This window comes from Podarcis liolepis (genome assembly GCF_965112155.1).
Source record: "Podarcis liolepis genome assembly, chromosome: 17".
NCBI classification, from domain to species: domain Eukaryota; kingdom Metazoa; phylum Chordata; class Lepidosauria; order Squamata; family Lacertidae; genus Podarcis; species Podarcis liolepis.
The window spans coordinates 22213281-22330228 of NC_139571.1; the positions used below are offsets into that span (position 1 = coordinate 22213281).

The window sequence follows — 116948 nt, forward strand, 5'->3', positions numbered from 1 at the left end:
TGTTTCCACCGATATTATAAGGACCTGTGAGCGGACTGGGAAACCTCCTTCATGCTTGTTCTTAAACAAAAAGAAAATGAGTCAGACTGAACCCTGGCCAAAGGCCTGGAGCAGTGGTTCTCAACCTGTGGGTCCCCTGATGTTGTTGGACTACAACTCCCATCATCCCTGAGCTCTGGCCTTGCTAGCTAGGGGTGATGGGAGTTGTAGTTTAACAACATCTGGGGACCCACAGGTTGAGAAAGGCTGGCCTGGAGGAACAGTTCCATCTTGATGTCAAATCTCGCAGGGCCCTGGTCTTTTGTGAGAGAGCGTTGCAAGTGCAACCTTCCCTCCTGTTAAAAAAAAAATGCTAGTTTGGTAGAGCGTGAGTATGCTATGGACATTGTGCATGTTGATTTCAGCAAAGCATTTGATAAAGTCTCCCATGCTTTCCTTATCAGAAAGTAAATTATTGTTACAAAAATTGAGTGTTTCCTCCCACTCTCTGCCAATTGGTAGCAAGAGTCCATGGGGTTCCAGGGCCTGTGTTCCTTTGGAGAACTGAGACACGTTGGAGACTGTAGTAGCTTTAAGAAATATGGTTTATTCGCCTGTTCACACCTTCAGTCTACATGCTCCCTGCATGGTCATTTCAAGAGGGACTGGTCCCCCACAGCAATGCAGCCAAGGAGTCCAAGTCATCTCTCCCAGCCAGCCTTCAGCCAACCTGACCAAGATGGATCCCAGTCTGTCTTTCTTCCATCTTCTTCCCAGAACACCTTGCTAAAAACTCTCTTTTCCTGTCACCTCAAACACACCCACCCTCACCTTGGCAACATCTGTCTTCCCCAGGCCAAAGGATTCCTCAGACGGTCCATCAGCCCCTTTTGTCATGTGTACAGATTTGCTCTTCGCTAGGCCAGCCAGACTGGTTTGCATAAGCCAGCCCAGGGATTCCTTGTCTGGCACAGTTCTGCAGCTTGTATTTTCATCCATAACCCAATTAATCAAAATCCTGCCATTTATTAATTTCTAGGGTTAGGGAGGGTCCCCCCAAGTAAATAACAGTATATTCTTTTAAGTGTATCCACAGCTGTTGGAACAACCACACTCAGTGTGTGCTTGTTAAAAGCTCTGCATCAACCTGGAGGGAAGACTTTCGTGGAGATTCTCAAGACCCTGTTCTTGGCCCTGTTGTGTCCCAATTTTCAGCCTCCTGTTCTGCCAATTCTTTATCTATACTCTTCTCCAAAGACTCTGTGTCCTCTTTGATTCCACTTTCCATTTCACTCATCTCTGGTTCGCTTTCATTCCTTATCTCGTCAACCTTGCTGAAGCATGCCAGCAGTCAGTGGACTGCCCAACGATATACTTGCCATATTGAATGCTTTAGATCAGACTTCCTCCAGATGGGCAAATGAGGACAAGGAAACAGGCATAAAACATCCAAATAAAATACAAGATTAAACACAGATAATGGATCTACGCTGCTGCAGATCAGGGCTGTACCTGAACTTGAGAAAGATAGCCTGACTGACTTTCTTACGCAGGAATTTGCAGACTTTTGGAACTTAGACTCAGACAAGTTAGATTTTAAGATAGTAAGTGCTTTTAGACTTGGAAGAGGGGGGAGAAAGAACAGGGTGAGAGACTGTTTGATTACCCTCTGATCAAGAGAGGAGAGAGACAGAATATTAAGTCTGCATTTCCAGAAGACCTTGGAAATAAGTGAATCAAGAGTGGAGATATTTAAGGACATCCCTAAACATCTCTTGGATCTCAGGTCCAACTACGGAGATTTAGTGGCCCTATTAAGAGGAAACAGAACCATTTTTAGGTGGGAATTCCCCCAAGGCCTATCTTTTACCTTTAAAGGGAAAAAGTTTAAAATAAGAGGGAAGGGGGTGTGCATTTTCCACACTGGGAAATGTCGCCTATCTAGATCTCCTGGACTGCGGGCATTGCAGCCAGGGCAGATCAATGGTAAACAAGCCCCGGGAGCCTGGGAGAGTTGCCAGCCTCTCCCGAGGGGGCATGTTTTCCAACAGTCCCAGAACCATAGCCTTACAGCAGTCAAGGCAGGCATGTCCACTGTCAGCTGCCTTTGTTCTCTCATTGGAACCATTACTGCAAATGCTGAGAGAAACAGAAGACCTCAGAGGATATTCTTATGAAGATTTGTGTGTGTGTGTTTTGTACTGACCCTCATTTCTGATAATGTAGCCCTTACACTATCTCACACCTACTTGAAGTCACGTCAATAATGAAGCTAGGGTTTTACAATACTAGGGATTTACAATTCATTATCACAGATCAGAGTCTAAGTTTTCTAACATTGGCCCTGACATGCAGAACACCACAGCACAAATATCTAATATCAAAATATGCCCCGGGCAGTAAAATTCTTAGGAATTCACATTCTGAGGAAGTTAACTAAGCACATTGACTTGAACTGTGACCCTTTAATGAGAGGCACATGTAAAGAATTTAACAGAACTTGGAAAACAAACAAACTCATGTTTCTTGGAAGAATAATCTCAGGGAAGATGATGTTATTGCCAAAGCAATTATTTTTTCTTTCGTGTGCTCCCTACTATTGTCTTCCATGAGACTTCCAACAGTCTTCAATGTCTCTGGAATGTAAACATTCTCTCAATGAAACTTGGATGATTTGGGTCAGAGAAAACATCCAAGTGTAAGTGGTTGGCTTCCATGGCTGTTCATGCGTCTCTTCCAAGAAAGTAGATTGGGGAAGATATAGTCCCAGCCATTATCTGATAAGTCTCTAGCCCCTTCCTCACCTCCCAGGTTGAGCTGCTTCTGGTGGAAGTTTGAGTAATTTAATGCCATCAAAAGACCTACCACATCTCGGGTGACCACCTCTATCAGTTGTGTCATGCCTTGCATGACAATTGGCCCCAAAGTAAATCCATGACAATATATAATTCTTGCCTCCCAAAGTATAGGGCTTGAAGTCTCTTATTTTTGTTTGTGTTCCAATAAACAGGTCTTACAGCACCACAAGTAGCTGCTTTTCATGCAATATATTTTGCACAACTTGTTGTTGTTGTTTAGTCATTTAGTCGTGTCCGACTCTTCGTGACCCCATGGACCAAAGCACGCCAGGCACTCCTGTCTTCCACTGCCTCCCACAGTTTGGTCAAACTCATGCTGGTAGCTTCGAGAACACTATCCAACCATCTCGTCCTCTGTCATCCCCTTCTCCTTGTGCCCTCCATCTTTCCCAACATCAGGGTCTTTTCCAGGGAGTCGTCTCTTCTCATGAGGTGGCCAAAGTATTGGAGCCTCAGCTTCATGATCTGTCCTTCCAGTGAGCACTCAGGGCTAAATTCCCTAAGAATGGAGAGGTTTGATCTTCTTGCAGTCCATGGGACTCTCAAGAGTCTCCTCCAGCACCATAATTCAAAAGCATCAATTCTTCGGCGATCAGCCTTCTTTATGGTCCAGCTTTCACTTCCATACATCACTACTGGGAAAACCATAGCTTTTACTATACGGACCTTTGCCAAATCCTGTGGGGGAACTCCTTCCTGCTGTTTGCTTCCCACAGCACAATGCCTCATTCAAGATCATCCATTGTGAGCTGCAGCATAGAGAGGGTGCCAAGGAACCATTTTACTATAAAGTCTGTAAGAACTTCATTTTTCACCTCCTCCTGAAAACTGCAGACACAGATTAGTACTCTATACTGATTTCCCACCTCTTCCAACTTTTTCTTAACAGTTAATTTTCTTATAACGCTGCTCGTTTTGTTTTTGTTGATATAATGGATGGAGACACTGAGGTGCAAGGCTATATTTGTTTTGGAGGTCTGCATTTCTTCTTTGCTAGTATGCGCAGGTGCTGGAGAGGAAGGCAAATACCGTATTGGCCTGAATATAAGCTACACCTTTAAAATTCAAGGGGGGGCGGAATAAGAGGCAATACCCGAATATAAGCTGCTCCCTTAAAATTCTTCAGGCATTCACACCCATTCCGTTTCCCCATATGTCTGTTTCAACAGCAATATCGTAAAAGCCAATTTTTGTAAGGTTGCGAATTTAAGCCACACTTTAACTTTTCACGGTCAGAATTTGGAAAAAAAGTGTGGCTTAAATTCAGGCCAATATGGTACATACACATGCAGATGTACACAGATGTATACATGTATATCACAAAATGCTGCAGGGAGAAAGGAGAGCCCCTTGAAGTGTGTTTAGAAAAGACTGCATAAGCACTTCTGTATTTGATTGCTTTGAAAACTAAGGATTGCCACCAATGATGTATGAATGTCATTGTTAAACAGATTTTGAACATTCACTGTAACATACACATATCTTGCTTTATAAGGTAATTGTTAAGTTGTGGGTGAACATATCAGACGACACAGCGTTTCTTCAAACAGCTCTTGTTTATTCACAGGCCAGGACAGAACTGAACTGAAGGGTTCAGCCAGCCTGCTTATATAGAGCTCCACTAGAATGCAACAGTAACCATTTTCTGTAACTATCCAATCACTGAACGTCACTTTCGATCCCTTATTTGCATATGTGGACCTAAACTATCTACAGTATCCCCCTGCTGGCCCAGGGTGAGAACTTCAGTACATAACAGTAGTGTTGCTGTTGTTTCTGTTTAGATATAAATATTCTCGGATAAGGTATGGCTGTGTTGTTCCCACATTTTTAAATTCAGTATTGCGTAATGGTCACTTTAAAAACACTACCAAATGCATGACAAACAGCTACAATTCTTTTTGCCCAAACAGAAATGTTTACATTCTTACTAAATTATGTGTAGAATGCTACATGATAACCTTGTAAATTTTTAGTTCCACATTTGTGCTGTGCAGAATTTGAGAATTTATTCCCATTCTTATTTTATTTGCATATCTGCTTTCTTCCACTTGCTGTTCCTAAAATGAAGTAAAACAAGTACCGTATTTTTCCATTATAACACGCCCCCCCCCCCTGTATAGGATGACCCCTATTCTGGGGAACTCAAATTTAAGAAAATGGGGGGAGATGGCTCAGAGCTGTTGAGCTTTTTTGGGAGGGAATTTCCCTGGGATGTTGAGCTTTTTTAGGGGGAGGGAGAATTCCGAAAATCACTAACCAGACTGAAAATGCTTGAAATTGCTAGCATCGCTTAAAATCCAACAGCAGCCTACAATTGCAAGCCCATTGGCCGCAGCAGCAGCCAATCCATGGCAACCCTTTCTGCAGCAACCAATCACCCACCCAATTAACGCAGCAGCAGCCAATCCAAAGCAGCCCTTGCAACAGCCACCAATCAACCACCAAATCGCCTCTGACAAGCTCCTGCTTGGGGCTGCAACCAATCACCCGTCCCCCCGTCCCCATTACATTATCCGTGTATAAGACGAGCCCCGTTTTTAAACATTCTTTTACAGTAAAAACAACAGCAACCCTCGTCTTATACACGGAAAAGTATGGTAAATAGTTCAGAGGGGAAAACCACCCCAGAAAATTATCAGAAAATGTTGTGGTACGTGAGAATTCATCCTTGTATTTATGTTATTCATAGCTCTTCAGCTTTGTATTCTGAGCTCCATTGGTGCATCCGGGAGAGGCTAAATTAAATAAAGTACCGTATTTTTTGCACCATAACACTCACTTTTTTCCTCCTAGAAAGTAAGGGGAAATGTCTGTGCGTGTTATGGAGGGAATGCCTACGGGTGGCATGCCCACGGATTTTCCTCCTCTAAAAACTACGTGCGTGTTATGGTCGGGTGCGTGTTATAGAGCGAAAAATACGGTAATATTTAGTTAAAACTTGCCTACATTCACCAGGCATATGACCCATGACCAGTGTAACGTGATGCGCATAGCATGTGTCAATTCACAAATAAATATTTCCCATTTGTTTGCCCAATATCCTGAAGCAGATCAGGTCACTTCCTTAGATTTGCAGGCAAGGACGTGTAAATGTTTGCCAAGTCCTGTCTATGCTGTTCAGCTGCCTGTGTGGTGAAAGAGACTCTGGATTCCAGATACAATTCCTGCCAAAAATGAATCATTTACTAGGGCTGCAAAGAAACCACAAGGTTCACCTGGTATCTGTAGTGTTTCAGTTACAGATAGGTAGCCGTGTTGGTCTGCCATAGTCAAAATAAAAAAATTCCTTCCAGTAGCACCTTAAAGACCAACTAAGTTTGTTCTTGGTATGAGCTTTCGTGTGCATGCACACTTCTTCAGATACACTGAAACAGAAGTTGCCAGACCCTTCTATATAGTGAGAAGGTGGGGAGGGGTATTACTCAGAAGGGTGGTGGGAATGGGCCCTTGCCTTTTCCTGTAAGACCTATTGCAGTCATTAAGAGTCGTCAACAGGCTCATCTCAGCTATCTGCCAATCTCCCATTCCCAAGAACTAACTTAGTTGGTCTGTAGTGTTTGAAAGCACCCCATTTCATTCCAGATCAAATCATTATTCATATCCAAATCTTGCATCACCCCATTGACTATGGTGGGAAATCTGAAAATGACTACAAAATATTTTTCTGTTTCACACAAATGCATAAGATTTGCGAATAAAAGAGCCCCTAGAGAGTGAGTTAAACACATCAAATTTCAGGCAGATCCATCCAGGTGGTTTCTGTTCTTTCAATAAAAATAGGGTTTATTGTCTGCCAGAATTGAAAGCAAATTGAAGGCTTGGTTACCCCTTTTGAGGGGACGAAGCCTGACAAATTTCAGAAAGGTAAGTGCTGCGTTTCTCCCGCAAGAGTAGGCTTTGCTGTTTTAGGGTGGGAAAACAGAAAACTTGTCCCTAGAGTTTTATAGGCAATCAGTTTCAAAACTGGAGAAACGAGAGAGGTGCCCCTGGGTTAAAAACCTGCCAAGGATCTGGTGAATAGGTCCAAGCCCTATTTTGCTAGGTGGTTTTACATTCTTCTTCTTTTTAATGCTAAAGTTAGTTTTTTCTCGGAACACCCCCTCTTCCAGGAACTACTACATCCCCAATTAAGAGGGAGGGGGGGAGAGGGAAAGAGCTATGATTTGTTCCTTAGGAAAAATAATGGGAAAGGAGGCAGCAACCGCAACATTCTAGTTTTGCCACTTCTGCCCAACTTCCCAGCCAAAATTCAGAGAATGATGACCCACATGAAGAACAATAGCCTACTGTTTATTTACATCAATGTTTCTCCCCTAAATCATTGTGAGTTAAGTGACCTTGGGAAGATAAGTCACGGTGATTGAAAGCTGGACCTGTGTGTTAAAAACAAAATATACCCCTCCTTCACCTCTCCCCTCTCAGTGGGTGTTTCCCAAGTCATTTCTCTGTGGGGGAGGTAGCAAATTTAATGTTTTGGGGAAAAGATACACACAAATTCAGTCCGATTTTGAATAGCCTACAGTATTTCACCCCAGATCCCTACTTTGGGCCTCTTAGCAAGCTAGTTTCCAAGCACAATTCAAAGTGTTGGTGCTGACCTTTAAAGCCTTAAACATAAGGTTATCAGACGTCCCCGTTTCCCGGGGACAGTCCCCAGATTTACAAATCAGTCCCCTGACAAAATCCATCTATTTAGTAGGAAGTTGAAAAGTGTCCCCTGATTCATTGGAAAAGATCTGGTAAACTTACTTAAATGGCCTCGGCCCAGTATACCTGAAGGAGCATCTCCACCCACATTGTTCAGTCCAGACACTGAGGTCCAGCTCCGAGGGTCTTCTGGTGGTTCCCTCGCTGCGAGAAGTGAAGTTACAGGGAACCAGGCAGAGGGCCTTTTCGGCAGTGGCGCCCACCCTGTGGAACACCCTCCCATCAGATGTCAAGGAAATAAACAACCACCTGACTTTTAGAAGACATCTGAAGGTAACCATGTTTAGGAAAGTCTTGAATGTTTGATGTTTTATGGTGTTTTTCATATTCTGTTGGGAGCCACCCAGAGTGGCTGGGGAAACCCAGCCAGATCGGTGAGGTAGAAATTATAATAATGTTATTATTATAGTACTAAGAGTGGGTGTTGACCATAGCTGTCAACCTTCCCTTTTTTGCCGGAAATTCCCTTATTCCAGTGCTGTTTGCCGCTGCTTCCCGGATTGTTAAGATATCCCGTAGACTGTCCCCAGGACAGATGAGGCTGCTGTTCCCTTATTTTCAAATCTGAAAGTTGACAGCTATGGTGTTGACTCTCTAGACGTATTGAATGGGCATTGTTTGGAAGCTGGTGGGGTAGTGGATGAGGCTACTTGCTACAAGTATTCCCCCTTCAATAATATTGCAAGAGCCTACTTCTCAGAATTCAGTAGGTGGAGGCATTTTATTTTAATTTGCAACTGCCAGTCAACCTTCCTTGGTTGCTGAGCATGCTCAGTCTTCATTAAACTGTGTGCATTTCTTTTTGGGGGGAATGGGGAGAATGCCCCCTTAGGTTCTTTAAAAATAAAAAGATTGTTTGGAATTCTGCAAATCTAAGGGCTTCTCTAAAATTTGCAAATTCTGCAAATCTAAGGGCTTCTCTAAGAGATTCTGCAAATCTAAGGGCTTCTCTAACAGCCTCCTCCCTCTTGTTTCTCACTTTTCGGTAGTGGCACCCGCCCTGTGGAACGCCCTCCCACCAGATGTCAAAGAGAAGAACAACTACCAGAGTTTTAGAAGACATCTGAAGGCAGCCCTCTTTAGGGAAGCTTTTTTTTTTTTTTTTTTTTTTTAGAGAGGCTGAACATTTTTTATTCAAGGTTAAGGATTAGGGATGGTAACATTAGCTGAAAATATAGCCAAGCGTCTGGCACAATCTTTATATATTTTTTGAAAATATATTCCAACAGTCTTGGAGCAACAAATGATATTCCAACTTATGTGGGAAAAGGCACTTTTAAAGATGCTTTTAATGTTTAACCGACCACTGTATTTTAATACTCTGTTGGAAGCCGCCTAGAGTGGCTGGGGAAACCCAGCCAGATGGGCAGGGTATAAATAATAAATTCTATTCTACAGTGGTACCTCTGGTTACGTACTTAATTCGTTCTGGAGGTCCGTTCTTAACCTGAAACTGTTCTTAACCTGAAGCACCACTTTAGCTAATGGGGCCTCCCGCTGCTGCCGCGCTGCAGGAGCATGATTTCTGTTCTCACCCTGAAGCAAAGTTCTTAACTCGAGATACTATTTCTGGGTTAGCGGAGTCTGTAGCCTGAAGCGTCTGTAACCTGAAGCGTATGTAACCTGAGGTACCACTATTCTATTCTACTCACAGCTGTCAACTTTCAGATTTGAAAATAAGGGATCAGCAACCTCGAAAATAAGGGATCAGCAGCCTCACCTGTCCTGGGGACAGTCTACGGGATATCTAACAATCTGGGATAGCAGTGGGAAGCAGTGGGAAACGGCGCTGGAATAAGGGAATTTCCCGCCAAAAAAGGGAAGGTTGACAGCTATTATTCTACTGTGCCTCCTTTGGCTACAATTCTGTCAGCACTCACTCCCACCTCTTAAGTTTGCTATTCGAAGGTGTGATGCTCTTGCTCTCTGTTAGGTTGTGGGTGAACATATCAGACGACACAGCGATTCTTCAAACAGCTCCTGTTTATTCACAGGCCAGAGCAGAACTGAACTGAAGGGTTCAGCCAGCCTGCTTATATAGAGCTCCACTAGAATGCAACAGTAACCATTTTCTGTAACTATCCAATCACTGAACATCACTTTCAATCCCTTATTTGCATATGTGGACCTGAACTATCTACAGTATCCCCCTGCTGGCCCAGGGTGAGAACTTCAGTACATAACACTCTCAGTTGCTGATTTGCTCTTGGCTGCTGCAGGTAAGCATTCCCCCCCCCCCCGGTGATGTTTTTTCCAGGATCATTCAGCACCATGGTAGCCCCTTTGTCAATTCCTGGAGAGTTCCCACATCCTCCTGGCAGGCCACCTATACCATGTGGCCGGTGCAGAGAGGGAGAAAAGGCTATTGGAAAGTGAATTCCGGAAATTTATTTGTGGCTATTCTTTTTCCTGGACATTTTATGTAGACAGCAGGCATCAGCATGCATTGCTTGCACAATTCCACTGGCCCTGAGCCACGGTGTTTCTGAGTCACATTTCAAGTGAATAAATTCGTTGTGCTGCTCCAGTAAGCCACACAACGATGTCAGCCAGCACCAAGATGAGAAGCAGAAAGCAAAGGCAGAGACCTACAGATAGCGTAAGTAGGAGAATGAATTCTCACTTTAGTACAGCACGGAAATTGTAAAGCTTTTGCGGCGAATGCATGCAAATAAATGTTACTTGATTTCTTTTAGCCCGGCACAAGGATGGAACTGAGGAAACGATGCCGAAGAACGACAAGTAACGTAAATACAAGAGTAAATTCTCACTTCTCTGGACCACAAAGTTTTCTGATAATTTTCTCATTCTTTTTTTTTTTTTTTTTTTTTTTTGCTGAACTACTTATTTGTTTTCCTTTATTTTAGGAAGAGCAAGTGGAAGAAAGCTGCAGATATAGAAAGAAGGTAAGAATGAGAATGAATTGTCACTTCTGCACAGCACAAATATGGCACTAAATATTTACTAGGTTATCATGTAGCATCCCGCAAATAGCTTAGTAATAATGAAAACATTTCTGTTTGGGCAAGATTTGTAGCTGCCTGTCATGCATTTGGTAGTGTTTTTAAAGTGACCATTATGCAGCCATACCTTCTTAGGAAATGCATATCTCGACAGAAAAAAACAGTAGCACTACACTATAAAGCAAGATATGCATATGTTACAGTGAATATTCAAAATTTGTTTAACACTGACATTCACACATCAGTGCTGTCAATCCTTATTTATCATTATCAAAGCATCAAATACAGGAGTGTATATGCAATCCTTTTTAAGCAGATCTCACAGGGCTCTTCTTTCTCCCTGCAGCAAAATCCGTTTGTGATATAGGCAAATGCCTCTGTGTATATGCATCTATGCATATAGATAGATAGAGATCTGGTTATTTACAAACTATATTCCTTCCTTTCCAGCGCTGGCATACATAACTAGCCTGTTTTGTTGTTTTTTAAGAAGGAAATGCAATCCTCCAATAGGAAGATTGGGTCTTCATCCATTACATGGGGATAATAAAGCAAAACGTCACTTTGTTTTGAAAGAAGACTTGTAGGAATAAGGTTCTAAGGCAAAACATTGTAGGAGTTAGATTTATTAGATAATGCAGAAAAGTTCCTATAAATTCAGCTCCTAGATCATACATTCAACTTGCATTATGCATTAAAAAAAAATATCTCCCACACTTCAGCAGATTTGTGGTATACGGAACATGTCTCTCTACACATAAAAATGACTCAAGGAGCCCCTCACATTGCCTCTGTTTGTGGAATGTGTCCCTCTAGCTTTTACGGTTACACTGTTTTGTAAGGAGACAGCTATTACTATCTGGGTAATATGACAGAAAACATGTACATATTTCATGGCAGGTTTTTTCTGTTTTTCTCAGGCAGCAACAAAGTATAAATTTCTCTGCCGAGAAGAATGTTTATTCTTAACAGAGGGCAATGAAGTAGTGAAGTTTGATGTGAATGGAATCTCTCTCTCTAGACTCCAGCAAAAAAATGGTATGTTGTTTCTATGCAGTCTTTTTTTATTATTTGCAAGTTGAACAGAAAAGGGGGAGGGGATGAAAGACAATAAAATAAAAAATAGTATATGCATAATACGAATAACAACATCAGTTCACAATCTGAATGCAATAACAATCAGTACAGACATCTGAAGTTAAACATCTAAGTTAATATTAACATCTAAGTTAATATAAGCCCTCCAAATGTTCAGACTGATATCCACACAAAATTGACGTTTGTATTACGGTAAATATGCACAAATTTAGCCACGACTGTGAGGTCCTCCAATCACTGTGTACAAGGCTCAAAGTGCAAGCACTTGCAAAGTCCACTTTTGTTGCTTCAATGTTAGTTCCCCTACTAGAGGAATATAATTTAAAAGCACATGAACCTCTGAAAATATCAAGCATTTCAGTAACGCAAAATTGATGCAGAATGAGACAAGTTGGTATATTTTTTTCTGTTTTGCAACATTTGCTTATACACTTCTTTATTTCATAAATAAGAGGCAGATTCACTCTTGCACTTGGAAAGTAATGATAGACAACAGGCAGGCATCCTCTATTCTTAATGGAGGCACTGGCGGAGGAAGAGGTGGGCGGGGAGAGCGCACTGCCCCCGGCACCACGATCCCGGTGGGGTGCCATTGTGGCTCCCCCCCCCCCAATATCAAACAAAAGAACTTTCAGGAGCGAAAGGGATGGGTTTGCCTTCTCCACCCCTGAAACCAGAGAGTTCTCTCCCTACTTTCTTCTGGTTAAGCCTAGAACACTATTGAAAACAAACCCTTAACATTAAATGCTAAGGGTCAAACTAGTTATGGTTAATATCAATAGCAAATGCAATTCTCTAAACAGTTGCCTCGTTTTTATGTTTTTAAATATATTATTGCTATGATGTCGTATTCTTCTTGTTAGCCACCATTAGACCATTTGATGTAAAGGCTGGATACAAGTTTAGCAAAGCAACCCTTTTAACAAACAAGCAAATCGTGATGACAATACATCCTGAACATTTTATTACAGGAAGCAAATGCAGTTATTATGAGAGAAAGAATATAAAAGGAATGATCTGTCCTTTGAGTTAATCTATAAGGACCACACCATTTCCTTGTTATGACTAAGCATGACTTCCCTGGCCACCATACAGCAGGAGGGGCTTTTAGTCATAGGAACTTTTACATGCTTTCTGAAATGGTAGAGCCCAGAGGTTTACTACTTCATTGCTAACTATCAATGGAGGGATGGGGCATGAGAATATTACCACTCATTGCTATATTATAGTGGAATGATAGATGACAAGTTAGACGGTTAACACTTTGATGTGTATTATATTTAGATATCAGATGGATGACTACCTGGGTCCATTACTTCCGTGTTCAAGGTAAGAATTGGGTGACAGTGATCCAGGGTTTTTTTTGTTTAATTCTGATTTTGATTTAAAGGTCAATTAAAAAATGTGCACCATGACTCTTTGAAAGCGGGGCTGCCTCCCACATGAGTCCTTAATTATCCCCTACAGTGAAGCCAATTTACCCCTCTTATACCAGGAATGTGTGATAGAGGCTTAAGAGCAAAATGTCCATTTTCTAAGCAGTGAAATAAGGGAGCAAGATGCAAGCAGCCGCAACACTTGAGAAGTGAGGTATCATCTTAACTTTAAGAGTAACATCCATTATCCAATCCATGCTCCTAGTCAGTACATTAAATGTCCAAAGCAGTAATTGCGCCATAAAAGTATATTGCAGGTTGCCTCACAGCTCTGAAGACTGAGACATTTCCGGATAAATAATCTGTAAAGATTAGTCTGGCAGGCTTGTACTGTGGCCTATCAAATGAGAAGTCCCTTGCCCTGTGTGACATCCATCGAATGCAGCAGATCAAGCCATGCAATCTAGGCCACAAACAGACACCAGATATACAACAAGAAAAAAGAAAGCTTGGGGAAACAAAAGAATTGGCTTGGGACAATTAAAACGAATGAGCTAACCATAAACTGTATATATGGTGGGACAAAATAAAAACCAACAAACCCTCTCAGTGTCATTGCCAGTTTGATCTGGAGGGAAGTCCTTTATTTGTCCCAAACATAGTGATACACCAGAACCTAGTCCCAAGCTACCTTTTTTGAATATTATTTTTATTTATTTATTGTACTTATGCCCCAAATTTTTATTCAAGGAGCTCCCAGTGGCATATATGGTTCTCCCCCTCCTCATTTAATCCCCACAATAGCCCTGTGAGGTAGGCTAGGCTGAGAAGCATTCACTGACCCCAGGTCACCGAGCATCCTAGCCCCTGGTCCAACACTCTAACCACTGCACCACATTATCTGTGGACTTTGCTGCCATTGCTTTAGCATCTTTTGCACTCAGTCTTTGTGCTCCCAGCCATTTTTGGAACATTGAACTTAACGTTGTTTCACTTGTGTCACCACAGAATATATATATATTCCAATGGATAATTACCTTAGCTCCAGTATTTTAAATTCTATTATAAATTTATACATAAATCCTGTTATATCTATTACATTGCACGGCAATTCCTTCTCATGCCCCTCTTTTTTTAGGCCCAGGTCGTGGCAGGTTTCTAGTTACTTTTAGCCAAGTGTCCGATGAACAAAACAAATTGCTGGTGCTGACCAAAGACATTGACCAAAAGCAACTGAAGGTAACCCAAGTCTGTTTATGTCTGAGATGGGATGGGGACTGAGCATCACAGAAATGCAGGCAGAAGGTAGAAAGTTCTGATTAAAATATGCATTTAACTTGAAATATGTTTGCCCAACACAGGCCTTAAATGGTAGCTGTGTGATTCTTTATTGATCACTGTTATGCCTACCAGCGTGGTTGCTCAAGAGCGAGCAGGCAAGATCCCCACTGGTCTTTTCAAAGGCTTTATTATTGGTGCAAAAACATATACAGTGCAGAACGTCTCGATTCCATGTCTTGCTCAGTCACTAGCAGAATCTGAGAGTGGGCGGTCCTTAAACTTTCCCCAGCAGAGTAGTCTCTTGACCCCCATGCGACGCCTCCCCTCTCTGCATGTAAACCTACCATGCAGAGAGGGTGTGGGTAAAGGGGGACCTGCCTCCCCCCCCCCCGCTTTGCTTATGCACGGTGTCTTGCTCTCTCTTGCATCCTCCAAGCCCTGCATCCCTTCCCCACTAGAGGCGGGGCTTCCCTCCTCCACGGAGGAAGTGCTGCTTCTCACGATCTTTGGAGGCTCCCTGTAACCCAACTGCCTTTCCGCCTCTCGCCTCTGAGCTGATGGCAGTTCCCTGACAATCACACTTTTGCCATTCCAGCTGCACCCTTTTTCTGGTCACTGACACTGGCCAAACCTGAAAAATCCAGATGATGTTGATTTAGGACCAAACTAAATATGGCACTATTCATAAAAATAGTTAACTGTGTGAATAGATTTTAAGAAGTAAGTAGCAGATGTGCCAATCCACCTTTGAACCTTGTCGCGGGTGTACAGAGGCACGAACCTTTTGCTCCCTGTTGCAGTCCTCCTGCACCTGCTATTTACATTGGATGAAAAACTTCCATTGCTGGCTCAGATAGATTTCTCACCTGCCTTTATTTCCAAGAAGATGCCAGAAAATTCATCTTCTATCCCTACAGCAAGTTACAGATGAGGCTTCTTTGACATTATTAATGTTTGGCCAATTTACATGAATTTAAGGGCCCCCAAATTAGTGAGGAAGCCTTAGAGTTGTTCCCAGTAAGATGGTGGATTGCTTAAATCCTTTGAGAAAAGAGTGATGCCCCAACACTTCAACAAATGGAAAGGTAATATGATGAGGGCCTATTTTCACTGAAAGTCTCAGTAGAACTAACTACATGGAGCCATTTCCAGAGAGGTATCCCATTACAATCTTGCAGCAAAAATGACAGTCTTGCGGCACTAATTTTAAGACTAACAGATTTATTTATTTATATTTTTCAAAGCACAAATCTATCTATCGTCTATCTATATGATGCAGTGCATGAAACAGCATTATTATAGTACAAAAAGATTATAAAGAGCTATATGAATTTATCATTCCCATATGTAGTAAAACTAGCAGCCTAGTACCTGTCGTTGCTCAAGAATTCTAAGAAGCCAAAAACCCAGTGCAAATTTGAAAGGTTAAATCTGGCATCTTGATACTAAATGGTGTTGAATTGTATCCAAACATAGATGGAAACCTGCTCCTTGATCTCCTGATCATACAAAATTTGATTATGATTCCTTTGGAGGTGTCCTAATCCATAGCAAACAACATTTTCAAAATATGTAGTTGATAACAACCGTCATTTTAAAAATCTGTTGGTTTGTTTGTTTGTTACTTGTTCTTCTACACTATGTCCAACCTAGTCATTATTTTGGTATCCCATATTTTCCCAAAGCATTCTGAAACTAAGAGGTCTTTTCTTTGCAGGTGTTTTCATGCGATATGCCGAATAAGCCACATACTAAGGGCAAAAGGTTTGATATCACTAAGGTACGAGATCAACCAATATTTTTTTCTGAAGAACATGAACACTTAGAAATGCTTTATGCCAGGTCTGTACAATTTGTGACCCACCAAACTGAGCACAATTCACTATCAATATCTACCTACTAGGTACATACTTTACATGGCTCAAAAGCTGCATTCGGTTTTATAATCAGAAGTGGTACAGGCTTGCTATATGCTATACTGTTTCATGCTCCTTATAGTCCCTTTTCTTCATCATCATCATCATCATCATCATTATTATTATTATTATCATTATTATTCCACCCATCTGACTGGGTTCCCCCAGCCACTCTGGGCGGCTTCCAGGAAAATATATAAAAAACACAATAAAACCTCTAACATTAAAAGCTTCCCTATACCGAGCTGTCTTCAGATGTTTTCTAGTCAGATAACTGTTTATTGCCTTGACATTTGATAGGAAGGTGTTCCACAGGTCGGGTGCCTCTGCTTGGTTCCCTGTAACTTCATTTCTTGCAATGAGGGAACCGCCAGAAGGTGGCACGAGAGTGCTTTAAATGTACAGGGTAGAAAGCACCCATGACTACTCAGAAGTAAGCCCTATTGACTTCAGTGGGGATTTACTTCGATATAAGCGGGCTTGGGATTGCAGCTTTAGTTTTGCTTGGAAGAAGCACAGGAGGCTTGGGAGTGAAGACTCATGGGTTGTCAACATGAGAAAGGATTAACTATTCGGCTAAAGTGCTATTTAGTGTGTGTGGAAGTCTTAGATATAAAACAGTTGACCGGGGAGACTTGGGTCCAAATCCCTATTTGGCCATGAAGTTTGGTAGGTGACCTTGCACCAGTCAGTCTTTCAACCGAACGTACCTCACAGGGCTGTTGTGAGGATAAAATGGCAGAACTGTGTACTCTCAGGCTCTAGAAGTGTACAGACCCTTGAGTGAAGCCCTAGCTGAACAAAAAGCTAGGAAACTGGTTAAAGAGTGGTCAGTAATCACCAATTTGTATGGGAAGTTGGAGTGGTGTTGAGAAATGTATGCGCTTCCATAAAAAAAATTCCAGAGGCAACAGATTGGCCAGTGGCGTATGTTTTTCCAGAGTGCACATGCAACAAAATGCATATCTAAAGTGCAAGGGAGACAATGAACCTTCTTACTCTAGTATAAGGAAAGAATTGCAGTTCCATTGAAAGTGATACTTGAGAAAATTCCCCAGGACATGGTGTTGTTAAAAAACTCATTTTAGTTGAACATATAACGGTACCCTGCTAATATTTGTCCTTTTCTTTTCTTTAATAATCTTAATAATCTATATTTTGGTATTTCCATAGCTAAGTGCAGATGATCTAAAATGTCATCTTTTCTTCATGGATAAAGAAAAAAATGGAGAAGTGGTACAGCTTAAGTGCCCTGAAGATACAACACACTATATTCATGCGAGTCAGACACTGTTTCTAAAGTACAGAGACACAGATGTGACGGATGGATCAATATTCCGCTTCAGGGTGAGAAACTGATAAATAAAGGCACTCCCAAGATCTTGCACTGTTTTGACATGCAAGTGTAGCAGAAAGGCAGAAGCCATGGGGAGGGGTTGTGGCTTAGTGATAGAACATCTGCTTTGCATGCAGAAGGTTCCAGGTTCAATCCCCAGCATTGCCAGGTAGGGCTGGAAAAGACCCACACCTTGAAGAGCTGCTACTAGCCATTGCAGATGTACCAAGTGTCTGCCTTGGTGCAAGGTAGCGTCATATGTTGCAATGGTTGGCAATTCATTGCCACCCTTCTTTTAGGGCTTAGCAATGACAGACCAGAAGTATAAGTTAGATCTCCCCCTCCCATCCATAATATCTAGAGCCACTAACCTGTGCTGACTGACAGGGACATGGGTGGCGCTGTGGTCTATACCACTGAGCTTCTTGGGTTTGCTGATATAAGGTCAGCGGTTCGAATTTGCATGGCGGGCTGAGCTCCCATTGCTCTGTCCCAGCTCCTGCTAACCTAGCAGTTAAAAAGCATACCAGTGTGAGTAGATAAATAGGTACCACCCGTTGCACCAGAAGTGGTTTAGTCATGCTGGCCACATGACCCCGGAAAAGCTGCCTGCGGACAAACACTGGCTCAAAAGCAGAGATGAATGCCGCACCCCATAGTCAAATTTGACTGGACGGAACTGTCCAGGGTTCCTCAACTTTACCTTTGTTGTTGTTTAGTCGTTTAGTCGTGTCTGACTCTTAGTGACTCCATGGACCAGAGCACGCCAGGCACTTCTGTCTTCCACTGCCTCCCGCAGTTTGGTCAAACTCATGCTGGTAGCTTCGAGAACACTGTCCAACCATCTCGTCCTTCTTGTCTTTACCTTTATCTTAGTTTATTTCCAAATCTTTCCCCATAATTGGCAGCTTATGATGTAGGGTGGCATCAGATCTCCCTGTCTTTGAAAGCTGAGGATTGAGGGAGCAGTAGCATTAGGGCAACCATGGGCATAGCTGGGGGAGGGGCAGCTTCCCCCCAAACAATAAAAATACTTAAATAACTGAGGTTCTGCCCCCCCACCACATGAAGCCTGGCTAGGGCCATGGGGGGCAACATAAAAATAAAAGCGCAACAACACTGTAAGGATGTCAGCAGTGACATCGAGGCCGAGAAATGGGCCAAAACTGAGGGAGCATGTGAGCAAACTTTTGCAAATATCCTGTATTGATATCCTGCACTGCTATCAGTCTTCCTTACCACACCCACAGCATAAACTGTGCCCACTGATACTGTGTGCAAACATTGGGATGGGCCAACTGCTCTTGCCCAGTTACACCCAAGCAGCAAAGTTGCCATAGTTCATTGGGTGCTGATTCTGGAATGTCTGTGCAACCTCTTAGCCAAGTGCCATAGAATCAGAGAATCTTAGAGTTGGAAGGGACCCAAGCGTCATCTAGTCCAACTCCCTGCAATGCAGGAATCCCAGCTAAAGCATCAAATGGGCTTCCTGTATGGATGCTGGAGAATTCCATCGGAAACAGAAAAGGGAGCAGAAATCCCCACAATCTGCATGTTTGTTAGAGGTCAGGAACGGAAGTCACACGAGCAAATATGACCAGTATTCTGTTCTTTTTGTCTGCAAGCATGTTTACCTTCCATTGAAACCAGTTGTGCAAATTTTAGCTATAGCAGATAGCGAGGAGGATAGCGTAGGAATGTAGGTTTTGGTGGAATCTGAACTGTAGCAGATCAGAAATAGTGCGGATTGCAACAAAGCCAGGACTGGGTGAATTTTGCACCCCTAGCTCCCTGTTATTTTATCTGTTTGAGGAATAAATAATATGAATACAAACAATATTAATCCCAGGAAAGCAGTTAAGAAGAGAATCTTGCTTGTGTGCATCCTTTGGAGAAGTATGCACATTTGCATGCAGTAAACTCACAGGTGAAATAAGAAGGCAAGAGCAGACTGCTAGATAGGTTCTCTAAGGGTGAGGATAATGAAGTCCTTGGCTTCAAGTGAATGGCTTACTGCCGTTGCAGAACATAAGAGATAGATGTTGATATAGTGTATTGGAGGAGGGTGGGATTAAACTAGGGCACCGGAAGTAGTAGTCTTCATGCACAGAACCTGTATTTATGACTCTTTCTGTATTTTAACAGCTCAGAAAAGCTGTCCAGCCATGAAAGTTTGCAACTGCATATGTTCAACTAAGCGAAGGAAAGATCCTACATTACACGGCCTGTTTTTGTAACTCTGTGTTTGAAATAACCAAGTATAGTATTTATTCAATTTGATGTAGAATGACAATTTGTTGTATTGTCATTCTGTGCACTTAATTACTTTCTAATACATTTAAAGAACTGGGATTAGTATATCTTATCTTTTTATGCTGATTAAGATCTTCTTATTGTTTTCCTTTGCTGTGCAAGATAGAATCTGGTAACAGCTAGGAGCCTTTGTAATGGCCCCAAGGCTTTGTAACAACCTCCCTAAGGAGATCAGAAATAGCTCTTCCATTATGGCCCTCTAAAATGACTGCAACACTAACTTTCTCTAGATGCTATTTGAAAGCTGCATAAAATTTGATGAAAGATTTGTCTTAATTTTTGCTGGCTACTGATTTTTTCCCCCTTCTTAAATTTAACTGTTTTTCTTTTTATATTTTTATACAACCTGTATTGTAGTTGTAGATCTCTTAATGGAAAGGTTGAATGTACATATTTTCAATAAAAGTATCTTAAAGCAATGTTTATTGTCAGTTATTTCTCAACACTCCGAGTCCATAACTCTATGGAAAAGAACACTCAGTGTGTAATATATAGTGTTACGTGTATTCAGAGTAGGTCCGTTTAAAGCAATGTGGTTAAGTGAAAAGTCTGATGATTTTGTTAAGTTGTGGGTGAACATATCAGACAACACAGCGATTCTTCAACAGCTCTTGTTTATTCAGAGGCCAGAACTGCACTGAAGGGTTCAGTCAGCCTGCTTATATAGAGCTCCAGTACAACGTAACTGTAACAATTTTCTAAAACTATCCAATCACTGAACGTCACTTTCGATCCCTTATTTGCATAACTATCTACAGTATCCCCCTGCTGGCCCAGGGTGAGAACTTCAGTACATAACAGATTTCAATTGGTCTACTCCGGGTACTGCTCAGTTGGACATCACCCAATGCTGAACAAGATTGAACCCCTTCACTTTTTGTAGTGGTTCTTGGGAGTCAGTGTTAAAGTGGCAGAAGACTGGGTGATATAAACACTAAGTTTAGTTGAATTTAAATGTGATATTTTGCTGCTTCTTTTTAATATGTTAAACCACCCAAATCTTTCAATATGGGAGAGCTGTAACTAGAAGCTCCAGGGTTCACCCAGTACTGCCAATCAATATTACAAGTGGGGAGGAGAGGCACACAACCATTGGTGCTCCAGTTTAATAACTTTTTGTGAAGTCCAGGTCAAATCAAAACACTGGGCTGGAAGTCCACCCTTACACATTCATTTCAGGGTTGGCTATTAAAATACTCTGTTTCAGTGCTATTTTTCTAGAAAAAGAGGTGCTGAAGCTCACCATGACATTCTCCCTTGTTTGTTGGTGTGCTAATTATGTTCTTTTTTGCCATCTAGTGGACAAAGAAAGGATCAATGCAGGGAAATGCTATCAAGTGCATTACTTTTCCCTTTAGAATTAGGAGGCCCCAGCTAAAAAACTTAAAAAATGCTAAAGCTGCAGTTTTATAGACATTGATCTGACAGTATGTCTCATTAAAGAGTGGGAAACTTGCATGGGGGTTGTGCTGCAAACATCAGAAGGATCAAGGTAGACTACTGGTATCTGAATTCATGTGAGGTTTCAGGATAGGTGTTTTTTGTTTAAAAAGAACAAATACACTGGTACCTTGGTTTATGAACTTAATCCGTTCCGGAAGTCTGCTCTTAAACCATAGAAAGTAAAGGAAAATGGATCTGTTCCAGTCGGTGAAAAACAACCCCTAAAACAGCAATTTAACATGAATTTTACTATCTAATGAGACCACTGATCCATAAAATGAAGGCAATAATCAATGTACAGTGGTACCTCTGTTTAAGAACAGTCCGGTTTAAGAATGATTTGGTTTACAAACTCTGCAAAACCGAAATAGTGTTTCGGTTTGAGAACTTTACCTCGGTCTAAGAACAGAATCCGAACAGTGGATGGGCACTGGCAGTGGGAGGCCTCATTAGGGAAAGCACGCCTCAGTGTAAGAATGGTTTTGGTTTAAGAATGGACTTCCGGAACGGATTAGGTTCAGAAACCGAGGTACCATTGTACTGTACTATAAAATAAATAAGACAGTATTGTAGATGATAAAAATTAAAATTATTTTTTTTCTTACATGTTCCGATGATAGTCATTGTTTGGATGGGGGGGGGGTATCCATTTCTGCAGACACACAATCAACCAGTAGCTGAACTATGTTCCACCCAGTCACAAAAACAAGTCACAAAAACAAAGTCACAAGCCACAGTCACAAGTCAGTCCCATAAAATAAAGAACAAGTCACAATCAAAAAAATGAAAAAGCCACACAAACAAAAACGCAAAAAATAGCAAAAACTAAAGCTCCAAATATCACCTCTATATTGTGTGTGTACTCGGGACTCAACAGCTGACAGACTCAACAGAAAGCGTCTGTGTGCTGGTCCTGTGGGTTACCTGAGAGGCGAGGTCCAAGTCCGGTCCATGGTCAAAGGTGCCACGTGGAGGCAGTCCATAGAAGCTGAAGCTGGGTGCAGGGCAGGGAGTCATGATTTTAGAAAATAGTGAAGCTTCCTCTGAACCCATGACACTTCCAAGTCAATGGAGAACACAATATCATTTCTTCACCATTCAGAATGGGACCTTTTACAATAATGATTTTAAGAACACAAGCTAGCCAAAGTTAAGCACTTTTTAGTCGCACTGACTTCAGTGGCAGAGATAAAAACACGTCATTTCCCATTTCCTTTTTTACTGAAAGTAGTTGGATATAAAAATACGTAACTTGGCTGGATCATGTCCTTTAAAAGTCAGATTCATAACCTATTCTAGAGTCGTAGCCTATTAAATTGCTTTATTATTATTCTTCTATACTTCAGCCCACAAGCAACAGCCATAACTACAAAGTGAAAGATCTAAGCATTTCAGTGTCCTAATCAGATTCAGTTAATTTGTGTGTCTTGAAACAAATTCTGTTCTCAAAGCAATTTCAGTAAAAACACAGCAGAGGAAAACATATTAGAATGCTGGTTACTGATTCTGCAAGCTCTGAGAATAGACATAGTTTGCCTTTGTAAATACCTAAAACAGTAAGAAAGTGACACGCACAAAAAATGAATAAGTAAAAGAAGGAGAGGAGAGAACAACAACAACAAAAAATCTATTTAAATAGAAATTGGGAACATGAGGTCATGGAAAAGGGGCATACTGTAAAATCAAAATTAACAACCAAATAGGATATATTAGTGCGAAGATGTGAAGAAGAGGCACAAGAACAGAAATAAATGTAATGTCTTAAAATGTGCCTCGTATAAATTGCTCTTTTCAAAAATAATAATAATCCACTTTTAGTCATAGCTGCTGTGAACAAAGAATCCCTTCTATAGGTATGGTAGGTTTTGTGGTGATCAAATGTTGGTGGAGAAGTCACAGATTCAGTTTAGCAAGTTGCTAACCAGTTAGCCCCAGGATTAAATCCTAGTCTAGACTATTTTTCACCCAGAATGGTCTTCAATAGTAGTTTATGGGTTGTAAGTATGACACAATATTATCTAATCTCTCCACATTGATCATGAATCACTGATTACCACTCTGGTTAAAAGAGTCAAAAGCCTTGTCAAAAGTAGACTGGATACTTAATGACTTGTTCTATAAATTTTCAGCTATCAATGATAGGTTGATTGGTTGAGAAGTATCTCCCTGTTGAAGCAGGGACATTTGCCCATCTCTAGGCTCACAGTGTTCACCTGTTCTCCAAGAATTTTCAAAAGACATCATGCTACCTAGAATTTCATCATCTGTACTGCAAAATTTATTTTAAAGTCTGCCAGATCAGGTTTGTGAGACTCATGTCAAACACATTATTTTTAGTCTCTGTGAGGCACAACCCATCTACCACCAGAAGTCCTTTATCATAGAAGCAGGAACTATGATATCAGAATATTTCCCAATCATCAAGATGATCAAAAGTCTGGAAACCAAGCCTTAGGAGGAACAGTTGAAGGAGCTGGGTCTGTTTAGCCTGGATAAGAGAAGACTGAGAGGAGATATGATAGCCATCTTCAAATATCTCAAGGGCTGTCACATGGAAGATGGAACAAACTTGTTTTATTCTACTCTGGAGGGTAGGACTCAACTCAATGGTTTCAAGTTACAAGAAAGGAAGAGCTTTCTGGCAGTAAGAGCTGTTCAACAGTGGAATGATCTCTCTTGGGAGGTGGTGGACTCTCCTTCCTTGGAGGTTTTAAAGCAGAAGTTGGATGACATTGCAGGGGATTGGACTAGATGACACTTGGAGTCGCTTCCAACTCTGTGATTCTGTGTTTTCATGGTTCTATGATCGTATTTCTTTAGTATCACTTCAGAGCTGGTAGTATCATTTGTTCTCATAGAGATCAGCAGGAAGACATCATGTAGCAGCCTTCACAATGTTCCTATGTAGGATAAATCCCTGGACAATACACAGCTGCCTTAGTCCTTCTCATCCAGTCCATCACCACACCCCAGGAAGTCCTGAATTTATCAGTTCCTGAACTGATCAGTCCTTCCTTTCTCAATAAAATAAGACAGGAGACTAAGTGGTTGAGAATGCAGGTGGTGGGCTGCACTTGTCCAAGTCCCTTGTCATCCTCAGGCCTAATTACTGAAGTGTATCCACCAGTTTAGGACCAGATGGGCCACTTGACACCTTCATAAGACTGACCTGATCTGACCTGATCTAACTGTTTGCTGTAGTGGTCAGAGAGTTGAACAAAGGCCTGGGAGAGTTTGGTTTAAAATCCCACTTGACCATGAAGCTCAGTGGGTGACCTTGGGGCAGTGGCTACCTCTTAGGCTAACCTACCTCACAGGGTTGTTGAGGATTAAAAAGAGAGAGGGTGGGGAGCCATGTATGCTGAGCTCCTCACATATAAGCATAGTATATATATATTTAAGTAGTATATGCAGTTCTTATATACAGCCCAGCCCACAGTATTTCTAACAGAGTGAACTTAAATATAGGGAATAGTAAGCAACCCATATGTAGGTTATCACATGTGATCAGACACACATATTTTGTTCCCTGCTCATGGGCTTGAAAACTCCTCCTGAATATCTCACATTTGCCATGTAGGAATTGTGTCATATTTGATACACACACAAGAGAAAATGTCAAAGGAAAGAATTTAGCTTCGCATTTCCAGTTAGGACACAAATACCCCTAAAACATTTAAACATGTTTTAAAGGAACTGTCTGAAGAAATGTAATGAAGCTGATACTGTAAAACCTGTTAGAAATGCTGTATTTCAAAACTGGAAATGAAGTTAGCTTCAATTGTTTTACTTTTTGACATCAAGATAAAAATTAATACAGTTTAGTTATAGATATTCCACACAGACAACTTTGCTATCACAAAATAACAGATTTATGTCAAATAGCTGACATATGGGACTTCTTCACACATGTTAACGGCTAATGAAAGACAATCTGTTGTTCTTCTGTTCCATGCAACATACAAAGTGACTTGGTTTGGGCAAGAATAGCACCACAAATGAATGAACAGAAAACAATCCTTCCCTGTGTGAGTTTTCTCTATGAAAAATGTGCCAGAATAAATTTTCCACTGACTTGTCAATAGTCTCTAGCCTACACACCTACAACGGAAAGAACTGCCGCCAGACAAGCAGGTAGGGATGGTAGGGAAGCTTTTTATAAACTGGATGATAATGGGTGGATGTGCCACCAATACCTGTATATCACAAAATATTTTGGTGAGTTGACAACTGTTAGTTGCCAGGGTGTTGTGAGCAGTATTTGCACACTGTGTAACTTTCACTTTATATATGTTACATCCTAAGAATCTCATTGCCTTCCAAACCCTGAATTGCTTTTCTTCTACAGGAATTTAAAGAATTGCTATTATTATCCTGCATTTGTGAACTACATGCGTGTGTTGTTTCTACATTCATTTCAAAAGATTAAAAAGGTACATCAATGAAAATCCACCGTCTGTGTATATGGCTGCATGCACACCATACATTTAAAGCACCCTCCCCACAAAGAATCCTGCAAACTGTTAAGGGTGCTGGGAACTGTAGCTCTGTAAAGCTACAGTTCCCAGGGGTTGCTTTAATCACATGGTGTGCACACAAGCATGTCTTTAGAATTTTCATTAAGTGAAGTTACATTATGCCAAAGGTTCACTTGCTGCATAATCCTATAGCCCTGCCATGCCAGCAATCGGCTTATGCTTGTGTAATATCAGCATAGCTTAGTCGTAGTTCTATTCCCTCCCAGCAGAAAAGCGGGGGGGACGGGACGACTGTAGTACAAACACCAGGGAATACATCAATCCTACGAGCCATTCCACCAGCATCCATGGCAACACTGCCAACTCCCGCCAATCGAAGAACAGCACACCAATTCCCCCACATCAGCTCGGCATGGATAGAGCCAGTTGAGGAGAAAATCACAATAGGACAAAGAACAGAGAATGCAGCAACACTGCCAGCCACTTCCCCAGCATCAGTGGCAATACCACCGGCACGCGTATCCATCATGGAGCAGAATTCTGACAACGGTCCTGTGTTAGCCACACATGGTCTGAGCTACTGCACCTACAGCAATGGAGATTCTTCACCCTGTCACAGAACATTCACAGCACACAGCCTGCCAGCTACAAAGATAACACAGCACCCTGTACTGCAAGGGCCGTCATGGAGCAGGCAACAAAATAAAAATAAAAATAAAATGGAGCCTCTTCAGAGATCTCTGAGCACAGACCTGTGGAACAGCACAGGTTCAAAACCCACCAATTTATATCTTCACTGCCAACTTCTCTTTCTGCAAAAAAGGGGCAATTTTCATGTTCGGGATCATTAGGAAAGGGATCAAAAACAAAACTCCCAGTACAGAAATGTGTAAACACAACTCTATGGTAGACCGCATTTGGAATACTGTATTAAGTTTTGTTTGCTGCACCTCAAAAGGTATATTGCAGAATAATAATAATAATAATAATAATAATAATAATAATAGAAATAGAAATAGAAAAGATACAAAAAAGACAATCAAAATTATCAGAGGGCTGGAGAAATACCCCTGTCGATGGAAAAAAGGTTAGAACATTTGGCGATATTTCAGTTAGAATTAAGCCAAGTAAGAGGGGGACATGATAGAGGTGTATAACATTGAAAATGGTGTGAAGAAGTTAGAGAGAAGTTTGCCTCCTGCCCTCAGAATATTAAAACCTGGGGCAGCGAATGAAGCTGAGATTCAGGACAGACAAACAGAAGTACTTCAAACAACTCTTAGTTAAACTATGGAACCTTGGAACAAACTTAGATAGCTTTAAATCATTTGGCAAATTAAATGACCACTAGTTATTACCATAAAGAAGGCTTTGATAGAGTTGATACTTTTGAATTATGGTGCTGGAGGAGACTCTTGAGAGTCCCATGGACTGCAAGAAGATCAAACCTCTCCATTCTTAAGGAAATCAGCCCTGAGTGCTCACTAGAAGGACAGATCCTGAAGCTGAGGCTCCAATACTTTGGCCACCTCATGAGAAGACTCCCTGGAAAAGACCCTGATGTTGGGAAAGATGGAGGGCACAAGGAGAAGGGGACGACAGAGGATGAGATGGTTGGACAATGTTCTCAAAGCTACCAGCATGAGTTTGACCAAGCTGAGGGAGGCAGTGGAAGACAGGAGTGCCTGGCGTGCTCTGGTCCATGGGGTCACGAAGAGTCGGACACGACTAAATGACTAAACAACAAGAAGTTATTACAGCTGCATACTACACCTCCTAGATAAGAAGTAGCATACCACTGAATCTGGATTTAGGCACATCAAATATGTTCAGGCATAAAAGCTGAAGCATTCATAAATAGAAGGAACTGCTACTGTGGTTCAATCCCACCCACCCCCATGCACTTCTACTCTACTGGGTCACATGAGCAAATGAACTAATTAATAGAATCAGGTTGGTTTTCTAAAGGGAGAAGCATTATAGTAGTATAGTTTTGGTTACAGTAGCTGCAGAACTACAATGATCCTTAAAAGTGATTTCTTTCTTTATTAATGAATTAATACATCTGCATGGCCACCCAGTCACCTGTTTTCTGGGCAACTCACAAAAACTGTAAGAATAAAATACAGTATTAAAAACACAATGCTAAACAATACAAGCAGCACTGAAATGTTTTTCTTCTGTCAGATATGCAAAAAGAAAAAGTTGTTCAAAACATTTGGTCTTCACCTTGTGCCAAAAATAAATAAATATAGGGATGGTGTTACAGTATGTGAGCATCTCTAGCCTGTTTCGTAATGGAAGCATAACCGCTGGGCAAGAGCTCTCTCCTTTGTTCAGAGGTGGGGAACCCTTTTCAGTCCCTCATGGGGTACCTTCCAAGGGCGGCATGCCATGGTACACAGGGCGAAAGATTACGGCAAGTAGTGTGACACAAAAGTCAAAGGTATCTACATATGTATGGACACACACACATCTCCCCATCAAGGCAAGCTGGAGGCATTACTCTAGGTACTGAGAGCACTCACCACAGCATGACATCTGGACTGAGTTTATTCACCCTCATGTAGCCTGTTTCTGCACCTCACTGATTTAGAACATTGCAGCCCTACCTGCATCTGCTTGGCATCATTTGCGTAGTGGGAAACCTCAGACCAGCTCTCCATCCAGATGACCTCTTCCCATGGTTTCAGATTGAAGCGCATTGCTACTAACTTTTACCGGAGGCTCATTTTGCCACCTTTTGTGGATGGCTGGGTAATTGGGGGAAAGAAATATCATATTACAGGGTAGCAACAGCTGTTTTCTTGTATTGTTTGGACTTTGCTTGCAGAATGTCTGCCATGCATGGAGTTGCTCTACCAGGAAACAAAAAAGATGGAAATGCCTAAGCAGTAGTAATGTTTTCTAGACCAAAACATTCATATTATCCTATATACTATATACTGTGTAGGCTTGATGGTCTGGGGAATGTGTCTCCTTTTTGAGTAACTGGTTTTGTGTATCTGTGTGAATATGGAAAGCAGTACAGTGGTACCTCGGGTTACATACGCTTCAGGTTACAGACTCCACTAACCCAGAAATAGTACCTCGGGTTAAGAACTTTGCTTCAGGATGAGAACAGAAATTGTGCTCCAGCGGCGCGGCAGCAGCTAGAGGCCCCATTAGCTATAGTGGTGCTTCAGGTGAAGAACAGTTTCAGGTTAAGAACGGACCTCCGGAACAAATTAAGTACTTAACCCGAGGTACCACTGTATAGCATAAAGATCCACAAAATATTTGTTATTACAATTCTATCCTGCCTTGCCTTCCAAGGAGCTCAAGGTGGTGATGGGCTTTTTTTGCCATACATTTTATCCTTGCAGCAACCCTGTTAGGTAGGTTCCTAACAAATACTCATGGAAATAATAATAATAATAATAATAATAATAATAATAATAATAATAATAATAATTTATTATGGTCAAAGACCAGTTCAAGAAAACTTTTTCTAGATGTGTAACATTACTTAGGCAGACTTTGCTTGTGCTGGGCAGGTTGCCATAAAACAATCTTCCTCCTGAATATTGACTTTCTTCAAGCTTATTAGCTCTAGTGAAGCTGAACCTTGCTTCACACTGGATAGGAGTATAGTCTGTAATAAACAATAAGTTGTGTTATTCAATCTTAAAATGTAAAAGAAAAAGTTATAGACTTGATAAATAATGAAACTAGCTGCAAGACTCTAGAGTAAAAAACAACAACCATGGAAGGGAAAGAAGATGACCTGTAGATTTGCTGGAACTCAGGATTGAGAGGAAATGCTCTGCTGCTTCTAAAAAAGTTTTTCAAAAATATATCAAATCCCTAGTCAAGTCGGATGCTTTGAAAATGCTCCACTGATTTTAAATGAGCTTTCCCAACAAATCTTGATACAGATGTAATACTAATTCTCAGCTGAGACTAATGGAAGATTACTATCACCTTCGACTTAATTTAGCATTTGGTGGAAATGTTCCAGTAAAACTAATGAAGGATTTGATTCACAACACATTTTAGCTTTACATAAGTTATTTCCCATCCCTGATCCTCCTAAACTTCCTAAAGAGGGGAAAAATATACGTGCATATGCTTACTAGTGGGCTGAGCAACACTATCATGGCAGGGGTGAGAATAGCTCAGTTTCTATCCTGGGGCAAGAGGCTGAACAAGAGTACTGTATCTACAGTATATTGCATCTCACAACTGACTATATATTGCATATGGTATTTTGTATATTGCATTTTATTTATATATTGTAGTTTATTTTAGTATACCTTGTATTTTATTGTGTATATATTGTATTGTATTTGTATACATATTTATTACTATTTTAATTGAAATATAAAAATACAGTGTTAGAAATAAATGAAGCAATAAAAATAAAAATAAATGCGAGTATTTAATGTGTTGGAGGAACCATTTCCCATCTTCAGCAAACCCACAGGCCACCTGAATGAAACTTGCAGACTACTGGTGATCCATGCACCAGTTTGGCAACCCTGGGCTGCTAGAATGGACTTATAGCAATTGCTTTGGTTAAATTGCATTTTGTGTTATACTAGTAGGCATATTAATGGTGCAATGTGAAAAACTGACAGATCTATGAATTGGCAAGCACAAGGTGCATGCATGGGCATAGCCAGGATTTATGTTGGTGGGAGAGGGCAGAACCTCAGCTAGTTAAGTATTTTATTGATTTACTTGATTTGGCTACGCCCTTGGGTTCATATAATTAATATGTAGGTGGGATGAATTATTAAAAATCTTATAAATGTATTACCTATTCATTGCATTGACATCCAAGGCTTGGGAGTAAGCCTATTTAAAAATGCAAAGGATCCCTGGAGATGTGTTCCTTGGAGCCTGTCGCTGCACCTTAGAAAGTGATGTTTGTAGTGCAAACTGTGCAGAGAGGTCGTGTAACATGGATTCTGCGGATCCATGTGAAAAGTCAAAGGATCAATTTCCCCCCCAAACATGTATTTTATACGGATGAGGCTGTCTGTGTAGATGCATTCAAGCTGTGGATTGCTCGGTTTTGAGGGAACATGGGTGACCCCAACTGAGTAAAAAAATAAAAGTTTTTATAGTTCAAACCATGAACATGATGTGTCAGTGGGTTCTATTGAAAAATCCAGAGGTATTGGTGGTGGTTTTGGTGCATCATGCGGTGTCAAGATCCGCAAGATCCATTTTCTGTGCGCCATGACAGCAGAAACATGACAGCAGAGGCGTGAATTATTCTTATTTTTAAACTGTGCAGCCTATGGGCACACGAGACCAGGGCCGGATTTAGGTTTGATGAGGCCCAAAGCTACTGAAGGTAATGGGGCCCTTTATATGTCCAGCTGTCCTTTGTCAACAACAAATTGTCACTGTTTTTGTGTTGAATATATGCTATATGGTAATTTATGGACCTAATGGGTATCTAAAGCCATTTGCCACTGTTGCTATATGTAGATTTTATCTTATTTGCTTTTTATCTTATATTTTGGAAATGTACATCCTGGTTTTTTCCTCCTTTTAACATTTTTGGGGGGCCTCAAGAAAGTGGGACCCTAAGATGTAGCTTGTTTAGACTCGGACACGACTAAACAACAAATCCGGCACTGCGTGAGACTGATTCTCTGCAAAACAGCAACATGCAGATTCACCACGATCCGTTTTCGAGTGTTTCTCCTCACAGAAACGAGGATGCCGGGTTCCGTCTACCTAGGGCGGCAAGAAGAGGCCGCTCCCTCAGCTTCGGGAACCAGCCCTGACCGAACCCAGCAGTTCGGCGGGACCCGCTTCCAAACAAAAACACGGACGCGGCTGCCGTTTCCCCCTCCCAAATCCGAAAAAAAGACGGCAAAAGGAGGAAAATCTCGAGCGCCGCTTGCGAAGACGACCCCAAACCGTCGCGCCCCTCAGCGCCCTGAGGTGAAGGCGAAAAGGGGGCGTGGCCTCGCCTCGCGAGCCCTCGGAGTGGCGCGAACACGGACGGAGCCCGTCTCAAACCCCGCCTCTCCGCTGCTGCCGTTGTTGTCTCTTTAAGGCCGGGAGGAGGAGGGGGGGGTTGTTTTGTGTGTGTATGTGTGTGTATGAGGGCGGGCGGTTGGAAAGCGGCGGTTGCTGGTGGTCCGCGCGCGCTCGTCTCGCGAGATCCGCGTTGGCGCGCCGTGACCTCCATGTGAGAGCAGCGGCGCCTGGTAAACAGTCCTCGGGGTTAGGACATGGCTCCCGCCTCCGGCGCCCGTTAGTTCCAGACGGTGGGGGAAGCCTTCCTTTGCTGGTCCCTCAGGGCAGCTCCTGACAGGGGCTTTTGCCGCCATTCCGAGTGCGGCTGCGGAAAGGGAGAAAGGAAGGGGCCGCGAGGGCGGCTGGCGGGGCGCGGAAGGAGGCAGCGAGGAAGGCCAGCGTCCGGCAGCTGAGGAGGCTGGCGGTGGTCCTCGGGGTCTGAGGGAAGGAGCTTCCCACCCCCGCTGCCGCCCCCCGCTTCTCTCTCCGGTGCTCCGAGCCGGCGGGAAAAGCGCCTCCCGCCCCCCGCCCCTCTTTCGTCCTCTGGGTGCGCGCCATGTGGATCCAGGTGCGCACCATCGACGGTGCGCAGACCCAGACCATCGACGACCTCAGCCGCCTCACCAAGATCGAGAGCCTGCGCGAGAAGATCGAGGAGAGCTTCCGCGTGAGCCCGGACAGGCAGCGCCTCTTCTACCGGGGCAAGCAGGTGAGGCGCCCGGGCGGGACACTCCCCCCTTCCCTGGGTTCTCGGAGGCGCGATGGGTGGTGCTTCGCATTATTATTATTTTGAACCCCAGCAGCTGTTGCATCCTCTCCTCTGGGCTTATTGTTTACCATCTTCCTCACACCTGAGGGCGTAAATGCAGGAAGCAGCCCGAGGATGCCTTTGTGCGAAGGGCGGCGGCGGCGGCAATTTCATCCACCATCCCCTCCTCCTCCTCCTCGCTCTCGGTTTCCAACGGCGCTGCTCGCCAGGCTCCGCCTCTCTCTCTCTGCTCTCTAGCGGAGTCTCTGCTCTCAAGGGGCGCGCGCAGGGGGCCCGGGATGCCACGGGGGAAGGGGAAGGATGAGGCCGGTTGCCTCTGCTGTACGACTTCCGGCGCTTCAATAGCCTCCAGAAACGCTCGTTGGCTCCCGCTCCGCCCCGCCAGTATGCCCAGGGAAGTGGCACCTGGTCGAGGAAAGTTATTCTCGGTGCCATCTCTTCTCCCTCCCCCCCTTTCCACTTCCTCTTCTCCCCACACGCTCCTTCCCATCCTTTTTTGCATAGGGGCACTAGCTACACCCCCCTTTAGTCGAAAGCCGCGAGTATGGAACCGATGTGCCAACTGTTAACGAGATTCAGTTCCATAGGCATCATCTAATCGGAAGGAAGCCCTATCGAGTTCAGTGGGACTTGTTTCGGTTAAGTAGGCACAGGCTGCATCCTTAGAGAGATACGTTTCCTTTGTTTTGGGAGTTTGTTTTTGTCAGTGTAGGGACAGAGAGTTCTGAGGAAGTGCTTGAGTTCCTTGTACTCTCTAGGCACTTAAGGCTTTCATTGGAAGCTGGCTCTCTTTAAATATACAGCAAATTAACAAAGGTAGACAAGCCTGGGCTACCATGATGGGAAATGCAAAAGTGGTTGAAACACATTCTGGAATACTTGGATCCAGTGTGGATAAATGCTGTGAAGCATAGCTCATCTGCATAACAGAGATTGAGTATGCAATCAGGTCATACAACTTCACTCCCTCTTCTAGAGAAGTTGTTACATTAGTCTTTTGGCACCTTTTTGTTATGGCATAAACTTTCATGGCCAGTGATCCAGAAAAGCTTTTGCTGTGATAAACGGGTTAGTGTTTACGGTGCCATTTATTGTTGTAATTCATTCTTATAACTGCATGTTTTTCTTTTCCCATAGCCCTTTCAGACTACAGTTACTGTGCTTTCTAGCCATTGTACCTTTAATGTTTTCTGGTTATGGCTAGGTAGCTCTGTGTTTCTGTGAATATATTGTGCTGGGATTTGGTTTGTCATAAATTCTGTAAAGCAAGAGTGTAATTGCCTCTCTGTTTTAGAACATGTTATGGCCAATCTAACGGACCTCAAAGGACCAATGAGATCAGAGATTCAAAGAGTGTTGTGCAAGATGCAGCAGAGGATTCAAAACAAACATAACAATGAATAAGAAATGTAGGAGCACATTGGATGCCTCATAACAAAACTAATGCAGGATAGCATGTAGTGATATAGCACTGCTGAAGTAAAAACAAGTACATTGTCTTTCAAGTGGCATTGGAGAGCCTTAAAATTGGTATTGGCAGGTTTGCCATAACATGATTTTTGAGAAATGTGTGAAAGATCACATGTGAAACTTGGAGCTTTTTAGCATGCTTGCTCAGTCAATATGCCAAATGATTGTGCTACTGATCCTAAAGCTTAAAATCATGTAGGGAAGGAGGAATTTCTAGGTGTCAGAAAGTGTTTTTCTTTCTTAGTTCAATATATTTTCATAAGACATGGGCAAACTCTTAACCTGAGAGCTACATTCTTATTGGTACGTCTTTTGGAGTTGCATGCTGGTGGTGGGTCAAACACATGTTAATAACAACAACAGATTTATAAACCACTTCGTAAGCTAAAGCTTGCAGTGTGCAGAAGGATAAGACACACTGACTTAAGTCACTTGCATCTGGGAGCATGCTACTGTAAAAAATTAGGATTTCCCCCCACTCACCATGCTCGCTGTCTCTCTAGACCAGGGGTCAGCAACTTTTTTCAGCCATGAGCCAGTCCACCATCCCTCAGACCATGTGGTGGGCTAGACTAGATTTTGAAAAAAAGTATGAATGAATTCCTATGCCCCACAAATAACCCAGAGATGCATTGTAAATAAAAGGACACACCTTACTCTTTTAAAAATATGCTGATTCCCAGACGGTCTGTGGGCTGGATTGAGAAGGTGATTGGGCCGCATCCGGCCCCTGGGCCTTAGGTTGCCTACCCCTGCTCTAGGCCACCCCTTACTGCAAGCATTTTGACTCTGTAGCACCTGCAACCTCCCTGTTCACATAGTTCATCTTATTATCCCTCTGCTTCTCACTGGAATTTGAGCGCTGCAGTACACCCCCAGTCCTTCCAGACTGCACAGATGACTGAAGAGGAACATGAGTTCTATCTGGAATGCACAAAGGTGGATATGTTGTGTTGAGCGCTGGCAAACAAGCAGTGGCAGGCAATAGTAGGAGGGGGTGAGACTGCATCAGTGAGCAGGTAGGCATTATTGAGGTTGGAAGGCCAAATGTGGATTTCGTGCTGCTGGCTTCCCATCCCTGCTCTAGGAGATCACTTGAGTAGTGAAAAAACTGCACTTTACTAGTTTGCATAGGGTTCCACATATGTGTGATGAATCCATTGCTGGTTAATTGAAATGCAAACCTTTCTTAAATAAACAAGGTACTGTTGGGAGATTTTTCTTCCCACCCTTGTCTAAGGATCAACTGATGGAAAGTGAATGGATTTCTATCCTCTCAGGAATGTTGAGGAAAGGAAGCATGCTTCCCCAATTTTTTGCTACAAAAATTTCTACAAAGTACGTCGGGCCCAGTGAATATCTGCTGTATTCTCCATAATAATAGGTCCATCTTATTTGTAAGCTGCCCCTGATCTGTAGTGATCAGGAAATCTTTGTGCTCCCATAGCTGTGCGGCTGCACATTTCTCTCTTGTTTAATATACTTGTTTCTTTTCTGCACTATTCAGAAAGATTAGACTTGTCAGTGAAGGGGAGGCATGCTGCTGTTTGTTATGAATTATCTTCCTTTCTGTCCTCTCGTTCTTCTAATTGAACTGGAAGTGCCCTTCACTCTCACGGTTCCTGGTAATCTTGAATATATACTATTTCAGAGGACCATTCTTACTTAGTCTTTCCTTTGCACACACATTGGGTGAGAGATCATTTGCTTCTTCCAGACTGAATCTGCAGGGGTATCTTTCTACATCTAGCATGCTGAGAGGTGTTGAGAGGGTTCTCTTTAAAGGGCCAACATGTTATTTAGGGGATGAAAAGATGATTTCCTGAAATTTTGATATGAAGCCATGATTGAGCTTCAGGTATTTTTCTGTAGCACAGTGCTTGATACAAAACCATAACAAATTCCAGCACTGCGCTAAAAAAAAGGGCAAGGGGTTGCATGGTGTTTTAGAGGATAAAATACTGTGTGCCCCAAACTTAGACTTTTGGAACGAGAACATACAAGGGCTGAATATGAGCATATGCTGTTTTGTGTACTTGGTTCCCACTGCTGTTAAAATGAGGACTAGTGTGGAAGAGAACCATTACTTTTTTACATGGAATACCAGGATGTGACTCATGAGTTACTCAAGTGTTACTCAAATGGTGTGGTTGTTGTCAAAATTGAAACAATGTTTAGATATACACATAAAAAATGTGAAGTATGAATGAAACAAGGATTTGAGTCATACAGGAACCTAGAACCAAGAATTGCCATTGAATATATATACTGCATGAGAGTATAAATTCTGGTGCATTATGTATAGAACCTGGTACATAATGTATTTGAACCTGCTGCATGTGGGTCAGGGTGCTATTAACTACACCAGTAAAACTGCTATTGTCGTCCTTTACCAGAAAACATACTGGTTTTTGGATGGGCTTTAAAGAGTCTGCAATTGGAGTTGGGTCAGAGAGATAGATTGGAGACGCTGCTGGTCTGTTGACCACCCTGTGGCCCATCAGCATCCCTGATCAAGCCGGCCAAGTTGGTCTGGGGTATTTTGGAAGGACCCCAGGACTTCAGTAGCCTTGTAGAGGCTGCTGTGCAGGCTCAAGGCTTTATTTATTTATTACATTTATATACTGCCCTTCTTCACAAAATCTTAGGGAGGTTTACAGAAAAAAATACAAAATAAAAGTAAACAATTAAAACAAAAACAACAAAACAATATGCCTCTGTGTCAGAAACTCAGATATCTAAGGTGGATGCCAAATGGCTCCTTAAACTGAGATTACAGTCACTAAAATGGAAAGTCTTGTTGCCATTTTGGGGTAAAATGGCTCTAAAGTCTTATTTTTCAAATGATAGACTGCCTGATTCTCAGTTAAACATCTGGCTAGTTCAGATGACAATCTTGAGCTAGGCTATGAACTTTGAGAACTTAAAGAAGAAAAGTCATTTGATCTACGGACAGTCCACTTATATATGGGCCTAGTCCAGCCTCTTTTTCGTAATGGTGACTGCTCCTGCTCAGGTTGCACAGGAAAAGAATTTTGGTTACAGAATTCATTCCGATTGTGCAGATAAAATATAACTGATAGAATTCCACAGGATCTGGTATTAGTGTGTGAAAACAGTCAAGACCCAAGGATCCTCAGACATGCACCTCCTGATCGTGATGTCAGGCACCATACTGGTTGCAAGTGGTTGATAACTAAGTGCAAAATGTGCCTGGTGTGTCTGGCGAATTTCAAACACCAGTTATAGTGTCTGAACCAAGATGGTAGAGCTGCTTTTGTTACACACTTTTTTTGCTCAGCTGAGTTGAATAAAGGTTTGGCAACATAAGTTCGGCATTTCCCTTGGTGTGCCCATAGCAGCAGCTTAAATTGTGGAAGTGGAGGTGGGGTTAAAGGAAGGACTGGACCTCTCTAACCCTTTCCATTTCCTCATCCAGGGGTAAGGAACCTGTGGCCAGGTGTTGTTGGACTCCCAACTCAGATCATCCCTGGCCATTGAATGCCAACAGCATATGGAGGGCCACAATTTACCCATCCGTGCCCTAGTATGTCAGACTCAGCAGGGGTTTATCTAGTCAGTATAGACACTATTTTCTCTCACTGGATAATTCTCAGGTTCAGGTGCAGTCCACCTTAGAACATGTGGCATTCTAGAAGCACAAGCCCAGCAGATGGGAGGCAACATATGTCTCAGTTCACCAGACTTACACTCTTACCTCTTTTTTATTTGTCTCCCTGGTGGTAGTGAAGATATAGGTCAGACTTTGCTGGGGACAGGATGCCTCCCCCTCATCCCTGCCTCCTCATCTGCCTATTTGGGCTTCTTTGATGCAGCATGGATCTTGACCTGTGGGTGTGCAGCCTTCCAGGCAAGAGGAGGGTGCATTTACAGAAATCTAGATGAATCCCTTAAAGCATCTTGGTCTTTTGCTGGCTTCCCACTAACTAGGATTTTTCCGACTGCTGACAATAACTAAATATTATGTTTGCGAAATCCTTGGCAAGTAATTTCCCTAGGATAGTACCTAATAATCATTGTACTATTTCCACTTCTCCTCCCCCCACTTCACATATGTTATGCCTCCTCACTCCTGAAACAAATGCCTATAATACTGATCATAAGTTTTTATTTTGTTTCACCAATATTACTAGATATTGTAGTATACCAGATTGTATTATGTGTTCAAAAAACATAGTCCTCTGCACATGTGCCTGTGGGTTCTTAGTCTCTTGTACAGTGTCACCCATCATTGTGAATATGAAACTTTGGATAGTTTGTAGGCAATCCAAAGCTTCATATTCACAATGATGGGTGACACTGTACAAGAGACTAAGAACCCACAGGTACCTGGGTAGTCTTGGGCAAGCTAGTAATTTGTGCATTACATTCCTATGTCTACTTGGAAGTAAGTTCTAATGTATTCAGTGTTTCTTATCCCAGGATTCAGATTCCCATGCATAGTATTCAGAACATGCATAGGAGATGGATGCATGCACGCACGCATGCGCACACACACACACACACAGAGCAATATATCACAATGTGTGCAAGGCTAGGCAATATCTGCTTTTTAACATCATGACAATTCACCAGCTAAACGCTACAATGTTAGCAGCTAAACCTCACAATATCACCACCTAAACAATGTTATTACCAGCTAAACATTGCAATATACCACAATGTTGGAAATAAGGATGGAACTATACGGAGGCAAACAGGACAATGTTCTGGCAACTGCTACTACTTAGGGGTCTAAAATGGATAAATGACAATATTGCCAATCATCGCGCACTCAGTTTCATCAGCAGGCAAGCAGATACTGTGATATATTGAAATATTGTGATGTTTAGCTGGTGATATATCACAATATTGAAAACCACTTATTGCCTTCCCTCTCCCTCTCTCCTCCCCCCCTCACAATTGACCACCTGAAAGAGCTCATGGGCCTGAATTTTAGATCACGTAACTTTTATAGTCAGTTAGATTTTTACTATTTTAGAATGTTTTGCAGTAACATTTCTGATTGTCTCTTCATTTTTAAACACCCCCCCCCCCCGTTTTTCTAATTGAAAACATTCTTTTATTGCCCAGGAAACAAGTTGCTTCAACATTTTTTGAGAGATGCGAATTATTGTTGTTTCTTTCCTTCATGGTGCTCCATTGCAGTAAAGAACTTTAAAAGAGAAACTAAAATAAAGTGATTCCTAATTGTAGTAGAGCCTCTATTCCTAGTGTCCTAATTTAGTAAATTTCTAGAAAAGCCAGATTAGCAGAAATTCCTAAACCTCAGAGATCTCTTAACCTGATTTGTTTTAATGTTAATTGATCCCTATGGAAAATATGTTTTCTTTCTTTAGTCACTTCTTTCCTCCAGTAAAATAAAAAACAAAATAAAACTTCTTGTTACATTTAAGAGTCTGGTCCAACTGGTATTTTGGTAGAGAAGAGGAAGTGCATATAATAGGCATCTCTTGAATACTTTTTTATGGCAACACGCCTATTCTATTGTTTACAATTTTCTTGAGTAACCCATTATTTTAATGATTGTTTTGGACTACTTTTAATGTTTCTGATGCTTTTATATTGCTGTAAATCACCCTGTTATTTTTTTGAGAAAGCAGTATATACGTACCTTTATAAATAAATGTGTTGGTGGTCCACAGACTCTGAGCTACAGTTGTAAAAGGAGTTGAAAGACTTGAGACTGAGTTTGGGTGAGCAAAAGAAGATGGGCAAAGGGAACTATACTTGTACAGAAAGTGCTTTGAATCCTGGCCTATGTCTTTGTGTAGGGAAACCCTTCCAGTAGCGATACATTGTCACACTTCTGGTTTTATTTTTCATATAAATTAGTTACATGTTCTCTAGGAATTATCTGTGTATTCCTCCAAACCAACAATTGTGATGGCCAGAATTAGTGGACCTGGTATTTACACCATGAACAAGACTTAACTGCACTTAAATATATCTGTATCTGCAGGATTGTACTCTAAAGCGTAGGGACTGTAGGAAGAAAATATAGAGTTGAATACAAACCATCAAGTTTAAATTTGAAAAACATTGCTTTTTTAGATTTAAAAACTACAATGGCATTAGGAAATGTAAATGATAAAACTAAACAATGAAAGCACTTTTAATATATTCTTCTGGTCATAGATGTAGGGGTGTATAATGAGTTTCTGTTCTTAACGTATCCTTTTTATTACACAACATTGATTTGTCATGTGACACATATATTTAAACAGAAGGTAGCAGATTTTGACATATTTACATGTATAGCTTTTTGTTCAAAGTAGTTGAGCTTTTCATAAGTTAGTAATAATACTGCTCTAAAGACCAAATGAATAGTATGGCTTCAATCTGTAACTTCTCAGTATCAACTGGTCCTGATCCAATTATCAGTATAGTTTGATTTAGCTAGTGTGAAGTATTTATTTATTTACATTTATTTTATATCAATCTATATCTATCTCCAGGTTATATATTGATGCAATTCTTTATACAGTGGTGCCCCGCAAGACGAATGCCTCGCAAGACGGAAAACTCGCTAGACGAAAGAGTTTTCCGTTTTGGAGGTGCTTCGCAAAACGAATCTCCTATGGGCTTGCTTCGCAAGACGACAATGTATTGCGAGTTCCTGCTGGTTTTTTTGCCCTCCCCCCTTTTTCTAAGCCGCTAAGCCGCTTATCAGCTGATCGGATCAGCAGATAAGCCCTAAAAGCAGCTAATAGCGCTAAGCCGCTTATCAGCTGATCCAATCAGCAGATAAGCCTCTAAAAGCCGCTAATAGCGCTAATCCGCTAATCCTTCAATGGGCTTGCTTCGCAAGACGAAAAAAACCGCTAGACGGAGAGAATCACAGAACGGATTCTTTTTGTCTTGCGAGGCACCACTGTATTTTAAGATACAAACTTTTGAACTAACATCTGCTGATTGCTTTTCTCCCTGGGTTTTGTTTTGGATAGCTTGAAGATGGACACACCTTATTTGATTATAATGTTGGACTGAATGATATAGTTCAGCTTTTGATACGCTCAGATTCTGATGCTCCTGCTTCTCCATCAACAAATGAAGATGGAAAGCCCAGTTCCTGTGGAGTTGTGAACTGTAAGAACAAATCCAAGCAAGGAGCAAACAGTGGATCATCTAATCAGCCATCCACATCAGCACGTTCGTTTCTTATTGATCCTGGCATTGGACGATACAAGGTATTTGTATTTTTGTAAATTTTGGACTGTATAATTGCACATATAAATTTTACTCTCATGACTGTTGTGAAGTAAAAAATGTTAAGTAAAGTTTGAGGTTTGTATATTGGATTTCTGTCTAAATTTAGTTGCCCCTCTTTCCAGGGGGATAAATTCCCACCCACCCCCAAGCCATTTGAAGGTATTATCCTCTACTCCTGGAAGCAATGTGGAACACAACAAAGGTGCTTTATAGTGTAACATTCTTTTTATATTATGACTGCACCTTATTTTTGATAATGTTATATCATTTCTCTTCTGTTTCAGAAGCATGCAAATTGAGTTTTCTTACACAATTTTACAGACTGTACTGCATGTGAGCCTATGTACTGGTTTGATTGGGCTGAAAATGTACAAGCCTTTTCACATGCCTCATTTAATATTCAGTTACCATAGAAATTTGCTGATACTGAACTACATACTGCTGCAGCTGGAATTCAGGCTTTGTTAATCGTTCAGTTCCTGGGCGCCTGTTACCAGGGCTCACACGTTGAACGTAATGGCTCACCTAAGGCCATAAATATACTGAGAACTATGCCAAAATAGCCTTGTTTTCTCCTTTAATTTGAGGTTCAGTGATCTAGTTTCTGGCTTGTGGGCTAGAGCCACCCCTTAAGATCCCAACTCGCTCACTTACCTGTTTTTCTGTCCCTGCCACAGTGGGGTTAAGGAAACTGGACACTGGCACAGCTGTAACCATACTCAGAAGGAACATGGTACAGGAGCATACAGACATGGAGATTCTGATCTCGGTGGTAGTGTAGCTTTAACAGGAAGCCACAAGACTGCTAATGAAAACATAGTTTAGCTATGTGTAGTTAAGTATTATTCTGCTGGGTTTGAGTCATTAAGACCTTTCATGGTCTTGATGCCTTCTCTGTCCTCATGGATCAATAGTTCAGTTATCCTGTCTTTCAGCTTCCTCCTTTCTAGCAGTACTGCCTCCCTCGAGTTTTCCTCCAATCCTCTCCTTTCATCAACTTTGTTCCTCACTGGTTTTTTCTGTAGGCCTTTTGTTGAAGTGAGACTAAGCTTAAATCATGGGTACTTTATGGGCCCATAGGCTCATTTGGAAAACTAATAAAGCTTTGTGGGCACCAAAAGAACCCATTTCACAGAAGAAAAACTAGTGATGTGCAGACACCCAAAACAAATCAGACAAAAAAGCAATCAACCCTCTGCCCTGGTTGCCCCAACCAAACAATAAAAAGTGTTTCTGTTGTCCCTTGCTTCCAAAAGAAGGGAGTCTTGCTGGGCACCAAGAGGATTGTCTGAGGGTGCCATGGTACCTGTGAGCATCAAGATGGGGACTGATATTCAAAATGACTTACCTATTTTCCTCTTTAGAATAGTGAAGCAAAACTGTCACCAGCGTTGGTGGCTTTCAGTGTAGTGAAGGATCATATAAATAGATATGGGTTGGCCGTTTAAACTGTACTTATAGTCTGTTTGATGTGCACAGCTAAACGTAACATTCCAGTTAATATGAAAAAAATAATGCTACTGTGTGCTACAAGGTGTATTATAATTGGCCAGTCTGTAGTTGCAGTAGATTTTATTTGCCAAAGCAGAGAGAATACAGGAAAATCAGGCAAAAAGCAGGAATAAACAAAGGTTAGAAAGCTTCTGTAACCTTAGTGAATAGTTATGTTGAAGGAGAGAATAGTAATTTAAAACAAGAGCTGCTCTGTTTACATCTGTAGTTTATTTGTGTTGAAATGATTTTCTGACAAAATGTAGAATATTCTGTTTAGTTTTAAGAATGTAAAGGTAAAGTGAATTTAACTAATGCAGTTGCATTGTAGTTGGGGATCCACAGCATTATTAATTCTGTACTTTTTCAGCATATCATTCACTAAATGTCAAATTTCTTTCTAGATAAATGAACTTGTGGATGCCCGAGATGTTACTATTGGATCCTGGTTTGAAGCTCATATACAGAACGTAACTCAAGCAACAAAAGGACATAAAAATGGAAAAGCACAAGGAAAGAGTGGCAGTAATTACAAAAGGACTAATGGAAACCTAAACCAAGATCACTCTAGAGAAAATGCAAATAATTTGGACAATACACCTTCTACATCTTACTCAGATTATATGGACACTGAAGAAGATACTGTTTATCATATCAAGTATGATGAGTAAGTGCTGCTGATATTATTATGAGGACACCATGTGCGTTTATATGGTTGGTATAAGCTAAGAATTTTCACAAGAAATTGAAATCCTTAAGAAAACAAGTTCACATTTCAAGTTCAAAAGAAAAAGGATTTTACAAACCATAAAACATTTCTGTTTGATATAATGCATTTCCTGGGAGCAGCATGATTTATTTTGAGAGCTTGGCTGAAATACTAATTGTAGTTCTTTTGAGAAACCCAGACTTTCGCAGGATGTGGATCCATAAATTAGCCTTGCAATAGTGTTTTATAGTACTTTGTATATACAATCAGAGCATAACTCTTAAAAAATTATCTGGAATTACTAAACAAAACTGAATGGGTTTACTATTAATAAGTGAAGAAATGTATAGGAATACAGTTTTGTCAGTACATTATTTACTTAAACCCTGTTAGCTTTTCCTGTAGGAAGTATTTTGGAGAGACAGATGAGTTCACTGTTAACTGCTTATTGATGTGAAGAGCATAGTAATGGGGTCTCAACCCATCTTCCAGAGTAGGACAAACACCAAATCCCTTAGCCACAACTGTCACTAAATATACACACAGAAACCTTTGGCCAACTGGAAGTATGTGTTTTTTGATTGGTACTCTGTGTGTGTGTATGTGTGAGAGAGAAACTGACAGGGAGAGAGAGGTGGGGATATTTTGCTTCTACTCCTTGATCCCTGGTTATCCTGATTCAAAATGACTCAGTAACTGTGTGGCCTTGGTCATGTTTCTGTCAAAATCCAATGCACATCTTCAGCCTGAGCAGGATCTGACTCCTGTAGATAAAAGGATATTGTTGTGAGATGATTGATTTGTTTCTTTTATGTATTTTGCATGAAGGCATGTTTTCTGTTGTCAGGAGGGAGAAAGAAATATTTAATATATTATTGTTGTTATTATTAAAGTTTGTATACTGCCCTTTATCCGTAGATCTCAGGGTGGGGTGGTTCACAACATAAAATTACAATGTGTTACGGTTGCTAGTATTGTAAAAATACAAGCATATAATAATATGCTAGTATTAGCAGTAGGTAGGGGACCTCCTGCCTGTGCTGAGATCTCAGTTCTGTTGTTTTTAATCTTATATGGCCAGTGTTATCTTTCTGCAGTTAACCTAATACAGATGTTATAGGGTACCTAACAATATCAGCTATTTGTACGTTCATAATTGAAAATGAAATACTGGTTCATTTGATAATGAGCATTGGCTTTAGTACAGTACTTTTTGTTTTGTAAAGGAGTAGGCCAAGATGCATGTGTGTAACTTGAGTCTAATCATATTTCTTAATTGATTAAGGAAGTAGCATCAGAATAAACCCTTTGTATGGATAAAAGGTCTATTCAGGTGCCACTTTCTTAAGCTGGTTAAGAAACTTTTTTCAGGTCTTGCCCGTGAAGTTCATCTCCAGATGGTACATTTTGCTTAGACTGAATGGGCTGCTTTTGCACATCATATCAAACCTTAGTTTAGTAAAATCTGCTCATACAGGAACAAGTTCCTGTCTCCCTGATGGCTTGTTTTAACCCATCATTGTTAAGATTAATCTTGGTTATGCATCTGGATGATGTAATAAGTTGTTCTTAATCAAAAGTGGAAGTGAAATCTTGGCTGGGTGGAAGGAGGTGACCTAATCAAATTCAGACTGCAGCTCATTCCTGCTCATGCATAGTGCCGTAAACTGTGATTTGGCTTGATGTGTAGATGCAAGCATAGTGTAGGTGAGTATCTTATTTTTGTTGCTTGGGGCTCTTTTGCTTCAGTTTTCACTGAGCCTATAACCTAACATATGTCTTATTTAAAATGCCACACTTGTAGAGTGAAAGTCCTTGTACTGGTTTGGCATATTGCTTGATTTGCCTCTTTGAGGAGCACTGAGGGGATGCTTGTCTTGCTTGTACTTCATTAGGGCTTTGGGTATGGGGGGTAGTGCTGGCACCTACTTTTGCTGATAACCCTATGAATCTGTGGACCAAGAGTGGTCCCTATTTCCATGCTAGGAACCACGGACACAGATCAGACTCCTCCATTGCACTGTGTTTTGCACTATTTTGAAGGGTTGAGTTTTGAAGTGTTCCTCATAAGTGGCTTCCAAGTTGTTCGGAAAAGGGAATTGAAAACACTATTAGGTTTTGCCAGCCTCTGATCCCCCATGCCTCCAAGAAAAGGAAGTAGCACCATGCTGATTCATTGTCTTTACCTAATGATTAGGGATCAAGCCTTGGTTTCTAGCATTCCTGTGCTAAGTGCTTCTTAACTGGCTTCAGTGTTGGTTTAAGTTTTGTATGTGATTGCATGTGTGCTGTTACTAGCAGAATCTATTAGACAGGGTGGATTGGGTTGGACAATACGCAGCTTTCCATTAGCAGTGTCAAAAGCCAGAATAAACACAGCTCAGCTGTAATTGCTTACCTACCGTCTTCTTGAACTTACCTAAAAAACAAGGAAAAACAAAAAGTGAGTCAGGAAGTTGTAAGAACTTAGTAAAATCTGACACTGCAAGTTCACTTTATTTTAGATAGCTTCTAAGTTTTCATGGCACTTTGTAAGTAGTTGTCTTATTCTCAAAAATCTGATAAATGATGAAAAATTGTTTTTGGACAAGAATATTAATTGTGTGAATAATTGTTGCCTATGTGTTGTATGGGTTGCACAATCATCATTAACGGCACAGGTTGTATTTCTTCAGCAGCGACTGTAATTGCTAAGCAGAGCCATATTTCTCATAAGAATGACAGAGAGACTGGACTAAGAAGCTGTTTTGGTTCCTGTGATGCAATGCTGATAGTTACAGCTATCCTTATCTCTGTTGAAGGATCCTTGACAATCTCTTTCTGGCCATATTTCCATGATCTTTCTGGGCACAGACATGCTCACTTTCATGAGCCACAACTCTTGGTCATACTAGCATCTTGATAACTCATACTCAACATTGTCAGACTGAACCTTGGAGCCTTCAGTGGAGCATGTTGTAGGGGATCCCAATCTTACCTCTTTGTATGAAGATCACTTTCATATGAAATAAGTGCAGAGAATGGCCCAATATCTGGGATTGAAATATGCACTTCCTCAGGTGAATGTTACTAGCTATTCTTTTAATAGCTAAAAATTCCTGAAACAAGCTCTTGTTCATTTTACAGTACTTGGAAAGCAGTTTTAGTGAAGGGGCTGTTTCTTTCGTTTTAACCTATTGACTCACTTGCTGAGGCATACCAACATGGAGGGAAGCTAGGTTTTCTGGATAGAAAATTATAGTCTACAATTTTCTTATCTTTGTGAAGGCTAGGTACCAATGCTTTCAATGGGACAACCCCATGCTTTATCTTGATCACACTCCAGATGACAAGAAAAATCTGGCTCATGTGTTTCAGGCTGATGCACTTCACTTTACTAAGGAACAAACACTACATGTTACAATGATGATTGGGATTCAAAGGATGTGGTGAGTACTATTGCTGTTTGCCAATAAGCCAAGTCTTACTCTACTTCACTGCTTCCATAGAGTATGGCCAGCACAGAGCACCTGTCCTTTAGTGAAGTTTGTTTTAGTATCTAGAAGGATGGTAGCTTAGAAAGGACTCAAGGGGGCCAAAATTACAGCTTGGTTTCTTGAAATCTCACCCCAGTCTACCTATTCATCTAATACCATTCATGCCATTGCTCTCTGGAAACTATCGTCTTCTATATCTTCGACTGGAGAATATGCATCCCGGAAATTCTGCACTGATGCACTGCATCGGAATTATTGGTGCTCTCAACCAGAGTTTTCAGCTAGTACAAGGACAATTGGATGACTATATAAATGAACCCTTTGGCTGCTGTTTCTCTTCACCTCACCATCTTGTTCAGCCTTCAGTAAGCCCCCAATGGAGATTGTCTGTACTCTCCCTGTATCCTCCCTCTTTAGGAAGAAGTTGATACAGATGAAAGTGGAGCAATTAAGGGTCAAGTATCTCAGAGTCATCTAAGCTCTACTTTCTATACTTTAACATGCCAGAGAAGAACAGAAGACTTTGACAGAACCTTGAATTTTGTGGTGTCAACTTCTTTATAAGAAAGTCCCAAGAAATTCCAGATGATCCATCTTTGCATATATTCTTCCCTGCCTCACAGATAGTTTGGATTTCGTGTATAGATCTAAATTTCTGTATTTCCGTTGAACGGCAACACACCTCCAGTTTGCAAACAGACCGGTTCCTTTTCAATATTGAGTTTTAGCTTTCAGCTTTCCCACCAAATCAAGGGTATATCCTAATTTATCACCCTCATTGTAGCTTACTGTGATTGTGGATGGATTATGGTCTTGATTTCTGCAAGCAACTGGCTTCCAGTAGGAAACTGTGCAACAATGAGGAACTACATCCGATAGTCATTTTGTTAACATAGGGAGAAAGGTATCATTCATATCAAATCACTTTTTTTACGTTCATGAAGGCTGCCGTTGTACTTAGAGGCATTTGTGTAAATATACGTGGTGATTACTCAAAGAATCTACAGTGAAATTTCAGATTCAGTGGTTTAAGGCAGATATAATAAATCACTTATGTGATTTTAAATAATGATAATATAGTATACAAAATAAAGTCAATAAAACAATGCGAAAAGTGTTCACCTGAAAGAAAAAGAAAAAAATCACTGAAACCACAGAAAACACTCGCTCCCTGAACACACAGTGAACATCTACAGCCACCAAAGGCCCGATCATTCAATAATAAAACTGTATTTTCCTGATGTTAGAAAGATGACAAAGAAATGAGTCCATCATTGTGGTGGTGGGGGGGGAGAGGCTTCCTCTGCCAGTGATGTTCTGCTAGCTCTGTCCTTTTGCCTTTCTTATAGCACATAGCTCAGGGCATACAGAACATCACAACACAATACAACACAAACCTCCTTCAGCCACTATACAGTGGTACCTCGCAAGACGAATGCCTCGCAAGACAAAAAACTCGCTAGATGAAAGGGTTTTTTGTTTTTTGAGCTGCTTCGCAAGACGATTTTCCCTATGGGCTTGCTTCGCAAGACGGAAACGTCTTGCAAGTTTGTTTCCTTTTGCTTAACACTGTTAATACAGTTGCGACTTGACTTCAAGGAGCAACTCATAGAACGCAGTGTGGTAGCCTTTTTTGAGGTTTTTAAGGACTTTGGTGATTTTTGAAGCTTTTCCAAAACTTTCCCGACACCGTGCTTCGCAAGACGAAAAAAATCGCAAGACGACAAAACTCGCGGAACGAATTAATTTCGTCTTGCGAGGCAGTACTGTACCTGCTTGAAAGATATAGCTCTCACCCCTAGAAGGTCAGGTGGTAAGAGAAATCAAAGGAGCTTCTTCTGGTATCTTGCGTAAATGTGGGTTCAGGCAGTATATATGGTAGGCCATATTTTCTTTCATGGAATAGTTTTTTTTCTAGTTATTTGCTTTTAATAAGCAGTGGTTGTGATAGTAACCTATATTGTTTGTGTGTGAATATAGATATAAAGTTTTATTATCCGTTAGATGCTATTCAAATTTTAAGATATGCAGAAATATTATTCATCTTTAAATTGTTGTGTTCTGGTAAGAGTTTGCATTTGGAGGCATTGCCATCTTAGGAAAGATCCTTATGCGCAGCAGTGGGCTTCCTGAATGAAATGGTGTACAAGGCAGATGGTTTGCACTTTCAGCTTTGACATTGCTAATCAACCGTATTTGTGTGTGCTGTGAATTAGGACATCCCCTTCTCTGACACATGAGCTTCATTGTTAAAACCGACAACACCCACCATCTTTTCAATGGGACTTACAACAACCCGTGTGTTAAAGGTGGTATTTATCTCCCCCCCCCCTCCCCTTTTGAATAACACCATTGCCTATGTAGGAGCACTTCCAGAGGGGAAGCTTGAACATGCAAGCCTGTTTCAAAGCACAAACTTCCCTTGTCAGATTGTGCTTGCTTGATAAGACTGTCCTTGTTTAATATTTTGGTCCAAAATGATCAGTTTAGCTTGAGGGAAGGGAAATAAAGTGAACTGTGAACAGATATGAGTCAGTTGTGGATTCCATGAATCAATTAAATGGACTTGTTTTAGGTGTAAATTAGGGAGTCAGGAAAGGATGAAATGATTTTATAATAGACCTTAAATTTAGGATAGATTTGTTGTATGTTCATATAGGGTTAATACTTTTATCTGAGCCACATTCTAGGGATGTATAAATACAGCCTGTGGTCAAGGAAAACTGGGAGTCTTTCTTCATGGGCAACCAATTGCTAAGAAAGGTTTCCATAGAGATGGAAGATCACGTGAGAGTTCTGCTATGCTAGCATTAATATTTAAAATTAGAAGCAGGTTTGGTAGGGTTAAGCTTTCACAGAGTCAATCATCTATTGAGCATTTTATTTTTTAAAGACTTGCTCTTACATTTGTTGGATCCCCCCCCATATTAATATTTTATTAGAGATACTTATATAGTAAAATCTTGATTCTTGTAGAAACTAAAGTTATTAAAGACACGAGTTATTATTTCAAATGCATCAGGTGCACTCACAGTCTATCAAAATAAATGAGAAAGACCCTATTATTTTCAATAGATTGTGAATTGCAGCTATTACTTAAGTTAACATTGCAAAGCTAGTATATGTATAGGTCTACAATATATATGTAACTGAAAAGTGCATTGTTAGTTTAAGATTATGTTAAGATTGTAACGATTAAACTATATAAGGGCAATATACTGATTAGAAAATAATGGGCTTGCTTCATTTTTGGCTGTTTTTAACAAAATTGCTTCATCTTTGGTGAAAATGAAATGAGACTCTCCTTTTGTTTCTTTGTCTGATTTTGCTCTATTTCGTGTACTGCAGTGCTGTATTATACTGCTACAGTTTAAATCATATAGCTGTGAATGCTGCACTGCTCTGCTATAGTTAAAATGCTCCATTTAGTGGTGGATTAGTAAACCTATTGAAATAAAGGGATTTGACTTCAGTGGGTCCACACTGAGGGTGATTTAGTTGGATATCACCCATTGTTTATAGGCAGGTGTTCTGGAAATATTTGAAACTGAATGTGTAATACTGTTTGCATTGAAGGTGTACAGGTGGCTTTTTATTTTCTGAATCTCTAACAGACAAAGAAATGAATTTCCTATCTTCAGAGCTGTAGAGAATTGGAACAATAGAGGAGTGATATAGTAGATTATTCCTCTTAGAAACCAGAGAGAATATGGCTGAAGCTAGGGTGTCTAGAGGTCTGTAATCTGCACAACTCTGTGTCCTTCCCCATAGCTATAGGAGGGGTCACAAATGTGACCCCTGCCAGATGTTACTGGACCACAGCTTCTGTTGTACCTGACCATTGGCCATGCTGACTGCAGCTGAGTGGGGCTGGGAGTCCAACAAAATCTGGGGGGCACCATGTTTTTTTGCTCCTGGCCACAGTCGCTGTTTCCTTAGCTCTCTTATGTCTTTTGCTGTGCAAATCTCTGTATTTCTTTCCCCTGACTAAAATTTTCAAATTGTACAAAACCCCATATTTGTTCTTGAATTAGGTTGAATGGTAAATGTATCCCCTCTTGCATAATTTCTTTTGATAATAATACACTTTAAACATAGAATGACAATTCCTCCATTATAAGCCGCCTTTTTTTAACCACCACAAGAATTTTGCAGCCCAGTCATATGCATGTCTGCTCAATAGTATGCCCTGTTGAGTTCAATGGAATTGGGGTATGTATAGGATTTCAGCCTAAGCCTTACTTGAGAGTAAGACTCATTGCTAATAGGGCTTACTGCTGAGTAGACAAGCAGAATGTTTGCGTCATGAGTCTGCCTTCTAATTTGTAGCCTTGCTCACAAACCAGTGTTTGATGGTCAGAGAAAGCTTAGATTCACTCTCATAGTCAGATGTCTTCTCTGTTAAAGTAAAGCAAGAGGATCATGTCTACAAAACAGGCATAAAAACAGTAGTGGTGGCACTTCACAGACCTGATAACTGGTTCCTACTCTTGCCTCTCTCCCTGGCGGTCCTTTCCTCTTCAGATCACTTCAGTTCTCTTATATACCAGCCATCACATCTTTCACCCAGCTTCCATTAACCTTCCAACTTCATACCACACTTATCAACTCTAGTGCCAACATAACCTAGCTACTTGTGTCCTAGTACACACACTCATGAATCCCTAGCTCTCACACCAGCTATGTCTTCTATAGTACAATTACTAAAGCTTTCCCATTTTTGAATCTTCATTTCTCAGATTGAAGACTCCAATGAATATATTATTCTCTCCAATTACTACAGTCTCAATTCCTGGAAGTTTCGTAACTTCCTGGCTTGGTTAAAATGTACCATTTTTCATTCTTCAAACCATGGATTGAAAATGAGTTCTGTGCTTGTGTGCTCCTTTTCCTAGCACTGTTGGCTTCATGAATAAATTCCTGGCTTGGGTATGTTACAGGCATACCCAAACCTATGGTTTGTGTGTGCCCTACAAAACAAGATCACAGACTTGTGTTTTGATGTTTGTTTTCCAGTCCTGGTTTGGAGGGACAAATGATTCCTGTATTGCAGGTATTTGGACTCGATAATCCTTGGGGTTCCTTCCAACTCTACAATTCCATGATTCTATGGTTCAAAAATAGTTTGTGGAATTGACTTTAATGGCAAAAAATAATGGTTTACCAAAACCCAAGCTATTACTCATTAACCTAAGTGTGTGGGGATGGAGTGGTTAGGAAGGTGCACAAAAAAATATTGCTTGTTTTTAACTTCAAATAAGGCTTCAGACTATTGAAAATGTTTACATTTGTACTATCCTCCCACTACCTCACCTTGAGATTTGGGGTATATGTCAAACCAAGTTTACATAATTTTCCCCCTCTGTAAATTAGTTTCAGTTATTGTATGACTGTAGATGCTGATCAACTGTGTAGCACTTCTTTGAGTTTTTAAAACAAGAATTTTTGTGGATTCTTTACAAATAATAATTTGTATAGTAAACCTGCAACATGGGGAGTTTCGTACTTGGGATCATGCCTAAAGCCAAAATCATGTTGAAATGCCTTGGGTTCAATGGCAAGTGGGACTGCATGTCTTCACACACACACCCCCAAAAAATTATGCCCCCTTTTAATTATTTTATTATTTTTTGGCCATGTGCATAAGTTGTGGGCTTACTGTACTTTTAAGATATGACTGTGTAAATGATGTGTTGCATACCTTTCACCATGCTAGTAGGAAAGGAAAAAGTGAAATTATTCTTTGCAGAACTAATGAACTCTTTTTTTTTCTTTCTATTTTACGTTTGTGATTTTTATGGTGAACTTCATTGCCAGTGTCATGGGGCAGCCCTAGATGTTTTGGCACCTGAGGCAAAATCCTATTGCACCCCTGCAATAGGATAGGAGTCTTGAGGCTCTGCAAGGGCTTCCTCTCAAGTGAGAGTAATGGGCGAGGTCTCCCCTCCCTGCACTGAGGCTTTGCAAGAAGCCCTTGCTGAATCTCACTGCTGGGTTGGTGGGGGAAGGTGATTTTTTGGGTTTGATCCTGCCTTTTGGTCTTACATTACTACTGCTACAGTTTCTTAAATTGCCATAAGAGCTTGGTGCTCCTCATATAATTTTGCACTTCCGATTGCTGGATCTTGTCTTTCTGTCTAACTGCAATACTAAGAAAATGAGGCTAGTTTACATTTTAAATAACTTCTACTTTAACCACTTGAAATGGGATATAGTTTTTTGGGGAGACACATCTTTTATACTAGGGGTGTGGAACTGAGTCTGCTTGGTGGGCCAGATCTTTATCTTCTATAACTTTCACACAGCACATTTGTCAAGTGGGCATCACAATGACATCAGGTGATGGGGTGCTTTGAAGTCCTGAAAATGGTCGGTGCACTAGGCTTGCAAAGAGCCCTGCACAGTGCTTTGAAGTGCCACCAATCAGTTGATTGTTAGTGCTTCAGTTGATTGACTGGCTTCAGAGTTCCCCCTGGGGAATTCAGTAGTGCAGCCAATTCTAGGGCGCTTGAAGTGAGTTCCTATCAGCTGATAAACACTTACTTCAAGCTCTGCTTTCTGCATTGGTTGGCTGGCCATGGATTTCCCCAAGGCAACTCAAAGCATTTCCCAAGGGGAGTCCCCTTGGTAGTGCAGCCAGTCCTAGCTGATTGGTGGCAAGAGCATTCTTGCCTTGTCAGTGCACTACTGGGAATGCACTTGAAAGCTCCCGATTGTGTATTAGCAGCCATGTCTCCATCCACACCTCTCCTGAGGTGTTAGGTATGGGGTGAATGGGTATGGTTTGGGGTAAATGCCTGGTAGGCCAAATTGGGACCCATGCCAAGCCTGCACCCACCCTTCCATTTCCTCTGGTGGGTTGGGAGTACCTCCAGAACAGTACTGAAGATGACATAGAAACTTGAAGTGGGAATCGCCTCCTCTTCCAATGACAGAGGTTTCTGCTGGGTCTAAAACCTTTCAGCAAATGAAATGGCACAATTAGATCCAACTTCAGCTGTAGCTGGTGTATTTCCTTTAATCTGTGATGTGGCTGATTCTCTCCTAACATTTGGTTTGTTTATTTCTTTAAGGTATCCAGAGAGTGGCATCGTAGAAATGTCCGTGCGTAATCTACGACCACGAGCAAGAACTATTTTGAAGTGGAATGAATTATGTGTGGGTGATTTGGTGATGGTTAACTACAATGTAGAGAGTCCGGAAGAGAGGGGATTCTGGTTTGATGCAGAAATAACCTCTCTGAGAGAGATTTCAAGGACTAACAAAGAAGTTTATGCCAAAATTTTGCTGGGGTAAGATTTTATTGGTTAATTTTGTCTTTGAGGAACCCTTTTAATGGAGATTCATCTTAGACATACTGAAAATTTGTATGTTTCATATATTTCAGCAGTGATCTTTTGAAAATTAAAATTTGCCACATACTTGAAATTATTATGATGAAATACAATATTTTATTTGCAGGTTGCAGTTATATTTGCATAACTGTATTTCAAAATAGCACACTTCTAATAAAGTGATCTGGAAGGTGGCATTCCAGTCACAACATTTTATTTTTTCAGATTTACTTAATAATGTTGCTTGGTGTATATCTTCTTGCTTGCATCTTCTACCCTGTGTATAAAAATGGGTTGGTTGGGTCTTTGTGTAACCTGCCTCTCAATGAACAACTAATTTCAGAGAACTCAACAGAATACACTTTAGTTCTGAAAAGTGCTTTTTTTTCTAGAAAAAAGGTGTTGTACTGACCATGAAGTTGTTGCAGTAAGTGTCACACTTTTAACCACTCCTTTTTTTTCTAGAAAGAAAAGGTGCCAGTACTGCGTACGCTTGAGTACCCCCAGAAGTTAGAATTAGCACTTAAGTGCTTTTGGTCCATTTCTAGTTAATTCTGTGTTAAATCAAAGAACTGTGATAATGAATATTTAGTAAATAAGGAAGAAATCAGGAACAATAGGGATAAAATAACTAGAATGTTAGACTGTTCCTATTATTCAATCATATTTTGCCGAATACCAGCACCCACCTACATAATTTTGGTGTGAAGATAGTCTATTTTACTTAACAATGTGTTTCATTTTACTGTAAAGTTAAATATAACTGAAATTAATTTCATATCTGTCATAATACTGACAGAAATATTCTTTCAAGAGGGACTGATCTTACATTCCCTGTATTTCAACTTTCTGCCCTTAAATCTTCAACCTTCTGGCCTCTGATGTTTTTTTTGCTGACCTTGAAAAGGCTCTTTCACAGTAACTATGGCAACTGCCAAATTAATTAGTTTCTTGTAGTGAGAATTGGTCTAAATATGGATCTCCTGCCAGAGGATTAAAAACTCATAATTCTCTTGACTGTCTTAGATTCAGTATTTTTATTATTTCTGACTTCTGTTTAGAATACTTGTTGTCATCTTTATTTGATAGGTTTAATGGTACTTACTACCTGTTCCTTGATTTGGTAGTTTAATTTTGAGCACATCTGTGTGTAGAATAAAGTTTATTTCAGATTTTTATTTTTTCAAAAATGATGAGATGAGGAGGTAATACAAAGATGTAAGAAATAAAGGGTGGTTGTATTAGACGGTCTCAAGTCTGTTTTCTGTGCTTCAAGCATAGTTAACCACAAGTAAAATGTCTGCTGGGTTGCGCTTTCAAATTGCCAGCCTTGCTCTACAAGGATACAAAGAAAGTGCGCAGAAGGACTTATTCACTCTTGTCCGTTTCCCTCTCAAATGTAAGCCATTTTCTTTTTGTTTAGTATGTCTGCCTTCCCGAAGCGTAAAGCAGGCTTGGCTTCTGAAATGAGCAAGACAAAATTGCAGCCAAGAAAGAGAAACTGCCCCATCGCACAAGAATTTGCTGGATTTTGAAACACGGCAGTGTTCTGTTCAGTGTGGATGGCTGCCAGCATAGATGCCCCTCCTCCTTTTCTCCTTGACGATTGAACAGTTCTTTCCCCCTGTAACAAGACTGTTTCCAGAGCCAAGGCAAATCATTGCTTCTTTGGTTTTTCTTCCCCTCCCATTCTGCTTATTGCAGCAGTGCTCAATAAGCCTGTGGTATGAAACATTTTGGCAGATTTTCCATCCTCACAATGGTGGCAGGGGAAACTTAAACAAATGCCAGTAAACTGAAAATCAAGGAGCCTGCCCTATTACCAGAAGGAGGAGTGAGAATAAGCACAAAAACTGACGACACTGAAAAGCAGTAGTCTTTAAGCACTCTCTTTCCATTTGTGCATTAATAGACAAGCTGAGCATCTTTTTGAATATAACAAGCCCACAATGTGGGCACATTTAACTTGTGTGCATTCAGCTTGGCAATTAAAAATTAAAAAGGGGGTGGGCATCCAGGGGAAAAGACTTTGGCAGTTTCACCTGCCATTGAACCCAATGTGTTTTGACTACATGCAATTTCAGCTTTCGGCGCTATCCCCGGAACATAACCCTCAGTATAATAAAGAAGTGCTTAGTCTTCTCAAGTTCTTCCAACAGTCTTCAGTGAGAGATTTTCTTTTTTTCCTGGTAGTTGTCTCCATAAAGCCAAAGCTCTAATAAATAGCATTTAATAAATGGTGATTCAAATGAAAATAGTGCTAAATAGAAGATCATGATAAATGATAGTAAAACTCAGAGTGTATTTATAAAATTTCAACTGACATGGGTGGTTTGAAGTAGCAGTTATCTCAGTTGGCCAATGCTATAATTGGAATTGGAGAAACTGAGCTCAAAACTTTTATGCTTTAATTTTCAGCGGTCCAGAAGATGTCATAAATGATTGCAAACTCCTTTTTATAGAGGAAATATACAAGATTGAAAAGCCAGGAGCGTATCCACTGACATTTGCAGATGGAGAGTTCAAAAGTAGGCATATTCTATTATTTATACAATTTTCTGTTCTTTATACAGTATTTTCAAAATTGTCACTTATAAAAGTTGTCAAAGAGCTTTTTCAAATTGTGGAAGTAATAACACTTTGTTTCCAGAATCGTTATGTGGGTAGATATGCAGACTGTGCCAGTTCATGGAAATAGATTTATGTTGTGGTTATCTTTGTTGTTGTTTATTAGACAAAAACACCTGTCTCAGTTATTGGATGAATGCCCACACCTAGCTAACCTTGAAATCAAATTGAGAGGAAATAGCTTTTATTCAGTTCAGGAGTATCATTCAACCCTGACTAATCAGCCAACTTCCTTTACTAACGAATCAACTGTTAGCCAGTTCCCTTTTACTGGAGCCTCTCTATGCCGAATCTACATCCATAGTTAAAAGGGATACAAGTAGCAAATAAAAATTGCCATTTTGCAAGTAGTTCTTGAGCTGAAACTTTGATTCATCTGATTAAGTGCAAGGTTATTTATTTATAGTATGACCCAGTAAAAGCAAAAGTAATCAAATATATATTCTAGAGTCCCTTAAAACAATTAAAGACCAAGGCTTGCATTCAGTGTTGGTTCTATTTGGAACAGAGCCATTGAAATGAATGCACAGGAGTAACTTAAGTTTACTTTCACCTAACTACCAAGCCCAAGCATCACCATTTCCTATTCTGCTTCAGAATTGCCCCATTTGAGTTAGCCACAGTCTCCAGAGAATTCATAGAAGGTATGGCTGTCATTATTGCACAGTTTGTCAGTGGAGGATTTCTGTCTTCCCATACATAGATGTCATATGGGGATATGGTGAGTAAACAATCACAATTAGCCAACCCAAGTTGCATTTATTTTTTGCCTCCACAACACTTTGGGACACTGTTAACGTGGTGAAATCTTACTTCTTACTAATGTGGTGCCTCAAGTTCCTCTGTACTCTCCACTTTGTAGACAATCATGCTTATATGTCTTGTGGCAGAGCTCAAATCCTTATCAGATTGGTTTTCTGCAGGGCAATCAAACCTGACCAGACCTAGAGGCTTCTTGGGCTAATGGCTTCCCCACTTTTACCTGCCTGAGGATGCATCTGCCATAAGAAGTTCAACACTTCCTGCAGTGTTGCTCTTGTTTAACTTGTTCATAACTCAGTCCCCAACTGCTATCTATAGATCTATAGTCACCACTCACTTGATCATAAGTATAGCTTGTTGTTTTAATCAGTTTTCTGTGGAATATACTTTTAGGCCCCTCACTGAAAGGAAAGCTCGTTTTATGCCATTTTTCATTGCAGGAAAGAGTGGTCCAGAATGCAAGCATTGCAGAGCGGACCCTGATAAAGAATGCCGATTTTGCTCTTGTTATTTGTGTGGAGGGAAACAGGATGCCCACATGCAACTTCTTTGTGATGAGTGCAATATGGCCTACCATATATACTGCCTGAACCCACCTTTAAGCAAGATACCAGAAGATGAAGACTGGTAAATAATGCAACACTATTTCATTTTTAAATGTTCACTATGTGGGACTGTATGAAGAATAGAATTTCCGTTTTATAAGAGTGTAGGTTTGTCCCTAACTTCGTGCTGTGCTTTAGAGTGGTGAGTCCAGGAACCTCATGTGAGAGTGACTTGGCCTTGGAATGACAAAATATTGGGGAATATACAATTGTGGTTATTTCTGTACTGATTTTTGAATAATTGCAGCCTATATCCATACTTAAAATACTCAAAAAGGCAGCAGCATTAGAACAAAGGAGTAGCAACAAAACAAGGGGCAATGATGAAGATGTGGGTTTTTTTTAGTCCACTCATCATTTTAATATGCTGGTTGTAATACAAAAAACAAATACCTTTGGTTTATTTTTCAGGCAGTGGTGTTAATTTTAAACCATTCCATTATTTTTAGGTACTGTCCTTCCTGTAAAAATGATTCTAATGAAGTTGTAAAAGCTGGGGAAAAGCTCAAGCAGAGTAAAAAGAAGGCAAAGATGCCATCTGCCTACACAGACAGCCAGCGAGATTGGGGCAAGGTAAAGCGTATTTAGAAACAGTTGCGTTTATTTATTTAAAATAATTTATAAATCACGTAATATTTCAGAAATCTATAAAACAGTATGCAAACTAAAAAGCAGTATATCATTAAGAAACAACAACAAAGCAACCTAAAACCAAGAAATCAGCAGTATAAAAACACATAAAAGCCAATAAAAGAAAAATTCAGAGAACTTCAACATGTGAAACAGGATCCAGTCTTATGGTTCTGGGAAAATGTGTGCAAAAATGTAAGTCTTCAAAAGACATCTGAATCAACCAATGAATGCTGCTTCACGTATGGCAGAGTGTAAGGCATTCCACGGAACAGGGAAAACAACAGAAAATGTCAGTTTGTCAAGCCACCTCTTTCTTTAAGTCTGTATTAAATCAGTTGACCTGTAAATCATCCTATATGACTTAGAAATGTGATACCTGAAGGATTGTCTATTCCCTTGTGAATCTGACTATAAGATCATAGCCACGAGACCTTTCAAATATGCCCCTTCCCCCATTTCAAAGTGATAATGCACTGACGTAGGTTTTGTTCACACCAGAATAATGTAAGCACACCATTGTCCTTTTGGATTCAAGTGATAGGCTAGGGTTGAACACAGCTAAAATGGGCATCTCATCAGAAAGCTCCACAATCACTTTGCTAAATCACTTATTTATTTATTTATTTGGTTGGTTGGTTGGTTGCATTTTTTAAAATTGCTTCCTGTAAAATATATTGAAGTAATTTTATAAAAAAAACACTTAAAAACCATTCTGTATGTAAAAGCAATTTCAATTGCAATACATATACAGACTGGAATACATCACCTTCTTGTCTCTTGTGTTTGTAGGGTATGGCTTGTGTTGGTCGTACTAAGGAATGCACTATTGTTCCTTCTAACCACTATGGACCCATACCTGGAGTTCCTGTTGGAGCAACCTGGAAGTTCAGAGTTCAGGTATTAAATAAATCAGGGATGGGCAGATCAGGCTTGTGCAGTCTATTTTGTTCTTTGAATAAATACCTGAGGACGGCCAACTGGAACCATGGAACAGGCTACTTCTGAAAAAAGATGTTAAGAATAACTCTGCAAGAGGTGGGAAAAGACTTATCATTACCATTGTTAAATAATTGGGAGTCAAGACTTTTTCTAGAAAGCATCCAAAAACCTACCAGTAAGTCTCAGTCTAACTTTTGTCTTTTCCTGATGTAGGTTACATGCTCTTACTTTTGTAACCTTAAGCTTTCTTCTTTCCTTGTGTCATCTGCACTAGTAAGCAAATTATACAACTTCATCCCAATTGCATTTTCAATACTTAAAACAGTTTGTGATGCCATCAGACATTATCTAAAGAGTCTGCTAGAAGCCAGTGGTGGTTCACACTGTATTGGAGGCAGTTTCCAAATTTCAGCCTAAGAATTTTGAAACTACCGTATTTTTCGCTCTATAACACGCACCTGACCATAACACGCACATCGTTTTTAGAGGAGGAAAAAACATTCTGAATGAAACAGTGGATGTATCATTTTTGTGCTTCATGCTGTGGCCACAGACATGTGATCTGATGGTGAATTTGGGGTGACCCAATGCAAAGATCCTGAGAATCCCTGTGGATCCATGCTTTGTAACCACATTTTTGCACCATTGCAGCCCCAGGCAACAGTGGGTGCGTGATTTTTTTGGTGCAGGCTGTAGCCATGGACATGCTATGTGATCTGATGGTGAATTTGGGGGTGGCCCAATGCAAAGATCCTGAGAATCCCTGTGGATCCATGCTTTGTAACCACATTTTTGCACCATTGCATCCCCAGGCAACAGTGGGTGCGTGATTTTTTTGGTGCAGGCTGTAGCCATGGACATGCTATGTGATCTGATGGTGAATTTGGGGTGACCCAATGCAAAGATCCTGAGGATCCATATGGATCTATGCTTTGTAACCACATTTTAAGTGGGGAGCGAAGGAAAAACAAAGAAGGGACATGAGAGGGGTGTGCAGAGAAGCAGCAGGCTAAGAATGCAGGAGAGGGATTTAACGGAAGGGAGGAAAGAAAGGCAAAAGTTTCTCCCCGCCCAAGCCAGCCATCCATCTCTCTCTCTCTCTCTCTCTCTCTCTCCCTCCCTCCCCTCTCTCTCCCTCCCGCCCCTCTCTCTCTCCCCTCCCCCCTCTCTCTCCTTCTCTCCCCCCCCTCTCCCTCTCCCCCAGCAGCACGGGAGCACAGAGAGGAAGGAACGACACTCTGCTCTTTCCCCTCTGCTTGCCTGGAGGGGAGGGGTTTTCTCTGCTCTTTGTTCCGTTTGAGCAAACACAGCAACGAAACGGAGGAGGGTGGGCAGTAAGACCCTGAGGCAGAATGCAGGAAAGCAGCCACTTCCTCTTTTCAGGTTTCCCTTCTCCCTGAAGCGCATTTGATTTTTGCCTGATTTTTCAGCTCCAGGGACCACACATTCGCTCTATAACACGCACAGACTTTTCCCCTTCCTTTTTAGGAGAAAAAATCTGCGTGTTATAGAGCGAAAAATACGGTATTTACAGAAGCGGCTTATCTGTTATGGAAAGCCGCAGTTCATTGAAAAAGGTGAATGCAAACTACATTGTTCCATCACTGTAAGAACTTGTTTCAAACTACTTTCACTTGTTTTATCACCAAGGTGAGTGAAGCAGGTGTTCATAGACCTCATGTTGGTGGAATTCATGGACGGAGTAATGATGGAGCTTATTCCCTTGTGCTGGCTGGAGGATTTGAAGATGAAGTAGTAAGTTTTATATCCAGATTTGTTTATGTGCACTGAGGGTTGATTTAATTTCTTTATTAAAAACCATATCTAGAGAAAACTTGACAATATTTAACGGCACTTGTAATATTGCAACAAACATTTTAAAATAGGTGTATTTCTGGTTGTGTATGTACCTACTTGTCTATCATTTATATGTGTGTTAGTAGAGACCCAGTTTGTGAGCATCTTGGAAGCCTAATTGGTTGGGTGGGGGGATGAAAGGAGAAACACTCAAATCCTTCTCTCTCCCCCACCCCAAACCTAGTCTTGGGGGACAGAAGAAGGGCTCGAAGCAGTCATTGGCAACAGTTATTTAGGAATTATGTGCTCAAATGACTTGCTTCATTCCTTTGTTTCCCTTTCTCGGCATCTAAAATTCACCCCACCTTCTCCCCTACAGGATTCTGTAGGAGCAGGTCTATACTTGCATCAAATAGGCAGCCTTGATTTCAAGGCTATTTGCCAGCAAGTCAGATTAAGTGTATCATTTTTTACCTATAAAAGCCCTAAACAGTTTGGGACTTGTTTATGTACGGAAATGCCTCTGCCCAAGATGATCTGCTGGAAAGGCCATGCTGGTGGTTCCAAATGGAAAATAAATATGTGGGTTACTTAGACTGATGCCAACAGTGTATAGCTTCTCGTAGCAGCTGAAAAACAGCCTTTTTGTTCAGTCTTCTTTAGTAAAATAGTCATAATGATCTGTATAGTGCAAATTCACTGATAATTCAACATCATATGTTTGATACAATCTGCCATTGCGTCTTGCAACAAAGAGTGGGATGTAAATTGAAAAAATAAATAAACATGTTTTCAAAATAGAGGGTTTTACTTCTAAAAGCTACCTATTTTTGGGACCTCATCAGAAATGAAAGCCCCCCCCCCAATTATCTTTTTATTAATTTTCCAAATTATTACAAATCAAACCAAATTAATTTAATACAGTTTCTTAAAATAAAGTTTCCTGCTCTGGTTCCGAACATAAGATCATCATCCTTGCATAGGCGCATCATTTCTTTTTTAAAGCCCAGTTGACGTCCTTCACTTGCCGTTAAACCATTCTTCCAGCTGGCCATTTTTCCACCATACAAACAGCACCTTCATTAAATAATCCATTTCACGGGTGTAGTCCTTCATGTACATTGTTGTTCCAGACCTGGTGTGCTGGGAGTGTTCATTACTATCTTCCATTATATAGTTCTTTGCAGTGTTTATCTGGATGGTACAAGGTCACATTCCATTTCTTCCACAGTTTACCAACTAGCATATGAGCTGCAGCCATAAACAACTCACAGAATTCATATCCAAACTCCACCATTAATTGTGTGTTTTAATTATTTGTGTATTTTTTTGTTTTGATCTGATTTTTTAATTACTATATTGCTTAATCTATTTAAAAAATTCTCTAAGCAGAGTACAAAAAACCCGAAGCAACAACAGACAACTTAAAACAAAATATTACCAAAATACACAGTTACATACATATAAAATTTATTACATTAATGCATAGTTACTAATCTATCTCAGTATCAGTTTATTTTCCTTTGGATACAGTTTCCCTCCCAGCCTCGGGGTTCTCACCCAGGGTGCAAAGAAACACAGCTCACTCACAAACTTCTAACAGTGAGAAGAGATCCTGGAAACAGTGGATCCTATTCTCTCACTCTAGGTTTGCTTTTTATGTGCAGAGCAGACCAACCAAAGGTGAATGGTACCTTCCTTAGGCTGGCCACAGCTAGGTTCCATTTCAACTGTGCTATCCACACTCAGGTCTAGGTCCAGCAGGTTCGTTTAGTTTCCCAGAGGGTCTCCTCCTAGTAGTAAAACTTCAGAATCTACTGGGAAGCAATGTCCATTGATGTCTTCCTGAGCCTACACATGTGAAGATCAAAGCTGCAAATACAGGCTCAGCTCAGGTTTCTTTCCATAATGCTCAGGCCAAAAATACAGATGCTGTTCTTTAGAATCTTCAGAATGAGGGTCTCTTTGCTTTAGAATTATTTTAGTATTTCACTAGCAGATTCCAAGCACAGATAGTTAGACTCAAACTCCATTGAAATTGTTGACCCTCGTCTCCCACAACAACATACACTTTGATTTAATGTTTGCTACCATATAGTGTTTAGCTATTCACAATGTTGGGATTTATTTTTTACAAAAATTCAGCCATAGAAAATTGTGATTTTGCCTCAGTTGCATCTGGTAACACAAATGACACATGCACTTAGGAAAAAGGTTGCATGTGGAGTGTATTCTGTTTCAGATGAAGCTTAATGACATTTATATCCATGTTTTTATTATATTACATTTTTCCTGTGGTGGCAATCCGGGTTTTCCCCAGCCTTGTTTTATTTATTACATCTATATTGTGCCTTACTTCCAAGATGGAAATCAAGGTGGTGCTTGTACATGGGGTTCTGAGGCAGTCTGCCATTCAGGTATTGTCTAGAACCAGATTTGCTTGGCTTCAGCAAGCTGACTGCATCCTGCCAATATTCTGTGATCCAGAAGAGTATTCCTTTTAGGCCTAATCTGACAGAGATGATAACCTATGCCTCGTTCATACCACTTCAGACTCCAAGATGGGTTTCACATGATTTAAAGTTGCTCTGTACAAAAACAAAAACCTGTAGAAAACCTGTAGAAAACTAGCGCATCCGAGAAATCACTTCTACCTGATATGGTACCCATCTACATGTGGATAGATTTTTGTATAGAGAAACATAAAATGTTTCAAACAAGACACAGATTGATGCCTCAGTGAGAATTAGGTTTAGGAGGCTGCAGATTAAAAAACATAAATAGCAATATTTACCTGTAAAGAGTAAGATATTTGTGGCATAGTATCTCTTAAAACAAACTATTTTATGTGAATTAGCAGTGTTCTTCCACTTCTGCCACCAACAAATCACAAGCCTGCCTTCAGATGATACAACAAGCCAGACTGGCTTATTCTGTCTGCCGCACCATAGTAAAGGGGTGGAACGCCATGGGGACCCATTCACATTAAACCATAGTTTGTTTTTAACTATGGTTTACTGTTCCCCGCAACCAGGCCAGTGTCTAGCCCCTGGAAGCAGATATTGGGAAATTAAGCTGCAAGCTGTTCTGTGTGATGAAACAATATTTGTCTCTTTTTGATTTCATGAATCTAGCTATGGTTTGTTTAGGCATAAGCTGTTTTCTACAATCAGAGTAATGTTTACACCCTCTTCTTCAGCTCTGTACCATCAGGAGGAATTCTGAAGCATGCTTCAGGTGAACGATAAAGCAGTAAGCAATGTGTTAAGAGTTGTTTTTAAGAGCCATTAGTAAAGAAAATGAAATGAACCTTCTCAGTAGCATAATAATATTATGTATTCTTTGCCAAACACTTATTCAGTTCTTTTTACTGCTGTGATATATAAGATATCAAGGGCGTTTGGTTGAAGAAATCCCATGAGAACTTACTTGGTGCTGATAAATTATCATCACTGGAAAGAACTGCGAAGGTCAAGGCATGTGGTCCTAATATCCTAACAAAGCTAGCTGCATAAGCATAGCTTGGTAGCATACCATGACTTCTGAGTCTGTTGACTTTTCTTTTCTTTTCTTTTCTTTTCTTTTCTTTTCTTTTCTTTTCTTTTCTTTTCTTTTCTTTTTTCTTGGTGATGATGATGATGATGGGTTAGCAAGTGATGTGTTTGAGAAGCTCAATGGGCTAAAGTACCACTCAAATTATGTACACTTTTGTGCACTGATATTTTTATCTTACAGTTAGATTTTATTATAGAAGTGTTTAAGCCTCCCTTTTCACTACACTGCCTATAAGTCAGGTTTGCCAAATACATATTTGTGATCCAAAAACTTCTGTGCCAGAGTTGCAGTCCTGTATCGTTTCTGTATCTGACAAGTGACCTGATTTGGTTGAGTGAACAGTAGATCTTGGCAGTGCCTCAGGAAAAGATGGTAGAAACCTAAAGATGATTAATTGTGGAATAGTCTTTTTCACTTGGACTTATAGTAGTGCATAGTAGAACCAGCACTATTAACTAAGTTTAAGAGGTTGAAATCCCCTTTCTCGGAATCCTCTTCTCCTACTTCACAAGTTCTCCTTCCCTGCAGTAGGTTCTGAAGTTAGATTCCAAGCACAGATAAGTCAACATTAGCCAGGCAACACCCATGATCCTAAACCAAGGAAAGAGAGATCAAAGGGAATTTGCATGTGAGAGAAGGGGCTGCTTGGTCAATTCTGTGGTTTCATCTCCACCCTTAAGCACAAGTACATGGCCATGCTAGCATTGCATCTATATTGGTCTTAAATATTATTTCTATCCTCTCTCTTTTCCCCTTACTTTACTATGGCCTGTTATAGGAATTTGTAAGTACTTGGAAATTTGTTAAACCTACAGACTTTATCTTATGATAATATGATAAATGGGGTTTGTAGTGTTCTTCGTATTTCTACTCAGAAAAAGTCCTGTTGAGTTCAGTAGGACTTACTCTTAGATAAGTAAAGTGGCCTTAGAAGACCAAACCTATATGGGTGATGATCAGCTATGTCATACTTAGAATGTTGTTTAGTCGTGTCTGACTCTTCGTGACCCCATGGACCAGAGCACGCCAGGCACTCCTGTCTTCCATACTTAGAATAGGTCTGTTAAAAATTATGAAGTCAATTGGGGTAACTTAAGTACCTTGAATTTGCTGGGTCTGCTGTGAATACTGTAACACACCCACAAACAAATACCATATGTGAATGAATGGATGAATAAATGGATGGATGAATGAATGTGGCACAGACAAATGAATATGCAACAAATATTAAAGATGAAACTGAGTCCCCTTGAACTCAAGATGACTTTCTTCTGAGTAGACAAGCCTAAGATTGCACTTGAAAAATCCCTTCCTCAGCTAAGTTTCTCACCTTTCTCTAGTGATCTGTTATCGTTCCACTTCATCTTCATTATGAGGTGGATTAAATTGATGTATCTAGTAGCATAATAATAATTAATAGCCCTTAATGCTCTTATTGATTGCTTATAAAACATTATAAATCATTCATGTATGCTTCATAATTCATTAATCATTTTTTAGTTCATAAGATGTGAACTAAAGATGTAGGTTGCTGCAATGGATTCAGCTCCTGATCTCTATAGGTCAGGTTGAGGGGTAGAGGGTCAGGCAGGAAGGAGAGACAGGCATCAACAAGAAGGAGGCCACAGCACTGTGAAAAGGAGGCATCTTTGCTAGAGAAGGTATATGGCAGGGGTGCCCTTGCCAGGTCTCGCTTTTCCTGTCACCGGCAGGCCTCTCCTTCCAGTTCTGTCCCCTTAAAGATGCGATCCTGTGCACTCATCCCCTGACCTTTTAAAAACCCTGTTCTATCTTTATATCCACATAGTAATTGCTTTGGGGTGGATGTGTTGCTTCCAGGGTGGCACAGGGCAAATCAGCCCAATTTGGGGGGCACAAATGGTCAGGAGGTCCACTCACAGCCTGACTTACTTTCTTGCTGCTGACTGCATTTTAAAATTGTATTAGCCAACACATTTCAACCTTTCTTTAATAATTTTTATAGTCTGTTTTGCATGCTCACATTCTTGACAACTCAAGAGAAAAGGAAAAGATAGATACTCCTCCCTTGCTTTGCTTTTCAGTTTCCAAAATTTTTGTGATGTTAATAGAGTATACTTGAAATTCTGTTGCAGTAGGTTTGTTCCAGTTCATTTGCAGTTATTGTATTGTGGTGAGAGAAAACCTTAGTATTTTGTTAGTGTATGCTTTTACCAGGAGAATGTGGGAATGCTCTTTATACATGAAAAATTACATTTTTTCCTGAACAATTGATAGCAACTTTGTTTAGCTCATTAATACTTAGCAAACTGCTGTATTCATCCCAGTTGCTGAACGAATTTGTCTTGTGCTTAGATCCCCCCCCAAAAAAGTTTATGTGTGGTATCCATTAGGGCACGGGTGTCAAACACAAGGCCCGTGGGCCGAATCCGGCCCTCCAGACCTCATCATGTGGCCCGTGTAGCCGGCAGCGGCCGCCAGCCTTCACCTTTTATTCTTGGTTTTGCTTTTTTTTTTGACACAAGAAAGCCGCCTCTTCAGCGCATGCGCGGCAGCCTACAAGCCAGAGAACATCTGCCCTCTAGCGGCACCGTGGCCCCCGATGAATTTGAGTTTGACACCCCTGCATTAGGGGGTCTTCCTCTGATAGGCATCCTTCAGTGGAATGGGGAAGGAGACTATTTTCAGTAATTCCCCCTTCTCCAAAACCTGATCTGGAGGGTTGAGAGACCCTTGAGAGCAGATTGGAGAGCTATGGGAGCAGGGAAATAATGTCTGAAAATTGTCTTCCTCTCCAGCAGAGAAACACCAATGGGATATTATTACCTTATGTGGTTACAGATTCCTTAAAATGTCTGAGGAAAGGTAGCAAACCATTGAGGGAGTACAAGTCTATTCCACTTCCAAAATGTTTGGAAACAATGACGCAGCTTCCAATTGGCTGCAGGAAGCTCCTGCAGCCAATCGGGAGCCAAAACGTATGAGTGCCAAGGTGTTTGGCTTCCAAGGTACGACTGTAATTGAACAGGGTATGTCAGAATAACTTGCCAAACATCATTCAGAGTGAGTCCAACAGACCCTTGTGATCTGTTGATTTCTGTTTTGGAGAGGAGATGATAGAAGGCAGCATTTGCCAACTTAGTTCCCTCCAGATGTTTGCGCTACAATTCCCATCAAGCCCAGCAAGAGCCAGGTTGGCGAAGACAGATGAATGTGCTAAACTGTCTTACAATGTATCATAATTGAAGAATCCTTTTTAGAACAATAAAATCATTGACAGACTCTAACTTTGGGTTGGGGAAAACACTTTATGGAGAACAATCTCCTCATCTGTGTACCTCATCAACCTCTTTTCCAGACAAACAAACTTAAATCTGTGCTACTAAAAAGTTGTTTATAGCAGCCAGTATTCTTATGTGTTGTAATATATATGTATACTTCCCATACTCATATACTGATAAAGATATGACCTAAAAATCGGTGGCATCAGCAGATCAAGCGCTGACCTGTTTTTATATGCGAGGCAATTGTTAACTTTGTTAACACAATTAATTTTCTACTAGTATATTTGAGTTTTTGCAGTCCTGACATTTTAAAGAGTAATTAATCTCATATAGGATCGAGGTGATGAATTTACTTACACTGGGAGCGGTGGAAGAGATCTGTCTGGCAATAAAAGGATTGGAGAACATTCATTTGATCAAACTTTGACACACATGAACAGGTAAGCTGTGCCACATTCTTACATTAAAAGGAGAAAATAATCTGACTCTACCGCAACTATGCTCTGAATGTTGTTATGAACTATTCATACAAATTTTTTTCTCTAGAATAAACACTCCAGTGAACCTGTTTATTTGCTGAAATTTGATTATTATTAATCTAGATATTCTGTGATTGTCCAGTGGTTTGACTTCACCCCCAGAAATGCACTCTGTTGTTTTTTGAGACAGACAGATGCCTCCATCTTTTTTAAATTGGATTGCATTAATTGCTTCTTTATTTTTCTTTACTAATACAGGCAACTCCCAATTTGGTGCAGGGGTTGCGTTTCTGGTCCTCGTTTGCATCAACGGAGCACTCATAAAGCCACCCTGTTATGCCCCATTCTGTTCCACCCCCATTTTGCCCTCTTCCGGGTCCAAAAAGGACCCATGGTTGTGCGTCAATTGAGCATGCACAAAATGCTCACCTCCTGTATGCTATTTTAATATGGCTTTGTTGGTTTAAATGTTACTTTTTAATTCTTAGTTACATTTGTGAGCCACTATGAGCTCAGCTTTATTGTTGACAAAGTGGCGTATAAATACTAAAACAAATCAAAATCAAATCCTAAGCATATTTACTTGGGAGCAAGCAGTGATGAGAGCAAGCAGATTCTAAATTTTATTTAAATGTTCATTGACTAATAATAATGAAATTTACATGGGAAAGTATTTGGTTTGCATGGGAATGTTTTGTTATGCCTTAGAGCAGGGGTAGTCAACCTTTTTATACCTACTGCCCACTAGTGCATCTTTCTTGATGGTAAAATTTCCTTACCGCCCACCAGTGCGCGATGGAAGGAGGAGTCTACTTGTGCCGTAGAACCCCCTACCGCCCACCTAGAATCCTGAAACACCCACTAGTGGGCGGTAGGGACCAGGTTGACAACCCCTGCCTTAGAGGGTAATTTAACTTAATCTGTGTATGTTACTTGTATCTGCTTTTGGATTATATTCAGTGTAGCATTAAGCAGTTCCATCAGCACAATGATTTTTTTTCTTGTGCAATGGAATGTTCTCCTCACCCTGGGGTATCCCTTATATCTATTTTGCACACCCCCAAACCCCCCAGGTGCATGCAGGGGGAAATCCTGTTGTGTCGGCATTATATCAATAATTCTTAACTTCAGGTTGAATAAAACGCTTTATCTTCTGCCTACCATGGAAAATTAAATTCAGATAGCTGAGTAAGTTATTTGCTTGTGCTCTTAATAATATTTGAGGAAGCATTATCTCTTTTTTGTTTGTTTGTTTGTTTTTATTTTCAGGGCACTGGCGCTAAATTGTGATGCCCCCCTGGATGATAAAAATGGAGCCGAGTCTAAAAACTGGAGAGCTGGCAAGCCAGTCCGAGTGGTTCGTAGCTCAAAGGGCCGAAGGATCAGCAAATATGCCCCTGAAGAAGGCAACAGATACGATGGCATTTATAAAGTGCGTATTTTCCTAATGTAACGTTTCTTGCATTTAAAAAGAGCAAAGCATTTTGTGTTTTAGGGGAAATTATCTTGGGTTGCTCCTTCATGGAACACTACCTTGCTTAAGGATTGTATATGGTGTGCATCTGGGACTTGATTCGTATATTAGGGAGTAAAGAAATTCGTTGCAAACATTACCATTCAGCCTGTTGCGCGCTTTATGTTGTAACTGTCATGGTGAAGGGGCTTGAATAACCCCAAGAAGCTATGAACTATGCTGTGCAGGGCCACCGGACAGGTCATAGCTGAGAGTTTAGACTAAATATGATCCACCTGGAGAAGGAACTGGCAAACCACTCCAGTATTTTGCCAAGAAAACTCCATGGACATAAAAAAGGAGAAGCTTTGAGAAGAAAGTGGGAGTTTCCAAGCTATGCTGTGGTTGACGGGGTCATGGAGAGTTGAACACAACTAAGACGACTAAACATCAACAAATCTTGGGTTGCACAACTGGCTTTCCTGTCTCTTCCCCCTGCCTCTACTTCTGCACCTCCTTGTATTCCCTGGAAAGCCTCTCTAGGGAGTCAGGAAATCTTCCTGAAAAATTTGTCCTCTTATTGGCTCACGGCACATACAGCAGTTAAGCTTTTTTTTGCACATTAGGCATGTTTTATCTTTACAACTCCATTGCTGTCTCAGGAAGTCTCATACAGGATAGTGCAGATTATGCATCAACTTGCATTTTCAGAAAGCACCATTTTATCTTAAAACTGATGAGTACATAGAGGTGAAATTTATTAAACTTATTATAATAAATGGGGGGAGTGGAGGGATTTAATTGGACAGGCCTTCAGACTGTGGAAGATAAAACATAACAGTGATAGGAACGTTTATCATTTAGGTGGTGAAATACTGGCCTGAAATTGGAAAATGTGGATTCTTAGTTTGGCGCTATCTTCTGAGAAGAGATGATGCTGAACCTGCCCCGTGGACTTCAGAAGGAATGGAAAGGTCAAAGAAATTGGGCTTGAGTTTACAGGTTAGAACGTCAAGTTACCGTAGTTCTAAAAAGTTTTATTGAAACATAACTGTTCCAACATCTATGTCAGAGAAGCTCCAAACTCTGCTGAAAATCTCCGGGAGCCAGGCTTGATTAAGATCATCTTTGAAGATGTTAAGGCAGCTAGTTAAAACAAGATGATTTATACTTTCCTCTCTAATCTTTATTGAACAGGTTTTAGAAGCCTAAAATAGGCCCATACCTTATTTCATATTGCATGTGATCAAGTGTGTAGTCATGTTCATATCATTTGTTCACATTTGGATTCCTAGACAGGTTGATAAAATTTAAGAAATGGTAAACAGATGCCATTCCCATAATGAGAGTCAAAAGCAAAAGAGTTAGCTACAGCCCAGAGGTCTATCAGTCTGTTTTTTGTCCCAGGGTTGGAATCAAAGAGCAAGGTCCAGCTTATGCCCTTGTGACAGATCTTTTTTTGTGAGTCATTTGCGCAGGTGCCTGCTCCTTATGTTCTGTGCCCTAATTTTAAGTTAGTTTGGTTTTAAAAATGATGTCATTCTGGACATTGTTGTTTTAATGTGAATGCTGTTTAAGATACTTTTCAGACCTGATGCTCTTCTTTTGCAGTACCCAGAAGGCTATTTGGAAGCTATGGCGAGTAAAGAAAAGAAGGATAAAGTAAAAAAGCAACCTACGAAACAGGAGCCAACAGAACAGAGCAATGGAAATCAGAAAAGACTGATTGATGATGGTATGGTAGCAGGAGGAAGGGGAATTAACTTACTAGGCTCTCTGTTTTCAAAGGAGTAAGGGCTTAGTGGCCAAGCATCATTGCTTGTTCCCCCATCTACTTCATTGGCATCAATTTATTGGTGAGCCAAGGAGGTGGTTGAGCTCTGTTCAGAGAAAGAAGGCATTTAGGAATGGTCATGTCAGCAGTCTGAACATCTCATGCTGCAAGTTAACACTAGATGGAACACCAGGTCAACTTCCGAAACACAAATTTGCCAGAAACGGATCCAGAGGGTTGCAACATGAGAAAGGGCCTTCTCTGTGGTGGCTCCCCATTTGTGGAATGCTCTCCCCTGGGGATGTTTGCCTGGCACCTTCATTATATATTTTTAGGTGCCAGGAAAAACATTCCTCTTCCGTCAGGCCTTTGGCTGATTATCCTACAGCCTTTTAAATGTGTCTGTGGCAAGGGTGTTGTGTTATTGTTTTGCTGTTTTGTTTTAATTATGTACTTGTGTTTTTATCTTGTATTTTAGTCTATGAACCACCCTGAGATATGAAGGGCGGTGTATAAATCGAATTAATAATAATAAAAGCTAGAAGCTGGAAAAAAATGTTGTAGTGTTCTACTGTTAGGTTCCCAGACAGCCACTCCCTCTCCATAATACTCCAGCTGGTTTTCTGTCTCCCTCCCCACTGCCTTCAAATAATCAGTCAGCATTCTGTTCCCTCTGAGAAGACCCATTCCTTGTTGGACGATGTAGGCATTCAGAGTTTTTTCTGAAGATTTCCCCCCTATAGAACCTGGGGCTCCCCCAACCCTCAGATGCCTCCGTCTTTTGTGTGGATGGTACCATTTTGGCATCATAAGGATGCACACCTGGGTTCCTATGGGTCTATGATCTATGTTTGTGTGACAGGGAGTGCTGTAGTCTTGCTTTGGTTTTTATGTGGTGCACCTGAAAGCAGTCCCACATGAAACCACGCAGCCTCTGAAAGAAAAGCTGCTTGCTACAGCCCCATCTTTCAGACACATTGACTTCAAATCGGGACACAGCCGGTGTTCACTGCCTAACACAATGGTTCATAGCAGCCAAAATTTGTCTTACTGGGACCTGCTTGAGTTTGGCCTCAGAAAAAGTACATTGTGTGTGTGGGGGGGGGGGGGAATAGGGTAGTTATTTTGCCAGAATGTAGGTGCCAAATATGAAGCTGAAGAAAAAAATAAAGTGAACATTGTACAGTCTAAAATAAATCTAGTTTGCTTTGATAGACATATATATATCATTGCATTTTCCAGAATACAGCTGAATGGGAAGAATTTTTATCATTTCCTCACTAGGCCACCCCAGGATTATAATGCTTTTTCATTATTTTTCAGAAGGAATTGAGGAACCTACAAATGTGGCCAAAGTTATGAAGATGGAAGATGGAGGGAAAGGAGACGGCGGCAAAGGAGAAGCTTTCCAGCTCACTCAGCAACAGCAGTGGTTGATTCAAGAAGATTCACCAAACCAGAAGCTGTGGGATGAAGTTCTCGCTTCTCTTAAGGAAGGACCAGTATGTTTTCTTAGAGTAACTCACATTCTGCATTTTAACCCTTCTTGCAGTGACAAGAAGGGATCAATATGTATAACACATTTATTGAAGTAGAAGATATGTTTGTGCTTAGTTTAACCACATAACATTCTGCTCTTTGTAGAATGTGGGAGTTACTTTACAGGAATAATACCTTTTTATGAAGAGGTGATTTATTTTAAACAACTAAGATGAAGGATTTGCTTGATGCATGCAGCCTAGAATTTCATTGTCAGTGTAACTTACTTTTATCTTGCCATAGAACTTTTTGAAGAAACTGGAACAATCTTTTATGTGTGTCTGCTGCCAGGAGCTGGTATACCAACCGGTGACCACAGAGTGCCTCCACAATGTCTGTAAAGTAAGTAGTACCGTAGTGATGTTTCCTCTTGATCTTGGAACCATTGGTCCTGGTTCTATTGGAAAGCAAGTCACCAGCATTTTGAACTCACTTTGTTCCTTCCTTGAAAGAGGTACAAGACCAGGGGTTGGCAGAAAGTAGATTGGGGTGTACTGGTAGTTCCTTGAGTAATTAGCATTAGATCATCAATGACTTCTGACTCCCGGCTCTTTAACAGTAGCAGTAACTTTTTTCTGCATATTGGCTACTGAAGTAATATTGGGGGTTGGGATACAGAAAACAAATTCCTGGACTAAGATACTTAGAATTTCCAAGTTCACCAGCCTCAGCCCTGAAAAGTGGTAGCTTAGAGAAAGGAGGACAAAGTAGACCACACAAGTCCGAAGTCTGCCCACTCCTGAACTGGCACAGTTTTACATTGCAACTAAAAACAAGATGAGTTATTTTTCATTTTGACCGAACAAAGTAGGTAAAGGATATCAGTTACTTTTCCCATACATAGGCTGGATCTATTTCAGAGTCCCCATGGGCAAAGATTTAAGCACATTCTTATCTCTTCCATTGAAATCAAGATGACTTTGGCAGAATTGTGCCTTGTAATATTTGTCCTAATGTTCATAATTTTGATTTGGTTTTTTGGGAGACATATAAACAACTCTTAAATGTTGGTAGGGGTCACATTCAAAAAATCCGTTTAAACTACAGAATGCTAGAAGGAACAAAGAGAAGTGCATTTTTAATCCAACAGAGGGCACATTTCCCTCATCTTTGAGCTCTATGGGAAGATGACAAAACCACCAACATCATTTATGAATTGCTTCCAATTTCGCTTCACAATATAATGAAAACTAATATAAAACAATTGTATATGTAAACAGGCCCAGATCACACTTCCCAATGAACCAGTGCGTAAGGGAAATGTACTCCCAGTACGTGTGCCTTGTCCCCGATGGACTAGTTCTCCTTCCCATCCAGGTGTGTGCCTAAACCAGGCAGAGGCAAACAGCCCTCCAGATGTTTTGGGACTACAACTCCCATCATCCCTAGCTAACAGGACCAGTGGTCAGGGATGATGGGAGTTGTAGTCCCAAAACATCTGGAGGGCTGAGTTTGCCTATGCCTGGCCTAAACTAATGTTAAAACTCCATTGTTAATTAGGGCTGCCAAAGTGAGTTTAGGAAAGTACTGGGATTCATTTTAAGCAGGGCTGGTAAAGGATGAATGCAGCAAACACTAAACCCCAAAGCAGGTGAAAGAGAATTTTCACACATTATGGGAAGGCGGGGAGATCACACAATTCCACATCCTGACCCCACTCACTAACCTAATCATTGTTAAACATTTACAAAAAGACCACTACTGAGCACCTGGTATTTGAGTGCTTGTAGTAGCCAAGATTTTTGTCTGACAAGGATAGGGCACCTGGGAATGTTGTTCCATGTGCCATAGCTCCTGGCTGTTTAGAAAGTACTTGTAGGCTTTTAAAAAAATCATGAGAGAACATAGCTTTGTGTGTAACAAATGTAGAGCCATTCACCAGCATTTGTGTACAAGTTAGTTTAGTTTTACTGAAGGTCGTGATCTAGACCGTTCTTTGCACAACACACTTTTGTGTATGACGGCACAGGGAACTATGGTTAGTTTAAAAACTTCCAAGTGAATACTTCCGATACTCTCCTTAGTTGCATAAAACTGTGATCGGCTATTCTGTCTGGACCAGGCTGCACAACAAATTAGGGCTCTACATACAGTAGTGCTACTGACTTTGCAAATGTTTAAACAGAATTCATTTATAACATATAACAGACTACTGCTAGAAAAATAATGGACTACCTTTATGCAGAAAAATAGCACAGTACCAATCCCTCATAACATAACTGGTATATTTATTTAGCATATTCCTGTAGCCCTGTTGTTTTTGTCAATTTATGTAATGTAATCTCAGGAAAAGGCTTTCTGTAAACACAGAAAGCCCAGAGGTCTATTTTTGGCATTTAGCTGATATTTCGTTTTCTTGTGAACCATATTTTAATTTGTGTCCTAAACATATTCCTTATCGTTCTGTAACATAGAGCTGTTTACAGCGCTCCTTTAGAGCTGAAGTCTTCACCTGCCCTGCTTGCCGACACGACCTTGGAAAGGGCTACACCATGGTTCCCAACAAAATACTGCAGACACTACTTGACCAGTTCTTCCCTGGTTACAGCAAAGGACGATGATACGAGTTCAGTTCTCAGTATACTTCTCTTAATGACTTACAGACTGTACAAAGAGAAGAAACCAGGAAAATTCAAAAGTGGACCAGCTGGCTTGAGCGCAGTTCATACGACTGTCACATTGTGGAGCGGCTAACTCAACCTTCTTTCCCATTTTGCAATCTTTTTTGTGTAGTGAGAACTTCACATTCTCAGCTGACTTTCAACACTGAAGGTAGTTTTGGACAGATGACAACAAGGTGGGGGGGAATACAAGCCTTGGCTCTGACTGGCCACAACAGCGGATGCTTCAGATTGTTTTTTGTAACTACCTCAGATGGAGGAAAACAAATTGTGGGGAATTTTAAGAGCGTGTCAGATGAAGTTCAGCTACACACTGCCTCCTGAATATTAGTTTGCCTGGTCCATGCAGTTTGATTTTACAACAAGAAAACAGCACTTAAGCCAGTTTTTAATTACAGAACATCAAATTCTGTGGTGTGCATAATCTTTTTGTGCGTGTGCATTTTCTGCCATTATGCTGTTTTTCTTAATTTCTTTTGCAAGAACAGGCTTTTAGTCTATTTTTGTGAGCGTCATTGTGCTCTTGTATCTTATGCAAGTTGACTACTAATGACTGAGAACAATATGAATGCATTGTTGCTGTTAATGTAAAGTGATTTGTGTTTTTTGCACTTAAAGAGGGTATTCAAAACACTCTAGTTGTGTAAAAACTATTTCATATGAAACAAGCCACTTTTGTATTAGGTAAAACTGTATGCTTTTAGTAGGTCTTGTATCAGTGGCAATACATCTTACACAGCATTGAGAGCAGTGCTAGCTTGGAGAGGGCTCAAATCGCTTCATATTGTGATCTGAAATTTTATATACAGTATATTCCTCTTCCCCAATATACCTTATTAAATATTTTATGATTCATAAAGTGTTAGTTTGTATTTTGCAGCCATAAGACAGTGTTTCCTGGAAGATGGCTGAATGTATATTTGAAAACGTTTGATAACAAGGTGTTTGGTCTCAGGTTTAATATCTTTGGGCAATTTGCATTAGAAAGCTATATTATACAAAACATTTTTAAAAGACCTTAGTTTTGTGGAGAAATTGGCCTTCTGCATTTTTTTGTTTGTTGGCACAAAGCCATCTCAAGCCTTACCTGGTATCTTGGGCAGAACACAATGCCTTGTAGAAGCACCCCTTCCAGTTCATGCAAGCATAGAATACACTATAAATAGTTCACAAAAGCACATAACAAAATACCACACACTTTCAGAAAATCTTGTTTTTAATCAGACTTTGAAATCAGGTTTCAAAAGCTATTACAACTTCTAGATTTGATTGGAATGCTACCACAGGGAGTTTAAAAAAAGAAAAAACGAGTTCCTTAAATGACATTATCAACACTAGAAGCAATATATAAATTTAATTAATACAAACTACAAAAGTATATAGCCACAATCTAATACAAAGTGAGGTACAGAGGAGCTTACTTTCCTTTGTTTCAGCATACTGTGGTCTCTGTCTTTCAGTTCATACAAAGTGAATGACGACTATAATTTTAGCCACCAAACAGCCTGAGTGCCCCCCCCCCCATCCCACAGTATAGGCGTTATTCAAAATAAACTGGGATTGCTCTCTATCACAGAAGTATTGTCAGGGCCCAGTTTAACAAAAACAAGGGTTCTATTTTTACACATACCGTTCTACGTTTAGTGCTCCTCAACACAGGAAAGCAGCCTTGGTCCTGAATTGATCAAAGAGTGTTAAATCAAGGCCACTTCAGCATGAACTGCTGTGGAAACTGAGGCACTGCATCAAGTCAGTTTGTTTCCACCTAAAGTATATTTACATAGCTGCACAGAAATTTAATCAACAGAATGGAGATTACAAAAATATACACCGTATAAAAAAAATGGTTCACTGGGCAGAAGAGCCCATCCTTCCTGAAGTGTAGCAAGGGAGGTCGAGCCTGGTCACCTAAAAAGGAACAGGGTAAGGCGAGGGGAGACTGACCCTAAGATGATGCTCTCTTCTGTTCAGCAAAAGGAGACTCGTAGACTTCCATCGGTGGGCAGGTGCAAACCAGATGTTGATCTCCGTAGATGTCGTCGATTCGAGCAATTGTGGGCCAGAATTTATTTTCAGGTCTTACAAATGGCTAAAGTGGGAGAAACATATCCAGAAGGTAATTTTTAAATTACCGACAATTAAGCAGACAGTATTCTATGGTATATTAAAGAGTAACGGGCATACTGCAGCATGTACAAGAGACAATAGCCAGCTTCATTAGGTACTACAGTGGTACCTCAGATTACAAATGCTTCGGGTTACAAACACTTCAGCTTACAGACTCTGCTAACCCGGAAGTAGTACCTCGGGTTAAGAACTTTGCTTGAGGATGAAAAGAGAAATCGTGCTCCGGCGGCATCGGAAGGCCCCATTAGCTAAAGTGGTGCTTCAGGTTAAGAACAGTTTCAGGTTAAGAATGGACCTCCAGAACAAATTATGTTCTTAACCCGAGGTACCACTGTATAGGAGTTGTAGTGCACAGGTTTACCCTTCAAAGCCTAAAGTTTTAGAAGTCGGGTGAAATTAGTTTTGGCTCATGAAAGGAATTGTGAGTCAGTTGCTAATTTTAGCCCCGTGGAGTATCTCAAACTGTTTTGATGCCCCCAAGTTTCAAAAGGAGTTTGCCAAATGGCAGAAGTGACAAAGGATACACTTTGTGAATTCAACATAACTAATGTGTTTGGGATCAGGGTTCTGCTGCCTGCTGTAAGGAATGATTTCTTTCTGGGACCAATGGAAAGATCCCTCAGAATAATTTAAGCATTATAAAATGTGAGGTGGTTATCCACTAACTGCCACATAAATTCAGGGTTCCATCATAACATGAGCCATAAACAACCAATAGTTCAAGGTCTTTATGCTTTATCTTGTCTTTGTATGGTTTTTTTTTTTGTCAGAATGTTATGAGCCACTCTTTTAACTTATGTTATCCCCACCAAATTCCAGTTAGGCAATAATGTTTCTGCCTCCAAGCTGCCTTTGCATTTACCGTATTTTTTGCTCTATAAGACTCACTTTCCCCCTCCTAAAAAGTAAGGGGAAATGTGTGTGCGTCTTATGGAGCGAATGCAGGCTGTGCAGCTATCACAGAAGCCAGAACAGCAAGAGGGATTGCTGCTTTCACTGCGCAGCGATCCCTCTTGCTGTTCTGGCTTCTGAGATTCAGATTTTTTTTCTTGTTTTCCTCCAAAAACTTGTGGTCTGGTGCGTCTTATAGAGCAAAAAATAATGTAACTTACAGGACTTCTTTCAAAGCAGCATCAGCTGAGACGGCTGATCATTACAAAGGCTATAGCAGGAAGAGGCAGCTTAATCCTTGCCTTAATGCCATCTCTTTTTGGCAAATCTGATGTACCTTTCTTTTTAAGGTTGGCTTGCAAGGTTCCTAATGTTTTCCAGTAGTAATGCTGTCTAATAAAACTGGCTGCTCAAATGAGAATGAGGAAAGCTTCCCATGTTAACTCATTACTTACCAATGGAAAAACAGCTACTTCTCTGGAGTAAGGACGGTCCCAGTTAGGAGCAGCAATGCAGGTCAAGGTATGTGGTGACATCTAAGTCAATAAATGTAAGTTAAAATATACAAAATAATATAATTCAATTGAGTAATAATATAAATACTCAAACAGTAGCAATGACCTCAGCTAAAAGAAAGATCTGCTAAGTTCCACTGAAATCAATAAGCAACAAAAACCAACAAATCTGAGTCCTATTGGTTTCAATCAGGTGTGACCAAGACTAGCTCTCTGAAAGGGGAACAGTGAATCTGAGGTTTTCTAGTAAATGCTGTTAAAAATCAAGCGGAGCCACATGCCTATAATATATTGCAATAGGAGGAGTACAGGGCCTATACCAAGAGATACAACAGCTAGAAATGGAATAAATGCTAGCTTTTTGCCTTTTTCTGTGCTAAACAGCAGAGTCCTGGGGACTACAGCATCAATCGTAGACAATTTACTTCAAAACAATCTTGATGAAGAGCAACTGCTACAAATAATTAAACCCACCCTGCTCTCACCTTTAATGGGTTAACTCGAGAATCCATTCTTCCTTCCTCTATATCAGCAATTTCTTGTCGGATGTTGATCATTGCATCACAAAATCTGTCTAGCTCTGCCTTGTCTTCAGACTCTGTTGGTTCAATCATCAGAGTACCTGCCACTGGCCAGGACATTGTTGGAGCGTGGAATCCTAGCAAACACAACATTCTTTTATTGTACTACCTTTCCAGGACCCTAAGCAAAGTCTAAATGTGTTTTCAGAGTTCAAGGAACACTCTTTGGTATTGCATATTCTTCATCGCTACATAGAGCAAGGCCATTTACAAAGCCCAGTTACTGACCAACTGGGGGGGGACCAGTTATTTGAAGCACAGTCGTCTCTCTCCTTATGTATTCTCAGCTTGTAGCAGTTGTATAGACCCAAATGTCAAATTTGTGGACATCCATAATCATGTTCTCCCGATCACCTGACTCCCCACCAAACCAGGAGAGAATTCAGACATGTCCAATGGCAGGGTAAATGGTAAAAAACAAGTGGCTCTCAATTTTGCCTGATGGCAGGAGCCCACATGGTGCTGGATGAGCTGGTTAAACAGCTTCCATAATTCTTACCACCACAGGATTCGATCCTACATTTTAATTGTGATAAAAGAAGGGAGGGAACGTTGCCCATTTGACAACTCACCATAATCCTGAAGCCGTTTAGCGACATCCACAGCGTCAATATTTGCTGTCTTCTTGAAAGGCCGGGTGTCCAAAATAAATTCATGAGCTACATAACCTGCGTATGAAAATTTTATTCTAAGATTTATATTTGTAGAAAAATAAAATGTGACCACAAAGTAGCTTTCAGTATCTATAACTCAGGTGTGTTATTCCTGTGCATCAACTTCCAAGCTCTTTGTCTTGCCAGGGTTTAAAATAAGTTTCTTTTGAAGGAACCGCTGTGTGTCACCAGCATACTAATGACAGTTTGCTACACATCCCATAATGACCACCCCCACGGCTTCCTACAGATGCTTAGTAGTGCTGGATATCAAATAGTGCTCTGTGGCACCCCAGAAAATAAATGCCGTCTGATTGAGAGTACCCAGTGGGGGTTACCTTTGAGCGTAAGACTGGGAATTCTGAACTGAAAACTGAAGCAGAGTGGGGTTTTTAAAAATTCTGAATTACCGTATTTTTTGCTCTATAAGACTCACTTTTTCCCTCCTAAAAAGGGGAAATGTGTGTGCGTCTTATGGAGCGAATGCAGGCTGCGCAACTATCCCAGAAGCCAGAACAGCAAGAGGAATTGCTGCTTTCACTGCACAGCGATCCCTCTTGCTTTTTCTGGCTTCTGAGATTCAGAATATTTTTTTTCTTGTTTTTCTCCTCCAAAAACTAGGTGCGTCTTGTGGTCTGGTGCATCTTATAGAGTGAAAAATACGGTAGTTAATCCAGAACACGTCATTTTTAGCTACACCCACTGCTGGCATGTGCCCTCTCCAACATGTGCCCTCCTCTGACTGAATTTGATCCTTGACAGGGAAAAAGCACCCCTGATTAAAGCACAGTGCAGTGAGAGAGAGAGAACACGACACAGCTCTAACAATTTGTAGGGGGGCGGCACGGACATATATTATTGAGGAGAAGCAGACAAGTCCACAGCTGCTCCTAAAGTTTTGGAGAATATCCTCTTAGGAGGATGAATTCATCCACAAACGCCTTTCAGCCCATATTATTTAGATTGCTAGTGGGCCAATACTCTTTGTCAGGAGGCTGGGATGGTGGGTGCAACAGGATGACTCCCCAGCCTGGTTTAGATGCAATGATGGCTATTTTGCATAAGATTAGTTGCGACAACTCAAAACAACAGTTTTGCATTTCACTGCTGTTGAACTACAGCCTTTATTACACTTAACAACCAAGGTTCATGCTCCACACATTTGATGTAGCGGACTCTCATTCACATAATTGTCCCATAATTGTCAGCCTTTAAGGCACCATAAGACTTGGTTGTTCTTGTTGCAACAGACTAATCCAGCAACCTCCCCAAATAAACATTTGTTTGTAGTTATATTCACAAGCTTTTAGCGTATTGAGCTTCCTGCCCGCCCCCACCCCCATGTTTGCTGAAGGAGATCAGATGATTTTGCTTCCAAATTCCTTGTGGTCACTCTGCAGGAAGGGAGTAGGGAAGGAGTACATGAGCCTGAGACTTGTCCAGGCTCTCTACATAATGATAAAACAGTTCATCATGACCTTCAAACAAGGCCAGTGACAATGGAAAGGACGGAGAGGCAGTAACACAAAAGCTTAGTACAGCACAAGGTTGTGTAAGCGCCAATATGATCAGCTACCCTGCTGGACGGATCTTTCCTGAAATGAAGGGACACAATTATGCAATTCTTTCAACTAGAGGGAGGAGATGGTCTCCACTGTTGCCATGGATCAGTCCGAAAGCAGGAACAAAGACCCATCAGAGTAGCAAAAAAAGGATGCTTGCTAATCCAACACATTTTGGACCCAACTGATCCTTCTTCAGAGAAATACAATCAATTATCAACTCTCTTTTTTAAGTCTAATAGCTTTGTACGCCTTGTTTATTTTGAGATTTATATTCGATAGACCAGTCCATATTTTTATTTATTATTATTTTTACATTTCTTTGAAAGACCAGCAGGGTCTGAAATGCACTGGTTAACAAACATCCTATTTTGACTACGCCATTTATTCATATATTGGCTTGCTTATGCACCTGGCCTTCGGGGTTTCCTATTTTTATTGCACTTTCTGTGTTATGGATTAATTAGTCTGCACACTGGGATTATTCACCTTATTTGTATGGATGGATTTTCCCAAAGAGAAAAGTTACTTTTGCAACACTATTTATTTTGCCTCCTGGTCAAACTGTGGTTTAAATTTATTTTGTATGCCGCCATTCATCCAAAGATCTCAGGGCATAAAAATACAAAAAAAAAAAAAAAAAATACATAATGAAAACAAAAACAAAGCAAACCAATAACCCTCCACTCCTCATTTTTGGTGTGCACCACTGTCTCCTGGGACTATGGACGACTTCATGTTAGGCTGAAATACTTGCCTCTGGCTCCCTTAAAAAGGACTTTGTAGTGCTTCTCTAGTCTCTTTGCCATGTAGTTAGCATTTAATATTGCAATCTCTGATGCATGCTTGAGACCTTTTCCTCCCATCATCTGAAGGGACAAAGAGCCAACAATAAGAACCTGTAGGTTAAGCAATTATTCACTGAGCCTGCTATGCACACTTCCTCAGATGTAGCAGATTCTAGAAAAATAAAGGGTGCCTCTGCCATTATCCATACAGCTATATATGAAAGATATACGGGAATGAATCAATCTTGACAAAAACTGTTTGCCCGTGTCAGCAGTGTGGTACTGATGCCTGGCAGTGCTAAGTACCATCGGGATAAAATGGTTTCATAGAAGGGACCCTAAGGATCACCAAGTCCAACTCCCTGCAATGCAGGAATATGCTGCTGTCCCTTATGGGGATCAAACCTGCAACCTTGGCATTATCAGCACCATGCTCTAACCAACGGAGCTAATCCAATTGGTTCATAAACTATCCCAATCAGTTTTGAAAAGGCATATGAAGCTACCTTCTCCCAGTGCAGGCCATGGGTCCCTCTAGCCTAAGATTGTCTAGCCTGACCTGCAGCAACTCTCCTGCAGCTCTCTTCCCCATCACCCTGTTCTTCCAGTTGGAGATGCAAGGTACTCTTTCTGGGACCTTCTGCACCAAAGCATTTGCTCTATCCTTTAACTTGGGCTCCTCTCCTAGCACAGGTTATTTCCAGAATGAACATAAATGGGCAACTCTGAAACTGTTGCTAGCCAAACATGATTAGCACACCCTCATTCCCACTGTGAAGTTTCCAGGGTCCGATGAGCTGGGGAAATAAATGCATTGGCCTGAATCTAGAGTCTCACAAATGGGAGGTTGCTTATGCAATGGACCTTTCCCAACCTATCCTCTTAAATATCGCCTCCCATAGCCCCCAAAACACCACTCTGGAGAAGCAGGAAACCTTCCAGAAGAGCATGAGGGGTGTGGTGCAGGGAGCTGCAATGGAACAAGAAGACCAATGAAAATCAGGTAGAGCACCTTGCATGAGGGCTGCTCCGTGTGCATAATGCACCCCTGATCCTCCCCTCTCTGATCTTTTCCTTGCACCATGTTCTGTGTCATGGAGTAGCAACCCCTGGAGAAACTTCATGGGGAGCTGCAGTGGGAAGCAGAGAGGGTGTGAAAAGGCCCTTCCACTTGGCCAACACTTCCACTAATCTCTTCTTAGAGAATTAAGATAATCTGCAGAGTCATCCAGATCCCATGGTCTTTATTTTCAGCACCATGGATAGTCCCTTGTCCCGTGTTTCAAAGTATACCTTTATAGGTAAAAAAGGTAAAGGACCCCTGGACAGTTAAGTCCAGTCAAAGGCGACTATGGGGTTGCAGCACTCATCTCACTTTCAGGCTGAGGGAGCTGGCGTTTGTCCACAGACAGCTTTCAGGGTCATGTGGCCAGCAGGACTAAACCGCTTCTGGTGCAACAGGACACCATGACGGAAACCAGAGCGCATGGAAACGCCGTTCAATGCAGCACTACCTATTTATCTGCTTCCACCTGCGTGCTTTCAAACTGCTAGGTTGGCAGGAGCTGGGACAGAGCAACAAGAGCTCACCCCGTCGTGGGGATTCAAACTGCCGACCTTCTGATTGGCAAGCCTGAGAGGCTCAGTGGTTTAGACCACAGCGCCACCCACGTCCCAGTTATACCTTGATATAAGCCCAGGAAATAGGCAATATAGCACTGGACCCCCAAGGAGCAGCACTGATGGTTCCCAGTGGGCTGGAATCCTTATTGTGCTGCAATGCAATGACAGGGTGGCTGGGCAGGAAAGGAGCCAAATGCTTCTTCCTAAAATGGAACCAAGAAGAAGAAGAAGAAGAAGAAGAAGAAGAAGAAGAAGAAGAAGAAGAAGAAGAAAGAATTTAGAAATAAAACTCTCTCCCACTGCACCATCACTATCGTGTTAAAACTAGCTTAAGACTTTTACGAAGGCATCTTAATGTTAGTCCAATATACAGTGGCAATGTTCCACTTAATGCAATCCCACCAATAGTTCCAACGTAAAATAAAGGTTCTTTAAATCAACAAAATAATCCTTAAATAAAACATCAAAGGCTCATAAGGAATCAAGCTTTCCATCTTTCTATCCATAGACAGTCATCATTAGTGAGGCTATGTACTGCCACATTCCATATCTATAGCACTGGACTAATATAAAGTAGTGGGGGGAATTCTCTTGCTATGAGAGCCAGATACGTACACTCCAATTGGTCCCATTCCAGGTCCTCCTCCCCCATGAGGAATGCAGAAGGTTTTGTGGAGATTTAAATGAGAGACATCTGACCCATAGTCTCCAGGACGGCACAGACCAACCTATCAAAGGAAGGAGAGCACAAAGTTTCAAAAGCGAAAGAGAAGGGATTAGAGGGATAATCAAATGAGATTATTTCGTTTTTCAGAATCAAGTCTGCTGATGAAAAGAATTAAGATTCTTTTAAAAATAGAAGTTTGCTGCTGCTAAAAAAAAATCAACAAAACAAAGATTAACATATAGCTCTACCTTATATTTAAGTATATGTAAAGCTGTAATTAAATTTCAGTATTTTTTTTACCTAAAACAAAACTTGTAAAATGTAGTTTTAGATTTTATGGAAAGGTCAGAGACAAGATTCTTGATTTTTTTAAATAACAAGATTCATAGTGTGGTTAATTACGTCCAGTCATTTATTATTCATTATTAAAGTGGTACAAAATTTCACCTTTAACATTTATTTTTAAGCACGACTCGCAAATTCAGTCAGGGGTCTGCATTAACAGAAGGAGCCTATAAACTGGTTTCCCACCTGAGCATTCATGTTTGCTCCATCCAGGTAAACCTGGGCTCCATGTTTGTGAATCAAGTCACAGACATCACTGATATCCTCTTCAAAGACACCATTGGTCGATGGGTATGTGATCATGATAGCTGCCAGGTTTTCCTTGTGTTTATCCACCTTCAGAAAGGAGGAACAATAGACAAAAAAAATGTCAGGGAGAGATCAAGGAAATCAGAGCATTTATAGCAGGGGTAGCCACAGAAATTGCTTAGAAGGCACTTGGACATTTTGTTCCATATCTTTATTTCTATGCAGGCAAGCAGGTTAGAGACTCACTTTCATTGAAAAATGAGAACTCAGAACCTGGGCTACCACCAGAAGCAACAGGTTGGTGACCTCGATTTACAGTCTTCCCTTCAGAGAATGCTTTATTGCAGCAAACACTTTGTTGCTGCAGTTGCTTATCATCTGCTCTTCATGTTATCTGGTTTCCACTCAAATTGTAGCAAATAAGAGGGAAAATAACTATGAAAAACGGACACATTACAGAACTGACTCTCAAAATAAAATAGGCTATCGCACATGTTAACAACTGAAGCTACACATTTAAGTTTTGCATGATAATATTATGCCAAAAAAAAGAGACAGGCACAGCTTCCTCTTCTATGTAATTTTAAGCCTCTCCTCCTCCCAGAGGGGAGGGCTTGTGATCTGGAGCCATTCCGGCCCCTGCTTGCCGTCATTGCTGCCGCGCCACGCTCCCCAGTTAGTCTTCCAATTGTAGGGAAGCTCCGGGGCGGGGTTTAGCCGCTCAAATGCGGCCGTGGCAGCTCTTTCCCCTCATTGTGCTGCCAGGTTTCATTGGGTCACCCACCCACCCTTCCCTTTAGTTCATCGCTTTGTGCTTGACCTTGCTAGGGACCTCTGGTTGGTCGCCTTGGTTGCCCAAGGGGCCTGGTAGGAGTTTTTACCCAATTGGCAAATTGGCACCGGCCACTTGGCTTTTCGCCTACCTCGTAGCAAATCGTCACAACTTTCTGGTATTGGCGGTTAGGTATTGGAATATGTTGTTGGTGTATGGGAGGGCAGGGTGTGGCCATCGCCTACCCCTTCACTCTATGGGTATACCGTTAAAGGAATCCGGCAGTCGTGGATCCTGTCCGATGCCCTGCTGGTGGTTGGGGGCCATGGCACGACCCCCAATGACATCAGGGGAGAGCTTACAGTAGTATTTGCATCAACAGGCTCCCCCTACTGGTGGTTAACCCTTGTTAGACTCACCCCTCCCTGAGGGGGTGGATTCAAGCTCTGCTGTTTATCCAATGCCTAAGCCAATACCTCTCACATGCTGTAATCAATAAAGTTGTGGCCTTTTCTAGCCCATTAACCTTATATACTGTGTCTTTGCGTCTTTCTTATCCCCAAGCAGGGGGGGGGGGGTCCTTGAATCACAATATGCCCATTGAAAATTAAAGAGTTTTTAGCCAAAGCTTATAATACCGTAATGCATTCAAAAGAAGGGTGACACACTCACCATAGCCTTAAGATGAACGATATCGATGCTTCCATTTTTATCCACTTCTACTGGCTGAATCTTCATCCCTGCCATCTGAGCACTGGCTGGGTTAGTGCCATGGGCAGATTTAGGAATGAGACAAACCTTAACGGGGGGGAAAGTTAAGAGAGCGTCAACCTTGCATAAAGCCAACTAAAGGTACATTTTGCAGCCCTCTGAACTCTCTTCAGATGTTCAGTTTGATCACATGAATGGAAAAGAGGGCGAATTCTGAATGTGGGAGAATTCTGCCCCTCCAGGAAGCTGTGCGTGCCAGGGGCACCCCCCAGGAAATGCCATCTGAGTTAGTCTGGCGGGAGCTGCTTTATTAGTACGTGCAAGTTAGTGAATGAAAAATGGTGGCACTTTAGACAGTGGTGCTTCGCAACCCCACAGAAAGTGAGAGGAAAAGAAACTGCAATAAATTATGGATGATAAATAATTCTGAATGGGGGAGTCATCAGATCTAAAAATATGCCTATTCTGCAGCAAAAGCTGAATCAAATAGTATGTCGCTAATTCATTGACTGTGGGAAGAAGAAAACAGACGTCTCCTTGCTTCATAGATTCAGGCAGGTCGCCGTGTTGGTCTGACACAGACAAAACAAATTTAAAAAATTAAAAAGTTGTCCAGTAGCACCTAAGAGACCAACTAAGTTAGTTCTGGGTATAAGTTGAAGAAGTGTGAATGCACATGAAAGCTTATACCCAAAACTAAGTTGGACTCTAAGGTGCTACTGGACATTTTTTTTATTTTTAAAATTTATTCCTTGCTTCATGGTTCTGAGTCAAGTATACAGAGTAAACAGCCAATGTTTATCTGCTATTTAGTTTTTTAAATTGGGTGCATTGGTTTGGGCAGGGAAGCAAGAGGCGGAATTTTTAAATGAAGCCCTAATAATAGATTGTTTGTTGAAAAGCAAGAATATTGATGCTAATACCTCTGCATGTTCAAAGTATCCTAGCTATGAATTTCAATTAACAACACTGCTCTAATCCCAACACAAAAGCCTTCTGGCTGCCCCAGTGAGGTTTTGAAAAATCTCAGTACCCAGAGCCAGCCCCTGGCATGCCCTTTCTTCTAATCTCAACTCTGCTTTCATGCCACTAATGAGCTAGCTCCTGGATTTCTGCAGCAAAATGGCACAATGTGTGCCTAGCTGCACTCCAGATACAACAGAATATACTATACTTCAGCAACAACTTTCATTGATGGGTAGATAACTCAGGAACAAAAACAGACCAACAACCACTTTCAATAAACCTGTACAATGCTTTGGTATGGATTATGTTTCACTCTTTGTTGCTATACTGCGAGTTGTTGGTTGGGGTACATGAATTTTGGCTGGCTTTGGCGCAGGACTGAACTTCAGAAACAGAGAGGATTCTGAAGCCTAGAAGTATTGCTATACTGATCCCCTGTTCCTGTCCCAGCAAGGAGAAAATAGTGCATATAGTCATAGTGAGCTGGGGGCAGAAAGGTCCCTAAACCCAGATGCTTAGGAAGTCGAGGTAATTTTATTGTTTTAGTATTTTAACATCTGTAGGCTTTAAAGTAGGGTTGTGTTTTTTCTTGTTTTATCTTTTTATAAGCCGCTTTGAGGGTTTTTCTTTTCAATCAAGCAATGCATAAATTTTATTAAATAAAGAATAAACTGCAAAAACCAGAATGAGCCCAGCAGAGGCAGGCACCACAAACCTTCTTCCTAAAATAAAAGATACCCACTCACAACTGACCAGAACATTTATGGACACCTGGTAAGTAATGTCTCTACTCTAACAATAAGGGCTTTAGGTATCCCATGTGTTTACGGAACTGCTTCAACGTGGAACACAAAATATGGTTTATTCCGGTCCCTTCCCTCTATCTGTTCCCTTGTAAAGTGAAAACGGCAAGTTTACCGTTTATTATGCAGTTCTGCATAATAGAACTACTGATCAAAAGTCATGTGGTTCAACAGTGATCTGTGGCACTTACTGGTGGTATTTATGGAATCCTGACAGAATGGCTACTTGTGCACGAAAGGGAAAGACGTTTGCAGTGTAGTTAGTCTCTCAATAAAAAGGAGAGTGGATGCAAAGGTAAACAGAGGAGCTCTTGCCCATGCAAACAGGCCCCAAATCATACATTCAGTACAGCCATGCATTGATAAACAAGTGCCACCCCTAAGCATGAATAGTAGCATGCAGGATTGTCAGTTCAGGAGTTAAACAAAGTTCATCTTTTTCACTTACACTTCTGTGCCATTCTCCTTTTGAATTTAAATAAGACTTGATTGCAGCAAGTCCAGCATATTCGCCTTGAGCTCCACTGCAAGACCACAAAGCTTATTATAATATACGCGTCTGAGCAGCTCGGCTCAGCATCCAGTTTTTGAAAATTTAGTTAATCAAGTCAGTTTAATCATTCACCAGGAACAAGTATCGTTCATGTCTACAATTTGGGCTGCGCACCCATATCCTGTCTAGCTGAAATATATACACACAGAAAACGGATGTGAAATATAATCTCTTATTGGTGCATGACACAATTTAAGTCATTCGAGATGAACAGATTCTCATCTCTAAGCGGTTCATGCTACAGTATAGCCTTTTTGCTTCCCTGAAGAAGTCAAGAAAAGGGAAAGGCGTCAGGATATTCAGTTAACCAGCATATTGTAGCAATGCTGTTCATTACAGTTGGCTATTCCTGACCTCACCTTTAACATATTTAACATTTGTTAAAAAACCTGAAGCATTTTTGCTAGGGATTGTAGGAGAAGATCTGCCAAAAAAGCTGAAAAACATCTTCATGTATACGACAATGGCCGCGAGAGTTCTAATAGCACAAGGATGGAAGACTGAAGAAGCCCCAACTAAAGAATAATGGCAAGAAAAATTGATGGATTATGCAGAACTGGCAAAATTGACATATAAGCTATGGGACAAGGATAACTGACTTTAAAGATGAATGGGAACCCTTTACAAAGTATTTGAAGACGCAACAAAGCGAACTGGACTCCTTGGCTGGTTTTGAATAAACATTCACAAACTTTTTATTGATAATAATCAGCTAAATAGTTTGAGGATCTATACAACTGTGTAACATGCAGAAAACAGCATTTTTAGAGAAATCAAAGACTGGAACCGAGGGAAACCTGGGGGTGGGGGTGGGCGGAGGGAGGAAAAATGGGGAAAAAAATAAGGATGATATGTTTCTGGATAATATGTTTTGTTTTAACTTAGAATTTAAAAAGTTAAAAAAATAAAACAAACAGAGATAAAAAAGGGATATTCAGTTAACTAGCATATTGTTGTAATGCTGTTCATTACATTCATGGCCATTCCTGACCTGGCCTTTAACATTTTTAACAACAGTGAGCAAATTTACCAGTAGGGCTTCTTCTGTCTCAGGGCTTCTGCAGTGGGGAAAACTCTGTCATTGAGGGGAAGTGACCAAACTGCTGTCATTTCACAGACGTTATCCAAATCACATGCAACTTCAGAAATCAGATAATTGCTACTGGAACCAAAAGCTCTGCCTATCCTTGCAGACATCCAAAATGTAGTCGTTTTCACTACATCAGCTCAAACCTTTCATTCTTGAGCTGTCTATTGTACCACATGCACACATGCCATTTGTCACATGTGATGGTGCAACATGCAGTAGGTGTGCTAGGAGGAATATCTGGGTAGGGAAATGGATGTGTGAAACAGCCCTTAGGAAAAGTAGGAAGTACGGCAAGTGTGCCTGAAAAAACACTGGTTCAAGCAAGATTGTTTCTACCTGTTCGGTTGAAAAGAAATTCTGTCATAGCCTGTTATCTCACACAGATCCTTCTCAAGCTCCCTGAAAAGCTGCTGGTATCCTTGAGCCTGATCTAGAGGTACAAATGGGTGGATATTGGCAAATTCTTTCCACGTAATAGGCTGCAGAAAAGAAAAACACAAACACGGAAAGGAAAGTGAATACTTTTGGGTTGAAGAATTTTTGTACATCAATTATATAGGATACTTATGATATATGACTCTTAGGTTTCCACACCGTAAGAATAGGTTGAACATTATTACCAGCTAGAAAACATGATTATGAACTAGAAAAACCCCCACATTTTTTAAAAATACAAATCAAATGCCATTAAAAGTCATCAGTATACTATTTATTCTCTGCATTACAGAACCGATTCATTTAGTTGAACAGTTCTGAATATAAATAATCTAGAAAGTTGTATGAAATAGAGCAGGCTTCCTCAACCTAGGCCCTCCAGATGTTTTGAGACTACAATTCCCATCATCCCTGACCACTGGTCCTGCTAGCTAGGGATTATGGGAGTTGTAGGCCAAAAACATCTGGAGGGCCGAGGTTGAGGAAGCCTAAAATAGAGCAAATATTTAAGGCAAATATTATCAAATACGTCTCCACCCTTTTGAATTTAAATAGGATTCTGTGTCCACGTTATCTTAAAGTGGATTCCACAACTTTCTTGTTTATCTACAATGATGCATAGTGGGCGCATCATAGCAAGTGGGTCCTGTGATTTCAATTTTTATTTCAAAAACTACCATATGCCCAAGGTTGCTGGGACCATTCACAAGAGCACTTCCACAAGAATCTCACCAAGACACAAAATACTCCTAGGAGAAGAAAGCTTATTGAAATCTACCCCCAATCTTTAATTTTACTTAATGTTCATAAGGAATTCTGGGTGAAGGGCTATTATTGCTTGATTAGCTACACATCTCTCAGAAAATAAAAATTAAAAAGCTTACTGTAAGTTCTGATGAACTATTCAACTTCATTGTACAGGATCCCTGAGGAGCAGAAAATGTAGTCAGTAAGTAAAAACATTAAAACAAAAACAAGAATCATGCAGAAGAAAAGAAAACGTAGTCAGTATATTTCAACCAAGGACACCAGCAACTGCCATTTTTTTCTTTTTAAATTAATACCTACCAAAGGAATCATGCTGTGAACTAAGGAAATATCTTTGTTTTCTAATCTCTTCATATACCGGACAATATTTGTTTCAGAGTGATAGCTGGAGACACAAAAACTTACGTTAGCAAACCAGTTAACTACACAAGCCATGAAATACATAAAACAATGAAAACCACTGGACCTTTCCTACCCCCTCTTCAACTTTCCTATTTATCTCGAAAACTGAAGTTAAATTTACTTTCTCTACATAATGCAAACAGTGCAAATATAATAAGCACCAATTGGTTAAAAAGTTTGGTTTAGTGTGTTGTCCAAACCCAGAATTGTGGTTAAGGTCTCTCCTTCTTAATTGTGGTCTATAGCTAAGGTTTGCCCTATGGCTGTATATTTTGGTTAAGCAGGAGAGACTTCCACATTGATCCTGGATTTGGATATATTAAACCAAACCTTGGTTTAGCCTGGAGAAACCCAAGTGGATGCAAAATGGGAGCCAGCCTGTTCACACGGTAACAGTAAACCAAACTTGGACTTACACTGAAGTGCAAACCAGGTCATGGTGTGCTACTTAGTAGAATCATGACCATCCCATGATCAGTATGCCCATGCTATCAAGTGATAGTGTCAGGGAACTGCCATTGGCTCAGGGGCGAGGGGTGGGAAAGGTGGATGGATTACAGAGAGCCCCCAAAGATCGTGGGAAGCAGCACCTCCTCAGCGGAGGAAGGAAGCCACGCCTCTAGTGGGGAGGAGGTGCAGGGCTCAGAGGATGCAAGGCGGTGCCAGGACACCTTGCCTGAGCAAAGTGGGGAGGAGGGAGGTCCCCCTTTACTCATGCCTTCCTTGCGCAGAAGGCTTTCGCGCAGAGAGGGAAGCGTAGGCTGGGGGTCAAGAAACTACTCTGCTGGGGAAAATTTAAGGACCGCCCACTCTCAGATTCTGCTAGTGAATGAGCAAGACGTGGAATAGAGGCGCTCTGCATTGTAAAGGTTTTTAGCATCAATAATAAAGCTTTAGAACAGACCAGTGAAGCACCTTGCCTGATTGCTCTCGAGCAACCACCTGATAGCCAGAACAGATAGATATGGGATTGCTAGATTGAGGCATTTCTGCCCACAGTTTATTTAGGCTGCATTGTAAATATGAATGATAAAAACGTAAGCTAGGTAACTCAATCCTTAACTTGCCCCGTGTCGTAAACGTCAAATCCCCAGGGTCCTGGATCCCACAAGTCTCTACGTCAACATCCCACCCCCCCAGCGTGAACACGCTAAGTCACCAAACCCCACTATGTGTGCGAGTGATCTCAGCCTGCGGGGGGGGGGGATGATGACGTACAGCGCCCCCTGGTGACGGCGGCAGTCCTAGGCATCCACGGTTGCGGGGACAAGCTGCCGCCACTGCCCCATGGCTTACATCACAGCAATGTTTTGAAATACTAAACCAAATTTCTCTCTCACAATTATAATCCCGTAAACTTCTTTTCTCAGATGATCTCAAGGGGAAATTAATTAATTTCACAAACCTGTTGAATACCTGATGTGTTAGGAATTTCGATGTTCTCTTAAACGCAGTGCCAAAAATACCTCTCGTTTCTCCGTCCATGCTCTCAGCAACCAGTTCCTTTCAAAACAAGACAGACAGGGGGGCTCTTAAGACGTTATTTGTTATCCCTCAAAAAGAATTTATTCTGTCAGGTAGTAGGGAAAAAACTGTCCTTGTTTCAGCACTTCTGCTTTCATGGTATTTAGGTAAAGGCAAATCTTTCTCCAGCTCCCAGGATACAGGGAAACCCTGTTATGCCTAATTCAAAAGCAAGGCAAATTGCTCTTAAAAGAAGACTGCCATGAGCATTTTGTCTGCAAGGATGTTTTCTTAAAAAGTTTTCTCTTAATCTGAAGTATGTACACGACATAAGAATTAGAAATATCTGGGTATACACTTCTAGTCTTTCAGAAGGTGGAAATAACATTTAGTTCCCATAAATCAAAGTCATTAGAGGAGTTTTTTTAAATAAATAAATTGGGGAAGGTAGAAGAATTTTATTTACTGGCCCACCCTTCTCATTGCTGAAAGCTAAGATTTCCTACCATATATTGTGTAATGCAGAATTTTGTGCTGTACAAGTTGTTTACATTGAACTCAGATCCCTCATCTCGCAAAACAATACTCAAACCTCCTTAGCAAGAGGTGGAAGTGGAGAATTAAATCACCAAGGCAGCTGTCCATTTAAGGACTCAAAATTTAATGCTGGCATTTTGCATTTCTTAGTACAGAAAGTATTGATCTGATGTGAAGAGATCTTTCCTATTCTAATTAATTCAAGAGGGTTCTGGAAGCTTCTCTGTGTGAAAGAAACAAGCAGAAGGTTCATGATGTTTGGGTTATTCCTTCAGAGAAGCTGAGTACAGCTGGCTTAAGCTGGTTTTGTTATCTCTTTCTGTCAAGGTCATGCTGACTATAATAGTAAGGCCAGGAGGAGCCCGAGTTTCACTTTCTCTTCCCTCTGGTGTGGTGTTCTGTACATAGTATGCTTAGTGTTAAGGTTTAATCTTATTATAAATTATTGTAAGTTTAAATTAAGTCTGCTGCAATTGGATTTCTTATGGACAGGGCCAATCCTGAATGTATTGGATTTGTGACCATTATGCTCATTTGCCTTCAGTAGCAGTAAAGCTCTGCTGGATGAAACACAATTGCCTCTGGTCTATTATTTAGGAATCCTGCAACGTGCTTAAGTCTTTACTCTGCTAACTATATGCTGGAGTTTTGATCTGGATCAACATTGAGTAGAATACATGACAAAGTCTACCAATTAAACGTTAAGCACTCTGATCTGTGATCTACTTACAGCGGAAGATTCACAACCAAAGATCCATAACAAGTCATCCAGGTCTTTCTCAGTTACAGTTTCATCTAGAGATACTCCAAGCTATTGACAGTTGGAAGGGAGGAAGGAAAGTTTAGTACTGAAAAAACAGTGTACTTTCAAAGAGCACAAAACAAAACATTAAAGTAGTGTAACAACTGTTGACATTTCACCAACGTGATGTGAAGATCTCGATTACTACAACAGAAGGGAAAAAGTAACTAATTTTCTCATCAGGTTCAAATGATACTGGTGGAAGCTTACAATAATCTTTTTGCATTTTCAGTAGCTCCATAGGTTTAATACTGTATATGCAATTCTTCTAGCCTTAACTAGAGAAGTGCATCATGTTTTACAAAACTGTGCTTAGCAATTTCAGCAACCTTCCACTATGTATCTGCTCAGTTATTTAAAATTTAGGGGAGGAATTCAATGTAGTGCTAAGGAGATGGTGTTATCAGTATTAGCATTTCTGCTTGCCTAGTGGAATGATTGACCTTCTCCTCCACCCATGTACTATGGGGTTATCTTGACCCCCCCAAGCCAATTTGGAGGATGGGGGAGGGAAGGAAGAAAATCCCCGTGTTAGTGGAAGTCCTTGCATAGGCTTCTGCTAGTGGGACCAGTAAATGGAATCTGCCCCTTACATTTTTCCCCTCTAATGAAAGTGAACTCAGAAAATGTGAAGCAGAATTTAAAAATTCAGACCCCAAAAGAAAAGGGTGTACAACACTCCCTCTCTTTACAATTGATTTATCTCTCAATAAATCTGTCTGGATAATTCTAATACATCATGTTACAGAAGATTTAGGTTACGTGTTTTTGGGTTGCGGATCGTGGGAAATCCGGAAGTACCGGAATGGGTTACTTCCGGGTTTTGCAGCTCGCGCCTGCGCAGAAGCACCAAATCGCACTGGCGCCTGCGCAGACATGGCGCTTTAGGATGCAAACACTGTGGGTTGCAGACGTGCCTCTGTCACGGATTACGTCCACAACCCGTGGTTCCACTGTATACTGTTACTATTGTATGTTGACTTTCTAACCTAGGCAGGCTCCCAATTTTCCCCAGTTCTTCTGTGACTATCAGAGGGTTCTTGTTTTCCAGAGATGAGCTATGCAAAGTTTCACTTTGGGAGTAAGATCAAGACCAACTTCAGAGTGACACACAACGTACACAGGATTGTTTGAGGCTTCCTGGGTAAAGCACAGCCACTCCTTTCATGTACCATGCTCAAAATTGTTTTCATTTTTATGCAATCCCAGAAGATTTGCATCAAATCTGCCTTTGATCTTTTACATCTCCAACAATGCATATCTGATTGTATGTTTTACTCAGTCTATGCGAAGTTAGATACCACCGAAGTGCAGCCTCAATTTTTCTCCATCACACTAGTGCTTAATGATATCATAGGAAAGTTTTCAGACAACCAGCCCCAATGTGACATTGAAAGGAACACCATCCAAGAATAAATTTAGCCATCACTTACTGTACCATCATTGTAAATCCGGAGGTTTATCTGCCTCTGGGCTGCTCGGAGCAAGACTTCTTGGACGCCACATCCACACTGGATTTTCAAGGTATCAAAAAATAGGTCATGTTGCAGTTTATGACCAGCTCTCTTCAGACCTAGCAGAAATAACATGTGAACTCTTCGCTCCACTGGCTGCTCACATTTCTATAATGTTCTGCATTTAATATGCAGTATTTTGGTTGATACGGTTTTCAACAACAATATGCAGGGATTATGGATTTCTACTGGTGTTATAACAGACTTGCCTAAATTTGTTCAGAGTTGGTAGGTGGGGGTAGCCAAATCTGACTTATGAATCACTATAAACTGCACTGTTGCCTATTTCCCCACCTCGTCTGGTTCCTCAGGTATGCAGTCTTCCAATTTATCTTAATCCTAGTTCAGTGTTTCAGTTTCTTCTGCTAAAGCTCTTCCTCGAGTGCCTATTTTATCAGATATTTACCACAGAGCTGTTTCAAAGTGAAAGGGTCTCCCTTATGATGTCTACATTTTTTCTGGTTAATAATCAAGTTTTATTATACAAGTTTTATTACATAAAATGTTTTATGAAGACCAGTATACAAATAAGTACATAAAACAGATTTCAGCTGTTGCACAGAATATTGAAAACTTTGAAGAGTCTCCATCATGCAGCCATTAGATTAATTTTAACTCACCTTCAGCCAAGATGAGAGTGGCATTATGCACCCTCCTAGCAATGTGCTTTAGTCCATTAGCGCCATGGTAGACTCCGAACATAGCAGCCATATTAGCCAGAAGTGCCTAAAAGGCACAAAATTGGGGGGAAATAAGTCAGTTCACTAGCAGGTTAGTGTAAGGTGTGTTTTTTTGGGGGGGGTGTCTTGGAGTATATTTAGGAAAAAACAACCCACTAATATTTAAAACGGAGGGACGTGGGTGGGCGCTGTGAGATAAACCACAGAGCCTAGGACTTGCTGATCAGAAGGTTGGTGGTTCGAATCCTCACAACAGGGTGAGCTCCCGTTGCTCGGTCCCTGCTCCTGCCAACCTAGCAGTTCAAAAGCATGTCAAAGTGCAAGTACATAAATAGGTACCACTCCGGTGGGAAGGTAAACGGTGTTTCCGTGCACTGCTCTGGTTCGCCAGAAGCGGCTTAGTCATGCTGGCCACATGACCCGGAAGCTGTACGCCAGCTCCCTCAGCCAATAAAGCGAAATGAGCGCCGCAACCCCAGAGTCGGTCACAACTGGACCTAATGGTCAGGGGTCCCTTTACTTTTAATATTTAAAACATTCTATTTGTAATTGAGTTCAAATCAACCCACACAATGAAAAGTTACAATTACATTCCTGACATTTTAAAACAATAAAATAATCATTCAGATCTCTTGAATGTAAATTTGCAAGAAAGGCCACATTGAAGAGAAAGTTGTATCTAACTGTGTTCCTCTTCACTGGAACAGTTATTTGATCCCAATGAGGTTTCTGCAAAAGGGAGCGGAGAGGTGGTATCTGTCGCTTCTCCTTGTGCATCTCTAAATGTGCTCCAAAGGATTCCGGTATCCTTTGGGAAATTGTGGGATATGGCACAAGGGGTTTCAGAGGAAAGCAGGTGCAGTGTTTCAAAAAAAAATAAAATAAAAATCCTTCCCCTCCCATTCATTTACACCTTTGCCAGCAGAAGCAGCTGGATACTGCCCCAAAATACCCACATATTTTGCTATCCCCATATTCAAATAGCATGAACACAAAATTTAATTTTTTTATAAATCTACTACTTTTTTAAAATGACTGAAGGACTGAAGAAAAACCTCACCTGCGCAGTGCATATGTTGCTTGTAGCTTTATCCCTTCTTATATGCTGTTCTCTGGTTTGCAATGCAAGTCGATACACTTCTTTTCCATTAGCATCCCTTGAGCCATAAAAAGAATAGTGGTTACTCTCTCAACAAAGAACAGCTCTGCTTTTCTTAATAAAAGGTGACCGGTATACTCAAGAAGGTAATGCAAGACTAGGATGCTTGAGCAAAATAATTAAAAAGGCATTTAAAAAAAGGCATTTAAAAATGCCAAACGGTTCCTGAACCATTCTGTCGGTCAAGGCACCCTCTATTCACTTGAAATCACATGGAACAATTGAGAGCAAAGCCCAATAGTGCAAATGACAATTCCGCGAAACAAGATGTAAGGACCAGTTTCACAAAGCCTGACAGACTGTGAGCAAGGGGAACCACAAGCTTGACTGATACAAGCTATGAAATCTACAGTGTGTGCCCTTGACCTAAACCTTATATTCTAGTTTCTTGGACACACTCCTCCAATTTAGGCTTTTGAAGGTGTTCCAGTGGGGACACACAATTGTGGAAGTAAAGTTCCAGCTGAACAGAGATGGCATCTTTGCATATGTAAAGGGATGTATACAGAAAATTTAATAAGGAGCTCTAGACGCAGTAAGTGTGGAAAGTGATTTGAGGGGAGGAAATTATGTTTATATATTAGTGCATACGTAAGTAAAATAAATAAATAAATAAATATACTATATTCTAGCCAAGAAGATGTGTGTTTAATATTCAACAAAAAGCTCAAATCACTTCACGGCAAGGGAAATGTGTTATCAGAAGGATGGAGTTTTGCACAATAGCCCGAGATGTCTGCAGCACAAGTCCCATGACTAGGATTGAAGCTTTCGGCTTCAAGTTAGCCTACCTTGTAACTCCTACCATTCTTCCAGGCATCATTCGCACCAGGTTCTCCTTGACAGCAAAAAAGGCTGCATGTGGCCCACCATAACAAAGAGGCACCCCAAACCGCTGGGAGTTGCCCAGAGCGACATCAACACCAAACTCTCCTGGAGGTCTCAAGATGCACAGAGCTAGCAGGTCAGTAGCACAGCAGACTAGAGTCTGAAACAAGGAAAGAGATCAGCAGCATTGTCAGAACAAATGATCCATGGTCTATGTTATGTAATACCAGCAGTGGCGTAGCGTGGGGGGTGCAAGAGGGGCAGGCCGCACCGGGCACAACATCTGGGGGGCACGCTCGCTGCCTCCGGAGTCGCCGAAGAGCCTCGGGCGCAGGCTGTAGCAGAGCCCCATGTCTCGCGGAACTGACAAGCTGTGCGCACGTCCGGGCTGAAGGCGCCCGGCAGGCAGCGGCTCTCAGCGCTCGCCACGGAGGACGCGCCAGGCAGCCCCTCCTCACAGCCCCGCCTCCACCGCTGCTGCTGCAGCTGCTGGGCCATGTTGCATTTTCCTCGCCTCTCTGCCCCCCTCCTCGGGCAAGCGGCGTCGTTTGGGCGGCAGCGCCAGCGGCAACTCGCAGGTTAGGGGTTGGGGGGGCGCAAATTACTTGCCTTGCCCCGGGTTAGGGGGCGCAAATTACTTGCATTGCCCCGGGTGCTGACAACTCACGCTACGCCGCTGAATACCAGTGACAATTAACTAATGTTTATTCAAAGTGATTCTAGTACGTCTCAAAGAAAACAAATAATGAAAGAACCAGTAATGCCTTAATTTCATGTTTAATGCAACTGTGCTGGGGTATATAAATTACCTGTTCCCGGTACCTCATCTACAATAAAGAGTATCGTGATGTAAATTTAACCGCTATATGCGGCATTAGGAAGAAACCTTGTATCAAATCAGATCATTGGTTCATTCTGAAACAGCTCAACCATTTATTTGTTGAGAGAAGTAGATTTACTCCTACAAAGTCTGCATGCAGATCTTTGGCATCTATTGAAGTCAAATAAGGCAAGGGAGACCTACATCTGCACAGAGAGGTTCATTTCCAAAGAGTGTTCTACAACTTAAGTTATAATAAATCTAAATGCTTAAATATACAAAATATGTCAGGAAAAGCTTATGACTGCTTCGTTTTACCCCGTTCTGATGGGCTTGATCAACAAACGCAGTGAAATCTTCCACCTTCCCCTCGGTATCTGGGTACTGGAACAAAACGCCGCTGACATCTTTGCCACTGAAGTCCATTTCATGAGGCAACTTCAACTCAACAATAATGCCAGTGTAACTGGAAAGCAAGAGAAATATACAGGAAAAGAGTAAGCCATTTCCTGCTTGTAAATGGGTTTTCAACATCATTTACGGATTGGATCCAGACTTTACCCTTCCACAAATGGGAAGGCTCCTATCCACAGAAAGGTTTTAATCCAGTGGGGGGGGGGGCTGACTTTTGCTGAGTCCTTGCTCCCCCTGCAGAACCCAGCAATACCTCCCACGATGGTTGATGGCCCCCCCAGTGCCCTGGAACAGGGTGAGAGGAGGTGCTGGGAGCTAAGGTGGGAGCAGAAATTGGCAAATCTCCTCTCCCTCTCCTGCACAGGAAGAATGTAACTCGATTCAAGGGATGTTCCTGCTGGGAGCAAAGTCTGGATCCAACAAGATACCTACAAATTGATTTGAAAGAAATAATGCAACAGAAGTAAACATTACTTTGCTCTGGTTTGCACCACTGCTATCGTCTGAGGATGGCATCGGATGTCGACATAAAACTTCCTCCGCTTATTATGCCTGTTTGGGGGGGGGGGGAAAGAGACACACAAACACACAATGTAAGCATTTCAAATATGTTTCATACCATTTTTATTGCAGGCCAACAAGTTTCTACAGCCTACATCATTACTCCTGATTGGCTTGGGTATCTGGCCAATAGTTCAGGAAGGGCTGGCAGGAAGTATCCATCAATCACGAAACCAATAAAAACTCAAGCCTGCCACTTAGTTACCAAGATCCACATAAGAAAATTGTGAGGCAAAACACTCAGTTATTGTTAGAAGATTCTTAGGTACATTCACAGAGAGCCACGAGCCCTGATAACTAAATATTGCTTCCCATTTTTTGTCAGTTGCTTGAGTGGAAAAGCAATGGAAGATTATCACCCTTTTTGTGGGTTTTCCTAAACCCCCTTGGTTGGTCATTGTGAAAACAGGATCACTGACTTTATGGTCCCTTGGCCTCATCGTTAAGTACCCTCCTAATCACCCAATTGTGATTTATTCAAGTTTGGTATGTATTTTCTCTTTTAGTATCTCTTTTCCTTTCTTCATGGTTAACATTTCCGATTACAGGCCAGGGGGCAGTGTTCATTCTGTTTAATATAACTACTGCATTGAACCTAACTGCGGGGCCCTTTATAAAACAAAAATGCTATTGCAATTATTTTTGTTTCCGTCTGTTACCTGTGGCACAACTGCATAGCTTCGGCTGCAGCAGTTCCTTCATCTAGCAAGGATGCATTCGACACGTCCATTCCTGAGAGGTCACACACCATTGTTTGATAATTTAATAAACTCTCCAGCCTTCCTTGAGATACCTCTGGCTGGTAAGGGGTGTACTGGGTAACCCTATTAAAAACAAAATATTTCAGATATCAAGCTTCTGACCCTTCAGAACCATGTTTCCAAAAAGGTCATAATCTCCAATATATTTTAACTGTCTATTTTAATACCATTTGAATCTGGCTGATATTTATGTTGCAAACAGAGAATGCACCATAAGAAAAACAAATAAATTGGGCTTAACTTTTAGAATGTGACTATTTGTTGCTGAATAGAAAGCATTCTTGTCAATTATCAAACAGTTATCTACCACCCCAAATATGCTAGTCTATAGGTATCAAAATTCAGAGTCAAGCTGCACTTAATCTGTTAACTTGATTATGCTGTAACTTCAGTTACTTTTCACTAACTGATCAGCCAATACTAAAATACTGAGCGTTGTAAAAGATTCTGGTTTCAGAAACCATGACACAGAATGAATGATCACAGCTGGTGTTGCTATGTGCTACTGTAACACTGAGTAAAATCTTCATTTTGCGTGTTTAATTACATGCTAAACTTTAGATGCGGTTCTTGCAGGGCGGGGGGGGGGGGGAGAACAGAGACAGAGACAAAGAAACCTGCTTTTGACTGTGTATGCCTGTTTCCTGCTGAGAACTTAATTTAGAAATTAAGCCCTGCTTGGGATGTAGAGAACAGGCACACACAATCAAAGAAAGCCTTTTATAGGCCAGTTTCGTTCTCCCCCCACCAGTGGCGTAGCGTGGGTTGTCAGCACCCGGGGCAAGGCAAGTAATTTGCGCCCCCTAACCCGTGGATTTGCGCCCCCTACCCCTAACCCCCAGATGTTGCGCCCGGTGTGGCCGGCCCCCCCTGCACCCCCCATGCTACGCCACTGCCCCCCACCACTTCCAAGGCCAACAACTTTGCTTGTGCTATGGTCCCCAAAAACCAGCCAGCCCACTGGCTGTTGGAGCCTGGGAATCCAGCGCTAGGAATTTTGACTGATGGGTGGGACAAGCCACCTATTGATCTAGTGATGTCATAATGACATCATTTAATTGACAGGGAAGTGGCCCTGCCCACCAGTCAAGTTTGATCCTGATAAAGGTCTGGCCCATGGAGCCAAAAAGGTTCCCCACTCCTGTGCTAAAACGTATGAAGTAAAATAATTCTTGCAAGTGATAAAGGGTGGATCTACACACAGGAAAAAACACGCTATAAATAAGTCAGAAATTAAATTGTTATAATAAAAGGAAGAAAACTATGTAAAAATTGCATAGAAAATTTATTTTGCTCTCTACCACCATCTGCTGTTGCGTGTTTATAATGCATTCAAAGCATTGTTTTTTGCCTAATGTAGCTGAGTCCATATAGAAAGAAAAATGGTTGTGTTTAAAGCAAGGCAGGGAACCTAACTTGAATCGTAGAGAACACTGTTGTCAAGTCAAAGGCCAGGTTATAACCCAAAAGGAGTGACGTATGAAGCAGTGACTTTAGCTATGAAAGGCTAAATGTAGTTCAAAGATAAGGAATAGCCAACATGCTGCCCTCCAGTTTGCTAAGAAGCAACAGGAAGAAAAGAATATTGATGGCACTCCCTTCAGTGCCTGCCAGCATAGCCAATGGTCAACGATGCTTATAGTACAAGTCCAACAACATCTAGAGAGCATGACCTTGGCTAGCCCTGCTACAGATTCTTATTTTTCCAGCAAGGAGGAATGTTTGTTTTTAGCTTTGATAAGTTATAGAACAACTTTTTGGGGGGGCAGGTTTTTTTGTTTTTTGTTTTACTCTGCTCAGCTCTGACAGGTACACAGTGAAGTTTCGACTTCAGAGCCACAGAAAAGGCTCTGTCTCATGTCGCCACCAGCTGAGCTTCTGGTGTTGATGGGACCAAGAGAAGGTGCTCACCTGAGAATCTCAATACCTGGGCAGTTTCATATAGGGAGATATGATCTTTCAGGTAGCCTGGACCGAAGCTATAAATGGATATGTTTGCAAACCTTGATTAAACATCTAAAAAACCCCAAAGCCTCAGCTACCTTTGAGAAACCTTTGAATGGTAGACCACTATGTGACTATAGAAAATCCCTTAAGTTTCACAGATAATTTACCATGCACCAAGGCAACTGGTTCCTCAAGGAACAAGCCTCCATGGAGTTAGTTGCGCAGCACTTTGGATCCTGACTAACATACTACCTTTCTATAACAACAGCATCGTATTACTCACAAGTAAAGTATGAAAACAGGTAGACAAAACACTCCTATTCAACATCATGAAAACTGATCACTGTATATTGTTCAGGCTATATTTATACAAACTTTTATTTATACAAAATTCAACCCCCTAACATGCAAGTAGCATTTCTGCACATGATGCTGCACATAATACAGTAGCAATCCTACACATTAGTAATTACTGGCCATGCAAATTGGTCTCTCTCCCATCCCCAGAATTTGCATTGTTTTAATTGCGTACGCTTATTGAACACACACAAATCACTCTTCAGGATTATCTATTCATTACCATGATAGTTGGCCGTTATTGCTAGTCTCCCATTCTGGCATCATTCACATCTTGCCAGACATTGAACCAAAGTACAAGAAATTGCACACATTTTCTAAGTATCTCAGAATACTGTCATCAGTATGAAAATAAATAAAGTACAAATTAGGCAGGCAGTCATTACGAAAATAAAGTGGATTTCTAGGGTTAAGTCTAGACTTCTTGTCAACTCATCCAAGAAGCCAAACATACTTTCTATTCTTTGTCCGTTCATTTATGTTCACGTCACGTTACTGGAATTAATTAGTTCTGTTTCCAGGGCAACACCACAGCGGACAGATAGCATGAAGACAGTCCGGAAGAATCAGCACAAAAATGTGTGCAGCTTAACACTGTCCCACAACATTACACTGCTAACAGCCGATTGTGGGTTAGTGAGCCACACTCTTTATTTATTTAAACGCATCCTATTCTCCGTACTTTGATTAAGGAAACTAGAAATGCCACACAATCTAAGGAATCCTGGTACACTTTACCATGTCCCAATTGTCTAGAGAGGTCTGATCTACACTGCAAGAATATTACCAGGAAGGGGGGGGGGGGAGTGGGAAATGAAGCCAAATGCTTGAGGATGAGTCAAACAGAGATGTGAATTTGTTTCTCTAAAGTACAAGTCCCAGAGTTCCTTACTCCCTGGCAATATTTCCTGTGCATAGGCAGGAGGAACAGGGTGTGGCAGCTGATCAGTAGTAGGATGGAGGGATCAGCACCATAATAAGGAGGGATAGTGAGATCCCAGGGGTTGTGGTGAAAGCCAGAGGTGCAAATAAGATCTACAAGCTGCAGAGCATGTTGTATGTCTGTACTGAGCCTAGAGAAATAATGTTTGAGCACTGCTTACCCGTGATAACGAGAGCTAAGGACCATTGCCAGAACTGGGGGATTTGAAGCAATTGCCTATGACCCTCTTTGCGTAGGAAGAATTTTACAAAGCATAATTTCTGCGCAGAAATGTGGGGAAACGTCTGGTCAGGCAAAGAATTCCTTCATACTATAATTGGGCAGATGGATTGCAGCCAGTATTTACCTGGGCTAAATAGCTAGACTTGGCCTTAAGAGAGAAAAAGCCCACTGTATTTTTTATGCACAGTATTACCTACAAATAAACTGAGCAATTGTATGCAACTATCAAATAAACTGAGCAATTGTATGCAACTATCTGTGCAGAGTAGCAGGAATTGTTTACAAAAAGACTCCTACTGAGTTGCATTCTTGCTAGAAGAATTCAAATGTTTGCTTGCCAAATCTGTCAGTGAATGGTATTTGCCTCACACTGTGCTTTCCTGTTAGTCTTTTATAATATTCAAAACAATAACACACAAAAACAACCTCCGGGCCTTTCTATTCGTATCTCCCATCTTTCAGTTCTCATCTTCTTCAAGGACTAATTTTACACACCCGTACAAGTTTTCCATATTTAACGGTTACAGGAATATACATTGGGGTATTTGCATTCTACCCTCTTCTAAGGCTTTGATATATTTCAATAGTTGAAGTATATCTTTTAAAACTTAATAGCAGTTAGTAGCATGCCCTTGAACCATTTTGAATATTTTGCTGTATGCATAGCCTCATAGGACTTTTGTGTAAACTGACAGTAGAAGTTGAAAAAAAACCATGTTGTAAATTCAGAACTTTGATGTTTCACCAGAAAAATATCAGAAGCTTCACAAATTTATTTATAGCTAACTCAGTTGGTCAACTTAATTATAGGAACTATATTTGATGGTTAATTTCGAAAAATTCTTTTCTATAATTTATAGGCCACTTATTAGGGCAACAACAAATTAATTTGTTAGAAACTATTTTATTGAGTAGGAAGTGCCACCAATTAATCTGTCAGTATATTTTTAGATGTAGGGTGACATCTTCTAACATCTGCTTTTGGGAAAGTATGCTTTTTGCATTAAAACTAGCCTTTACTCATAGGTAAACGTATACAAATGCAGTAGGGCTGCAATTCTACACCCACTTACCTGGAAGAAATGGCCTTATTGAACCTAATGGGTCTTACTTCTCAGTAGACTTGCACAGGATTGTGCTGAATTGAATGAAGTCAACTAAATCTCATGCAATTAATTGACTAGCAGCAGTGCAATCCTAACCATTTTGATTAGAAGTAATTCCTATTGAAGTCAATGGGGCTTACTCTCAAGAAGGTGAGGTTAGGATTACAGCCCAAGGCATCACTAACTGGTAACAGATCTATTATTTGTGCATGTTTTTATCCATTATGTGGCTCAGGTTTGTCAGTTGTCTGGCTCCTTGTGGGGAATGCGAATTGATCTTAAAAAGAAATTACAAATGATGGAAGCAATCTGCACCTACAACCACATTTATGTATTAGAATAAACATTTCTGCTTTATTGATAAATTTGCTAATGACTGTTCATTCTGTTCCTCAGATAATTCTGAGCATTTTTTCTTTCATCAGAGTCTTGAATCCCTGAAGGCAGCACAATAATGTAGGAACTTCTATGCATCCCAACACATTAACAACATGAACAATATGAAATATACAATACAGGTGTGTGTTTAATGATAAAATATGGTACATTACCATCCTGCATTCTCCAGCATATTCCTCACAATGGCCTGAGGGACTGAACAGTTGTAATAACCCATGCCAATATACGATCTCCAGATCTTGTTCTTGCTGGCAATACTGTGTAAAGTTTCAAGAATTTCATTCTCACCTAATTAAAAAAAATGTTATGGTAGAAGTCTTGTAAAAGGATTGATTAATGTGGTACATTTGGAACCTGCTGCTCCTTATAATCTAGTGCAGGTCTGCTAGCACCTCAAATTCATCTCCCCTTCTACTTCCCAATTTCATTGGCCTGCTCATCTTTAGTGCTGAAAATTACAAAAGTGAGGCAAATAAAGATTTGCTACCATCACTCACAATTACTGCATTCCAACTGCCCACTTTTGAGTGATGATATTTAGTTCTTTCTGATTAGCAGAGTATTGTGTCTACTCAGCGGGTTTTTAAAAGCTTGAAACCTATTTAAGGTACAAATCACTTGCAAAAGGAATTGTATTTCCTCCTTTGCATTCTTTTGAATGCCAAGTGAGTTTTCTTAAGCCAGGGGTGTCCCTCCAGATGGTGCTAAGCTGCAGTCCCCAGGAGCCCTGAACATTCACCAAGTTGCAAGGACTGATTGGAGTTGCCACCCATCAGTAACCACTCTTACCTAAAATGACCAGATTGTTAATTTCGCCAGAGACCCGTACAACTCTGCAGCATCATACCAGGACTTTTAAACTCATGTAAACTAGCCAATGCCTGAAGGGTCATGATTCAGCTGCTCCAATATGGCCTATGCTATGATATCATAATGAGTTTAGCAAGACTCAGACCACCTTTGGTGGCTATGGGGCAATGGAGAAAATGTTTATATCCTGCGGTGCAGGACAACTTTTCCTAAATTACGCAGCAAGAGTTACGTAAGTTCACCAAAGGTTTCTGACTGACAACCTGCTGGTGTCAATTTAACAGCCTTTATATACCTTTTGCTGAAAGGGGATATACAGTGTCAAGGAACCTACACTTGAAAATTTGATTTTAAATCAAATAAAAAATTTGATTTTAAATCAAATAAAAAATGGCGAATTCATCCCACAGGCAATCAAGAGTATTTGAAACCTGGCCACTAGTCATTTAAGCACTTTATCTACCTTTATAGTACTATGTCCTGAAAAGAAAATAATAATGCAAACTAGACCTGGGTGATATATCATATATTGCCCAGGACCGGTATGAGGAGCAGACTGCGATGTCTGCTTCATTCAGCGGTACAGTGGTTTAAGTGCTTAATTTGTTCCGGAGGTGCGTTCTTAACCTGAAACTGTTATTAACCTGAAGCACCACTTTAGCTAATGGGGCCTCCTGCTGCCGCCGCGCTGCCAAAGCACAATTTCTGTTCTCATCCTGAAGCAAAATTCTTAACCTGAAGCACTATTTCTGGGTTAGCTGAGTCTGTAACTTGAAGCGTATGTAACCTGAAGTGTATGTAACCTGAGGTACCACTGTATATCACTAAGGGCTCCCCATCCGCAGCAGAGCCATCCACTTGAGCAGGAGCCAGCACCAGCTGGGGGATCCTTTAACTGCTCGGCTGAGCAGTGACGGAGTTAGCTTCATGGGTGCCTGGAACAGCGACCACGCCGTGCACCCGGGGGGGGGGGGCGGCGGCGAGCTGTGTGGGGTGTGTGTGATTTGCCGTGTGCGGTGGCGGCAGAGCAAGGCCACTGCGGTGTGCCTTTTTGTCACCCCCCTCATGGATGACACCCAGGGTGGACCGCCCCTGCTTCCTACGCCCCTGTGGCCGAGGGGAGCGGCAACTGCACACTCCTCAGGTGAGCAGTTAAAAGATGCAGAGGGAGGAACAAGCTGTAGCGGTGCCTCGCCAATGCAGCTTTTTCCACCCTCTGCACAGTACGAGGGCAGAGCTGGGTGCTGATTTTACTCAGCAATATATCGCTGGTGAAACCGCCACCATTCCTGGGTCCCTCTGCTAGCAACTCTCGCTGGAGGAGGTCGCTAGCAGAGGGACTCAGGAATGGTGGCGGTTTCACCAGTGATATACCGCTGACTGAAGCTGATATTGTGGTCTGCTCCTCATACCAGTCCTGGGCGATATATTAATATAGTGCCCTGCCTAGTAGGTACATATAGATGGAAGATACAATCCATTATGTGAACACTGTCCAGGAACAAGTGATCTCAGTATGGACCTCGTTAAGCAGAGTTCACTTAACCTGCATCACAAGCATTATCTTTCAGTGATTTGTGCATATGATTCTAAATGTTCTAAACATTTGTCTTGCATATCTGCATGGAAATCTTTCCTGTTGTCCTGCACTATGAGAATCATGTTTGCCATATTGCTATGATACTTCGTCTGCTCCGTTCTACTCACTTGTGTGCCTAATGATCAGGACACTAATAAAGTTACTCCTGTCTCATTTTCAGTTTCCTTCCTCTCCTTTTCGTACTCAACAGAAAATGAACCATAAAAAGTTTAAAGTCCAGAAACATAATACTGATACAGCAAAAACGGATATAAGTTTTTTAATGATGTGCTTTAACTTCAGGAAACATTTAGGAGATGCCTTTAAAAAAAACAAGGACAACTCAACATTTTTTTTTACTCCACTGCACTATTTTCCTCTACCTGATAGTTAGCCTAGTCCAAAGGTACAAAACAGGTCCAACACTTTTGTATGGAGTATTTATCTTTATAGAATACAGACATTGGCCTCTGATTATGAATCTACTTGGCTAATTCGAGGCTGTCCCCTCCTCATTGTGCAATGAAAAAGCTATAAAGCAAAGGACTCAATGAAGGGGGAGCTGGAAATACGAGAGGACGGTAAACACCCATTAAGAAACACTTGGAAATCAGCCATTCTAGTCAGCCTACTGCTTCCAGTTTTCTAGGGCAGTAGCAAAGATGAAATGCATTACACCAGACCCACTACACTGAAAATAGTTGAGTAATCCTTCAAGAACTTTAGCTGGCAATTCTTTTTGCTGAATAAACACCTGCTGCTGACCTTGTTTATTTCTCCCACTGGGAGCATTGCATAACATTATCGGAGGCAATGATCTTAATGTACCAAGCATCGAGTTCATTGATCTTTTGGCACCGTTATCTCAGAATGGGGGAAGGGGAACAAAGCACATACGGCTCCATCTTAGCTTTTATAATTCAGAAACAAGGTGCCCAACAGCTGAGTGGCGTTATTCCTAGTTCAAGAAATAAAATTATTGTTATTTATTATTGTTGTTGTTGTTACTGTTATTATTATTATTAATCTGCCCGGCCCTGGCTATTGCACCCATGAGCCCAGACTATCTCCATTGTTTCCAACAGGGTAGTTGCCTACTCTTGAGGTTTTTATGCCTACTGAAAACATTTGTTCACCCAGGCCTTTGCTGGTCATTGTCCAGCTACTGTAGATGCTATTATTTCTAGATTTGTTGGATTTTAATGGGCTGTTTTATTGTTCTCTGTTGTAGACCAACATGGATTTTAAAAAATGATGATGGTATAAAAGTATATTGCATAAATAAATATCAGTAAATACTTAAAATGTGCAAACGGTGCTTGCATAGTTGTTTTAAACTGTGGGCAGTAAGGGTGGGAAATAAATATGGGAAAACCTTTGTACATTCACTTTCATTTGTGTATCACAGCCCTTTGGCCATAAATGGCCAGAGTATATACTTGTTTGCCTCAAGCTCTCCTATGTTGCTGTTACCTCTCATCAGTTATAGACTCATCAGGGGGCACAAGTACAAAGTGTTCAAAAACAAGATCCAGTAAGGGACTTTTTGTGTTATAAACTTGTTGACATGAATTTATCATATGTAGTTGCCACCAAATTAGAATATGGCACAAGTTACCAACCAGATTGCGCAATGTTGTATTTCTCCCTCAGCCTTTTGGAATACTGGAATAATCCAGTTTACATGCCAAAGTTTTGAGGCACCTAGTTGTCACCAACCCCTAGGGTATGTTTAACTTTGAGCTGCAGCTTTCTGTAACAGGCTTCAGTAGACTCACTGTCAAAGGAGCTTGCTGTACTCATGAAGAGAAATGCAGCCAACTACTATTAGTATGTTATCAGAGAATACCAAGTAGATGGCAGCATGTTACAGAATGTTACTAAGACATACTAAGGGACCAGTGGACCCAAATAACGCTCATTTATTTAAAAGTCAGCAAGGAAGCACTCAAGCACAAAAAGAGCAATATTGCATTAAGTATAAGCTGAAATTAGTGTCATGTTCACTATACAAAATACTATATTATGAAGAGTTTAGTATTACTAACTCAACTCCTTTGCTTTTGCTGCAGGAGTTTTATTGTTGCCATTCTGCAAAACCTTAAATAAAGTTTGGTCAGGTCCCAACTGCATTTTGGCCCTTGCTTAATTATCCTGCTATATATAGGTCCATAAATAATGGACTGGGTATGAAATCTTGCTGCAGGGAGAAGAGATCTTTGCTGAAGAGCGGGAAGGAAGAGCTCACCAACATCATTACAGTGGTACCTTGGGTTACATACGCTTCAGGTTACACACTCCGCTAACCCAGAAATAGTGCTTCAGGTTAAGAACTTTGCATCAGGATAAGAACAGAAATCGGGCTCTGGTGGCGATGCGGTAGCAGGAGGCCCCATTAGCTAAAGTGGTACTTTAGGTTAAGAACAGTTTCAGGTTAAGAACAGACCTCTGGAACGAATTAAATACTTAACCCGAGGTACCACTGTATTAAAAATCAGACTGCATTTCCGCTCAGTTGAGGTGAACGTACACGTTCTGAACATAAAACGTAAAGAAAAGCTGCAGAATGAGAGCATAGTTCACTGTTTTTACTTAAAGGGAAAGAAATTGACAGATGATTGCCAATATACTATGTTCCTGTAGTGTATTCAGTTTTAAAGTAGCAAGATGTCTGTGAATATTTTGACTTATTGTTATTATTAATTTATTATTTATACCCCAACCATCTGGCTGAGTTTCCCCAGCCACTCTGGGCAGCTCCCAATTGAGTATTAAAAACAATACAGCATCTAAGGAGCCTAGATGTCATAAGTATAATTTAAGAGGTTCCTATGATACCTAGACAACTGCATGCTACACTGTTCTAAGTACTAAAATGAAAGCATTAGCTGAAGTCAGTAGGGAAACCACATCTCCTCTACAGTTTAAAGGTGAACATATAGCATGTTGGTGCATAGGATTAAAATTATGGCCACTTTCCCCCTCCCCTGTTTTCCCGTCGTACTGCTAAAAGCTAAACAATGGTTTGGCTTAGCATTATGCCCAAACCTCAGCTTGTGATTTGTCTCTCTTTAGACAAACCATGAGCTGTAATCAAGGTTTGTTCTTGGCTTACTGCCCACTGTTTGCCTCTGGAGCACAGATCATAAACCCAGATTGGGAGGCCGTGCTTAGCCAAACTATTGCTCAGCTCCTATTCAGAATGAAGGAGGAGAAAAGCAGCTAATTTTGTTCTGTGCACTAACCCCACTGTGTTGTGGTTAATTATCGTTTCAAGTGGCACATGAACATTGCCAATTTCAGTCTATGTTCTGAGTCTTCGGAAAATGCAATTTCCCCTAAAAATGTTAATTGTGAGGATGGAGCATTTATTGAATTATATATACCACCCTATACCTGGAGGTCTCAGGGCGGTTTACTTCCAACAACTAAGAGACACATCACGTGGCTTGTTTGGTTATGACACCGATATAATGTTGCCCATCAAATGCAAAATGTACATTTTAAAAGAACAAGCAAAATATGCATGTACTGTATACCATTTCACATCTGACACACAATGCTTTCTTTTATACTGAAACATTATATATAGGTTAACCCACCCCCCCAAAAAACCCAAACCATTATAAATTGGCTGTAAGAAACCACCACCCCTTCAATAGTAACTCTTGAGTTATCTTATTAGGGAAGGGTTGTATCCAACTAAATTTAACTGAGAGCACAGCTATTGAAATGAATAAGTTAATTATGTCCATTAATTTCAATGGGTCTCCTCTAAGTATGATTAATATTGGCAACATTCCAAAAATTACAAGTCACAAATATTATATCAAATAGGGATTAATATAATCCAGATTTTTTAAAAAAACAGTTTTCAACCACAAACTGGGAGAAGACAGTTAATTAAAGAAGCTAAGCTATAAAAATATAAAAGCTGAAAAAACAGACTAGTAAGTTTTCCATCATTTTCTATTACCTCTAACAATCTATCTTTGCAGACTATTGTTCCTCGGGGGTTTTCATTCCGCCTGCTGCTTCTGTTCTGTGATGTCATCACAAAGTAACCAGATTGAACTGGCCAGAACCTTACAAAGGGCTGCTGGGCCTAAAGTTTACACTCAAACTGCAGCTGGCTGATGAACAACACCAAAATGAGAGCAAGACAATTCAGTGTGTTCTAGATCTTTAAATGCTCTCACAGATGAAAAAGAAGAGATTATCCCTAAGGGAAGGAAGCTAAAAGATTATAATAGTGCAACTGTTGAACAAAGTTTGATTAAACCATCTATATGTCACTAGCACATTTTCCTGGTATTTTGTTTAGAGAGCACTTTTATGTTAAGCCCTTAAGGAAATCTTGATGCTGCTAGGTATAATTTGTTTTATTTTGTTTTAAAGATGTACCTTCCGCCTCCCAAACCCTGGAAGTTTCTCCAAGAACCTCTAAACAAGAAAAATTATGAGTATTGAAATTTTGCACAAAGGGGCAATTTGGTGACAAAGTACAAAAGGAAACTTATTTTAAAATCCTTTTTTGTACTTGTGAATCAGCATCTACACAATGTGACATCATCACACGTAACATTTGATTGGCATTGCAAACTGACATACCTAGAAGAAACAGTGTGGATGAAGGTGTTAGAATCTGATCTCCTAAACTATTTCTTGAATAATGAAACCCACTAGAGGCATGGCAATGTAATGTAATGTTATCTAAAGCTGCATATGCTTCATAATGGCAGGAAAATGTTAAATATTTTAGATTGTTAAGCAGCATGATAAGCATTCTTGATAGGTGCTTCAGAGACATTTATGCATATGACCATATAGATCACATTGGACATTTTATTTCTATTTTTTAAAAAAGATCTATCCTAAAAGTAAATAAAAATTAACTAAATAAAATTAGCGAAATAAATACAAATAAGGCAGCAAACAACTTTTTAAAAACAACATGTATATTAGACTAGCTTATTCATTTGCATGGTATATTTTAAAGATGATTTTGAGAAATTATGGGTAAATACTAACATGGGTGTCCCCTGTATGTTTATGCAGACTGTATTCTGCTCTTCACAATAGTCATCTAGTTTTTGCACCAAGCCTTTTAAGATAACTCGCTATCCCACAACTAAATCTATTGCTGATAGGGAGAATGAAATTCTCCTACCCAGCTATACTAATTAAATCAGAAGCAATGAAAAGCAGAGAGGGGAAGATTTCATATGAGGCTTTTTATTTGCCCCTAGGCTGAAAGGGACACTTACAAATGTGGTCATCCATCTTCAGAGGCCGTTGCAAGCGGATATTGCCAGGAATGGTTTTATCGATCAACTCGTCAATACTCTAAAAAGGCAAGGGATAGGGTGAAAAGCATCACATGAACCGACTGCAAGTTTGAAGTTCTCCAACACCTAAGCCGCGCACCAAAAAGGGGGCATTATTCAGACAAAGGGTCCAAACAAGAGGAACGGATGAAGGGAGGAAAAACTCACGAGGAATTTTTGATGAAGAGCTCGGGCTCATGCAGCCGAGGTTTTATGAAACGCGATTTAGATCTCTCCTCCCCCACTTTCGAAAAGCTCTTTACTCTGAAGTGAAATGAGGCCAGATGGCGTGACATGGTGGGAAAGATATTGATGTGGGGCGAAGGAGAAAGGAGAGCGGGCAGACAAAGCGAGCGCTGCCCGGAGCGCACAGAAAGAGGGGAGGCGAGGGTCAGGTTGGGGTACGGGACGGGGGCGCAAAGCGCATCAGCGGGGAGAGGAGGGAGCCCCCTGGATTTGGCTCACCGACAGCCCCACCGTCTGCAGCATCTCTCGCTTCTCTTTGTCCCCCGGGCCGATGTGCCTCTCGGAGAAGTCATCGTGCCTGGGCAGGAGTCTCTCGATGCGCCTCGAGGTGTTTGGAGAGGCGGCAGCGGCGGCGACGGCGCTTTCCCCGACGGCGCTGCTGCTCCTCCTCACCCCAGCCAGCCTTTGCTGCTCCCGGCGTCCTCCCCATCGGCCGGGCGCCTTCTTGCCCCCCAAGGCTCCGCCGTGGGGTCCGTGCAGGCTGGCCCCCCGGCCCACCAGCCGCCCCCACCACTGGACGCAAGACTGCATTGGTGACCTCGCTCGCTTGCCGCTCCCTCGCACTGCGCGCCTGCTGCTGCTGCTTCCCCCGACGGCACCACCTGCGACTCACTTTCTGGCGGCCAGGCGCCCCCCGGCGCTCCTTATAGCCAATGGCGAGGCGAGGAGGAGGAGGGGCTCGCTCGCCCCGCCCCGCAGAAGCCACCTGCTGAGAGGGCTGGTCCCCCCCCCCGCCTGCGAGAGCCAGCCAGCGCTCCCTCCCGCTCACCCACCCACCCCAGGATGGCCTGAACCGAGCAGCGCGCAGAGAACAAGTGACCCGAGGTACTGGCTTGCAGCCACGTTCTCGCCCAGCAGCGCATCATCCGTATTTTCCGCTGCTGCAGGAGGACAAAGTGCCGCTGCTGTGCTCACGGGTTTCACTGGCGACGCACCACCGGGGGGGGGTCCCCCTTTTTCTCTCATCAGCCTTTGCTGCTCTCGGGCTTTTATCATCAGGCAGTGTTTTCAGTGCCTGTCCCTAGCATAGCTGTCAGCGTTTTGCTTTTTTTAAGGGAAATTCCCTTATTCCGAATAGGATTCCTCGCAAAGGGAAAAGTTGACAGCCATGGCCCCTAAGGTTCCCCTGCCCTCCCCCTACTGTAATAAAATTGGATGGCCTGCGGTTAATGGCCCGACCTTCTTTACTTTCCGAATTCTTAGCTGCAATCCCCTTTTCACCTCCTTCCCCTACGTGAAGTTTAACTTCAATTTCAGCAGCTTTCCCCCCTGCTGGAATCCCACCTGACTGCTGCCGGCCTTATCTGTTGTGCGGCATTATCTCTTATTGCAAACACCAAGCGGTCCCTTAAGTCAGATAAAAAATGGGAAAAGCAGCACCTGGGAAGAGTGGCAGCGTTTTGTGTTTAAAGAAGCACTTGCCTACTTTTTCCTCTTACTAGAACTGCTGTGCAAGGGTGGGCAGGGGTGAAACTAGGCTTTATTTCACCTGGGTCAAAGACCCAGTTTGGCACTCCTGCATGAGCATCACTGGGCCGGGAGCCTCAGTGGAGCTCTTCTGAAGGCTTCCCCTGGCCCCAGAGCAAAGAATCCAGCTAGCCGTCCCCCCAGTAGCTACAGCTCTGGGGTGGGGCTTGGGGTACAGACTCGTAACACAAATTTGTATATG

General features: G+C 41.2%; 3 protein-coding genes and 1 long non-coding RNA gene across 5 annotated transcripts; 2 read left to right on the forward strand and 2 right to left on the reverse strand.

Moving 5' to 3' along the window:
- Positions 1 to 9776: 9776 nt before the first annotated feature.
- On the forward strand, positions 9777 to 20249 carry LOC310696600 (uncharacterized protein). Its single transcript, XM_083482358.1, has 9 exons — positions 9777 to 10146; positions 10244 to 10294; positions 10415 to 10453; positions 11431 to 11548; positions 12893 to 12937; positions 14123 to 14223; positions 15983 to 16045; positions 17355 to 17528; positions 19663 to 20249. The coding sequence occupies exons 1-9, from the start codon at positions 10090 to 10092 to the stop codon at positions 19684 to 19686; spliced, it is 672 nt and encodes a 223-aa protein (XP_083338484.1). The 5' UTR covers positions 9777 to 10089; the 3' UTR covers positions 19687 to 20249.
- A 455-nt stretch (positions 20250 to 20704) lies between these two features.
- On the reverse strand, positions 20705 to 31547 carry LOC310696617. Of its 2 annotated transcripts, none has more exons than XR_014520646.1 (3): positions 31427 to 31547; positions 29270 to 29385; positions 20705 to 28609 (listed from the first exon to the last, which is right to left on the reverse strand). It is a non-coding gene; the product is annotated as an uncharacterized lncRNA (long non-coding RNA). The 2 variants fall into 2 exon arrangements; XR_014520647.1 differs by having other exon boundaries at positions 20705 to 21494; positions 21879 to 29385.
- UHRF2 (ubiquitin like with PHD and ring finger domains 2) lies at positions 31429 to 77161 on the forward strand. The gene is made up of 16 exons (XM_083482256.1): positions 31429 to 32481; positions 40980 to 41222; positions 43140 to 43402; positions 53994 to 54212; positions 56673 to 56782; positions 58085 to 58271; positions 58699 to 58822; positions 59672 to 59779; positions 61472 to 61576; positions 68770 to 68876; positions 70185 to 70347; positions 71233 to 71370; positions 71980 to 72103; positions 73466 to 73644; positions 73925 to 74023; positions 76096 to 77161. The coding sequence occupies exons 1-16, from the start codon at positions 32329 to 32331 to the stop codon at positions 76240 to 76242; spliced, it is 2469 nt and encodes an 822-aa protein (XP_083338382.1). The 5' UTR covers positions 31429 to 32328; the 3' UTR covers positions 76243 to 77161.
- Positions 77162 to 77500: 339 nt separating this feature from the next.
- GLDC (glycine decarboxylase) lies at positions 77501 to 116682 on the reverse strand. Its single transcript, XM_083482249.1, has 25 exons — positions 115499 to 116682; positions 114974 to 115052; positions 107470 to 107605; positions 102242 to 102406; positions 101496 to 101573; positions 100926 to 101073; positions 99751 to 99947; positions 98861 to 98957; positions 97741 to 97846; positions 97040 to 97179; positions 95535 to 95615; positions 94209 to 94306; positions 92702 to 92786; positions 92518 to 92559; positions 91535 to 91677; positions 90004 to 90079; positions 87748 to 87873; positions 86241 to 86390; positions 85658 to 85770; positions 85104 to 85245; positions 83389 to 83500; positions 80989 to 81084; positions 80321 to 80493; positions 79776 to 79856; positions 77501 to 78391 (listed from the first exon to the last, which is right to left on the reverse strand). The coding sequence occupies exons 1-25, from the start codon at positions 115808 to 115810 to the stop codon at positions 78248 to 78250; spliced, it is 3120 nt and encodes a 1039-aa protein (XP_083338375.1). The 5' UTR covers positions 115811 to 116682; the 3' UTR covers positions 77501 to 78247.
- Between the last annotated feature and the right edge of the window lie 266 nt (positions 116683 to 116948).

Coding starts and splice junctions, on each gene's coding strand:
- LOC310696600 (XM_083482358.1), top strand. CDS start 10,090: ATGTCAGCCAGCACCAAGATGAGAAGCAGAAAGCAAAGGCAGAGACCT. Junction 10,147..10,243: donor GGCAGAGACCTACAGATAGC/GTAAGTAGGAGA, acceptor GATTTCTTTTAG/CCCGGCACAAGGATGGAACT. Junction 10,454..11,430: donor GCTGCAGATATAGAAAGAAG/GTAAGAATGAGA, acceptor TGTTTTTCTCAG/GCAGCAACAAAGTATAAATT.
- UHRF2 (XM_083482256.1), top strand. CDS start 32,329: ATGTGGATCCAGGTGCGCACCATCGACGGTGCGCAGACCCAGACCATC. Junction 68,877..70,184: donor ACTTTGACACACATGAACAG/GTAAGCTGTGCC, acceptor TTTTATTTTCAG/GGCACTGGCGCTAAATTGTG. Junction 72,104..73,465: donor GAAAAGACTGATTGATGATG/GTATGGTAGCAG, acceptor ATTATTTTTCAG/AAGGAATTGAGGAACCTACA.
- GLDC (XM_083482249.1), bottom strand. CDS start 115,810: ATGCAGTCTTGCGTCCAGTGGTGGGGGCGGCTGGTGGGCCGGGGGGCC. Junction 97,180..97,740: donor CACTCTCATCTTGGCTGAAG/GTGAGTTAAAAT, acceptor TATTTCTGCTAG/GTCTGAAGAGAGCTGGTCAT. Junction 81,085..83,388: donor CCTTTTTAAGGGAGCCAGAG/GCAAGTATTTCA, acceptor TTTCATACGCAG/GTTATGTAGCTCATGAATTT.